Source organism: Strongylocentrotus purpuratus, unplaced genomic scaffold, assembly GCF_000002235.5.
Source record: "Strongylocentrotus purpuratus isolate Spur 01 unplaced genomic scaffold, Spur_5.0 spur5_scaffold_5, whole genome shotgun sequence".
Lineage (NCBI taxonomy): Eukaryota > Metazoa > Echinodermata > Echinoidea > Camarodonta > Strongylocentrotidae > Strongylocentrotus > Strongylocentrotus purpuratus.
In genome coordinates this window covers 7,617,241-7,761,419 of record NW_022145611.1, presented here as the reverse complement: position 1 = coordinate 7,761,419, position 144,179 = coordinate 7,617,241, and the positions used below count along the sequence as shown (strand labels likewise).

At 36.5% G+C, this 144,179-nt stretch overlaps 7 protein-coding genes and 1 non-coding gene across 11 annotated transcripts; 3 read left to right on the top strand and 5 right to left on the bottom strand.

Moving 5' to 3' along the window:
- The first annotated feature begins 3,279 nt into the window (after positions 1 to 3,279).
- On the top strand, positions 3,280 to 8,073 carry LOC755326 (synaptojanin-2-binding protein). Its single transcript, XM_001189397.4, has 4 exons — positions 3,280 to 3,443; positions 5,191 to 5,327; positions 5,990 to 6,103; positions 6,776 to 8,073. The coding sequence occupies exons 1-4, from the start codon at positions 3,398 to 3,400 to the stop codon at positions 6,902 to 6,904; spliced, it is 426 nt and encodes a 141-aa protein (XP_001189397.2). The 5' UTR covers positions 3,280 to 3,397; the 3' UTR covers positions 6,905 to 8,073.
- A 5,227-nt stretch (positions 8,074 to 13,300) lies between these two features.
- On the bottom strand, positions 13,301 to 28,644 carry LOC100893900 (scavenger receptor class B member 1). Its single transcript, XM_011680729.2, has 12 exons — positions 28,413 to 28,644; positions 26,561 to 26,718; positions 24,426 to 24,567; positions 23,580 to 23,810; positions 22,672 to 22,813; positions 19,605 to 19,674; positions 18,163 to 18,344; positions 17,310 to 17,428; positions 16,937 to 17,010; positions 16,634 to 16,685; positions 15,077 to 15,265; positions 13,301 to 14,422 (listed from the first exon to the last, which is right to left on the bottom strand). Exons 1-12 carry the CDS (start codon positions 28,545 to 28,547, stop codon positions 14,294 to 14,296), a joined length of 1,623 nt encoding a protein of 540 aa, XP_011679031.2. The 5' UTR covers positions 28,548 to 28,644; the 3' UTR covers positions 13,301 to 14,293.
- A 9,209-nt stretch (positions 28,645 to 37,853) lies between these two features.
- Positions 37,854 to 88,948, bottom strand: LOC100888033 (scavenger receptor class B member 1). 2 transcript variants are annotated; one of them, XM_030998573.1, is made up of 14 exons: positions 88,856 to 88,948; positions 80,684 to 81,052; positions 79,678 to 79,835; positions 72,618 to 72,759; positions 70,349 to 70,552; positions 69,660 to 69,801; positions 68,465 to 68,534; positions 60,272 to 60,453; positions 54,853 to 54,971; positions 52,214 to 52,287; positions 50,865 to 50,916; positions 50,029 to 50,208; positions 47,142 to 47,174; positions 38,102 to 38,202 (listed from the first exon to the last, which is right to left on the bottom strand). In XM_030998573.1, the coding sequence occupies exons 2-13, from the start codon at positions 80,909 to 80,911 to the stop codon at positions 47,151 to 47,153; spliced, it is 1,575 nt and encodes a 524-aa protein (XP_030854433.1). In that variant the 5' UTR covers positions 80,912 to 81,052; positions 88,856 to 88,948; the 3' UTR covers positions 38,102 to 38,202; positions 47,142 to 47,150. The 2 variants fall into 2 exon arrangements, with proteins under 2 accessions (XP_030854431.1, XP_030854433.1); XM_030998571.1 differs by lacking the exon at positions 47,142 to 47,174 and having other exon boundaries at positions 37,854 to 38,202.
- Positions 55,516 to 59,925, top strand: LOC115929507. Its single transcript, XM_030998570.1, has 2 exons — positions 55,516 to 58,339; positions 58,376 to 59,925. The coding sequence occupies exons 1-2, from the start codon at positions 56,316 to 56,318 to the stop codon at positions 58,443 to 58,445; spliced, it is 2,094 nt and encodes a 697-aa protein (XP_030854430.1). The 5' UTR covers positions 55,516 to 56,315; the 3' UTR covers positions 58,446 to 59,925.
- An 8,079-nt stretch (positions 88,949 to 97,027) lies between the features above and the next one.
- Positions 97,028 to 107,157, bottom strand: LOC576665 (spermatogenesis-associated protein 17). Its single transcript, XM_030999424.1, has 8 exons — positions 107,032 to 107,157; positions 104,559 to 104,781; positions 102,525 to 102,628; positions 101,887 to 102,010; positions 101,306 to 101,494; positions 100,245 to 100,393; positions 98,847 to 98,976; positions 97,028 to 98,264 (listed from the first exon to the last, which is right to left on the bottom strand). Exons 1-8 carry the CDS (start codon positions 107,097 to 107,099, stop codon positions 98,181 to 98,183), a joined length of 1,071 nt encoding a protein of 356 aa, XP_030855284.1. The 5' UTR covers positions 107,100 to 107,157; the 3' UTR covers positions 97,028 to 98,180.
- A 3,615-nt stretch (positions 107,158 to 110,772) lies between these two features.
- LOC579042 (endoplasmic reticulum lectin 1) lies at positions 110,773 to 122,661 on the top strand. Of its 2 annotated transcripts, none has more exons than XM_030999064.1 (10): positions 110,773 to 110,988; positions 111,875 to 112,048; positions 112,741 to 112,818; positions 113,635 to 113,745; positions 114,943 to 115,166; positions 116,084 to 116,204; positions 117,029 to 117,214; positions 118,044 to 118,141; positions 118,731 to 118,890; positions 120,534 to 122,661. In XM_030999064.1, the coding sequence occupies exons 1-10, from the start codon at positions 110,854 to 110,856 to the stop codon at positions 120,612 to 120,614; spliced, it is 1,368 nt and encodes a 455-aa protein (XP_030854924.1). In that variant the 5' UTR covers positions 110,773 to 110,853; the 3' UTR covers positions 120,615 to 122,661. The 2 variants fall into 2 exon arrangements, with proteins under 2 accessions (XP_030854924.1, XP_030854923.1); XM_030999063.1 differs by having other exon boundaries at positions 117,026 to 117,214.
- A 2,975-nt stretch (positions 122,662 to 125,636) lies between these two features.
- LOC579108 (serine/arginine repetitive matrix protein 2) lies at positions 125,637 to 141,885 on the bottom strand. 2 transcript variants are annotated; one of them, XM_011680788.2, is made up of 8 exons: positions 140,421 to 141,885; positions 138,247 to 138,734; positions 133,940 to 137,939; positions 132,811 to 133,002; positions 131,781 to 131,874; positions 131,090 to 131,208; positions 129,442 to 130,396; positions 125,637 to 128,008 (listed from the first exon to the last, which is right to left on the bottom strand). In XM_011680788.2, exons 1-7 carry the CDS (start codon positions 141,753 to 141,755, stop codon positions 129,464 to 129,466), a joined length of 7,161 nt encoding a protein of 2,386 aa, XP_011679090.2. In that variant the 5' UTR covers positions 141,756 to 141,885; the 3' UTR covers positions 125,637 to 128,008; positions 129,442 to 129,463. The 2 variants fall into 2 exon arrangements, 1 of the variants encoding a protein (XP_011679090.2); XR_004066704.1 differs by lacking the exons at positions 125,637 to 128,008; positions 129,442 to 130,396; positions 131,090 to 131,208; positions 131,781 to 131,874 and adding an exon at positions 133,314 to 133,410 and having other exon boundaries at positions 132,887 to 133,002.
- Positions 128,313 to 128,495, bottom strand: LOC115929802. Its single transcript, XR_004066742.1, has one exon. It is a non-coding gene; the product is annotated as a small nucleolar RNA SNORA23 (small nucleolar RNA).
- Positions 141,886 to 144,179: the final 2,294 nt, after the last annotated feature.

Genomic DNA, 144,179 nt, shown 5'->3' with positions numbered 1-144,179 from the left:
CCTTACTTCTGTGTTATGTAAAGTTCTAGAGAAACTTGTAGTCAACTGCATACAGGAACATGTAGGGTTATACGGTCTGATGAGTAAACACCAACATGGATTCACTAAAGGTAAAAATTGTGTAACACAACTTGTAAACTTGGTACATAATTGGGCAGCCTCACTAGACAAACCACGCCCTCCACACATTGATGCAATTTTTCTTGACATGTCAAAGGCTTTTGATAGAATGCCTCACAATATCCTCCTATCCAAGTTAGCAACCCAGTACAATATTCGTGGTAACATATGGAAGTGGGTACGTTCCTTTCTATCAAATCGGCTCCAAAGAGTAATGTTCCTGGGTTCTCTCTCTTCTTGGAGTAATGTCCCTTCTGGTGTGCCCCAGGGTAGTGTAATTGGACCGCTACTTTTTAATCTATTTGTCAACAATGTTATCTCTGATGTTTCCTCCGATCTTTTTCTTTTTGCTGACGATATGTTACTGTTTCGTACAATTCGTTCACACGATGATGAAATGCAATTGCAACATGACTTAGACTCACTCCATCAATGGACAATTACAAATGGCATGTCATTCAATCCATCCAAAACGAAAGTGATGCATATAACTAGGAAGCGGAACATCCAAAATGCCGTCTATACCCTGGGTGACACACTGCTTTCTTCTGTCACTTCTTACAAATATCTTGGTATTGTAATAGGTTCAAACCTCTCTTGGAACATTCAGGTTGATGCAATTACTGCACGCGCGAGTCGTCTTCTTGGGTTTATAAGAGTTGTAGCCCGTGGTTCGTCCACCTCTGCTATATTTGCCCTCTAAGGCCTTGGTACTGCCAATACTTGAATATGGCATCCCTGCATGGCATCCCAATACCCTAAAACAAACACAACAATTAGAAAGAATCCAACGTATAGCAACGCGCGTTGCTCTTAAACAGAGAAGAGGAGAAATGCCGTATGAAGAAAGGTTAAGGGTTCTCAACTGGTCTACCTTGTCAGCTCGTAGAGATTATCTTTTATGTTCATTTACCTTCAAATGTCTGTACTTTTGTTGTGACTGTGAAACACTAATAGAAAACATAGCCATTAGCAAGAGACGCCTCTTTACACTGTCCTTCATTCATCAGCAATCACGAACACAGGCCCTGTTCCTGTCCGCTTCCCGGAGATTTCCTCGGGTATGGGATGAATTACCGTTAGAGGTTAGGGATGCATCGGTGGTCTCCTCACTTTCATCCTTTCTACTCTCTATGAGGCGGTCCCTTCTCGATTCTAACTAATTTTCAAACTGAGAGGGGCTTCCTCACTGAGAGTGGGGGATTCCTCCTTTTCTTTAATAATCATTGTTTATCAATATCCAAGAACTTATTGAAACACTGGATTCAGAATGTTACTTGTTTAATTTTTTTTTTTTTTTCTTTCAATGATACAATGATTATATTAATTGAACCTGGAACAATGGTCCACATTGATAGCTTCATATCCACATTATGCCACTCTTCTTAAATGATAACACCATAGGCCCTACTCAATATTTTGTGAATGATTATCAATCCTAATGCTTATTGCACCTTTAATTTTTGCAAAAATTGTACATTATTGTGGTACATGACGTTTTATAATTTCCTTGATTGTATAGCCCAAAACAATATTTACGCTTTATTCATATGTATATTTTTGTTATATACAAGAAATTGCTGGTCAGATTTACCTTGAACAATTACACATCTCTTCTTTTTTCTTTTTAATTAGAATTTCTTTGAATGAGACACCGTTGGATCAATTGAATAATGACGATTTATGTTAATTGTGTTCTGGTTATTTTAAGTTTTAAGTTTTTTTTGCATACAAATCTTAAAGCACTCTATTCATTGCAGCTTCATATCCTCTTAATGCATTTATCGAAATTTAATTTAATTTAATCATGATTTTCTGAATGATTGTTTGTAATTATTTTGTATACTTATATAATGTGAACCTTGCAATATATTCTATTATGTCTCGGAATGGCATGTGAGGGTGCACATGCCCCCGGGCAACAGGGAAGAATTTCGCTTTTGTGCACCCTGACCCACATGCTATTCCTTCTTTATCTTACTTTGTATTTTTCCTATTTCACTCTGTATACACCTATATACACTGTACATGCTGAATGTGTTTTTATGGTCGAATAAATAATAATAATAATAATAATTAAGAAGAGCTAGAGAGGAATAGAAAGGTGAGAGATATTAGAAAAAACAAGAGCGAGATAGATTGGACAGATCAGAGAAAGGTGAAAGGGAGAGAGCAAAACAACCAGATAATGATGGTCCAGCATGAAAATCAAGTTTCCTATCCCTAATTTGCTGCATGCCTGTGTATTTAAAAAAAAAAAATTATTAATTAATTAATTTATTTATTAATTTATTTTTATTTATTTATTTATTTATTTTTATTTATTTATTTATTTATTTATTTATTTATTTATTTATTTATTTATTTATTTATTTATTTTTTTTTGGGGGGGGGGTTCCTTGTACGTCCTTTGTATGTTCCTTATAATTTAGGTGTTCGAAGATATTTCAGCTAGGGCATCTAAATTCATAATGAGTATAGCTATAGCTAGACGGTTGTCAAAATCTCAGCTGCACCGTTTCTCTTTTTCTTCTTCTTCTCCTTTTTCTTTTTCATCTTGTACTTATTACCATTTCTATCATCAGTTTAATGTTGTTGTTATTATTATTATCATTATTATTATCATTATTATTATCTTTCATAATTTGTTTTGACTTTATCTATCTGTAAATATTACTATTATTTAACTTATTAAATTTGTACATGGCTGTCGGGAACCTCACTGGAAATAAGCTCTCGAGCTTTCGTGAATTATCCTGTTCAAGCTGATTTAATTTTGATCTGTTATTCTCATAGAGATATATACTTAATAAGTATATATCTCTATGGTTATTCTTGTATGTTGGAAGCTTGACGAATAAAAATCAATTAATCAAACAATCGTGGTGATTGAAAAATCAGTTATTTTATCTCAAGGTCAAAAATTTGTTAGGGGGAGGGGGAGGGGGAAGGGAACTGCCCCCCGTTGCCCATCCCATTCAAACTTTTGGTGCCTATCAAAGTTAAAGTGAATGTTTAATGAGCAAAACTGAAAGGCGATGTATGTGATATAAAGGACACAAAGTTAAGGTTACAGAAAATAATCATGATATTCCTCAATTCTGCATCAATGCACATGACAATCTGAATCTGGGGGCCAGGCGGGTGCTTGCGGTATATGCATGATCGATATGAATCACCGCCGGTCATCTACAGACAAGACGAAATTCGCCGGAATTACAGATAATAATCAAGGCTTTGTAATAGTAATCCGAAGAATTAGGATCGCAAAGTTAGGATGGAGCTAAGGGAAGAGAGGATTGATTTACAGAGAGGCAAAGCAGGTAATATAGAAAAAGAGGAAGCGAGAAGAATGACGATTTTTAGGTTACAGATTACAGGAAATCGTGCATAGACTTGCACACATTTGTACAATTATGTTAATGTATTGTACCATACGTTGGGTTTGGTGTATGTGGTTATTCCTTGTAGAAAAAAATCATTGCGCAGTGACATAGTGAGAGGTAATATTCACCAACTGGCATCGGATAGATGGTGTAAACCGGAATAGTGATGCTATATTATATGCAGAATTAAAAATAGATGTAGATGTGAGTTATGGTTATCATTTTACACAATTTTTATGTGAAAAAAATATAAAATTGACAACAGGCATGACTTTCATTTCAAATTCAATCGGTCAATTTTTGGTTAGAAAATGTTATCACACATGCAGCTTATTGACTTCCAAAAAATTAATAGGAGATGTGAGAATGAGTAAAATCTGGTGAAGGGGAGATACTCCTTGAGGGGAAAATGAGCATTGAGCTGAGAGTGTGTTTCTTCATTTTCATCTTGATCTTGGAAACCCCCAGATTTGTTGCTATGGAAATGAAAATACTTTGAGTGCAGATGCTAAGAGGAGGAAGTTTTGGCCAATTTAGACAAATAAAAGTGTCAGAAACTTGAATTTTGCTTTATTTTCTCTTCTTCCCCAAGATCACAGAAACCCATAATGCAAAAGATAATTGCCCACAAGAATCATTTTTCTCTTTCCCTGGCATGGGAGCAGATTATAAAGAAATTTGATGGAGAATTCATCGCGTGCTCCTTGCCTAGACCGAATTTTCTGTCTCTTTCGTTCGTTAGCCTCTTATTGGGGTAGGGTCGGCCAGCTCTCTCTTTAGAGACGGAAACCGTCTATACACATTCCCTTGATAACGCCACGGCCATTTCAGGTCGTAGCGTTTTGCCCCCAAAATCCCCCAAAATGTCATTTTACCTCATGCATTGATTATTTAAAATTAGGAGAAGGTTATACTACATCAGTTCCACTTACCAACTTGACTGAAATAATCCGTTTAATGGTCCCTTTTAAGGAAATTATGGGTCAAAATCGACATCCATGTTGAAATCTTGCAAGCCGTGTTAAACTCTCGCTGCGCACGGAGTCATCTAAATCAATCTCATCCCTTTTAGTCTACGCCGAAGGCAAAACGATTATGAAGGAAAAACTGTGATAACGCCATTACGAACGTGTAGATGGCGCACAGTTTTTCCTTCTAGAAGGGATGAGATTGATTTAGATGACTCCGTGCGCAGCGAGAGTTTAACACGGCTTGCAAGATTTCAACATGGATGTCGATTTTGACCCATAATTTCCTTAAAAGGGACCATTAAACGGATTATTTCAGTCAAGTTGGTAAGTGGAACCGATGTAGTATAACCTTCTCCTAATTTTAAATAATCAATGCATGAGGTAAAATGACATTTTGGGGGATTTTGGGGGCAAAACGCTACGACCTGAAATTGCCGTGGCGTTATCAAGGGAATGTGTATAGACGGTTTCCGTCTCTAAAGAGAGCCGACCCTACCCCAATAAGAGGCTAACGAACGAAAGAGACGGAAAATTCGGTCTACTCCTTGCCGTGTGTGATAAAATGAACCAACAAATTTGCTCAAACATTGCCCAGTGGAAACAAAAGACCCAATTACGATTCATGGCTCTTGTTGTATACAAAATATCTTCAGAGAAGGTGGGGTGTTTTATCTCAATTTTTTATGAAAATATTTTTCTTTTCTTTTTTACAGGTCTTGGATTCAACATCAAGGGAGGAGAGGATCAACCTTTGGTTGCTGGAGACACAGGAATCTTTGTTACAAAGATCAGAGAAGAAGGAGCTGCTTCTAAAGATGGAAGACTCAAGAGAGGAGACAAGATCTTGGAGGTAAATGCCAACATTAAATGTAATGCAGGGCATCGCTTCCTGAAACCGTCATTTACAAGTTCACCGACATCCCATCGAAATGTGTGTTGAATTCTAATACACAAGTTTTATTTCAATACATGCATTTCAATGGGATGTCCATGAACTTGTACTTATGATGGTTTTGTGAAACATTGCCAAGTTTTGTTCAAGTTGAAAGGAAAACATTTGTTTCCTAGATTTTTCAGTGGGTACTCTATGATGTATTTACGTGTGTATGTGGGGCTGTGTTAGTGATGACCTTGGTCTACTTGTGGAGGTAGAGTCTAGCAGCACCAAAGTGCTCATAAGAATTGCAAGCTATATTCCAATATTCCAAAAAAATCTTCAGGTAAGCTTACTTTCTACACTGCAGAATTATTTAATACAAGTGCTATCAGAGGCTAATATGATGCCTGTGATGGGATCTCCATGATGTGGCATTTTCAGGCTGACGATTGTTATATTGTTGCATGCTAGGATGAACCCTGACGCCACCAAATCCTCTCTAGAAACTAGAACCCCCCCCCCCCCCCCCCTTTCCCATTATGAAGATTATTCCACAGATAACCTTGAATTGACTGGCTATACCTCTGAATGTCTATATAGTGACACAAGCCTCTTATCTTTACTTTCGTCTACAGATCAACGGTGAGGATGTGAGAGCTGTACCACACAAGAGGGCAGTAGATCTATTTGTAGGTGCCGGTGAAACAGTCAAACTCTTCGTCCAACATAATGCCGAAGCACTGCTTAGGGTAAGTCTCTATACATGCCCTTAATTAAGAATAATCGCTCTTGTCTTAATGACTTTGTTTTTTAATGTAGTGGCTTAATTTGCAGTGGCTTTAAACTGCTGTGGAGTATGAGAAAAAGAAGTTTTGATTATTGTCAACTTACAAAGTCTTCCAAAATGATATATATATATATACCAAAAATATTATTGATAATAATAAAATTTTAATCTATATTAAGTCACTATTACATTGACTCCCTCAGATGTTCAGGCATTATGTGCATACAGCCAGCTTATGTAAAGGCTTGTGCAAACAAGTGAGTCTTTGATAAAGCTTTGAACATGCAGAACTAGAAGATTATTACAAGATCTAGTTTCTAGAGTAGCCCGACTGAAAGTGCGTTCTCCGTAAATGTACATATATATATTAAAAAAAATTTTTTTTGTACATGTACATTACATTCAAGACATATTTGATGTATTTCATTGTGTAATTTGTGAATTGACATTCATATTTCAAACCCTTGAACAAGAATACTTTAATTGATTGTAAATTGTCCTAGTCACTCATTTCAGTACCTTACAAACAAATAACATTTTCAATAAAATCGTTAAACTTAAACTAAAGTGGTCTTGATTTGCTCTTTTTGCCATAAACTGAACATGTTTATTCTCTGACACTTTGTCTCAACAGAAAAAAGTGGAAGATGCTAAAGCCAGAGCAGCAAACTCTAGAGGAGGAGCTGGTGTACAGTGGATGGTTGTCATAGGAGTAGTCGTTACCGTCGGAGCATTTATCTGGTTTCGCGCGAGACGACGTTAACACCATGCTAGATCCTTAGAGTATTCAGATATATATTTCTACCATTCTACTTTATCACTCAACTTTGATTTCTTTTATGAATGTAAAAACAAAAACTTTGACTATAAAAGGAACGAAATAACAGAAAAAAAGAGAAAACTTTTGCTTTCCTTGCCACACACATCAAGTCATACATTTTTAGAGGCAGATAGGGTAAAAAAGAACAGAATTAGATCATTGTCATCCTATCTTACCATCCATTGTAGGTAAAAAAAACGTTGGATAGACCTGGATGAAAGTTTTTGGGGTAGACTGATACTGACATCAAATCAAAAGGCAAGTGGATGAAGTATAGAAATGGACACATGATGCTCATTGACTCATTTTGAAATTGCAAGACCAACTGGAATAGTACTTATAGTACTAATCAAAGGACATTAGTGGTGGAGTTTACATGGATGCATACTTTTCTTCTTTTTTGTTGATTAACGCTTTTTATTTTGTTTACTTGGAATGGCTTTACTTAGTGTAGCTTTTTCTTTCAGTAACTGTTGTACTCGAGAACACTTACTAGATGGGATGCTTTACAGCCAAGATGAAATTATCCTTGATTGTTGGTTCAGGGAAAGTACTCATATTTCCCTGTTAGATAGACTATGTTGATTATATAACCATGTCTTCGTTCTATTTAAAAGTCATGCTTATATCACTTACGGGAGATCTTGAAAATGATCTGAATGGTTAGGCTTACTTGGGACTTGATCACATGTGGTCTCATTAGTGTAGTATTAAATAATGAACCTCTGTTTTTGCCCTTGATTAACATGGTAAAAACAATTGTTAGCTAATATTTGTTTTGTTCATCCTCTGCTAGGGTTGTGATAATCAATGTTGAAGGCTGTAATAACAAAATTAAGATTCCCAAAAACAAACAAATGCGAAGTAGGATTAAAGTTTATTATTGAAAGAAAGTTGTATCTTCAAGAAGCTTTTACCATTTCTCCCTCAAGTGTTAACATACATTGGGGAAGCAATGATTAAAAAATAGGCAAACTTTTCTTTTTTTCAACCTCAACAAGAATTCTATGGCCTTATACTTCAATCAGTTGTACGGATGTACAATCACATTTTAGTCAGAAATCTTGTATGAAACGTAATGTCCTTGATTTATGTTTTAGTAGTTAAATGGAGGGACAAGAATTATGAAAAATTAAAAATACATGTATTTGCTTTTGTGTCCTTTCAATTTGTATGTATTTTTTTAAAAGCAAAGTTTTGATTAGTTGATAGGTAACTTTTGTTTAGCCTAACTTTTGTTTAGCCTGCTTTCAACTCAGGGATGTATTGGGTGTGTTGGTTTGAATTTGCTCCTGTAACTGCATGGGAATTTGATTTGCTTTGAGGTATTGAAATTTCATAATAGTCACCCATAGAAGCATGGGTCATGGTTTTTGCATATTTTGCCATTCCCACCCTTAAATAAATTTTTCCTTTACCAATTCTAGGCATGTATTTTTCTTTAAGAAAGTTTCTTAATTTATGTTTGTTCTGTAAATTTTAGTAGTAAAACAGTCTCCTATACCAAGTAGGACTTATCTCCAGTTTAGAAGTAGAAACTTTTTTTTCCATTTTTTTTCATAGTTTGATATTGTCCCCAAGTCTCCCGTTAAAATCACTTTGCATTTCTTAAACTTGATATCTGCTATTGCCCATAGATTATGACTTACATTTATACAGGAATAAATCTAAATAATAACATCCAGGAAAATTTCTGTTTATTCAGTATGAAGCTTTTCATTTTTAATCCATATGAAAAGAGAGGTAAGAAATTTGTTAAAGAAGTTACAAGTCCATAATTATCATTTGTGCTTAGTCTTTCATAGATATTTAATGCATAGTTAAAAAAAACATTCATGATGATGGACTTTCAATTCTTATTAGAAATTAGATCAACGTAAAGTACATGCATTTTACAACCTGTGTTAGGCCTTGAAAATTTCTTAGTAGTGTTCTGATTAGATTAACAAGTATATTTTTGAGAGCGCTGCACAGATCTGTAGCAAGGGTAAAAACTGAGAACATCGTTTTAAATTAATTTTGATCAGAAATTCCAGTGGACACATTTTGATGACCTTAAATATCTTGGGAATAGTATGATTAGGAGGTCAGTCATTGTCATTTTCCTTGAAATACCCTGTATAATTGCACAGTTGCACACAAAAAGAAGATAAGGATATTGGCAATGCATGTATGTCATTTCTATTCTAAAGGAAGTGTTCATTTTCCTGTTGACATTCCTGTCTTTGTGACATGAGTTCTCATCAGGATACTCAGAATCTCCTCCATTGAGTCGTGGGGTTAAAGGTCGCTTGTGGATAAACAAACTTCTACAAACATGCATGTAGTAGTTGAGATACCTACAGTGAAAGGTCATAAGCTCAAGAATAGCAATATTTTGTTTAATGATGTTACAGCCTGTGGTAATGACCGTGTTGTCTATAATCTTAACCCTTTGGATACTAAGACAGAGGTAAAAGGATGTGTCCCATCTCCTGTATGGAGTAATGGGGTTAAAGGTCATCTGTGGATGAACGAACATCTACATACATGCATGTAGAAGTTGAGACACCTGCAGTGAAAGGTCGTAAGCTCAAGAATAGCAATATTTTGTTTAATGATGTTACAGCCTGTGGTAATGACTGTGTTGTGTATAATCTTAACCCTCTGGATACTAAGACAGAGGTAACAGGATGTTATGAATACATACATACATGCTCTGCAGCTATTAATACACATATTTGTAGTTCAACATGCCGCTGGTACCTGAACTGGCTATGGTTCGCAATTGCACAATAGGTATACATCTAAATCTATATAAAAGCACAAATTTAACATTGAGGGGTCAGTGAAACAAAGACATATCGGTAACTTCATTTTGGCCATTTTGAGAAAAAGTGGTTTATGTGTCACTGAGCACTTGGGCCTTAAGGAGCCAAGTCTATGTTTCACTAGCCATTGACTTCATTAGGGTGTTAGGTGGAGTTAAGTCTTTGTTTTTCTGAACATGTTGATATCAAATACTAATTTTGGCAAAATATGGAGTTACGTTTTTGTGTCACCGAACCCTCAACATATATTTATAATAAAGCTAATCTTGGCACAAGCCTAAGAGTTTAAAAATAGCAATGAATTAATACACATCATTTTTAATTGTGCTACTCACAATGTAGTGTGAATTTAACCAATTGAAGTCCAAGAAAACTGGAGACGAACACCATGGGAAATGTGTTTTAAATTCATTATGATTATATCTAATGCTTTGAAATTATTGGTAAATATGTCTTTTCTTAGATTGTGATATTTCTAAGGATACAGAATAATAAACCATGAGGCAGGTGGGCTCTCAAAGACAGAATCCGATGAAGCAGCTTTGGCTTATACCAGATTAATATATCGATTGAATAAGGGTGATATTAGTTGGATGTGAATTAATTGTAAATAAGTCCATGACAATCACCAGTGTGCTTTATATCTGACTTTTCTGTATTAATGTAATTATGCCCTTACTAATGTATTTATGCCCTCTAATGTAATCAATGTCCTCTTTGCTTTATTCATTGTTGTATCTAACCCTCTGTGGAATGTAAGTCCCATAATGCTGACCAATCAGGGTGATGGATTCTGCCACACCTTTCTTTAGGTGAATTTTGATTGGCTGATTGTAAAGGACAAGACAGTGTTCGGTCAGATTGACATATATACTCTGGCGACATTTAGCTTTAGGCTTCATTTTGTCAAAGATATAGGATTAGGACTTGGATGTAATTAGGTTAAGTTTAGCAGTGTTTGATCTGGGGTTGAAGCTTAGAATTCGGCTAGTGTATTAAAGAAACTGGGAACTGGGCAGTTTTTGCCCACAGCATGTGTCGTGCAATCAACAACTGTTTATTTGTCATGATCTCATAGAAGGTGAAATCGATTTTGTGAATCAGTATTGCAAATTATATGGATGGTAAATCTCTGATATTGGTATGGTTTAGAAAATTAGGTATGTTCTGAACATTGAAAATCAAAGAAAGAGAGATTTTCTGTTTTGAAATGGCATTTCTGAATGTAATTATGGTATCTTACATGCTCTTCGATTTCCCCCTCTCTCTCTCTTTCTCTCTCTCCCTTCTCTTTATCTCTGTACACCATGAGCAGTTACCGAGTAGATGCCATTAAATAAGCATTCCATTTCAAATGGTTAGATTTGTGTGCTTCAAAGTGTATGGAATATACCTCAAAATGTTCTGGTCTTTGAACAGTTTTGTTAGAGGTACATGAGTGCATGTGCAAAAAGCCTAAAGTACATTGAAATAAAACTGCAATCCTCCCTAGAATTTATCTTCCCTGATGTACTTCAGTTTCATCAACAGACTGTCCTCTTCATGCACTTTGTCTACATTTTGAATATAACTATGTTGTTCAGATTTGATATGTATATATCTGACTTTCTTTCTACAACCTTTTTTTAATCAATTCCCTGTAATTGATAAATACCAACATTAAATGTAGTTAGCTGTCAGGGTTTATATTACATGTACTGTACATAATAAGCCTCTGTCAATATAGTATCTTCGAATCACCCTCATGATGTTATTAGGTGAACTATTAGCCAAAATGGGTGGTAACTGACGACAGGAAACCCTATCTATAAAGACTGCTTCGGGGAGAGGCAGGTGGTCTTTATGTACAGATTCCTTCAGTACATGTTTCAATGATAAACCATCTTCACAGGAAATGAAAAATATGGTGTTTATAGACTGGTGGTCTTTCTATACAAGTTCTATACAAGTTTGCTGGTATATTTACTGTTTTTCTGTTGAATTGAGCCCACAGTAGTGTTTAGTAGAACTAAATCACATTTTGTCACTGCCTTTTTCTTATTCGGACTCATCAAGTAAGTATTGGCTGCATACATGTATATGACAAAAAGGCAGTGTTTTTCACAGCAATATATATATATTATGTGTCTGGAAAGGATATATGCTTTAATCTTCACACTTTATTTCATGAGAATATTGAATGTGTATGATTTTTTTATATTCTCAAGATTAGATGGTAATTAGTTAGTTAGTATAGATCATTGTAATTTTGAAGGTTAGAACCATGTATAATGGACAATATACTTTGAAGAGATGTTACTCTCTAACTACAATGGTTCACACTTGGCTAAGGTCAAGGGGCGTGCTTTACCATTGAAGAATGTAATTTATACGCTATACTTTGTACCATAATGTACACAAAGTTGTAAACAATTATGTATCTTTGCATTAAAATGAGGAAAGGGAGGATTTGCAATTTAACCTTCACTTTGGGAAATCTTGATGCTTGCGTCCACGGATGGTGAAGGTTAGATGGCAAAAGTGATGCATGTTGATGGATGTATAATGGGAAATAGTGATATGCCGATGACATTATATCAAATGGAACTTGTGATTATTAAAAACTCGATTTTGATGTGCTAATCCAGATCCAACGTGCTCTGGTTTTGAAAAGCATGACTCATTGTGTCAGTGATTTGTATTTATTTGTGTGTCATAGTTTACAATATACAAAAGCTGCTAATGTGGCAATTCATATGTACATATACAAAAATATAATTGTTTTTATATCATGCATAAAAAATTTATTGGCTTTTTATTGGTTGAGAGCTCGTCACGTGAACAGAAATATTTGATCTATTCAAAGGTTGCTCTGAAAAAGTACTATATGAGAGTACTATGAGAGTACTAAGAGTAGAAATACTATTTGGGAGTTGAAAAAAATTGTGAATTTTTTTTGGAATTGATTTTTGTTTTCTTTTTCAATCTTAATTTAATGAAAACAAAAATTTTTAAATTTTTTGGATAAAAATTTGATTTTTTTTTTTAAATTCTAAATTTGATTTTTTTTCCCCAAAATAGGATTTTTTATATTTTATAAATAAACTTTTGATGCAGGATATAAAACAAATATACCATGCCTCTATTTGAGGTACTGGTTAAAAATATGGGCCTCTGTGACTCCAAAGGTGCCATTTGCTTCGGGCTGCACCCCTCAGCAAATAGTACTATTGGAGTCACCTCTCGCGCATAGTTTTAACCAGAATCTCTCAAGACAGTGTATATTTGTATACTATTTCGAGAAATTTGAGCAATGATGCGTGACATTCGAAGTAAATGGAATGTACTGTTTTCCCGTTGATATATTAATCGGTCCATATATTCCATTCTAGTACAAGATAGATATCTCGAAGGGGGATAAATCATGCCCCAGTAGGTTATTGATGATGATGGGGATGAGAATGATGGCACATTATTTTAGTTAACTGAAATTAATTGTGAAAATGTGAAATATAAAGGATCAAGATAATAACAAACGCGTTAGACTGCGCTGGTTTGTTTGTTGATTTTATTAAGAGATGGTAAAAACGCACTTTCAGCTCAAAAGGCCGTTTTCAGTATGTCCGTGTGTTTCGTATTACACAAATGAATTAGACAACATAATTTACCATACACTGTAAAAAATACAATACAAACATACTTCAAAACAAGGCATTAGATATAAATGAATGATTAACTATATAGAGTTTTACATATATATAGCAGACAAAAGAGAGATAGAGAGGCGACTATCTGTTCTGCACATGAAATGAAGATTAGTGTTAACAAAAGGAAGAAGGGTTAATAATCTTAATATTAATACAATCAGTATTCCATACATCAAACTGCTCATGCGGTGTATATTGTCACAGTATTATTTAATTTACTAATTGCAAGCGACATTGATTTTTTTCTTCTTTTTTTTTCATTCGACAAGCTTCCAACATACAACAATATACAATAATAACAGATCAAAAATAAGTCAGCTTGAACAGGATAACACACGAAAGCTCGAGAGCCTATTTCCAGTGGGGTCCCTTATCAAATTCTATTGAACTGACTTTAAAAATCGTCCCCATTTATACAAACCATCTCGTTGTCATTTTTATTCCAAACGGAAGCGACAGTAACTACAAATCATAAACAGATAAATGAAATAGATCATTAATGTGACGTAATAGACAATCAAGCTATCTTAAGATTACTTCTTTAGTTCTTTTCTTACTTAACTTTCGAATACTTTTATTATGACATCAATGGGACTACTCTTATTTACCTTCTTTTAGTAAATAATAACTTAAATTGTACAGAACTGCTTATCAAAGTCAACAATATTCCTATTTCTATTTTCTCTTTCTTTTTTTATTCCTTTTTTGTTTTAGTAATTTCAGATCATTGTTCATTACCCTTTTGAATACAATCGTCATGTTTGCAATTACATATTAATTATTATTCTTTGGTAACGTATGGAACATATCCCTTGAACTTGTCCGTTTTGTAATTATTATGATGACAGCGTGCTGAATGTTGGGTTAGTATACGCGGTGTTGGTTAGATCATGGGATGAGCTTAAAGGTGCCTTGTGATAATCCGAAGCGGTGTCTCCATTTTCTACATGTTCATGTTCTTTCATCTGAAAGAAAGATTAGAAAATGTTAAACAGAGAGGATGAATTCTTTCCTCCTGTCATTAACGTCAGAATCAGTTGCGCCTACTGGATAATTCGTGTAAAAAAAGTGTTGTTTTACCCTTTATCCTACTTACCACATGTAATTAAATTCTTAATTTGTTTGTAATTTCTTATGCAATTTCGATGGCGTTTTGTTCCGAGTCATGTCCTATGTTAAGAAAGCATAAATGCTTGTTAGTAAGCGACCAGAAGACCGACGGTTTTAGGTCCTGGCATTAGGTCCTCTCCGAAAGACCTGTTAAATGAGGATTAATGCCTTACCAAAGGGCATTAATAGCGCATCGCCTTGGTTTCGAACCCGGGTGGCCGGATTACGAGACCACTACTCTACCGACTGAGCTATCGAGCCTCCTCTCCTCTCACCCACGCACATAAGCTGTGTTATCTATATTTACTTTTTTTTTTGTGTGTGTGTCACCTACACCATTATTGAAATATTTGCATACTGGCCATGAAATTATTCTGATGTTCTCCATTTCTATTCATACCTCGAATTATAAATGGTTGGTCTTTGACGACCTTCTATTTCTCCCTTCCGCTACAAATTACGCGCAATTGTTACGTTTTTGTATTAATGTTTCTTTTATTGGATCTTACCTCGGATTTTTCTGACACTTCATATGCTGTCATCTCGGCAGAGCACCGTCTCACTGTATCGCAGACGGTAAGAGTGAAGATAATTATCCCAACACAAATCGATATCCACTGCATAGCTAGACCGATCTTGGCGGTCATAACGAAACCGGTATTGTAATCGTCGACAATCGTGTCGTCTGCCTCGACACCCTGCAGCCAAATTGAAAATGCAAAAATATTTCTTATTTATCGAACTGTTCAGAAAGTGTACTGAACGTCTGATATTCTGTACCTCCAGCTGTTATTTTATCATGATGTAATCAAGTCAATCTACAAAAACTGGTTAAAAGAAGATGATTTATCTATTATTGTTGCCCCGATATGCACATCATCATTTTTCACCATTGATGAGGGTTACAAAATGCTTCTTGCTCTCGAAGAGAATATAGTTCATTCCGGGAGTTCATTTCCATTTATATCCCATCCGCCCTATGCAATTTCCAACATTGCAAGACTTCTTTTCTAAATTAACACTATCAATGGCATTTATATAGTAGGGCGGCTAGGGCCTACAGGCCTTGGTGAAAAACAAATTACCTGTCTGCTGTCATTATTATCCTTCAAGCGATTGGAATGGTTTTCTCGATTCACGTTTTATATCGGCTTATTTATGGTACAGTTTACGCGATAGAAATACTCCGCAACGGTCGACAAAATGAAAGCAAAGAAAATATTATTCATTTGTTTATTAATTTATTTACTACTGGTGGGATGGGACACCCTCATCAGCACGAGTGCTGTTTTTCTAAGAACCAAATGTAAAGAACACTACGTAGATAGCGGGGCTGAGCATCATTTGGATTATTCGACAACTTGAACTGTGTGGGTTAATAGACCTAATATTCTTTTTTTAAGGGTTCATGGGCATTTAATATGAGCTCTATTTCCATTATGCCATTTTATAGCGAAATACATTTATTATACCGTGTGAGTCAAACAAAAGTTTACACTAAGAAAATTGTAATTTATTTTAAAAGTCAGCTATAAAGGAAAGGTTATCATACATGTTTTGAAAGAATGTTTTGAAAGTATTAAAGTGAGAGAATGAATTGAATGTATCAAAATAATGAGATGCATTGCATATGCTTTTTGCAGATTGAAGCAAAGTCACTCACATACACACACATACGCGCACAAAATGTCCTTTGATATTTGATATTTTATATTTGGTATGTGTGGCACGATTAATTTTGATAGGGATGTTATTTGGATCTGCAAAGACCGAATTAATACCCAAATCCCAATTTTTTTATTCAAACATCACTTAAGCCGTTCGGCGCAAGTAGATTTTTGCACTCTCTTAAACAATGTCTCCTGGTCATCCAAGCGTGAACACATACCACACAAAAATGGTACCAAATGGTTCGGGATAAAATCATTCTTTCATAAGATGTATAATAATTCACTGTTCATAGATGATTTTAAAAATAATTAGCAATTTTCTAGGTGGAAACTTCTTTTTGACTCACACTGTAGAAGATATAACTATCTGCATTTGACAAATGGATGATTTCCTACCTGATCAAACCACGCAATGGGAAGGGTAAACTCCCGGATGTTTTTCACCTCACTGTGTGCATATAATGAATATAGAAAATTAAACGTAGATAATAATGTGAATATTTTCCGATAACTGACCCCCGCGAAGATTAGCTTTGTAGAAGGCCGCGTCGCCGGTTGCGAAAACTCGCAACTCTGCAAACAAAAATTATAACACTCTAGACTCCACAAATGCATTTTCAACTAAATGATCCCATTTCAAAACAGCACACTTTTGATGAAATTTTTAAGACAATGATAAAGTCAACTAGTAATACTCACTCGAATAAATCATCTTGTGTAGTTTCCATGTTAATCTGGAGGCGGACGTTTAACACGTATGGCATACCCATTAACTAACAAAACAAAGGAAAACAACGGATACAAAAGAAAAATGAAAATAAAACATAAAAGTAAACAAAGTGAGTGGGTAGAAGAATTTCTTTGTTCATGTTGCAATCATTCAAAATGTTATTCAGGAAGAAAGCGATCGTTTAAAAGCAGATCATTTAAAACGATAGCTTGATCACAACCATCGGGCAAGCTTTATTACTGAGCTACATATTTTTTAAATTTTTATTATTATTTTTTTAGGGAACGATATAATGACAAATTGATGCATTATTATAGAAAATCATAATTTCTATTAACTCACTGGTTCAATATCCATGGTGTTCTCATGAATCTCTTTTACAGGATTCAGGCCCTCTACGGCGTTGATCAGTGAAGGGTCCCCCTCGTAGAAATGTGGGTTCGAGATACTTGTTGGACTACCTGCAGAAAAAGGAACAAAAAACGGTAGAACAAAATAATGTAATTTTAACCTCAATGGCTACGATCCATGTGCTAATAATGACGATGACAGCAATATTGTTTAGGTCGAAATATAGCCCCCCCCCCCCTTTAAAACAAATGAATAAGAAGTCACAACTGTATTGATCGCTTAAATTCATATGTATTGAAGAGCAAGTTCATACGTTTGAGATTGCTCTTTAAGTATTTCGTTACAAACAAAATTCCGTCGAATATGCCCCAAACGACTTTCACTTTATCTGAAGATGGGAAATCCCTCGATGTCAATTGACTGAAAATTTTCTCTCTGACAATTCTTCAACCGTATGTGAGGTAGGTTGTAGTAGGCTTGAAGTGCTATCTTAATGGCCTGTAACACATGGACAAATCACCCGAATACTTTGCATATATTAATTCACAATTTGGTATTATTTGATTAGGGTAGCCACTACAGCTCTCCGTGCGAGTTGTGCAATTATCATAACCCCGATATTGCCAGGCACGCATTTAAGAGACATGACTGTCGAAAAGGACATATTTTTTGTTTGCTGGACAAAATACGTTGTCTAATGATGTAAACAACGAGCAAGAATCAAACTCGAGACCTTCCGTATAAGAAAATTAATTCCCTGCACCAATATATCACAGTGATACCACTCTATTTTAAAAAGAACATGAAATAGCAGAGTCTATGGATGAATGTAATTTTGGTTTACCTGCCCGACATGGATCCTGCCTCATGATTCCCGATACACCGCACATCTCAGGCTTGCCCGAACAGTAGCCCGCATTGGGTGGCCAGTCTGTGGCGTTAGCCCACGTGTTGGTGGCAAGCTTGAACCTGAGCAGGGGAATACCCTTGTAATTGACGTCCTTCTCGTAATTGTAAGCTAGAGACCTGCATGTAAAGATATCAAAACAAAGTGCTTTAGAGTGACTGAAAGTTAGATCAGCATATTGATGATACAAAACACGACGCCTTATAGCGTAATGGTAAATCAAAGATCTACCTGTAACATGACGCCTTATATCGTAATGGTAAATCAAAGACCTACCTGTAACATGGCGCCTTATATCGTAATAGACCAGTTCACGGTTACCACATGTCCCAAATGACCCCGAATATACACAGATCTTCAAAACATGAAGAGGTCCCACTTTGTACATTTTGAAATAATCACTCCTACCGCGAAGGAGGTGATACATAAATAGCCCTTGTTTCCCCTTTCCAAAGATCCCCCACCTGTGTATCATGGAGTGCACTGAATGTGCATAAATGAATAATGATTACATAACTTTCATGAGCACGCATCCAGTATTTTGTCTCCGTGTATTTCAAAATTTGGGCTACAATGACCTTTATCTGCTCATGGTCAGACTGCAACTATGAACTGGCTTATTGTAAGTCGCATATCTACCTACAACATGGCGCCTTATGTCGTAATTGTAAATCACAAAACTGTATGATTGTTCAGAAAACAAAAGAAATATGGCGCCTAGATCGTAGTCATCGACCTTTATGTAGCCTACAAATTTCAAAACACAACGTCTTATCAGATGAAGGTTATCATTAAGTCACAAACAAATTTACAACACGTATCTTTGATTGCAATATAAGCCAGTTCACGGTTGCAGTCTGAGCATGAGCAGATAAAGGTCATTGCAGAACAAATTTTGAAACACACGGAGACGAAATACTTGATACGTGCTCATGAAAGTTATGTAATCATTATTTATTCGTGCACATTCAGTGCACTCCATGATACACAGGTGGAAGTATTCTTTGACAAATGTACAAAGTTGGACCTCTTTCTGTTTTGAAGATCTGTGGATATTTGGGGTCATTGCAGTAATGTGATAACCGTGAACTGGTCTATTGCAGTGAAATACTTGCATGTCCAGAAGAAGAAACAAAAACAACAACAAAAACAAAGATGTGAAATCAGGGGACGTCTGGTTCAGGCAAAAGATTGGAAAAAAGATATTCAAGAGGAATAAGAGGGGGAAAAAATGACGGTTTTCAATTCCGAAGCTCCGTGTTACTGCAATCAGGTTCATTCTAACAAAATACACCGACAAATTTACCGAAGTATTATGACACAGCAAAACAAAAAGAGGAAGTATAGTAAAATCAAATACATTTGGATGTGACACTTACCTACAGTATTCAGGGTTAAACATATCTAGTTGTTCTGTCCTCTCCACATAGGGGTGGAACATGGTTCCATCTGTATATAGAAAAATAGGGAAGTATATAATTATCATGCTTTCCTAGACGTGGGACTGCGAATTGTGCGGACCCTCAGGCGGCATGTGAGAGGGACTGACATGGTGTGAAGTGTAAGTGGAAATAAGACAATTCAAATTATGCATTTAAATACCCCCCGACGCGGGTTCATTACATTCAAATTAAGGATTATCACATTCAAAATGACACCTCATATGCCATGTACGGGCAATAGCAAGAGCTGATGCCGAGGGACACACATACCTGACAATAAATCTATAATTTTGATGGGAAAACACACATACACATACACAAGTACACAATAATGCACGCACCCACCCTCACGCACACACAGTGGTGCCATAATTATCTTGCAAAAGCAGGGCATACACATTAATGTGAAGTTGATTTTGCTTTTAAGTTGATTTGGGTCAAGAGCATACCGTTATTTCGTCTCCTTGTAAATTCAAATCCCAAGTTTATATGCAAATTTCGCACTTACATCACTGTCTGATTTTTGATGAGGTAATACGGTATATACGGGGTAATATAAAAAGCGCTTTGATAGGGCCTTCGGTCCGGAAAAGCGCTATATAAGAACTAGCTATAATTATTATTATTATCAGGGATGTAATCATGAGCACTTCAACAATTATTACGTCAATAAAGGAAATCATTAGTAAAGATTGAACCTCTTGGACTCAATTGCACTTCTTTTTGTCCAGTATTAGGCCTATACAAACAAACAATCGAACTACGAACTCGAACTTCGGAAAATTATAATTACTTTTTCCTCTCCATGTAAATTAAAATCCCTAACTTATATGCACAATTTGCACTTACATCATAGTCGGGTTTTTGATGAAATAATAAGCTATATCAGGGATATGATCAGGAAACACTTCCAACAATTATTAGGTCAATATAGGAAATCATCAGTAGAGATTTAATATATAGGACTCAATGGCACTTGTTTGTGTCCAGCAGGCCATTTATTATAAACAAGCAATCGAACTACGAACTCGAACTTCGGGAAATTATGATCACTTTTTCCTCTCCTTGTAAAGTAAAACCCCTAAGTTATATGCAATTTTTGCACTTACATCACTCTCTGATTTTTGATGAAATATTAAGGTATATCAGGCAAATGCTCAAGGAACACTTACAAAATTATTAGGCGGTATTGGAAATTATCACTAGAGATTAAACCTCTTAGGCCGAAGTGAACTTCTTTCAATCCAGTATATACAAACAAGCCCTCGATCTACAAACTTGAATTTCGGGAAATTATAACTACTTCTTCCTCTCTTTGTAAAGTTAAATCCCATACTTATATGCAATTTTTGCACTTACATCACTGTCTGATTTTTGATGAAGTACTACCGTTTATCAGAGATATGATCAGGAAACACTTCAAAATTATAAGGTCAATAAAAGAAATCATCAGTAGAAATTTAATAAATTGGACTCAATTGCACTTCTTTTTGTCCGGTATTAGGCCTATACAAACAAACTATCAAACTACGAAGTCGAACTTTGGGAAATTATGATTACTTCTTCCTCTCTTTGTAAAGTAAAATCCTTAAAGTTACTTTATAACAGTCTAGTGTTGCCACGATTAGATTACTGCTCTGTTGTATGGTCGAACTGATTTCATTCTCATACAACTAAGCTGCAAAAAATTCAAAAGAGGGCCGCAAGAATAATATTGAACAAGACATATGACACACCGTCGGCTGATTTGTTCACAAGTCTTAAATGGATGACACTAGACAAGCGGTTTGAGTTAAGTCGCGTTATGATGATATATAAATGCGTTCATAACTTAGCACCTTCTTACCTTCAGGTAGGCTTAATCAATCCTAATGATGTACATGAGCATCATACAAGGCAAATAGACAGTGGATGTTTACGTGTGCCTAGATTTCACACTGATTGTTATAAGTGTAGCCCAATTGTTTCTTCCATATTTGAATGGAATAAGCTAGATAATTCATTGAGAACGGCTTCCTCTGTCAATTCATTTAAGAGATTGTTTAAACAAAGTTGTAATTTGTGAATGGCTCAGCCGTACATACACTACGTGCATGTTCTGTAATATTTACATGACTTATTCACATAATTGCGACTTAATTAATATTTTCCTATTGACATTACTGTTTACTAGGTTAATGATTATATTTATTTTGCAAACGAGTTTTATTTTTGTAACTGTTCTGTATAAATGTTATAAACGATGTAAATATGTTCATTCAGGGCCCCATGGAAGACCACCACTTGTTGGTGAATGGGCTACCCTGTCAAAATATTAGAAATAAAAATCCCCAACTTAATGCAATTTTTGCACTTACATCACTGTATGATTTTTGATGAAGTTATACCGTTTATCAAGGATGTTATCAGGAAACACTTCAAAAATGATTAGGTCAATACAGGAAATCATCAGTAGAGATTGAACCTCTTGGACTCAAGTGAATATTTGCTGTCAAGTAGGCCTCTACAAACAAACCATTGGTCTAAGAACTTGAACTTCGGGAAATTATGATGATATGGAAATTTTTTGTAAAATACAAAAATATTGAATCAACCAAATAACTACGTTGATAGGGATGATAGGATGCTAGGAGTAGTATTAGTAGTATAGTAGTGGTAATAATAGTAGTAGAAGTAGTAGTACTGGGAGTAAAAGTAGTAGTAGTAATCGGAGTAGTAGGGATAGTGGTAAGTAGTAGTAGTAGTAGTAGTAGTAGTAGTAGTAGTAGTAGCAGCAGCAGCAGTAGTAGTAGTAGTAGTAGTAGTAGTAGTAGTAGTAGTACTAGTAGTAGCAGCGGTGGTAGTAGTAGTAGTAGTAGTAGGAGTAGTAGTAGTAGTAGTGGGTAGTAGTAGTAGTAGTAGTAGTAGTAATAGTAGAAAAAACAATAGCAGCAGCAGCATAAGTAGTAGTAGCATAGTAGCGGTCTTTTAATATAAGAAGATAAAAATGACAACATTGATATACCTGTTCCCTTGATTGTGTTGGCTTCTTCGGACCACCACCAGTCCATTTTCGGTTCGCCCCAGTAGTTGTCTATGGTGTTTATGAGTTTCTGGTCAGCGACTCCATCAAAAATATTGTACTGGTAGAGAAAAGTCGCGTTGTACTGAAATGCAAAGATTTGTTTCATTTAAGAAATTACTCACAAATTAATGGACAGGTATTACAAATATATTTAAAGCCCCACTGCACTACTTATAGCTACTTGCGCCCTCTATATAGCAAACGATGCCTAATCGGTGACCATTTGTCCCCCATGATCCTCTTTTTCTTATGTTAATGAGAGCTTATTTGATGAGATAACCACCTGTCAGTGACCATGCAGGGAGGTCTAATCCCTCCTGGCCAAACTAGTAAAGTGGGGCTTTAAGCATACATTCAATAACAATCAAGTGGAGATCCATATACCCTTGAAACTTAATGCTATAGATAACAAATCCTTCCGAATAAATAATCCCAAATATGGGATGATGGTTGTCTATATTCTGACTATCCTCAAGGTTGCACCCCTGAACGCAATGCCTCCACGTATTTAAATATTCTACAGTTTACAACTAAATCATTCATTCCCCTTGTAAATTTGACGTTTTTTAAATATTTTTCGTAACTCAAGAATGAAAGGTTGACTGGTTAAATTAGGGCCGTTGTTGAATAGAATTAGATGTAAGCTTTAAATAAATATGTCACATTATCAAGAAACATAATTCGGGAAAAATCAATTTTTCACAAACTTCAAAAATTAAAAAACTTAGTAAGGATAAGAGCCCTCTCTGGTAGAACGGTATTCAAGCTACCCTGGTAAACAAACACGAATATAATAATAATAATTAATTATTATTATTATCATCATGACTGTATATCAAATGCATTACCGGCGACAGAAAACCTGGCCTCATTCTTTCCTCTCTGTCATCGTTATCCTGAACCAGGAACTCGCCATTTTCTCTGTAGCGCTCGAAGGGTGTCAGTCGGGCTTTCTTGTAACCCCACATCACCTCTCCAATGGTCAGGTTCAGGGTAAGCTCCTCCCTGATGAGATTGAGAAAAGCATTCATCTCGCTCTTCGTCTCGTCCGTTTCATTCCGAGCGGCGTACACAGAAGACTGATAGGGATGTGAAAAGACCATGAAATATAATAGACCAGTAGCCTAAATTTATTTTTCCAATATATCGCTTATAAACATATTTTAAGCGATAGCTTTAAAAAATTTTCGTTAAGCAGTCAATCAAAATGATGATGATGATTGGATAATTATGATAATGATAATGGTAATGATAATAAAATTATTAATGATAAAAATAAAAAAATACTAGTACTACTACTACTACTATACTACTACTACTACTACTACTACTACTACTACTACTACTAAACAACCGTTCTTGTATTTTCCGGATTCATATAAAATTATACTTCTACCCAGATTTTGAATGAAATTAGTGGTCAAGCCTAGATAGCCCCCTTAAAAGTAAACTGCTAAACTACATCCATCCCAAACTTGGACTAAGGCGACTTTGACACAGTTTAAACAAAATGGTCAATCATCCGTGATTGCATTTTGATGAGCATCCTATCAAATCAAGGAAGATTTTTCCAACCACCATACTATCTACAACATATTATAGCAATTTTAATTGGTTTTTAAGATATTTGGGCTTGAATACATGCAGTTTTCATATTTATTGACTTGCTCTTGATATATTATCAGTATTCTTACTATCAGAGCTAGATTTGGGGTGATGACGCGATCTGTTTCTGGGCCAACCGATTGCTCAGGCTCGAAGAAGTAGATATACCGTGTCACGTATGACAGCGTTCCGTTGTCATGAAATGTCAGGTTGTCCCTGTCCACGTAAATCCTATATAAATAAAGAAAAAGGGTGAGAAACAGAAAATTTAGAAAAAGAGAGAGAGAGAGAGAGAGAGAGAGAGAGAGAGAGAGAGAGAGACGAAGAGAGGGAGAAGAGAGAAAGAGGAGGAGACAGAAAGGCATATAATAGAGGAAGAGGGAAAGATAAATAGATAGAGATAGAGAGTGTGAGAGAGAGAGATGGAGAGAGAGAGAGAAAGAGCGAGAAATAGTGAGAGAGGGGTGGGAGAGGGAGAGATGGGAGGGGAAAGGGGTGAGGTGGTTGGGGGTAAACAAAATAATCGAAGATGTTACAAATACCTAATAAAACATCCGAAATAAATGCGATAACAGACGACATGACACTTCGTGCAAGTAGCAAATGCCTATACAGTGTGAGTCCAAAAAAAAGTTTTCACCTAGAAAAATGCTAATTATTTTAAAAATCATGTACGAACAGTACATTATTATACATCTTATGAAAGAGTGTTTTATCCCAAATCATATGGTATCATTTTGTGTGGTATGTGTTGACGCTTGGATGAACAGGAAGCATTGTTTGCGAGAGTGCAAAAATCGACTTGCGCCAAAGTTTCTTATGTGATGTTTGAATAAAACAATTGTTAATTGGTATTAATTGATTATGAATGGGCTAATCATGAATGGTGGTGGTTACTTTACCTGACTGCTAAGAAAGCATAAATGCTTGTAAGTAAGCAACCAGACGGCCGACGGCTTTAGGTCCTCTCCGAGGGACCTGGTAATGAGGATTAATGCCTTACCCAAGGGCACTAGCGCATCGCCTTGGTTTCGAACCTGGGTCACCGGATTGATTACGAGACCACTGCTCTACCGACTGAGCTATCGCGCCTGGTCTTTGCAGATCCAATTAACATCCCTAACAAAATTAATCATGCCACAACTATCGAATATCAACGAACATTTGTGAGCGTGTCTGGGTGTGTGTGTTACTTTGCTTCTGCAAAAAGCATATGCAATGCATTTCATTTGATACATTCAATTTATTTTCACAATACAGTTTCGTCCTGAAAACTGACCAAACTGTTTTTTTTTTCATTGACTTCAAGTACAACTTTCCGATAAAGAATATTGTTTTTCTGTTTGATCAACATCGGTACAAATTCTTCAATATGATTGCATCACTATAAAGCTCTCAAAAGAAGCATCGTTATATTCTTGCGTATATTCTCCGACTAACAACAGTTACATTTCTTTTTAAATCGAATGTCTGTTTGTCTGTCTTATCTTACTTCAATGAAATAATATTTTCTCTTCCTTTCAAACACATGATTGTACTATTTATTTTTTCTTCCTTTTTTGAGGAAAATCTTTTTTAAATGTACTTTTTCCTAGTATTAAAAAATATTCTATCATAGATATTACATTGCTTAAATAAATAACAGATTTTGAAGAGGCGAGATTTACCTTTGAATTACGATGCTCTTAATACACTTGACATAAATTAATGCACCTTTTTGATTTTGTGATAAACAATCATCTTCAAAATTACTTTACAATTTTCTTTTCTTCAAAAATATGTATTTCTGCTTCTGTAGCAAATGTACCGATTAGTAGTTATTTTACATGTGCATACAGAAAATTAATATTAAACAAATTATTGAATGCTTGGAAACAATACACTAGCAACTTTGTTGTCACATTATCTGGTATGAACAGATAAATGTATAACAATAATTATAAACAGGATAAACATAGCTTGTAATTTATACATAAAGAATAATGTACGTTGTGTAGTAACATAATGTTACATGAAAAAATAAGTAAAATAAAATAGATGGTTACATAATTTGTAATACTACATAACAAAACGAATACCTGCAAAAGAAATGATTGCATATTCTGTAATGTTATGTAACAGAAAAAATGAATGAAGGAACAATATCAATTAATAATGTTAATTCCAATTTTTAAAAACATTACTTTATTTACTTTGAAAACATTATAATTTATCAAATACTTACTTGTAAACGTAAGGCCCCTTATCTTTGACGATAAGCTTTTCTCCGTTCTTAAATGCTTCGGGATTCTGAATATCGAGGAGATAGTAGGAGAGGAACGATGGCAATGTCGGATGCGCCCATTCTTGATAGATCAATGAACTCTCTTCCAGGACCATCATCTGATGAAAAGAAATTCATACAAAATGATGATTAATAGAAACGAAGAAAATTGTTAATGATATGAAGGATGACGCCCTATGGTCTATGGATCTATACTGTAGGCAGTGGCAAAGGAACAGACAATGAAAAAACTAAAAATGAACAGATCGTCTGTTGAGGGGCCGGAAGGCTCTAAACAGTCTTCAATAACCGAACAGAGGTGAATTTGCCTAATGTATATAACTCATTACGTAAGGATGGTTGCTTTTCATTTTTTGTTCTTTACAAAATAGCCCAGGGGGCTCAGTCAAATATAAATACTGTAAGCAAACTAGACCAAGAAAACGCGTATAAAGTGTACTTTCTTCTAAAGGTTGGACGCGGTTAAAGAACTATGTCCCTTTTGCAGCCAACCTCAAATTCTGTAGAACTTTGCAGCAATTATGAATATGTCATGTATGTCCTATCTGTGAAATTTAAACGTTAGCAGTGTCCTAATATTCAAACTATGCAAGGAAACCCGTTTACTTGTTAGACTTCAGTGTCAGACACTATTGGGTGACTGACTGGCTTTTTTCTTCTTTGGTAATAACATATATAAAATGAGCTGTAAAGGGTGCATGAGCATTTTGTCTACATCAATAACCCACTTCTTTTGATGACCAAAATTAAACTGATTGAATCTTTGCGCAGCATGAAACGTACCATTCGGTACAATGGTCTGAAAATCGAGACTATTACTTATTGGCTCTATAGCTCCTAAGTCGATTTGACAACTAATAGTCGTTATTTTCCCACTTGAATACATTTTCAAGTCCCACCTTTTTTAGGGAAGTTCTAAATTAGTATTATCTTTCAAATGTCGTTGGAAATTAACCTTTTCATTTGTTTGGCCTGCAAATGGGACATAGTACCTTTAAGGGTAAAAAAAAATGTCCATTTTCAACACCCTGCTGTACGCGTTTAGGGGTATTTTCCTAGATTCCAATCGCACTTCAAAATCCTCAGGGGGTTACACTTTTTACAATACTTGTTTAGGGAGTACAATTTCATGAGATACCCATTTAAGGGTGTGACTTTGGGAAACACCACACGAAATCCTCATTTTATAGGATGTATTTTGGCTTCAGAAGAAATCCTCGTTTAGGAGGTATCTGGAAAACCTGTGGTGACGCATGACTGAGACCCCTGGGCAAAATAGTCTCCTTCATATTTTGATAACTAGGTTCTGAAAGTCTCCCCTTTCTCGCTCTCACTACCCACCTTATTGTCACCAGAGTTTACTTTTCCTTCTAGGAACATTCATCTCTATATGGTTTTAAATCTCTATCAGGCTTGTTGGGCTATACATACTCCGACATTGTCGCAATAAACGTGTAGGTATTAATTCTCAAATTTCTGTTGTAAGACTGTTCCAAAGGTACCTTGTGTGGGTAATTCTTACTAATGACCTCAATGTTGTGTATTATATGTGTATTAATGACCGGTCATTAGTAAAATCATGTTAAAAAAAACAAAACAAAACAAAACAAATACAACGTGATCTTATAAAACAAATAATACACACCATTTTGTTCGGGCATTGGTAAAATTACCCACACTCGGTACCTTTAAAACAGTCCAAACACCCTCGGTTATTACCTCGGGCGTTTTAGAGTGCGGTTAATTCTTAGAAATGCCCTCACTACTGTGTATCATTTTGTATACTACTTACCGAATCGATGATTATTCTGTACATCTTATCCATGAAAAGTGGCGTCAAGGATCCTGAAACAATTAGACCGATGGAAAATATAATCAGTATTCCGTAGCAAACCTTCCGTGAAGAAGAGAATTCGGCCTTCCCCATCTTGGATCGTTTATTTCAAACGTTACTAGCTCAGGTACCTGTCTTGTAGCAGAATAATTCATGGATTCGGAAAAAAATTTGATTTGATAACAATTTGTTAAGTGGCCTATTCAGCGAGAGAGAGAGCAGGTCTATGTATAATACTAATATCCTCAGAAAGGACTTTACCATTACCCAAAGTTGGCCTTTTGGTAATGATAAGATTTGACCTTACGATCTTTATATAAACATGCATATCTATCTTCGATCTTTCTTCTCAATTATACGTATCATCTGACCTACCATCCTCGTGTTACCCAACGCATCCAATAGGCACTGCGCATGCGTCACGTCGTCTCAGTCGGCGATCGAGAATGTGTCAACCTTGATTTTCCTTAATCTAGTACGGTACTAGTATATGCCGCGTGCGCATAAAATATACAGTTCCTCAGGTAGACAAAGGAACATCCATTCCCTGCTATTATGTAAAAATTTGTAGAACAGGTGTCACATGCATATTCACCTGTTCTACACATTTTTACATAATAGCAGTGGAGGGATGTTCTATCATGTAGCAATAGGCCATTTTCGTAATGTAACCGAATTTAATGCATAGGTCTTTGTGAAGTGCCTCAATACAAACTATTTCATTCACCTGATAAGAATAAAAGTATTTCAATAGACAGAATCCTCACTGCATACATAAGTTGTTGCCAGGTTGGACAAAAATTATGGCTTGACCTACCTAGCAACACTTAATATATGCAGTTGCATTATTACTATAGAACTACTATTATTCCTATCAGGTGAATGAAATAATTTGTTTTGAGGCACTTCACAAAGACCTATATGCATTAAATTCGGTTATATTACGAAAATGGCCTTTTGTTGAGGGTAGAAAGAGGAACTGTATATTTTGTCCTCTTTCTTTGTCTGTCATGTTCATAATGTTACTTCCTGCATACATGTATATCGTCGAGGGCAATCTAAAAGATTTCTAATTGTAGTCAACATGGGCAGTTCAGTGCGTTGACACGCATGATCAGTCGGCGTTCGTCGTGTTCTCATCCACTCAATCTAAAAGTCCCTATTATCGTGACGAGGTAATCAAAACAAATGTCATGCATGTGGGATACCTTTCCCCTACATTTAGATTTCAGAAATAAGGTAATCACTTTGATGGAATCAGGTCATATAAGGGGTGATCTCTTTAGGCTGCGTGCAGGGGCGTCTCCAAAGGGGGGGGGGGGGGGGGGTGCGACCGGGGCGTCGCTAGACCTTTTTCAGTGGGGGGGGGGGGGGGGGGGGGGAGGGGCGTGAAGAGGCCAACGATTACCGACAAAACTAGCCACCAATTACCGACAAAATCAAATGTCCCAATATCTACAAATTTAACCCTATAAAAACCCGGGGCCGAAGGCTAAATTGTTTTTCCTATGAACTCTATAGTATACTTGCAATTTTGTTAATTTTCCTCGACGACACAAAAATACGAATTATTTCGTCAACTTAGTCAGCATATATATTTTAATGCAGGCGCGTAGCTATAGGATCTTATTTTAGAAAAGGGGGTGGGTGAAAGGCCTCCCGCGCTAAGCGCGGAAGCTTAGACGTTTCATTAAATTATTGGAGAAAGTAGACGATTTGTTGTACCGTTCTCTACTCTTCCTTGTATGAATGCAGTTTCCCCTCTCCCGCGCAAAGCGCGGTAGTTTTGACGTTTCATTAAATTATTGTAGAAAGAAGACGGTTTGTTGTACCGTTCTCAACTCTTAACCCTAATTATCTGAATTTAGTTTCTGCCCCTCCCGCGCGAATCGCGCGGAAGCTTTGACGTTTCATTGAATTATTATAGAAAGAAGACGATTCGTTGTACCGTTCTCTACTCTTTAATAACCCTAATTGTTTGAATTCAGTTTATCCCCCTCCCGCGTATTACCGTGATATGCTTTGTATTGGATATCATTATGTTTCAATTCATACCTGTGTATCGAGCATAATTATGTAACCTTGCTTTTAGGTTTTAAAACAAATATTGTAATTCAATTAGTGCAAAATTATGTCCTGAAGTATGTTAAACTTTAACTTATGTGTATTTTACTTTCTTTCTTTATTGAATCACTGGATGGTCGTATGCCCACAATTTTTTCACACAACTGCGCCAGGAGTGTCATTTTTGACAGACATGGCGCATTATAAATGTTCACTATTATAATTATTATTATTATTATGTATTTCAATAAATCAATAAGTGGCAAATATTGTTCTTTTCAGTTTAATGCTTTGTGGTTCTTAACACCCTTTAAATGACTTGACATGGAGTTCCGTTTATGAGGACCTTGATATTTAATTGATTTATTTTGCAAAAATGAGTTAGTGAATGTTGGTAGATGCCCGGGGGCCTCAGTCAAATGTAAATACTGTAAGCATGCGTGACCAAGAAAACGTGTATAAAGGGGCGTTTTTTTATAGATTGGACGCGGTCCGCGCGTTGACGCAATGAGGAGTTCAAAAACGTCCATTTTGGGCCATTTAATGGTACAAAATCCTACTTTGCGCGCCGATATACGCGTTTAGGGGTATTTTTCTAGCCCTCAGGGCCAGACCTACCAAGTCTCACGCCTATATAGCTGGTCCGTAATACTTTGTTTTGCATAGTTAAATAGTTAAATAGTAACTGTTCATTGTACATTGTGTACTTTTTGTAAAAATTACATGCACTTGAAATTTGAAATGTAATTCTTTTTTATTTAAAGAAAGGACTTAATATCGTCCTTGTTTTCACGAAGTGACGGTAGTGAGAAAAATCGTAACGCAAAGTGAATGCAATTTTTTTTCACTACCGTCACTTCGTGAAAACAGCGACGTTATGATGGCTGTGCATTAAACCCATTTTGAAGTGAACAGATTGATGTTATTCCGCTCTATTAAAATAAATTGTTAAAATGTGAATTTTTACATCAGAAGCGCAATTTGATTTATTTACATTTTAAATGGTAATCCCTATCGCACTTCAAAATGCTCAAGGGTTACAATTTTACAATACTTGTTTAGAGTACATTTTTGTGTGAAATACCCGTTTAAGGTGTGAATTCGGGAAAAAAACACACACGAAATCCTTATTTAGGGTGTATTTTGGCTTCAGAAGAAATCCTCGTTTAGGGGGTGTCTGGAAAACATGTGGTCACGCATGCTTACAGTATGTTTACATGAATGAGGTCCCCGGAGGTAGATAAAAGTCATCTTTTTTATTGTATTAAATGAGTGGACATCAGAGTTCAAACGAAAACTGTTATACAACTAGTGTTGTCAAAATCACCTTGTTCCAAGTTTGAGGCAGGCCATAGAAATGTTCTTTTCAACTGCCTTATAGTCAATGTATTAAGTTAATGAGCGATTGTTTTTGGAAAGAGGCACATAATGGCTTTTGACCTACATTTATTGATTCAGCTACGACTTTGTACAAGAGGGTTTTGACAATAGTTTTTTTGAAAAGCCTGCTGTTCAGTCATTATAACATAAGTTATAACGTTTTAATTAGAAACTACCAGAGAGATTTTTAATAGGGGGAATTAATAGTGGTGAAAAGGGGGCATTTATGAGAAGGGGAAGGGGCTCTAAATAAAAGTGAAAATGAGCAAAGGAAAAGGGGAACGTGTCATAATCAAAAGGACACTTTTCAGAGGTGAAAAGGTGCATTTGTCAGAGTAAAAGGGTCACCTCTTAGATCTGGACAGGGGTCATTATCAGAGGTGGTAAGGGGCACCTACTAGAAAGAAAAGGGGGCACTTATCTGAAGTAAAAGGGGGCACATTCCAGATACTCACAAAAAAAGTGGGAGCAGTGTGCCCGCTGCCTCTGATTCAAACTCTGAGGACCATTTTTTCTCTCATGGTGGTGAAAGTCACACCCACGCACAACCCTGGTGAATTTGTAATGAATTATCCATTTTCATTAATTTCACTTGATAATAGATATACATATGCACACTAAATATCACAAAGAAAAACATTGTTTACAAATTGTCATTTGTAGTAAGCAGAAGCAATGAGTAGAATGTTACTCTGCTTATCTCACATTTGATCCGAACTGCTGCTATAGTACAACACACAGCAGGAATAATCTGAAATAACCATTGCGGTATCGTTCACTCATTTCCCATGCTTACCACTATATTTATTTCCATACAAGAAGCCCACATCCATAACTTGCATTGCATGCATAATAATCATGTTATAAAACCACATTCATTTTACTCATTAACATCATCTGGAAAAGGTAATTAACCATTTGATGGCAAATAAACTGTCACCGCAGACGCACAAATAAACATTACCTGTGTTATCAATATCAGCACAATATCAAATTTTTATTTTCATACAAGAAGCCCACATCCATAACTTGCATTGCATGCATAATAATCATGTTATAAAACCACATTCATTTTACTCATTAACATCATCTGGAAAAGGTAATTAACCATTTGATGGCAAATAAACTGTCACCGCAAACGCACAAATAAACATTACCTGTGTTATCAATATCAGCACAATATCAAATTTTTAAAAATTGTATGAAGTTTTGACTCTCAATAAAAACTCTTCAAGGAATGATAATTTGAGTTCAGAGTGATTGAAGGCATTCAGTGTTATTATCATTATCAGCAATATCAGGAAAACTCCCCAAGGAACGAAGCCTGTGCACTTTCAATGATCATGGTCACAGAATTTACAATGTAAAGCGCTTAGAAAAGTAGTACAAATGTGATTCGTGTCATAATTATTCATATCAAAATTATGCATATTCTAAGATAGCTTTAAAGCGAAATGTAGTGGCACAAAAGAATGCTTCTGAAACGCAAAATGCACAATTTGTTAAATCATGATTTGACAAAAGCACCACATTGGTAGAATATGCAGCTGGTAAATATATGTACAACCAAATCTTTGGTACAACCTTTATCAGGCTTAATATATAATAACCTTAAATGTTATTCAGATATGATAAATAAGAGCTTTTAATTCATTGACATCACCAATTATGACCACCTTTCTGTTCCGGTAACATCTTTTTGTGCCACTATACATTTTGCTAAGCTAACTTAGGTTGTGGACCCTGTTACATAAAACTTGTTATCAATAGCAGCTGCCAAAGATCTGTGAAATATCTGCTCACAGCCAATCAAATGCAAGGATTTCAGTAGCTTATAACAATTATCACAACATGTTATTGATGACAAGTTTAATGAAACAGGGCCCTGCAGTTTGACCCTATCATAAATAAATTTCTATAGAGTACCGAAGCTGTGACGTCATAAAAATCTATTTTAATAATTTCTCAATTTTTTCTTCATTTTCTGAAAGAGCATCAAAAATAATGTCCAAATGTCGAAAACCAATTGAATATGTTAAGTATTGGCTGAGATATGACCATCTGAATACAAAGATTGTCTATGGGAACTCAGTGTTTTATGCTCTGGTTCCTAACCATTAGGAGCCAGAGCATATAACAATGAGTTCCTATAGGAAATATATTCATTCAGATGTTCATATCTCAGCCAATACTTAACATATTCAATTGGTTTTCGACATTTGGACATTATTTTTAATGCTTTTACGGAAAATGAAGAAAAAATTGAGAAATTCTAAAAATAGGTTTTTGATGACGTCACACTTCACCGCTCTATACCACTTCTCCAATGAATTTTAAGAAAGGTATCATGCTTCCTTAGCTAAACTACCTACATGTACAGTTCAATGCTTGTCCATATTTTTTATATTGACCTGTTACTAGTGCATGTATATATATGCAAGACTAACTGCCTAAGATATAAACCTCAATATAGAATATTGGTCATATAGCTGATCATATAGTTGATCACATACATTCTTTTATGCAAGTAGCAGAAATAATATACAACAAAAAAAGGAGAAATATACACATGAAATTGAGACTACCTCTTAGGTAAAAGTTTGCGTAGACACGGATTTGAATAATAAAATCTGGCAGGTTTCTTTTTTTCTAACCTAACATGGTTATTCTTAAAGTACCTACCCTCATATGCAATGATTTGGTGAATAAAATGAGGAGGTGCTCATAAAGACGTATTGTCAAAGCATCCATACAAGGGCAACAAGCTCTCTTTCCACAAACAACAAACAAAACTCACAGCTTTTTTGTTTGCTAGTTACTGGAAGTTTCGGGTGAGGAAACTTCTTCTGTGGTGATATTGAGCCCTTGCCTCTCTTTTGTGGAGAACATCATGTAGGAAAAAGAATAATGCCCAAACAGTAGAAACTTAATTTACACACCCTCTGTCTCCCTCACTCATTTAAATTTTCATTGCAGATAAATTACAGCTTATATGAATACCAGGCTCATCGGCAAATCACTTATATTTTCATTTTTTAAGTTAACATACCGTAAATAAAAAACATAAATATAAACAAAAATTTAAATGCATGGCAAAACAGAGATACAAAATAAAATCGGAACGAATGCATGACCATGACACTGTAACTTCAACATTGTCATAAGATGTGAATATTACAGAGCATTAAGGAGAACAAAATGTTTTGAATGCATTTCCTAGTGTGTCTAGGAAAAAAATCTTACAAGAATTATGCAAGAGTACTACAAAATATTTGCACCTTAAACCCCTACAAACAATATTCCAGTATTTTACCCTGGTTTGTGGAAATGAAAGGATAAGTCTGAGATACAAATCTAACTATGTGTCATAGGTAAGAGAGTTTACTGAAATTGAAAAACAAACAAACATAATTAACATTGACTATTTGATTAGTTACAATGTAAACAAAATCAAGTTCCATGTAAACACAATTTGTTATGTATTGGACAACATCTATATTCGTCTCTGAATGGAATTAAACAACTGCTAAAGAAGGTAAGAGAGTTTACTGAAAAAAAAAAAAGAAATATATAATTAACATTGACTAGTTGATTAGTTACAATGTATACAAAATCAAGTAAAATAATACTTTTCATGTAAACACGCTTTGTTATGTATTGGACAAGATCTATATTCATCTCTGAATGGAATTAAACAACTCCTAAAGAAGCATAGGACTACAAGTTGATAAGGTGAGAATAATTTTCAAATTAATTCAAAATTTCAATCTGGCTATGCATTTTCCAACCAAAACATTTAATTCTTTTGAATATCAAAAATGTATTGCTATTCATGTATTGTATAAGTTTAATATATCATTTTATTGCAAATATGGTAATACAATTCAAATTTCTGTATATGTACCAAGCAATTTGCCAAGGTCGTTGAAGCATAATTATATATCATTTGTACAAAAGAATTCCAATTTTACTACCATAATGCTACCATGCATAATGTTTTACGTGTAATTTTACTTTGTCACTGATGTATACCTTGTAAAAGAAACTGCAATTCGGCTCTCGGGCCGCAAATGTTTTTTAATGAAATAAACCATTTAAAATAAATAAATAAATAAATTTTAAAAAAAATTTCCGACATGTGTCCTATTCTACTATATTACTGAATGTATTCTATTTCTAAAAGTTTCCTTATAATAAAATCTTTCTATTTAATTGGAAGGTTGTTAAATTCCATGAAAAGTGTAGTGTACTGCTTGAAATGAGGGAATCGACAAGCTCGCCTTGATCAATGGCAGTTTAAATCATTATGAAATAAAAAAGATGCATAACTTGTATTCTTTTTCAAAAGAGTTAATAACAATCTATTCAACACACCAATGACACCATAATCAACATTACAATTAAATGATGATAATAAAATGATTTGTTTTAAAAACCAATAGAGAGCAAGGACAACAGCACTAAAATTACAATGTTACATAATACATAATAGAAAATAATCATTTCATTCCGATTGTCAAGAAATCTCCTTAAAAATCAGACAATAAAGAAAACAATTCTTATATGTCCTGCAGCAAAAAGATGAATTCTTAATGATTAATAAGAAAATAGTAATTTTTTAAAACATTAAACAAAACAAAATCAATTCACACAAACTGGCAATTATTCCGAATACGATGAAAGTGAAAGAAATATTGCATTATTCCTCTTTTGAAATTTCACATGATTCATGTTTTACTTTAAAAAAAATACTTTTAATACTTTAAATTTATTTTAATACTGAATATAATCATATTCCTGATTGATATAATACTATGTATTGAATTTAATAATTTCTATACATATAGAATTGATGATTAATTAAAAAAAATATATTCAGTCAATATCTTGCCTGGGACATATGCAGAATAAGTTGATAGAGTGCGGGCAGTTCTCGGGGCGGGGGCACAAGGGATATACGCATTCAAACCAATCCCGTTCAGGACCAAACCAAATTTGTCATACCTTTTATAAACACATCATAAGTGCAGAGGTTCAGTGGTAGAAAAGTGAGTTTTATGAATAAAATGTATTACCCTTCACATTTCTCATAACACAGAGTTCAGTGTATATGCGCAGGTTCTTTGCTGCCCTCAGTTGCCATTCATTTACATGTGAACAAAAAAACATGGCAGCTTTTTTTGAGGCAGTATATCTGAACAAGCCTTTAATCAATCACTGTTTTCCTCATATCTCTTACACATTTTTTAAACATCAGCATAAAATTTAAGGCCAAAAAATTGAATCTATATGAGCATTTTAAAATACAAATATGCCTGGCATATTTTCTCAGTGGAGGCGCGATAGCTCAGTCGGTAGAGTAGTGATCTCGTAATCCGGTGACCCGGGTTTGAAACCTAGTCGATGGGCTAGTGCCCTTTGGTAAGGCATTAATCCTCATTACCAGGTCCCTCGGAGAGGACCTAAAGCCGTCGGCCGTCTGGGTTGCTTACTAACAAGCATTTATGCTTTCTTAGCAGTCAGGTAAAATAACCACCACCACCATATAAATATAATGAACTGCATATAATGAACTGCATGGAAAGACAATGTCCACCACCAACAAATAAACAGATTTTTATGATGAGATTTCAGAATAAAACAACAATTAGGTCCATCCCTCTTCCTCCTCCCCCTCAAAAAAAAAATAACAGCAACAACAATAAAGCATTCTAAATACCAAGGAGTGGTAAGTCAATCATCACAATGAAGACCTGAATAGTACTCATACTTTAAGGCTACCTTGAGAAAAATTATAAAAAGTACAATTTATCACACACGATAGAATTACCGGTATAACTTCAAGGCAAGTTTTATGGGTAATATTTACATTCATGCGATTGTCTATGATTCGAAGCTGGCTGATTTGGCCTTTCCTCTGTCAAGAAAACTTGCACTGCAATAAAATTTAAAAAAAATTCTACTATTCATATTAGTATAATAACCCAGAGTCAGGAGGACTTTATTAGCTTAAATTTCCATATATCTAAAGTCATCACAATTTCTAGACACTCAGAAAGCAGTTGGATTGCGTAGTGAGCGGAGGGAGTAAGTTGTCAGCTCTCTTTGGTTCCAAACATGGCAGTTTCTATCATGAGTTCTGCCTCTCGATCTCCATCAGAGGAATGAAGTATCCATGAAATCTGCAGGCAGATGCAGTAAACCCCATATCGTGTTGCCATGGCTACGCATCCTCGGTCACTGCCACGTTCACGGATCCGCTATCACAGCTGCTCTCAGGTGATGCGTTTATGATCTTTTCATTCTACATATCAGAAGGACAACAAATTAAGAGGAAGAAGAAGAAATAAAATGAAAAATGTTTGAATAAATTTAATTTTGAGAAGGGATTAGAATTCAATAATTCATAGTAGCATTTATTGTAAAACAAGGAACATTTGCATTGAAGAAAACTTTTGCAAATTCCATGAGTACGCCAGTCTGCAAAATGTTGAAATGTACTGCTAACTGTTTTAAATTGTCTGATTATGAGAATGAAAATGTATATATTTTTATACCATGCACAATAAATGCACTATGAAAATTATTATACCAAGTTAGACAGTACCACCTGTGCCCTTAGAAACGTCTGTATAAAGCGCCCTATAAATGTAATTATTATTATTATTATTTGATGCCCTGGTATACTTTGAATAGTCTCTTGCCGCAAAAGCATCAAGCACCGTCTAAAATGTTTCAGATTTTATAATTATGTAGAGAATGGCATTTGACATTGCTCCTGCTGAAATGCTAACTATTTAAAATTTTCGGATTATGAGAACGAATATGTATTCATCTTAATATACAACATACGATGCACAATAAATGCACCATGGAAAACCCACTTTTATCCATTTTGGAAGAAATTTCAAACATTTGACCAAGTAAAGAGCAAATGAATGACCTACAGTTTGGCACTTTTCAAATTCTGGACAAAGAATAGATATGTATGTACTTTAAGTCAGTTGGAATACCTATGCATATATTGATTTCTACCAATGATAAGGCCGACAGCGGGACAGCCCCCACTTTTGTAATCTACTGAAGACAAACTCCTTTATGTGATGAACTGATTTTCGTCTCCTATTTTTGATGCCTTATTGACAGTATGACATAACCAATATTTGAATACATCATCATGATTTTCATTCACAGTAGATCTGTCCTTGATTTCTGGTGCCTCTAAACGTTTCTACCCATGCTATTATGTCACCTAGAGCTCCTTTAAATGGTATCAAAGTGAACATTTCATTTTTAGTTATGAAATTCATACTCTTGAAGGACCTTTCAATTTTGGAAATAGGTCATTAAAAACATACTAGCCAAAAAGCTAGCTATTTAAAATTTTCTGATCATCAAAATGAAAATGTATTCATCTTATACAACATACCATGCACAGTAAATGCACCATGGAAAATCCACTTTTATCCATTTCAAAAGAAAACTTCAAACATTTGACCAAGTAAAGAGCAAATAAATGACCTACAGTTTGGCACTTTTCAAATTCTGGACAAAGAATAGATATGTACACTTTAAGTCAGTTGGAATACCTGTGCATATATTGATTTCTACCAATGATAAGGCCGACAGCGGGACAGCCCCCACTTTTGTAATCTACTGATGACAAACTTCTTTATGTGATGAACTGATTTTCGTCTCCTATTTTTGATGTCTTATTGACAGTATGACATAACCACTATTTGAATACAAGGTTAACAGTAGATCTGTCCTTGATTTCTGGTGCCTCCAAACGTTCCTACCCATGCTATAATGTCACCTAGAGCTCCTTTAAATGGTATCAAAGTGAACATTTCATTTTTAGTTACGAAATTCATACTCTTGAAGGACCTTTCAATTTTGGAAATATGTCGTTAAAAACATACTAGCCTAAAGCTAACTATTTAAAATTTTCTGATCATCAAAATGAAAATGTATTCATCTTATACAACATACCATGCACAGTAAATGCACCATGGAAAATCCACTTTTATCCATTTTGGAAGAAATTTCAAACATTTGAACAAGTAAAGAGCAAATGAATGACCCACATTTTGGCACTTTTCAAATTCTGGACAAAGAATAGATATGTACACTTTAAGTCAGTTGGAATACCTGTGCATATATTGATTTCTACCAATGATAAGGCCGACAGCGGGACAGCCCCCACTTTTGTAATCTACTGATGACAAACTTCTTTATGTGATGAACTGATTTTCTTCTCCTATTTTTGATGTCTTATTGACAGTATGACATAACCAATATTTGAATACATCATCATGATTTTCATTCACAGTAGATCTGTCCTTAATTTCTGGTGCCTCTAAACGTTCCTACCCATGCTATAATGTCACCTAGAGCTCCTTTAAATGGTATCAAAGTGAACATTTCATTTTTAGTTATGAAATTCATACTCTTGAAGGATCTTTCAATTTTGGAAATATGTCATTAAAAACATACTAGCCTAAAGCTAACTATTTAAATTTTCTGATCATCAAAATGAAAATGTATTTATCTTATACAACATACCATGCACAGTAAATGCACCATGGAAAATCCATGTTTATCAATTTTGGAAGAAATTTCAAACATTTGACCAAGTAAAGAGCAAATGAATGACCCACATTTTGGCACTTTTCAAATTCTGGACAAAGAATAGATATGTACACTTTAAGTCAGTTGGAATACCTGTGCATATATTGATTTCTACCAATGATAAGGCCGACAGCGGGACAGCCCCCACTTTTGTAATCTACTGATGACAAACTTCTTTATGTGATGAACTGATTTTTGTCTTATTGACAGTATGACATAACCAATATTTGAATACAAGGTTAACAGCAGATCTGTCCTTGATTTCTGGTGCCTCCAAACGTTCATACCCATGCTATAATGTCACCTAGAGGTGTCAAAGTGAACATTTCATTTTTAGTTATGAAATTCATACTCTTGAAGGACCCTTCAATTTTGGAAATAGGTCATTAAAAACATACTAGCCAAAAGCTAGCTATTTAAAATTTTCTGATCATCAAAATGAAAATGTATTTATCTTATACAACATACCATGCACAGTAAATGCACCATGGAAAATCCACTTTTATCCATTTTGGAAGAAATTTCAAACATTTGGCCAAGTAAAGAGCAAATGAATGACCCACATTTTGGCACTTTTCAAATTCTGGACAAAAAATAGATATGTACACTTTAAGTCAGTTGGAATACATGTGCATATATTGATTTCTACCAATGATAAGGCCGCCAGCGGGACAGCCCCCACTTTTGTAATCTACTGATGACAAACTCCTTTATGTGATGAACTGATTTTAGTCTCCTATTTTTGATGCCTTATTGACAGTATGACATAACCACTATTTGAATACAATATCATGATTTTCATTCACAGTAGATCTGTCCTTGATTTCTGGTGCCTCTAAACGTTCCTACGCACGCTATAATGTCACCTAGAGCTCCTTTAAATGGTATCAAAGTGAACATTTTATTTTTAGTTATGAAATTCATACTCTTGAATGACCCTTCAATTTTGGAAATAGGTCATTAAAAACATACTAGCCCAAAGCTAACTATTTAAAATTTTCTGATCATCAAAATGAAAATGTATTTAACATACCATGCACAGTAAATGCACCATGGAAAATCCACTTTTATCCATTTTGGAAGAAATTTCAAACATTTGGCCAAGTTAAAAGCAAATGACCAAACATTTACTTAAACAATAACTGTTTACATAAATATTTGAACCTTGTAAGAGTTGTACTACTTTATGAATTATTTTAAAGTGAATTTCATTCATGAACACCTTGGAAACTGAGTATGTTTGGGGCAATAATGTGCGTACAAAGGGTTGATGTAACTGGGAGTTATTCCTTGTTTCATAAGAATGGAAAGAATAATTTCCTTCAAACATGTCATTGAATAGTTGTGGGAGATTCAATCTTATGGAAATTATCCATAAATACCAAGTTACTTCATTTAATGAGGTCAAAGATGTAAAGATTTCAGATCATGGAACAAACAAGCACTTGGGTTCTCGTTTAATCAAATTATGGAAATACAAGCATTACTTTAAAAAAACATTACTTTAAACAAACAGAACTTTGTTATTCCTGGCATTTTACCTGATTGAGGTATCATATGAAAGGGCAGAAAATGAACTTTCTAGAAATGTGATTTTTCTCTTTGAAATTCAAATACCGCCCACCAAATGACTTTTTGGTTTCCTCTCTTCAAATTGTTTTTAATCACTCATGCGTGAAATATGCATCATATGAGTTGCATCAAATGAAAGAGGAGGATCTAAGCTTTACAAATATGTGTCATTTATTAATTATAATTGTGATTAAGTTATGGTAAAACATTGATAATTCTCGGTTTCGTTTTTCTTGGACGCACTGTATAATTAGAACTTGTAATGATACGAGCAGCACGTTCTTGTTGAATATGAATTTTATGTCAATGGATTTTGTTAGTATTTCCTCATAAAATATAACAATAATTGATTTGGGGTAAAATGATACTGTTGTAAATAGTCAATAATATATTTTTTGATAAAACTTTTTTGAAATGTGATAGTATATCAACACCTCTTGGAATTAGTGAACCAGTCAGGTAGAATCGATTGTAAGCTGGAACTAAAATCAATCCCAAAAATTGATTTTAGGAAGGATATCCTTCCCAGTTAGTGAATCAACCCCAAGGGGCCCTAAGGCGGGGCACTGGCCTGCATGCTTATCCAAGTGTTATGAAATGTCTAAAATCCCTGAGTTTCATGGGGCTCAGCCACCTGGACCCACGCCAGTTAGTGACCTGCCAGAGTCATGAATAAGGTATCAAAATATGCTCATCTGACTCTAATTATATGCCCATACCCCCTGAGCTTCCAGGGGCTTTGCCCCTAGACCCCACACAAATTTACGCTACACTCTACCCGATCGTAAATACTTTAGCCTCCCCCAACCCACTTTGAAGAACGTTCAGCGGGGTCTGCATATAAGAGTGGTGGTGATGCAGATATTTATTCTGCTTAGTTGATCCTTCACGTCTGCCCCCCCCCCCTACTGAAAAACCTGGTCACGCCTGTGGGTCACCATTGTATAATAGACGATGACATTGACCAAACTTACCTGATAGGATAATAGGATTAACATTAGACTTGTGCAAGTAGAAAATAGAGTTTATCAAAGACCATTTACTCAACCATTTAGAAGTTTTCGATGTAAACACCACAGTGAGGTTTTATCAAAAAGTCTTCATAAGGTAAATATTTGACAGTGACTCCATGCTAAGAACGCATTCCTGACATTATTAGTAGGAAAGGATGGTTTTACAGGTTAGTGGCAGTATTGCGATTAGTGCTGCTTAAACTGTTTAAGTTTCATACAAATCAAACCATTTTGTTTGGTTGGCTTCAAGGCAGTAATGATTTTTGCTGAATGAAATTTTAAAAAGTAGGTCCAAGTTTTGCGTGCATCTGTAATTGTGTTCAAAATCAAGCATGCCACAGTAAGTTTTACATTTGTGAAAATGGTGAGTAAACCGCCACCACATATAACATGAGTGGCAACTGCCTACAACAAAGGACTTGCGCGTAGTCACTGAGGTCTGTGTTTTGAAAAAAGAAATGTTGAAGTAGTCACCCGAAGAAAATACACGACAACTGATAATTATGGACAAATTATACATGGATGGAAAAATTTTCTCTTAAAAAAACAAATAATTTGCTGATAAATCATATAGATGTCATGGAAAGGCCTAAAATGCAATTTTGTGGCTAGCTGTGTCTCGCATGTGACGTCACAAATCTTGACGCTCTACGGAGGACCGCTGAAGGCAGAAAATCTGGATCTCAATGGAAGTTGAAGAGGGGCGCGATAGCTCATTCGGTAGAGCAGGGGTCTTGTAATCCGGTGACCCGGGTTCGAAACCAAGGCGATGCACTAGTGCCCTTTGGTAAGGCATTAATCCTCATTACCAGGTCCCTTGGAAAGGACTTAAAGCCGTCGGCCGTCTGGTTACTTACTTACAAGCATTCATGCTTTCTTAGCAGTCAGGTAAAAAAACCACCACCATTCCATTCATGTCAAGTTTAATTTGGCTTTTCAACTAGCATAAAGTCTTTGTTTTTTCCTTTGAAAGCTTCCATTGTACAGTCTTTCAATTTAAGTTCAATTTGGCAAGAAGATCAGGTGGCACATGAAGGACAGGTTTGGAAATACAAGGGGGGCGATGGGCGATTTTCGCCCTCATGAGTCTCGAAATAGCCCCCTAAAATCCTGAAAACTGTACTTGAAAGGGCGACTTTTCTTGGAAAGTTGCACGTTGCTACTGATTCTGATTGCCTGCGCACCCATAACTGCCCGGTCCGAGCCCTATGCCTGACCCCAGACGGAAATGAGCTTGCAGTTCAAAGACGCATAGCGCTGCTAGCTCGCACGCTCGATCTGAGTACTGGCAATTTTAAAACGCATGCATGGCCCCTGTGCGTGATGATATGATGTGAACACTTAACTCTAGGGAGCTCTGCGTGCTTTTGGCGGCAGAGTTCCCTGGACTTACACCACAGTATACCACACCATGTAAACTACCGTAGCTGCCAACGGGCGATTGTGTCTGCTGCAAAGTACCGTATCATACCCATATATACGTGCATGAGGCAAATTAGTATTTACGAGTACAGTTCGTCAGTGCTGACCTGCTAGAAACAAAATTGGTACGTAATATGTTTATTTAGTATTATTTCTGACCCAAATTTTTATCATGGACAATGCAATCTCATTAAAAACTAGATGGGTCTTTGACTGCGCGCAGTAAGAAATGAAGCCTCCGCCATAGAGCGATTAAAAAACCAAAACAGAAGCAATTTTTCGAATTCAAGTTTGATGATAATCGGTCCATCGGTTCTAAAGATAATGCGACCATAAGCTATTTTTCATATACATGTATGACCCTTTGATCTTTGACCTCATGACCCCAAAATCTGATCAGTTCATTGGCTCAGCAAGATACATACATGTCCTGAGTTTGGCAAGAATTCGTTGATTGGTTCTTGAGATGACATGATCACAAGATATTTTGCATACATAATGAGCCCTGTGAATATTGACCTCATGAAATCTAGGCAGTTCATTAGCTCTGCAAGATACATACATGACCCAAGTTTGGCAGGAATCCATCAATCAGTTGTTGAGATAACGCGATCACGAGAACGGGGCGTTCAACCCGAAAACATAATGCCTCCTGCAATTTTGTAAACAGAAGCATAAAAATGCGATTCCGTTTGAAATTGTGTAATTCGTAGCCTGGCATATATTGACTTTAAGATTAAGGCTGACAGCGCCCACTTTTGTAATCTACTGATGACAAACTTCTTTATGTGATGAACTGATTTTTGTCTCCTATTTTTGATGTCTTATTGACAGTATGACATAACCAATATTTGAATACACTATCATGATTTTCATTCACAGTAGATCTGTCCTTGATTTCTGGTGCTCTAAACGTTCCTACCCAAAATTTCATTAGGAAATGGCAGTTGTGGTACAGTTTATATAGCCTCATTTTGTCAGAAATTTAAGTACAAATTCAAAGTTTCATTTTAAGAAAAGTATTGAAGAGATGTCATAAGACTTTAATACTCCAAATAAATTTGACCTCAGTGATAAACAAGTTTTAAATTCACATTATTTATGTTTAAAAACTATTTTTTTATTTTTACCCCCAAGCAACACATATAGATAATTTTTTTAAAAGATATAAGAAATTAATGTCTATGAAAGTAACAGTACTACTTTGGTAAAATGTGTTGATGGACGACATCAAAAAATTGTACATGCTAGATTCAAACTGGATGGAGGCGCAATGGCTCAGTGGTAGAGCAGCGGTCTCCTAACAAGGAAGGCCCAGGTTCAAAACCAAATCAAAGCGCTAGTGCCCATTGGTAAGGAATTGATTCTTATTAACCAAGTCCCTCAGAGAGGACTTTAATAAAGCCCTTGGTCCCCTGATAACATATATACATGCATTCTTTAATAGCAGTCAGGTAAAAACAAACTAAACCTTGATAAATCACTCTTTCATATCAGCCCGTAAGGGTGGAGAATTGGGCTCACGACCCAACCTCAGCTCATGCGTGTATTTACATAATGATATTCTACTAAAGGAAACTTTTTGGAGATAACTATGTTAATGAAATGCATTAGTTTATAATTGTAATTATTATTTTTCCAATGTTTTATATATTGATTTTAATGATGATCACTTTCTCAATAATCTTGCTGACTTTTAAAAATGTATTCAAAAAGTTAAATAGTACAGTTAGTATGTTTGCATTTTAGAAGGTAAGAAAAACGAAACATAAACATAACCAAACAAAAGATTAATTACCATGCATAAAATGGCAAATGACATGATAAACAGACCATGCATTGTTAGGGCCCATGAAAGCTTCAGTTCGCTATGTAAAAATAAAAATCGTTCATATCGGTCATCGGTCATATTCTGTAATTGAGCTGATTAATAGCGAGACAGTATCACCCCTACAACACTGCAATTTTTTTTTCTTTTAGATTTCAGATATAAAAAGTGAAAACAAATAATAAAGATCACTTGGATGCAATCTACATTATTATTTTTTCCCCCTATATTATATGTCTTTGTGACCCCTGTCTGATATTTGTACCTAAAAATGAATCAATTCAAAACGTAATTTTTGTACAGCTGGAAAGTATTTAAAAAAATTATTAAAAAATTAAACTGACATTCTATTGATTGTAGGTTGAGGAAGACAATGAAATTGAAGAAAAGTTCACATCATGTCTATGTACATGTATGTGTGACCCCTAAAACAAAGACATAATAAAAAAAATTTTTGTTCTTTTTTTTTTGGGGGGGGGGGGGTGATAGGTGCCTTTGACCCTATACTTTAAACAATGACTATATTTGATGTAAAATTTAATTTGAATTTGAATTCAATAAATAAATCAGTTTCCCATACCACCATTCTTGTTAACAACTTCTGCATTGCCCATATCATGCATGCAAACCACATGTTGTAGTACTTTCTACAGATGAGGCTAATTTTAATCAAGATGCTTGCATGCTTTCGTGGATAAAGAATGCATGAGGTTTTGGATGTACAGCATGTTGTATTGACCTGTTAGAGTGATAATCTGTCATGAAATTGCATCTTACCATCCATGTTCAAATTGTCTCCCTCGTGTGATGCTACACATACATGAGTAGTTGGAATCAATTGTAAATGATAAAGTTACATTAGTTATTTGGTAACGTTTCATTTTCAAATATGAAATTCATACTCTTAAATGACCTTTCAATTTTCGAAATAGGTCATTAAAAACATGCTAGCTCCAAAATGTAATTGGATGATTTTGGGGGGATCATCTTCCCCATGGTCATATACTGTCACCATATTTGAAGCTCATATCTTAGAAATTGATCTCTATGACATTTGACCTATTTACCCAAAATCTGATCAGATGAGCTTCCTATGGTGATACATACAATCACCTTGTTTGAGCCTCATATCTCTAGTGATTCTAGAAATTTTGCGATAACCAGGCCAATAGCTGGAATTTCAGAAGGTTGACCTCTGTGACCTTGGACCTTTGACCTACTGACTCAATATCAAATCAGATCATCTATCTGTGGTGATACATATTATCAACAAGTTTGAGCTTCATATCTATAAGGGTTCTTGAGATATTGCGAAAACAAAGCGAATACCTGGAATTTGATAAGTTGACCTACATGACCGTTGACCTAGTTACTCCAAAATATAATCAGATTGTATTCCTATGGCATTACATACTATCATCAAGTTTGAAGTTCATATCTCAAGTGGATCTTGAGATATCATAATAACAAGAAAGCAGGACGTACGGACGGATGTACCGACAGACTGAAATCATAATGCCTCCTAGCTGCACCACCCTTCGATTGGCGGAGGCATAAAAAGAAATTTACCAATTGGTTATCAAATGTGTATGTGTGTGTGTGCATGTGCGTGAGAAAGACACACACACATATGCACACACCCTCACCCTTCATCTTATCAATTATCAAGTGGAACAACCTGAGCGTAAGTACTGTGAATGCAACGTCTGCTAGTGCATTAGAGAAGGCTACCCACAGATTCTACTAGGAACATCCAGATCCAAAACTGAATACAGTTTATTCATGTAACATGTGACCCTTTTTATCAATAAAAAATGAAGGAAAACAAAAATTCAATCTATAAATAATAAAGAAAGGACTCTAGATCTGACTTGAGTCTTTGTATGCTAATTAGGAAAATGGTAGGGCTGTTTCAGTATGTTTACGGACTAATGTTTATTAACATAACACTAAGTGCCAAGAAAGAAAATGATTGAAACTTCTGAATAAAAAAACAAACAAAATAAACAAAATAAAACACTCAAATAATACCCTGGCAGAAAGCTATGAATAATAAAGAAGGATTCTAGATCTGACTTGAGTCTTTGTATGCTAATTAGGAAAAGGGTAGGGCTGTTTCAATATGTTTACTGACTAATGTTTATTAACATAACACTAAGTGCCAAGAAAGAAAATAATTGACACTTCTGAATAAAAAAAAGCTATAATTGATAAAGGAAGGATTAGGCACCTGACTTAATTCTTTGTTTGCTGATTTGGCAAATGGTAGGAATATTTCAATGTTTCTACTAACCGACTAATGTTTAACAACCTTAGACTAAGTGTTGGGTAAATAACTGATAAAATCATTTTAATGTATTACTAGCCTTGACTGGATGGAATTACGATTGCTTGACAAATGTTTACCCACTAGCCTGAGCTACTTATCAGAAGGTTAAAGTCTTAATAATGAACTTGAATAATACCCTGGCAGAAGACTAAATACTGATGCAAGAAGTGTATACGTGACTTGATCCTTGGCACACTAAGTGATTTATTGTAGAACTGCTTCAATATCGATACTAACTATTAAGTTATTTTAAGAAAACATTTGACCCTCTTGATCGATAATACGCAAGAGATCAAATGATAAAGGAAATAATCTATACATGACTTCATTCTTTGTTTGCAATTTTGGAAATTTTCCAACATCAAACTGAAACTAATATGGAAATACAAATACCAGCAGGCCCTTTTTTCAACTAGAGTTCAACTTAAACCTGTTTACAAGATCGCAAGCTGGAGACACAAAAAGTGCTCTGTACGGGCAGTTGGTCTATAATCTACGGTTAGAGAAACGTAGATTTAAAGGGCAATCCAACATTTGTAATAGTTATATTTGTATGAAAGCGAAATAATAAGAGAAACAGAATATTTAAAGGTTTGAAATAACTGGGACCAGTAATTTAAAAAAATTAAGAGTGTTTGGAATATGAGATCACTAAATCTATGCGAATCGCATATTGGTCACTGGATTATGATGTATTCACTGACAAATCTCCTGTTTGTTGCGTTCAAAAATTATCATAAATTTCTGGGTTTTTTTTCTCTTAAGCGCCTTCTACCTTGGGGCATGTCTTTAAAATATATTGTAGGTAGCATATATTAAAGAAGGTTTTTTTTAAAAGAAAAGAGCCTCCTAAGTCATACATTTTATTCATTTTGTGTGTCGGAACAAATGGGAATTGTGTCGGGCGCAATGTCACAGCGACACTGCCGATTTAGCCAATTTATAGTTTCCCATACGTAAAGAAATTACGACTTCCTTATTTTTTTGTCTAATTTCATTTCATCTTTCATTAATCTGCTTCTCTGATTTTTCTGCTTTTCCTTTAGTAGAGAAGTTAACTATCAAGGCTGGATTTCCTTTCAAGTAAGTAACACTATTCACGGGAAACAACAACATAAAGGAATTACAAGTTCCTTATTTTTTGTCTGATTTCATTCCAACTTTCACCAATCTGCTTCTCTGATTTTTCTGCTTTTCCTTTTGAGTAGTTTACTATCAAGGCTGGATTTCCTTTCAGGTAAGCAACACTATTCAAGAGGAACGGCAAATGTGGCCTCTATACACAGTGGTCTTTCTATGCAGGTTTCACTGTATACAAGGGTAAACAAATCTCACCTTTTCTTCAGATGATCCAACCGGAGGGTGAGCAAGTCGCTTTCCGCAAGACACGACCGTCAGCACGCACATGAGGAGACCTATGCTAAACATGATCCACTTAACAATCAAGGCAATGTACGCCGTCAAGACAAACCCTGTTTCGTAGTACCCAACTATTCTGTCGTCTGCTTCTACACTCTGAAGCGGGGAGAGATAGAAAAACGTCTTTTTATTTAGATTTTACAAGACTTCAAACAAAGAAAAGATTTCAATTCAAATAGACTTTGATATAATCTCAATTTATTGCATAAATAAATAGCCCCTTTTATATGAAGGTATTCTTATAATTTAAAGGAAATTCATTATTTTGTTATGTTATGTTTTCTAAACTGATTTGTACCTAAATACTTTGTTTAGCTGGGGTTAGGCTCTACTAGTACATGTGCTATTATCTGGCCCCTTTTACCAACCAATAGTTTCTCTTCTTGTATATGTAAACACATTGTATGAAATGTATTACTGTATTGCTGTTGGTAAAAAACATCAAAATCAAATATGATGTAATGATATATCCCCTTCAGTATACATCCTATTCGAAGCTGCAGCAAAACTAAGTAGTTTATACTTTCTTCTTCAGTAAGAAGAGAAGTTTTGATAACTTTAGTGTTATATACATTACAACTAATCCTATATTTTATCTAATAAGAACAATACTTTTCATATTTCTGGTCATGGAGAAGCTGACACATTGATTTTCCACCCTAACTTCAATATTTTATTTACAAGTTATATCCTTGGTTTAAAAAAATATTAATTGATCTGTATTGATATAGAGCTCTTTTACATATACTGACCTGCTCAAACCATAAAACTGGCATCGCCATATTTCGAACATTTTTCATCTCCCTAGAAACAAGAGAAATTCAAATGAAAGGTGCTCAAAACTCATACAGAGATATGACCTAAAATGAACATGTACTACTCAACATTTCAAATAAAATGCAAAATAATTTGAATAATTAATGCAGGCTACAAGATGCTAAAAGAACTATAAAAACAATGACTTGATTATCGCTTTGATTAATCAGCTCTCAAATCTATGGATTACTTGTTATTGCTATTAAAGCTGACTGGGGGAGAGAACCTTTGCTAATGCAGGATCTTTGATGTAAATGCTCTCCCTGAAGAGAGTCGTAATAGTAGATCCGTTGAAGTGTTCAAAAATGATCTAAAAACATATCAGTTTTATTTGGAATGTAATCAATTGTTCTCTTTTATATGTTTAATGTTCAACCTTACTCCTGCTGTTCTTTTTCTTTATTATCATTATCATTAACATCGCTTTACTAATAATATCTGAAGATACAACAAAAAATTAATTTGACCCATATAGAAACAGAATTTTCTAATGATCTGAATTACTTTGCCTCCTCAATTTGGTAATAATCATATCATTTTTTAAAAGTGCAATCTTAAATGAATTTGTATGGCTATGTATGAACAATTATAAAAAAAGCAACAACAAAATTTAATGCAGGAAATATATTGAATTTATATTCTCTATACTATGTATTGCCAATGTGTAGGCTTCATGTTCACTTACAGCCAAATAGTCTATTCTATGAACCCCTTAAAGGTAAAGACCAGTATTGGAAACGCCCCAATTTCAAAAAATGAAATGGAAGCTCTCATTACCAATCATGTGAAAGAATATGTTTTGACTAATACATGATGATAAAAAATTTGCCGGGAAACCGCCTAGTAATTCATATATTTGGTAAATTTGTTTCTCTCATGGTCTGTGAGAGATATAGGGTAGTCCCATATACATCTTTCTGTGTATAGTGCTTGTAACTTTACGAAGAATGGGCCAAATTTCTTATCATTTTGATGATTCCAGAACCTTGCAGATGCTAGATGCTAGATGATCAACCTTTTCTGATCGATTCCACAACGTTTCTTTCACAATGCAATCGCATGACCATAACTGGTCTTTACCTTTAATGCACTACAATGAAAATGGATTCAAACTATGCAATGATTTTCACTCTTTAAACTCATGCATCATCATCATGTGTAATTCATGGCATTTTAAATCTAGATCTTAAAATGCCACAAAAAATGAAGTACTACTGATTCACTGAAGAGTGGCACAAAAAGGAACGAGAATTGGAAAAGAGTGAAGAAAGCGGAAAAAACTCACGTTATCCTGGGTAATTGCAATGTAATCATGCTGATTTGTAATCTCATTTTCAATACATACGGCATGCCCATCAGCTGTGAGGTGTTGTTGAAAGGAAAGATAGGAAAACACAGGGTTTTATTTCATGACGGGAAGAGAAAAGAAAAGGAAAACACAGTATGAAGACTTGAATGTCTAAGTTATACACAAAACATTTATCATTCCATGATGAAGTAGAGAATCACAGCTACAAGTAAATGCATCAACAATATGAATACAAAGTACAATGTACCATATACAAGAAGAGTCATGTTTTTCATAATACCTTTTTTGCTCTGCCGCATCAGAATGTTTCCAAAAGCTGAGCATTTCAAAAACATGAATCCTTTTCAGGAGTGAGAATTATCGGTGGTAATAAAACACATGTACTTCTCAATTCAATCAAATATGTTTATGATATGCTGCTTTTGTTGGTGGTCTGTATTAAAGATCAATTAAATCTTCATAATCTTTATAAATGTTCACTATTATTATTATTATTATTATTATGCTCAAGTCAACAGCCTTGAAACTATTGTTGAACTGATGTGTTTTATAGCATAGGCAATGACACTTTAATTCCACAACTTTTATGGCATTGAATCTAGGAAGGAAAGAATGAATACCTAGGGAACTAAACCATGAAGCAATACGGAAGAATTTAAAAGGCCAAACATTAAACTATTGTTGAATCAATGCACTTTATTGCATAGGCAATGACAGTTTAATTCCACAACTTTTATGGCATTGAATCCAGGAAGGAAAGAAGGAATACCTAGGGAACTAAACCATGAAGCAATACGGAAGAATTTAAAAGGCCAAACATTAAACTATTTTTGAATCAATGCACTTTATTGCACAGGCAATGACAATTTAATTCCACAACTTTCAAGGTATTGAATCCAGGAAAGAAAGAATGAATATGCAGGGACCTAAACCAAGAACCCATGAGGAAGGGTTTAAACGGCCAAACATTAAAAACACACTAGCCAATATTATCTGAAATATTACTCAAGAAAATGGCTGATCTATGACTGGTCTGAATTTTACTAAGCATAAAAACTACATCAAATAAAAACTATAAGGACTTTAAGATAGCATTGGGAGTGTAGAGAGGGCCACTAGTAATTAGCAGTTGCTTGTATGCCACTCACAACCTACAACCCTGCTGGGCAACCTTCAAATCCTGCCTTTGTTGCCCCGATGGCAACTAAAATGCTGACTTTCTAGTTCTGTGTGAATTTTGTGCAGTTCATCGTAAACAACCATAAAAGGACAAAACCGGCAAACTGTATGAACATCTAGTTTGCTAGACTAGGAACCTACATAGAACATTTCTGTGAAAATAATGCTCACCAATTGAAGCCTTCTCTATCTGATTTCTTTTAAATAGAGTATTGATTTAACAACTTAATTATTCATACCCCAAGTAACTTTTTTTTTTTTTTTTTTTTTTTTTGGGGGGGGGGGGCGTTTTTTGTAACTTTAGAATAAAAGGTGGACTAGTTGAATTAGGGCCTTTGTGAATTACTTTTAGATGTAAGATTTGATATGTTACATTCTTAATAAATATGAATCGGAACGAGTCAATTTTTTTACATACTTGAACAAAATCCTTTATACAACTACTACTAAAACTAGATGGAACTTCAACTGCGCGCAGTCGAAATGATGCCTCCGTCATAGAGCAATTTTAAAAACCAAAACAGAAGAAATTTTTCAAATTCAAGTTCAATTGTAATCCATTAACAGGTTCTCAGAATATCGTGATTACAAGCAATTTCTCATGTACATACATGACCCTTTGATCTTTGACCTCATGACCCTAAAATCTACTCAGTTCATTGGCTCTGCAAGATGTCCAGAGTTAAATAGTAATCCATCTGTCAGTTCTAATGAGAATGCGTTCACAAGCTATTTTTGCATACATAATGAGCCGCATGACCTTTGACCTTGACCTCATGACCCCAAAATCTAATCAGTTCATCGGCTCTGCAAGTAACATACATGACCAAAGTTTGGCAGGAATCCATCAATCGGTTCTTCAGATAACGCGATCACGAGCTGTTTTTGCATACATAATGAGCCCTGTGACCTTTGACCTTTGACCTCGTGACCCCAAAATCTAATCAGTTCATCGGCTCTGTAAGATACATACATGACTAAAGTTTGGCAGGAATCCATCAATCGGTTCTTCAGATAACGCGATCACGAGCTGTTTTTGCATACATAATGAGCCCTGTGACCTTTGACCTTTGACCTCGTGACTCCAAAATCTAATCAGTTCATCGGCTCTGTAAGATACATACATGACCAAAGTTTGGCAGGAATCCATCAATCGGTTCTTCAGATAACGCGATCACGAGCTGTTTTTGCATACATAATGAGCCCTGTGACCTTTGACCTTTGACCTCGTGACTCCAAAATCTAATCAGTTCACCGGCTCTGTAAGATACATACATGACCAAAGTTTGGCAGGAATCCATCAATCGGTTCTTCAGATAACGCGATCACGAGAACGGGACGTACGTACGGACGGACGTACGTACGGACGGACGGACGGACAACCCAAAAACATAATGCCTCCGGCTACTTCGTAATGGAGGCATAAAAATACTCACTGGTTCTACCTCCATGTAATGCTGATGATATTTTGCCTGGGGGTTCAAGCCCCCTACAGCTTCATACAAAGCTGGGTCCCCTTGGAAAAAGTGAGGATTCGATATGGCAGATGGAGAACCTGTGGTGAGAGAGATTCGGAAAGACAGGATGGCAAATGAATAGTTTGGCTATGACTCCAATTCATACTGATAACATCTGTTTCTTATAAAGCAGTTTACCATTATCAACGAACCAAGCGCTAAATACAGATTTATTATTACCCCAGTTACTGAATTCCATTACTATGCTGCACATTACGGTGCACATTCTCCTCTCCCTGGGAAGCATTTCTAATGGCTTGCATATGCTAATCTAACCGCATTGACCTTCGCATCCTACCAGTTATAGCGCTGGTACCCATTGAACACCTAGGTGGAGAGGAGCAAAGTAGATAAAATGCCTCCCTCAAGGACATAAAGGATATATCCACATCCCCTCTCTGTTTTGTAAGTAAGTTTTGTACTTAATTATGCAAGGTAAGGCGAAATCCTTCAATGGCTAATGTGACAGCACATATCTTTGTTTGCTGGGTTTTTTTCAGTTAAAACTCCCTGAATATTATACACAATGAAAAATATCACATGAAGCCTAATTTCTTAATACCAGAAGAGGTTATTAGCATATCCACATTGTCACATGAGAATTAAGAATGATGTTACCCTGAATAGGGTGAGTTTTTCCTTTGGTGTTTGTATTTCAGTTACACCATGAATAAAGCCTCTTTGAGCCGAGACCTAAAACCAGTAAGATTAATTGTCGTTTTTCCGTGACAATTTATGGCGACCTTGCCAGGACCAAAGTTTTAGGTCTCGTATGTTATATCCCATTTTGTTGGTTAAATATCCGTTACACTGTACGTGTAGGTTGTATTGGAAAAGAGAGACGGATGTTAGCAAAAGGAGTGATTTTGCGGTTCGGTGTGGTGTGTCTCTCGCCACGGTTTCAGCAGTGCGTGTATCGTCAATAGACGTACAGTATTTGCGGTGGGTGATTTGCGTCGGTATACGGGATTGTGTGTAGATTGTTATTCAGATTTCAGGTATGCGTGTTATGTGCATGGGTGTCCGTAGGCATTGTGTATTTCAGCGGTGTGTACAGGTTTGTATGCGAGTGCTGTGATGGGTTTCAATGACCTGAATTGGACATGGTGTTGGATTTAGCTGTGTGTGAGCATGAGTTAATCTAGGTTGGATGCACAGGGATACTTGTTGTCATACTTTGACTTTGAGACGGGTCTTGATATTGCATGTCTATGTTAATTAAGACAAATGGTGGATAGTTTTTCACGGGTTCTTGTCTTGGGAATTAAGCTAGACCTCTACAACAAGAGTCTTGATGGTTGTCAATGTTTTCTTGAATAGATTCTACGGGGATTGTTCCGTACCTGTTGATACCCAGTTGTGATTTCGAATACAGTTTCATAATGGCCAGTATAGATCAGATAAAAGAGTTCTCAACCCTAGGTCGAGAGATGAGCCTTGCGGGTAGTGAGCTTAACAAGTTCGTTTCCGAGCGCTGCGCCGAAGTGTTAAGAGTAAAAGAGCTAGAATGTGATCGCGAAGAGCGCGAAAAGGAAGTGAAGCTAGCCGAGCTTCGGGTCGAGGAGAGAAAGAATGCCGGTGTTGATACGGGTGGTTTGAGGTTGAAAATTGGTAAATTTGATGACACATGTGATAAATTTGATGCATACATTACCAAATTCGAATTAGTCATGGCTAGTCAAAAGGTACCTGACAGTGTAAGAGCCTTACACCTTATTTCTAAATTGACAGGGCAGGCTTTGGAGGTAGTGAATAGAATGTCAAGGGAAAATCGCAAAGATTACGAGGCAGTAAAGCGAGAGTTGATGGAGTTCTATCATTTGACCGCCGATGGTTATAGGAGAAAATTTCGTACGGCGAAGCCAGAAAAGCATGAACAGCCTAGGCAATTCAGTGTACGATTGAAGGGGTACTTGCAGAATTGGATTGAGTTATCAAACATTGAAGAGGATTATGACTCCCTGTTTGATTTAATTCTAAGAGAACAGTTTGTGTATTGTTGCCCAAGGGAAGTTGAAGTGTTTGTTAGAGAGGGGCAGGATAGTAGCATTGATAAGGTTGTTGAAAGGGCTATGGTTTACGTAGGGGCCCATGGATTACATACATTCGGTACACCCCGCAATCCAGGTGAATTCAAACCGACGGCTACAAGTACACAGGGTAGTGTCGGTCCCACTCGGCCAAGTGTCCCCAAGGGTAAGGGTTTTGACTCGCGTACACCAAGTAGTAAGGGTGCAAGAGCACATGATGCAGGCAATCGTTCTGCTAGAGGTTGTTATATGTGTGGTAGCCAGGGGCACCTTAAGAGCGAGTGTCCGTTGCGCAAACGAATACAGTCAGCGCAAGGAATGATGACTTTGGATGGGACAGATTTCCCCACCCAAGGAGTAGACGGTAATGGCAGTTCTCAGTTAGTCGCGAATGGTGTTGAGGACACAGGAGATAGTATCGGCACATTGAAGTCTGTGGATAGTTCACCACATGCAAATACAGTGCATCTTGGACTAGCTAGTATCTGTTTACTACCAGTAGAAGCAAATGGATTAAATTCATTAGAGCAGGCAAGACAAAGCATTGTGAATAAGTTAGGCATGGCTTATGATCTGGTAGGGGCTATGACGAAGCATATGCCCGTAGTTTCAGGTAGGCTGGAAAAAGGGAACAAAGCAGTATCAGTTTTGAGAGATTGCGGATGCACTACTTGTGTAGTTAAATCAGAACTAGTCGATGAAGATCAGCTAACAGGGTACAAGCAGTTAGTATTGCTCATTGATGGTACAGTAAGGGAGTTCTCAGTTGCGAAGCTCACAGTTGATTCTCCATACTATGTGGGTGAGATAGAGGCTTTGTGTATGCCTCATTCACTATTTGATGTTGTTATTGGGGATATAACTGGTGCACGTGAACCCCGCGATCCAGATTTGAACTGGGTACCTAAAGGAGGTAAAGTAGTAAGTGACGTTGCAGATCAGGTGAATAGTGATGGTGAGAATACCATTGGTGATGTCAAGGATGATATTGAAGGGCAGGTGGTTGATAGAGTTGATCGAGTTGAGCAGGTTGCAAATATCTCTGGTGTGAAAGAGGGTAGTCCATGGGTGATGGCAGTTGAAACTCGATCTCAGAAGGAGGTCAAGGTCAAACCGCTCAAGGGTTTGAAAATTGGAAGTCCCGTTTCCTGCATAGAGCATGCAGGTTTTGTTCGTGAACAGAAGGAAGATTCATCTTTGAGTTCATTGTGGAACAAAGTAGGCAGGGAGGAGGTTAACTTGGCAGTGGATGGCTGTGTTCATATGTATACAGAGAGTAGCGAGGTTTGTGAGGATTCAGCGGAAGATGTTGAGGTTCAGATTAGTGATGTTGATGGCGCTGACGTGACAGTGATGCCACCCATACATGAGAAGGAATTCATAGGGCATGTCAGGGTGAATGAGTCCGTGAAAGAGAGACGTAGGAAAGGGATATCTCAGTCATTGCGTGAGTATCATGAGGTCTTTTCTGATGTACCATAGAAGACATCAGCCGCAAAGTGCCAATTGTTCAGGCATCTGACTAAGAATCATGAGATGAGTACAGGTTTAGGATGTAAAGGGTCAGGATAGTGTTGCCGCAAATGGAATGAGGAGAGTGTAAAAGGCACTACACATGTTTTTATTTTGGTCTGCGTACCATTGTAAATGATTGAATATGTGTATTATGTATCATGGGTTAACACAGTTTATTAATGTCAATTTTGTTGGATACACATTGCATTTAATAAGATTATGTAATATCTACGATGTTAGCACGAGATAGCAAGAGTTTTGTAGACATCATTTGTTTATTTTCTCGTAATTTTTCGAGCATAGTTTATGTATAGGGAGCTTGTCTGTCTAAATGGCAGCAGTTATTGTATTTTGACCTTGCAAACTACAAATGTATGTACCATCAAACTGTAAATGATAGTGCATACACACTATTATCCTGGATATTTGTTTCTACTGAAGGTTGATATTAAGAAGAAAGTATTACAGCAGTATTACATGTATTTTAGTTTATGCAAATGCAGGAATGTTACTCACTGCATTTTGAACCATGCCAATGTATATTTTAAACAATGCCAATGTATTTTTTTTTGAACGGTGTCTATGTATGATACTCGTTATGAACTTTAGTGTTGGAGCTATATCATTGTGGACATTATAACAGATTTAGATGTGAGTTTTGCCATAATTAGCTTTGGACTTCTGTTGGTGGTCATCTTTAAAAGTCTTCAGGGATCACAAAGGTTGGACTCAAACGACAAACAATGACCGAGATGATGTCCCATTACGAACAATACTCCTTGTTATCACAGAGACTATGGTTTTAGCATACGCGTTTACTCACAACTTGGACTGATACATTGGATCACAGAAAGAAACTGATGATACTTATTGGAAAGCTTTAATGACAATGTAATGATTTATGTGCAGTAAACATTGAACAAGTTTGATTTTCAAATTTTCATGAGATATGTATTTGCCAATAATTCTAGGTTTTGTGTAGAATATATATTGTAAACATGCTATAGTAAGTACATTTGGAATGAGATGTTCAGTAAACATTGAAACAGTTTGCTTTAAAAATTCCATGAGATATGTAATTGCCAATAATTCTCTGATTTTTGTAGGAAAAGTTTGATATTCAAATTTTCATGACATATGTATTTGCCAATATCTCTAGGTTTTGTGCAGAATATTGATTGTAAACATGCTATAGTAAGTACATTTGGAATGAGATGTTCAGTAAACATTGAAACAGTTTGCTTTAAAAAATTCCATGAGATATGTAATTGCCAATAATTCTATGATTTGTGTAGAAATTTTACTTTAGTAAATTGTTCTTAAAATGGGGGGCTAATTGTCACATGAGAATTAAGAATGATGTTACCCTGAATAGGGTGAGTTTTTCCTTTGGTGTTTGTATTTCAGTTACACCATGAATAAAGCCTCTTTGAGCCGAGACCTAAAACCAGTAAGATTAATTGTCGTTTTTCCGTGACACACATCACCCCCTTCTCTTAAGGAGGTTGCAAATCCTGTCCAACAAAACTTAATATTCTATTAAACTAGAAATAACTACCGTACAATATGTATCTTTTTTTTCATTCCAAAAACAGATATGCATGTTTTAGGCAAGTACACTAGTGTAAAGATTGTAACCCATCAAAATATTTAAACTGAACAAAGAGCCACTTGACTTGAAGAAGTACTTGACTAACTTCAGTTGCTTTACGATAATTTTTCATAAATCATATGGCCCAAAATATAAGATAACGCTTTATCATTCCAATCTCATGACCCCATAATCTACTCACCAAAACGGCACGGGTCTTGCCTCATGATTCCCGATGGTCCGCAGAGATCCTGATCGTGGCTACAGAATCCTGCGTTGGGTGGGTAGTCTGTCCCATTAGAGTATGTGTAATTGGCTAGGACAAATTTCAGTAAAGGCACTTTTTTGTAGATGGTGTCTTGTTCATAAACATATGGCACAGACCTGCAAAAACAAAAAAACAACAAATAAGGGGGGGGGGAATTAAAATTGTAGAATAGTTAATCATTATGATTATATTACTGCAAAATTATTTCTTTCATAGTATTACGGCAACTTTCCCCAGAAAACCAGTCCCTGGACAATATCCCCCCCCCCCCGACCAACAAATAATCCCTACTACAAATAGGGGTATGGGCATATACACTGTATAATGACAAAGGGGGTTTTCTGTTTCATGATGAACATGTAGACCCAATCAATTGTTAATTTCCATTATGAAAAAAATGAAAAGGGCCTGCAACATTCTGAGGGGATACATGTCAACAAACTTTCCAAAGTTTGAGTCCATATATTCACCCTAGGGTACAGTGCTCCACTTTCAATATGAACCTTTCAATATTGAACAATGCTATTTGAGTGGACCATGCTTCCTTGTTGTATCAGCAATAGTTACCTATATTGTGAACTTTATTCAAATAGAAGATATGAAAATCCCAATCTATTTTATGTTCAATATATCTTAGTATTATTTAAGACAATACATTAATTCTGACAAACTTTCCAAAGTTTGAGTCCATATATTCACCCTAGGGTACAGTGCTCCACTTTCAATACATTGCATGACCCCTTCAATATTGAACAATGCCATTTGAGTGTTCAACAATATGTTTAGACAAACTAAGAATGGACCATGCTTCCTCGCTGTATCAGCAATAGTTACCTATATTGTGAACTTTATTCAAATAGAAGATATGAAAATCCCAATCTATTTAATGTTCAATATACATGTATTATCGAAGTATTATTTAAGAAAATACATTAATTCTGACAAATTTCGGAACTTGGTTGCAGAAAAGGGGTTTACTTTTTATAAGAATAACTTCCATCCCCTACAGATTCATCTCTGAAAACGGGCATGTAAAAAATCTCTGCCTTGGAATCCAAAGAATGAAGAGCATTTACTGTGGAATCTCCTTGACATCTTCATAGAGCATTCTCCATCAAAGTCTACCCCCCCCTCGCCTTTTTGTTGTTGCAAGTAGTGCTCCTTGGGGGAAAGCACATCAAAATTCATCTAAGCAGATGTGCGATTGTGATATGTGGGATGCTGTTTTTGGACCTTGTGATGCCAGCCACAGAAGGTATTTCTTCATCAGCTCGAGATTGCCAAATAGCCCGCTATTTCTGATTTGGGAAATAATCCTGAAATTACAAATCGCGTCTTCATCAGCTGGAGACTTGACCTTGAAACTTGAAACTCGAGCTCGAGATATTTTGCTCAGCGCTCGCGCATAGTGCGAGTCTTAGGGCTGGTGAAGACGCATCGGACAAAAAGTGGGATATTTTGCAAACCAGCCCAAAATATCTTAGGATGATTATCTCAACCAAATATCCCGCTAATTGCAACTTTGGGCTGATGAAGACGCACATTAAGTGGATAATTTGCAATCCGGATAGTTCAAATAGCAGGATATTTGGCAATCTCATAGTAGTAGTAGTAGTAGTAGTAGTAGTAGTAGTAGTAGTAGTAGTAGTAGTAGTAGTAGTAGTAGCAGTAGTAATAGTTGTAGTATTAGTGGTAGTAGAATGATTACAATTACAAACATTACAATTATTGTTTAAAGGAAATTGTGAGTAATGACAGAAAATAAATTTTCACAAAAAAACAGATGAAATTTACGATGAATGAAAAGAATATAAACACAAACCGTGCATGCTTAAAACGATTCTGGTCAAATTGATACATGTAATTAGTTGAATATTGAGCACAAAGAGCTTTTCATCATGGTCATGTGCATATGTATATATATATATATATATATATGAGTTATGTTTTGCCTTGAAATTCACAAGTTTGCATTCCTTTGTTTATATTTTGCCTGCCCAAACAACCCAGTGTCTTTTAAAATGCAATTTCATTATCAGCACTTAACAAAGATAATTGTTAAAGTGTACCAATCACCAAAAATAAATGTTGCTCTTGATGTAAATTAAAGATAAAGACCACTTATGGTCATGCGATTGCATTGTGAAAGAATCATTGTGGAATCGATCAGAAAAGGTTGATCATCTAGCATATAAGTAGTGGTGTGTACTGCAAGGTTCTGGAATCATCAAAATGATAAGAAATTTGGCCCAGTTTTTCGTAAAGTTACAAGCACTGTACACAGAAAGATGTATATGGGACTACGCACACGTGCGCGACACATGCGTTTATCTCTCACATAACAATAGATAGACTAATTTACCAAACATATCAATTAGTAGGCGGTTTCCCGGCAAAATTATAATCATCATGTATTAGTTAAAACATATTCTTTCACACGATTAGTAATAGGAGCTTCCATTTCATTTTTTGAAATTGGGGCGTTTCCAATACTGGTCTTTACCTTTAAGGGTTCCATATGTGGCTACATGTATATGGTGTATTCAAAATAATATAAAAAAAGATTTTGAAATTCAAATACATTACAAGTGAACAGCAAGACATCTTCAGCCTTTTCACACACAGCTAAAATTCATCGTATCTAGTGATGATTAGAATCATCGTAAAATTTTAAACATGTTTATAGACAAAATTTCCCAGTGTGAACATCGTTTATACGATGTTGGGATAGATACGAAGTCGCGATCCATACGCCCCTAAAAGCAGGCTGCAGATACGAAGTTCGTATCTAGAGAGCTTGACATTTTGTGTGTGAAAGGAAATTCTTGTTTAAACGTGTTTAAACTGGATGGAGCGTGCGCTTTGATTGACATGACATGACCTTCAATGCGCAATGGCACTACTGCGCATTTTACGAGCAGTAGTTAATCACGAAACAATTAACGATCGCACCGAAATTTCTGTGTGTGAAAGGCTCGTGATTAGTTTAAACACGTTCGAAACACGTTTATACTAGTCATGTTTATAGAATTTTAGCTGTGTGTGAAAAGGCTGTTAGTTGATTAGACTTTAATAGCTAACACACACATACCCCTTGCTTAAAATAAGGATGAAACCCAAGTTCGACTTTTCTTTAGTGCAAGAAGGGAGTGCCTTCATGGCATGAAAGTCAGTAACCCCCGTAAGAGTGAAAATGGCAGAGAAAAAGAAATGGACTGATTTCTATTAAGTACGGTATGACCCCATACCTTGTCAATAGTATAAGAAATGCATGTGACAACAGTTGATATTCCATCTACGATTTATTTTATCAACACAGGTGTCAATAGCTGTAATGAACATCTCTGTATGCATAGGAGTGCATTACATAGCAATTCCACATAGATAAATTTCTGTAACTCAATTCACACCTAGCTGTTTGTTTATTTTACATCATCTGGTTAAAGATACTATGTCCCTTTTGCAGCCAACATCAAATTCTGTAGAACTTTGCAGGAATTATGGATATGTCATGTATGTCCTACCGGTATCTGTGAAATTTAAACGTTAGCAGTATTATCTTTCAAATGCCGTTGAAATTTAACCTTTTCATTTTTTTGACCTGCAAATGGGACATAGTACCTTTAAATGGAGGGAGTATAGCCTTGCTAATAACCACCTCTCTTTTGTTTGGTAATTCACTCAAAGAGCACAAACTTCACAGGCGCTTTATTCTTTTTTTCTTCTCCTTTTCCTCTCCTCCTTTTTTTTCTCGTAGCCAAGAGCGAAGGAATACAACTAATTTACTATACATATGAAAGCGCATATCAGATGGGTAAAATCTTATCTGTGTGTCATAAGATACAGTAATATGAGACACACCAACACATTTTTGAAGTTGAATTCAACTGAATTAGTATACAGAAATGCAAAACAATTTATAAGAAACAAGGTTACAAGTTACAAGAACTTTTTAATGATTTTTTTTATTTTGTTTTAATTTTGCCAATACATTAAAGATGCAACATTTTGGAGCCTTGCCAAAGCTATGAATCAGCTTTTAATTACCAGTATAACAGCTTTTGAGTATAACAGCTTCAGATCGAGTATAAAGGCTCACCGCTATGATAGGGTTATTATCTACTGTGTACACAGACTGGAGTACACAGTTTGATGGGTGAAGTATGTGTATCATGCAAACAATCTAGGTCTTGTCAAGTGCAAAAACACAAATATTTAAACAGTGAGGTGAAGAAACTTCCAGAATGATAGCAATGTCCTCAAACTCGCTGAAAAAGGCTGGTCAGATATTGGCGATTTGATAATAATAACAATAACAATATCGATGAAAATGACCTTGAAAATGGTCTATAATGTATGGCTCTCAAAGATTACTTGCTAATGAGCCTTCAGCACAGAGTATAATTATGTATTCTACATAGACTCATTTTATTAATATTGCAACCATTAGAGGTGTTGTAATCTAGTGGATGTGTCACTGAGCTGTGGATCACATGGTTTGTGGTTTGAGTCATGCCGTGGCACTAATGTCCTTTGGCAAGACATTAATCTACATTTGCCACTCTCCACCCAGGTGTAGTAGTAAATGGGTATTGGGCAGGAATTTATTCCTTACATGCTTCTCAGCGCCATAGGGTAGCTGGGCGTAAGCCAGGGTAATAATACTCCTTTGTAGGGGTCTTGAACATCTCCTGGAATGGATACCAGGCAATATAAATGATTATCATAATTAGCAGCAGTAGTATCAAATAGTTGATATGTGAACAACCCTTTCGGAATGATAAGAGTCCTCCTCATACTAATGTACAAATAACACTAGAATCACAGATAAGCAATCTCAAGGAATTCTCTATCAAAGTCACCTGCCATATAACCTTCAGCCTTTTCACACAGGGGTAAAATTCTTTAAAGCTGATCAGCTTTTAATAGATACAACATCATTCACACACAGAAAATTTCAGCGACAAGCAGTTGACTCACTGCTAGTCGTAAATGCGCAATGGCCCTACTGAGCGTTTAAAAAGCAGTGCCCAGTCTTAGCCCCGCCCAGTTAAGAACGTATATCCGTTCACACACAAAATGACTTGCTCTCTAGATACGGACTTCGTATCTGCAGCCTGCTCTGACCGGCGTATAGATCGCGACTCTGATCTGTCCGAACATCGTATAAACGACATTCACACAAGGAAAATTCACTTTAAAGCTGTTTAGTATACAATGAATTTAACCCGTGTGTGAAAAGGCTGCTTGCTTCCTGCAACCTTATTTGATCTGAGTCTACACCATTTATCTTAAAGACACCTACAAGTGGAGTCTCATGGGGACTTTGACACCATTCGGGTGTTCATCCAATAACAGGTGTTGTCACTCATCGGGATTATCTTTCAGTTTTATAACTAATGTTTTGATGTAATGCTCTGTCTCTTAATTCCCCATATGGTAAAGTCCTTATCTAAACTAATAATAATAATAATAATAATAGCCTAATAGTCCACTCCAAATTTTATTAAACCGAAACGGAAATTCTTTTTGCCCAATTGATTGTGAGCCCAGCAGCTACTGAGCAGCGCCAGATCGACGTTGCTTTATCCCTTATTGTTGAACGCCAAACAAGGCAGCAACAACTCCCATCTTTTAACGTCTTTTGGTATGACGCGGCCGGAGTTCGAACCCACGACCTCCCGGTTGTGAGGCGGATGCTGACTGACTGAGCCAACACTAGGCGTTGTGGCGTGCGCCTGTAATCTAGCTAACAATTGAAGTTACAAACTGATTCAGCCGAGGACGCAGGTTTCAAACTGAGTCACGTCTTTCGGATGGTGACGTTTAAAGGTCGGTCCCCAGATGTAAATAATCATATCTGATTGATACATGTCTGTAAAACCCCAATACACACACACACTCACGGCATCTGCACCACTCACTGCATCTGCACCACCGAAAGACACTTTACACATCACATCCGATAAACATCTGATGATACCTCTTGAAAACATTCAATGTATTGTAAGTTGATTCTTGACAGCAAATATATGAATCCTTGAATATGTAATGCTTATTAAAGGAATAGTTGAGTTCTGTTGCAGAGGGCGCTACACAAAATAATTTTTTTGTGATAATGAAAAACTGAGACATTTGTATTAAGCGCTATATAAAAATTAAATATTATTATTATTATTATAAAATTTAAATGACAAAATCATCTTTGTTTGATCAAAACCAGTTCAGAGACGGCTGAAATATCCATAAATATAACAATTTCTAATACTTGTGTACCACCACAAATATTAGATGATTTGAAAAAGTCGTTGAAAAAATGAAATAGCGCCTTTTACATGTACGTCGTATTTTAGCGCATGCCGATGTTGGCTTTCTTGTTAGCATTTTCGTTTTGGTTATATTACGCACAACCAGCCGGCCCATTATTGTTATTTTTAATAAAAATAATTAATTAACGCTCATCATATTTTTTAAGTGAAGCTTAATTGGTATGGTCGTATTGGCTAAATTTCACACTTTCACACATTTTGGGGTCTAAAATTACCTTCATAGCAATTTTAGGTTCTAAAAGGGCACTAGAAATGTCATAGCTAAGAATAAGAGCAATAACCATGCACTTTGAAGGCATTTGTGGTCTGAACTATCCCTTTAAATAGAATTAGATAACCACCTAAAATCTCTTGAATACATGATGCTCCTTGGAGGCAAATTAGCAAATACAGTTGATGCTAAAAACAAAAAGACTTTAGAAGAACCGTTGGAAATTATATGACGATTTTTCAAAGTTCTGGAAGAAAATATATGAATCTGAAAAATTGTGTAATGACACTTGAAAGAAAATGATTGAAGATAAAACCTAAGAAATTCATTGATTGTGCTTCAAGGCAACACAACTACATGAATCTTGACATTATGTGACAACTTATGAAAGCAAACACAATAAAATCCATAAATATATTATTTCCTACAAAATGATAATTGTGAAACCAAACAAAAATCTAAATTAATCACTCAAAACTATGTGACGATTCTTCACCGCAAACACAATTACAAAATCCTGAATATTACGTGATGATTTTGGAAAGCAATCAGAATAACATACATCCTAAGATAACTAATTGATGATTATCAAAGCAAACAAAAATATATTATATTTCTTAGAACATGATAATTGTGAAACCGAACAAAGATCTACATTAATCACACCAAACTACATTGTAGGTCGTGATCCTTTGAGATGATTATGGAAAGCAATCAGAATTATATAAATCCTAAAATAACTAATTGATGATTATCAAGGCAAACAAAAATAGATAATATATCTTAGACAATGATAAAATTGACACCAAACAAAGATCGATGTCAATCATACAAAATTATGTGACGATTCTACAAAGCAAACAAAATTACACAAGTTCTGAAAATGATGTAAGAATTCCAATTTTGAATTCTTTTTCAAAAGCAATCAGAATTATATAAATCCTGAAATAACTAATTGACGATTATTAAAGCAAACAAAAATAGATAATATATCTTAGACAATGATAAAATCGAAACCAAACAAAGATCGACGTCGATCATACAAAATTATGTGACGATTCTACAAAGCAAACAAAATTACACAAGTTCTGAAAATGATGTAAGGATTCCAATTTTGAATTCTTTTTCGAAAGCAATCAGAATTATATAAATCCTAAAATAACTAATTGATGATTATCAAGGCAAACAAAAATAGATAATATATCTTAGACAATGATAAAATTGAAACCAAACAAAGATCAACGTTGATCACACAAAATTATATGACGATTCTACAAAGCAAACACAATTACACAATGTCTGAAAATGATGTAAGGATTCCAATTTCTAATTCTTTTTCGTAAGTTCACTAATAAACCCCAACACACATGGGGATTCCTTAAAGCATACAAAAGAGATACAAAAAAGCTGAAGACAATTTCTTTTCTAAATCAGTTCAGTTCAGTGTTAATCAATTCAATTCAATTTATTCTAAAAAATTGTTCAATACATTGAATTAAAACTTGCGATTCCATATAAAATAACACAAAGATACATATAAATGAATGCCATTATGGTATTCTTTAGAAAGATATCAGCAATGCTTACCTGCAAAGATCTGGGTGAAAAAGATGCATGTTTTCTTCTCTTGTCAGGTATGGGTGATACATAGTACCATCTAAGAAACAAGAAAAGATAAATACCAGTGAATCAAAGTTAAACCATTTCCATCATTTGCAATACCCAAGTTCTTTCAGGCGATGACGGTCTTTAAACTTGTCAGAAGCTTTGCAGACCTAGCAAAGTAAAATGTAAGGAAAAGCTGAACCAACCTATTACTAAACAGATACTGTTATAACTCTTAATGTTACCATATGTTGACATTGTTGCATTATTAATTTATATCTTTCTACATATAACAGGCGAGCAGAAAGGGACTAAAAAATATACCATAAATCCATTTCTGTTCCACTAAATAATATTTTTTGCAAGAACCACCATTGAATTCTTTAAAATGGCAATGTGTAAATGGAATATAAAATCACTATTTCCTTTTACAAAATAGATCTTTTGCATTGCACTATATTTACCCACAGGGGTTAGTTTGATATAAATATAGAGATTGAAAGATCAAGGAAAAAAATAATTGATTAGAATTTGAAGAGGAAAAGCTAATATATCAATTTCTTTGGAAAGAATTGTTTCTCTATCGGTTAATATGAATATATCCTTACATAAAATCCATCATCATCATCATTATCACCATCATCGTCATCATCATCATCATCCCCACCAGTATCATCGTCATCATCATTCATTATGATCACCATTGCCATCATCATTATCACCACCACCATCATTATTATCATTATCGCCACCATCATAATACACCCTGGAGCGAATAACAGCAAAGCTTACCATTAGAGTAATATGAGTTTAGTTATCATCAGTCAACAAATTAAGCAAAGAATCTTGGCTATATAATGCACCACCCCCCCCCCCCCAAATGTAAAGAGTAGTCGTGGTCTAGTGGCTAAGTCACAGGACTGTGGATCACATGGTTCGAGTCCTGCCGCGGCACTAATGTCCTTTGGCAAGACATTTATCTACATTTGCCACACTCCACCCAGGTGAGGTAAATGGGTACCTGGCTGGAATTGATTCCTTGAAAAGTTAGAGCGCCGTAATGGCAGCCGTGCTAAAGCTGGGGTTATAATCAGGACTGTCAAGTTTGACAGCGCTATACGAGAACCCACTGTTATCAATATAATTATCAAACATAGGGAATAGATAGGCTACTCACCTGTCCCTAATATTTCATTTGTTTCTGGTGTCCCCCACCAGCTAAGGTCTGGCAAGCCCTGGAAGTTGACAACATCATTCAGCAATGTCTGATTCTCTTTCCCAGTATTTACAGTGTAGAGATTTAATGTTGTATAATTGAACTGAAAGCAGAAAAGAACAACAAAATCAGAATACCATTTTACCAATCAACAATCCATATTTAAAGCGTACAAAATTGACCCAATAACAATATGAAAGGGAGGCGCATCCATGAATAATGTTTTGAAGGATCATTTCTATGTATATGCATGGGGTTTCATTTATCACAGTACCCAATGGCAAGTTCATTTTAGTCTACTACTATCAACACTTATTGAAGCCCCATATGGAGGATCACATGCAGTTATAACATTTGACCTAAAATAAAATCAGATTTTGAAATAATATCAAATAAGGAAGTGTAATCTGAAAACTTCTTCGCTCTCCCACTTTACATTTCTTCCATACTTTCCCTGATAAAATAAGGTCTATTTGTTAGTCGAAAACTACCTTTACCAGACTTCAACATGCTGCACTTCCAATAATTAAATGCTTTGATTCAATTACTTTAAAATTATTTTGGAGCATTGGAATTTTTGCAAAAATTCACCAGTTTCCTTGGTCCGAGATTATCTCTCCAAGCAATATTAAAGACAAATCAGAACTCACCGACATCAGAAAGCCAAACTTCCCTTGGTCGTAGCCTGGAATGTTGATGATGGGCTGAATGAGTTTGAAAAGCGGCTCATCGTAACCCCACAGGAGCTCCTCTACTGTAAGATTTAGAGTCAGTCTCTCACCTAGCATCTCCATCAGGGCATTGGCAGGGATCTGGACGAGTGGTCCAGCGTTCCTCACAAAATAGGCTACCGTCTGCAGAAGTTGAATTGAATCTAATTATTAAACCAGGTTTATTGATAACAAAAATTCAAAGTCACAGTTGAGAGCCGATTTATTGTGAATTTACAAATAAAAATATAAACATGCAAAGTGTACATTGTGAAATAGGAAAATATATAAAAATTGATATATTCATTAGTGAAATTGATATGACATGAGGAGGAGGAGGAGAAGAAGAAGAAGAAGAAAAGAAAAAGAAGATTACAAAAAAAAACAGAAAAAGTAGAAGAAAAAGAAGAAGAACAAAGAAGAAGAACAAAGAAGAAGAACAAAAAAAGAGAAATGGGGAAAATATATGCTTAATATATATTCAGTAGTGAAATTGATATGATAAAAGGAGGAGGAGAAGAAGAAGAAGAAGAAGAAGAAGAAGAAGAAGAAAAAAAAAAGAAGAAGAAGAAAAAAAGAAGAAGAAAGAAAGAGAAACAAGGAAAAGAAGAAGAAGAAGAATGCCGTATTCCTGTGAAGGAATGCTGTCTAGACTAGAGGAGGGCAGAGAAAACGTTACAAGGACACCGGCTAATCTCAAGAAATGTTGCATCAACACAGGTAGTTTGGATTCTTTTGCTCAGCAACGTTGTGAATGGTGAATGGAGCAAGACTGCACACAACATAGTGGAACACTTCGAAAGAGCTCTTCAACAGGCAGGGGAAAGGAAAAGATCTCTTAGGCCAAATTAAAAAAAAACATGTGTAGCATCCTGCCTTTTTGAAAAATAGGAAGGAGGAGGCCCTTTTTTTTCTTCTCTTTTTTCTTCAAAATGGCCGCTCAAAATGGCCGCCCAGTACATTTTCCCTGAAAGTCAGGCTATTTTTCAAGATGGCCGCCGACATTTTTTAATTAAAAAAAAAAAAATCAGGAATAGATCATTTTAGCAGTGTTGTTCATGTTTTTTTTCTTCCCCCCCCCCCCCAAAAAAATATATAAAAAAATAGGCGGCCCCCAAAAAGGAAGCGGGCGGGGACATTAAACATGATTTTTGTTTACATGGCCTTAAGAAAGAACAGGAGAGGAATCGGAGAGAGAGCTCTAGAGAGAGAGAGAGAGAGATGCATGCTGCCGTGTATGAAGCTCAAGGATTGGTCTCTTAAGCCATTTACAGGGGTGTATAACCTCTAATCTTTTGATATCCTAAAATCATACTAGCTAATTCCTCACTAAACAACAATACTCGCTAAAGAGTGACAGCCAATGATGATGATGATGATGAGCTCTGCAATGCATATTATAATTATGATTAAAACAAATTTCATTTTAAAAATCAAAATTTACCTTTAAAGGTACTATGTCCCATTTGCAGGCCAACAAAATGAAAGGTTACATTCTAACGGCATTTGAAAGACAAAACTAATTTAGAACTTCCCTCAAAACTAAAAGGGCTTGAAAATGGCTTTTAGTGGGAAAATAACGACCATTAGTTGTCAAATCAACTTAAGTGATTGCAATCACCTAAGTAATAGTCTGATTTTCAGACCCTTTTACCAAATGGTCGTGCGTTTTGTGCCGCACAAAGATTCAATCAGTTTAACTTTGGCCATTACAAGTTGTGGGTTATTGATGTAGACAAATGCTCATGTACCTGTTACAGCTCATTTTATGTACATGTATGTTATTACAAAAGAAAAAATGATGTCAGCCAGTCACTCAATAGTCTAGAAGATAAACAGGTTTTCTTGCATTATGTGAATACTAGGACACTGAGGCCCGAATTCACAAAGCAAGGTTTGAGCTCAGACCAAGGTTTGACCTCAAACCTCCTTTTGTTTCGCCAAACCTCCTTTTGTTATTTACAAACCTGGTTTGTATATAACAAAGGGAGGTTTGGCGAAACAAAAGGAGGTTTGAGCTCAAACCTTGGTCTGAGCTCAAACCTTGCTTTGTGAATTCGGGCCAGTATGTTTAAATTTCACAGATAGGACATACATGACATATTCATAATTCCTGCAAAGTTCTACAGAATTTGATGTTGGCTGCAAAAGGGACATAGTATCTTTAAAGTTCTGTAAATTGACAATAGCATTAAGTGTTTGTTCTTACCACTAAAGGCATATTCAAGGTGATAAATCTGTCTGTTTCCGGCCCGGCTGATTTCTCCTCATCAAATGAATAGAAATATCGTGGATAAAAGGACAGAGTGTCGTTATCGTGGAAAGTCAAGTTGGGTCTGTCGAATCCCAACCTGTACATTAAAAAAGACACCAAAAAATACTAAATGAGAATGTGTTTATAAAGTTAGGAATGAAGAAATAATATGTTCACATTTCCTGAGGTTCATCAATACACTTGAAGTACGCTAAGTTGCCCAGGTTTATTCCCCTTCATGTGCCGCCTGATCTTCTTGCCAAACTGTACAATGGAAGGCTTTCAAAGTAATAACAGGCAGGCATCATGTTCATTGGAAAGGCAAATTAAAGCCCCTCTAAAGTGTTCGGAGCCCTAAATTCGCGAAAAATTCACTTAAATTGTATTATAATGTGAAAGAAGATGTCATTTAAGACACGCTTTTGCAAAGATTCCCCCCCCCCCCCCCCCAAAAAAAAAAAAAAAAAATTTGTTTGAAGACAAATATTGACAAAAGAATAAATAATTTGGGTTTTCTGTTGTATGCAGAAAACCTAAATTTTTATATTCTTTCATCAATATTCAAATTCAAACATTTGTTTTTTGGGGGAAATCTTTGCGGAAGCGTTTCTTAAAGATAAAGATGAGTTCTGGTCATGCGATTGCATTGTGAAAGAAACGGTGTGGAATCGATAAGAAATAATAATAATAATAATAGTACAGTTCTTATAAAGCGCATAATACATTTGTTAAGTGTTAACATCTCTACGCGCTGGAAAGGTTGATCATCTAGCCTAAAAGTATTGGTGTGTACTGCAAGGTTCTGGAAACATCAAAATGATAAGAAATTTGACCCAGTTTTGGTAAAGTTACAAGCACTTTACACAGTAAGATGTATACAGGACTACATGAACATGTGGCATAAAAATCCATCCCGATTTTTACGCTGTCATATGTAGAATATGAAGAGCCATGCTTTTCAGGAAACATGTTTTATCTGATGTTCTTCCACACTTGCATAATAACAATGATAACACTCACCAATTGTTTTTCACCTCTTCCCAGAACATAACCTTCTCTTTAAATGACATCCTCTTTCAAATTATGATACAGTTTAAAGGTAAAGACCAGTTCTGGTCATGCGATGGCATTGTGAAAGAAACGTTGTAAAATTGATGAGAAAAGGTTGATCATTAAATAGCAAATAAGTACTGCAAGGTTCTGGAATCATCAAAATGATAAGAAATTTGGCCCAATCTTGGTAAAGTTACAAGCACTGCACACAGAAAGATGTATATAGGACTAGGCGACACGTGCGCGATATCTATCCAGTCCGGATAGATACATGTATAATGATTTACCAAATATATCAATTAGTAGGCGGTTTCTCGGCCAAATTTGTATCATCACCTATTAGATTAGATAGATATAATGATTTACCAAATATATCAATTAGTAGGCGGTTTCCCGGCAAAATTTGTATCATCACCTATTAGTCAAAACATATTCTTTCACATGATTGGTAATAAGAGCTTCTGTTTCATTTTTTGAAAGGGTGGAGTTTCCAAAACTGGTCTATACCTTTAAAGATAAAGTTGAGTTCTGGTCATGCGATTGCATTGTGAAAGAAAGGAATCGATCAGAAAAGGTTGATTATCTAGCATTTAAGTATTGGTATGTACTGCAAGGTTCTGGAATCATCAAAATGATGAGAAATTTAGCCCAGTCTTGGTAAAGTTACAAGCACTGTACACATAAAAATCTGTCCCAATTTGTATGATGTTACATGCCATATTTAGAATATTAAGGCATTTGAAGAGCCATGTTTTTCAGGGAACATTTGTTATCTAATGTTCTTCTAGACTTGCATAATACAATAACTCTCACAAATTATTTATCGCCTCTTCCAAGAACTCAACCTTCTCTTTAAGTGAGGCTCTGAACGCTTTAGAGGGGCTTTAATTCAGTTGAAATACTGCACAATGGAAGACTTTCAAAGCAATAAACAGGCATTATGTTCATTGAAAAGCCAAACTTAAGTAGAGCGAAGGACAAATGAGACAAAACTAGATTCTGAAGTGTCTGTACTACCTCTATTGTATATTTTATCAAAGAGATACCAGTAATATCCTCCTTGATTTAATTCACCAACTAGCAACCTTTCTGAGAACAGGTTTTCCTTTTTGAATGCTCTTTTAACTCCAGCAATTCAATGCATTACATACATGCACAGCCTTCGAGGATAATAACAATGTTCTATCGCTATTTTCACATAATGTTAACTGGCTTTATTATGCAGCTGAAGGCTACATAGTATTCAACAGGTGATGAATTGGGGAGCAAATTTTTCTTCATCTCCTGTCTTCTTTTTCCCCCTGCCTGACTAATGTTATATTAGCAACAAACAAATCAAATAAAAACAGTTGACATCTTGAATTGGATAGGGGGCGCGATAGCTCAGTTGGTAGAGCAGTGGTCTCGTAATTCGGTAACCTGGGTTCGAAACCAAGTCGATGCGCTAGTGCCCTTTGGTAAGGCATTAATCCTCATTACCAGGTCCCTCAGAGAGGAAGCCGTCGGCCGTCTGGTTGCTTACTTACAAGCATTTATGCTTTCTTAGCAGTCACGTAAAATAACCACCACCACCATGTTACCTTCACTATTATTATTTGCACAAAGGATGCATACTATTTTTCTAAGGTGCATGAGGACATACACATTCTAAAGGCTCGTTCAGATATGATGCAGCAAAACCGCTGCATTTAAAAAACATTTCTGTTTTTAAAACACAAACCTCAGTGCCTACACATAAGTCCTGTGTTGTAGGCAGTTGCCACTCATGTTATATTGTGTGGCGGTTTACTCATCATACCTCAACAAGACTTAAAATATCAGGACATTTTCACAAATACTTTTCTAGATTTCATTCGGCAAAAATCATTACTGCCTTGAAGCCAACCAAATACAACATGGTTAAAAATGGAGGGTTCGTTCATATGAAACGTAAACAATTTCAGCTATAAATAATAATAATATTACACAATATATTAGGCGCTTAATACTGGTGTCTCTAAGCACACCATAGTCTGACTAAATAATTATTTACCAAAACTTATAATAAACACACAACTTATACATCTGTTCTTTATTCAATAAATCATGCATATATAATAATAAAAATAAGAGTGAGATCAAACATACATGAGGTCAAACATAGGATCAAACATAAGATCGAACAAACAAGAAATAAGAAGGTTTGCACCTCCTTTGACAGACTCACAACTGCAGAATATCATTCATGAATTAAAAAGGTGCGTTTTCAGCAAGGACTTGAATTGGTCAAGAGAATGAATATTATGAAAGTGCGCTGGTAATTTATTCCAAAGGATAGGGGCATTTACTGAGAAAGTACTAATCACAATACTGCCACTAACCCGTAAAACCATCCTTTCCTACTAATAATGTCAGGAATGCGTTCTTAGCATGGAGTCACTGTCAAATATTTAGTTAGATAAGACTTTTTGATAAAACCTCACTGTGGTATTTACATTGAAAACTTTTAAATATTTGAGTAAATGGTCTTTGATAAACTCTGATGTCTACTTGCACAAGTCTAATGTTAATCCTATTATCTTATTAAGTTTCTTGTAATAATAATAATAATAACTAGATTTGTAATACTTGTTTGGAACAAGTATAGGTGGGCTGATCCAACAAAAAATTGAGACAAAATAAAGGGTACATTTGAAATAGCTTTTTGTCTCAGCTACAATATATTCGGAGTTCAGCGTAAATGAAGCTAAAACGACGTAGACATTGCTCGCGAAAGACGGGAATGTAGAATCAAGTTTTGAGAAAAAGTCATGTCCCATAGAGAATACACGCAAAATGTGAAAAAATTAGCTTGCCTCCTTTAATCGCAAAAATACGCGATGATGCCTTTGTCAAAATGAAAAATTGTGAAAACTGGATTTGTAGAGAATTGTCTCAGCTAGAACATATCAAAATTTTAAAGAAAATTAATCAATTTTTAGAAAGATACAATCAATTTTCCAAAAAAATGCTGACGTCATAATAGGCAAATTGAAATTTTGAGTTCGGAGGCCATTATGATGACGTCATGAGTTAATTGAGGGTCAAATGAGACATGAAATCATATCTCTGATTCATACTCGCTCAAAATATGAAAACAAAATTGGGGTCACCTTGCATCCTAAAGAGCTATAATGGATTTTGCATAGGCATGTTTTTGCCCATATATGCTATGTATTACAAGAGCTCGCGCGCATTGAAATTTATGTTAAACGGTCGATTATTCAATTATTTATAGTCATAAAGAGACAAACATGGTATCAATTTGTTTGTAAGAATATGTGGAATATTATGAAAGAAAAAAAATGGCGATTCTATGGTGTCTAATAGTTTTACGCGCGAAAACGCGCGCGCATGCGCATGTGCGCGATTTTTAAAAAAATGCTTAGAATGGCCTAAAACGTATGCAAAATGATTTTGAGACGATTTTGAGCATTTCAAAATTTTGCGCGCGCATTGACGCGCGGACGTACGCGCACGCGCGCGTTATTTGACCTGAAATTGACCGGACGGATATTGACCCTGATCATGATAAATATGAATCAGAAATACCTTTTGGTTATGAAGATATGATCAGGAGTTGATTTTCGTAAAATTTTACAAAATGGCGCCTAGATGACGTCATCAGTGAAGGTCAATGTTGAAAACGTTATTGTGCTTTGTACATATGCCTATACATATGTGTGCCAAATTTCAAATTATTTGATTGAGCCATTTCCAAGTTATCTTGCCAACAAAAAAGTGGTTAGAAATAAGAAAAATATATAAATAATAAATAATAAATAAATAAAGGCAATTCTAACGAAATTATAAGGTGGTCTGTACGTTATACAGCCCACCTGATAACAACATTTATAATGCGCACATATCCACCCCAAGAGATGCTCAAGGCGCCTAACAAGGTAAGTACATTGAACGAAAATAATATGACATAATTAAATACAATTCAACAACGTTAATTACATCAGATTGTGAAATACACTACGTCTTAAATAAGGAATTCAGACATTAGATAGGTTTTCAATTGTTTCTTGTGCTCAATGTTTCTTGTGCTCAATGTCATCGTGTATTATATAATGGTGACGTTATCCTAATCAAATGATTGGCTGCATATGCATGACCAGGCATTTATTGTTTCTAACACATTCTTTTGGCATTGACCAGTCATTATCCTGGGTGCAAAGACAAGCATAGGTCTACATCAACATGTATTTTTGTTTCTTGTAAAATGCATAACTTGTTTAATTTCTCATACGGTAAATTTTCCATTTGTAACTTTGTACAGAACTGTTGTAATTCCAAAAACGACGTGTAGATCAATCTACTCGAGGCTCAACTTTTACACTTTCTAAGATGATCTCTGTTTTCAATAGGAGGATCCCAGGGGGATGGGGGATGGGGGCTGTACGTGTCTCTGACGTGTACAAAGATAAAATGTGATGAAATGCACAAATTTTCATAAGACAGGGACATTGATGCGCACATTGAGATGCAGATTACACTGTTTGGCGGCATACATTTAGAGACTTCATCATCAATAGTGATCTGTCAGTTTATGGCAGGTTCAGTGACCCAGTCAGAATTCTATATCAGGTGTCTCTCCAAGTACCTCGGTCTTGAGCCATCCGTTTCGGCATTTCAAAGAGACTTGTCAGGCTCATTATCCGATTGGGACGTAACCTTTATGCTGTACATCTTCACTAATGCACATGCAAACATTAATTATTTGTATAATAGTGCATACACCCTTGTACGTGCACCTCCACTGTCAAAACATATTTCCTTTAAACCAATGTGACGCTTTGATGGGAAGATACAGTATCTCATCATGTGTGCTCCTGTTGTTTAAAAACTACCTATCAAAACTATTTAGATAATTTGATAATGCAGTCAGTTTCATACTTAGAGACAATGCACAGAGCCTTTAATAGTTTGGTAACACATCAAATAAAAAGAAACAAGAAAAGAACAATCATTATTGATGCAATCATTCACATTCAGTTACTGCAATTACTAAATGGAGAAAAACGTGTGTGCATGTGTGTGTGTGGGGGGGGGGGGGGGGGGGAGGGGGGGTCAAAAGACTCATTTGTATCAAATAAAGAAAATAATAAAGACACATATGACACAGCTAACGGTATTCAATTGTGGCAGTTTCAACGTCTATGGTTCAGACCACAACGTCAAGTGTGTATTGGCAAACCAGGCCAAAAAGATAGATCTGCAGGGCCCCGTCTTACAAAGAGTTGATATCAATCACAACTATGTACATAAGAGATAGGAGACTGCACACTTGCGACTGATTGGAGTACTTGGGATTGATTCGGATCAATCGCAACTCTTTGTAAGACTTGGCCCTGGGAAACAATATGGACTCAACCAACACTAAACAACATGAACAGAGACAGGGGCACATACAAGTATTCGCTAAAACAGCAACTTCTGGTCGGAAACATAAAAGTGGCAGCTCACTTAGAGTGTACCAATCACCCCCCCCCCCCCCCAAAAAAAAAAATATATATTTTGTTCTGTATGGTAGAGGTTCCATGTGGCTATGAACTATATTCAAAATATGAGCTTCAAATATTACTTCTATAAAGAGATACTGTAATTTTAAATACACTCCCAATACAAACGATGTGTGAGTAGAGTATTTGACGCACCCGTACATGCCAGCATGGAATAGGGCCCTTATCCACTGGCCTATAGAATGCGGGAAAAGTGTTGTTGAGGTTGATTTTATACATTCTAGCAGTAAAAATATTTTTTGTAGGTGATTGGTTCACTAAAGTTTTCCAGTACACTTCTGAGAAACGTGTTTTGAATACTATATCGGAACAGTCACCGGTAAACACTGTTTAGATGTATCAAAGAACTAATTCCTGGTGATTTGCACTATCCTGATAATCTTCTTCAACAAGAAAGAAAAGAAAAAATGACTCACTTATATACATAGGGTCCTCTCTCGATAACATTGGGCCTTCCACCCGCTTTAAACTCTTCCGGGTTTTGAATGTCGAAAAAATAGAAGGATTGAAACATGGGTATGTTTGGTGTCTCCCATTCTACAAAGAGAGGAGAGGAGGGATCCAGTACCATCATCTAAACATAAAAATAAGAAATGAGAGAGAAAAAATGAAAAATTAACATCATTATGAACAAGGATATAAAACATATACAGTACTTAGGCTTACTGTGGCACCATGAGAGAGAGGGGGGAGGATTGGGGAGTCCTGAAAAGGACTGTTGTGATATAAAAACTTGTGATATAAATCATGGAATTTCAAAGCAAGTTACACATACCATACAGCTTTTAGTTGAAAGCAAAATAAAAAACATTTACAGTGTAGAATTGCCAAAATGTTGTTTCTACTTGTGCACGATTAAACAGGTATAAAAGTTATAACTTTTCTCATGATAAACAATGTACAGTAATACACTACCATTTTATACATATTTAGTGTGCTACTACTGTAATACATGTACATTTATGTACTTGTAATACTTGTGAGAGTAGAGCTTTAACTCCCAAACTAATAAAATGAACACACAGATATTATAAAGATGACAAATTTTCCTTTGTTGTTAATCAAATCATTGAAAAATATAATCCATCTATTAAACTAGAAGATCATTAATAGAGAATGCTATAAATACACAGTTGTCGCACAGATATACGAGAATATCTCAAGTTTCAAACAACGTTCAACACAATACTTGCATATGACATTATGAATGAATCATTGCAATGACTGTTGGACTTTGATAATAAAGTTTATTCATAGATAAATGCAGGCCTTATTTATTTGCCATTAGTCTTGAAAAACAAGATAAAATTGCACGAGGTACATTGAGGCCATGGTATTAAAAAAGAAAGAAAATGAAACAAAGTAGTATGTTTATACTACTTTTCTTTTCTCCAGTGTTATATTAAATCTAAGGTGACTTACTGTATTGATGACCCATTTGTAAATGGCCGACATCATGTACGGTATCCCAATCAGGCCCGACAGAACAAGCACCAAGGCAAGTACTATCAGGATGGCGTAACACACCCACCGTCTGGTCGTCATGGTCTTACAACGTTGCTGAATTGAGCACCTGCTGTTGTGCCCATCTGTAGATATATGGCCGTGATGCCCTAGCAAGGGTGTTACTTCATCCTTCCCGGGAGCCATGATTCGACACCTCTGTTGACACACCAGATAAAGAAGATTGCAGAGGAAGCTGCACTTGGCTCGTGCAATCAAGGTCCTACGTATATTTCAGACGTGCCTGCCGTGATGACGTCAAGAATGAGTCTTGACATGGACCTAGATCTGTTTGGAAAGAGGAAATACAATACAGTATGCTGTTTACACTGGAAAGATAACAGATAATTAACAGATAATTATCAATTAATTACATCAATGAGAAGTCAAGTACTCTTCTGTGTGGTGAATAAGCAAACTACAGTAACCTAAGTGTACAGATAATGTGACACACAAAGTCAGTCAGAGTCATGGGTTTTCTTAGGGCTTATTTTTGTTGCAAGGCATTTATCAGTGATCAGTTTCTTAAATTTGAATTGATCACAAGGTCTGCTGTTCAAGTCCAGCTGCGGCAGTAATGTACTTTGGCAAGACATTGGTCTACATTTGCCACTCTCCACCCAGGTGTAAAATTGGGTACCTGGTAGAATGTGAAAGTTAATGTGGTTGGATTAGCAAGTGGCGCTTGTAAAATGTGACTGGCTGAAATGCTCCCCAGGGAGTGAAAAATGTGCATACATTGTGTTGCGGGTACATGTAATGATGTGTTATAAATCAATAAATAAAAAAAAGCCTGAATCTGAAGACCGGGGTGCTGCGCCTAAAAACGAAGTATTAGGCGCATTATAAATGTGAGCTTTTATATGCTGTACTAAAGAGATTCTTTCCTTACATTTGTATATTATTCTTAGCTTTATCCTTCTATTATCTTTTCTTCTTTTTGTTTCCTTATGCTAACCTTTGCTTTTATCCCACCATTATTTTTTCTTCTTCTACCCTTTCCTATTTCTTTGTTTTGTGTTCCACTCATCTTCTCTACCTATCCCTTTTTGTTCTATCCTTCTTTCAACGTTTGGGGAACATTTTTCAAACAAAATTATTTAATTCTGATCTCATTCACTAGCCAAATTAGTTTTATTTACAAGTATATGTATTTATGCCATCATGATGTTTCCTAACCCACTACTGTAGGCCTATACCTTGTGGAAATTATACCCAGTTTAATTATCTCAATCTAAAATAAAGACAATTTTGAATGTCATGTTTTATCTTGTGTGTGTGTGTGTATGTTAATACAGTGGGATATACTTTGTTATAAGATGATAAAGCAGATCCTAATCAAATGATTGGTTGAGAGCGTACACGTGACCAGGGAGGTGGACCAGGCATTCATTTTGCCTAACACATAATTTTACTAATGACCGGTAAAATCATTGTATAAAACAAATAAAACATCATCTTATAAAACAAATAAAACATCATCTTATAAAATAAATAATACACATTATTTTGTTCAGGCATTAGTAAAATTACCAACACTCAGTACCTTTGAAACAGTCCAAACATCATCTGCTATTGCCTCGGGCATGTTAGACTGTTCCAAAGGTACCTTGATTGGGTAATTCTTACTAATGCCCTCACTGATGTGTGTTATTTGTATAGTAGCTCCTAATTGAAAAGTCATTACCAATATGACTTTGAATCAGTTTCATGATGAAGAGTAACTTATTTGTTTGATACCCTATTCATAATATTTTTGCCACTGGTGACTGAGCACCGGGGTCTATAAAAAGTGTTGTCAAAATTGCCTTGTTCCAAGTTTGGGCTTACAGTATGTGGGTCAGGCCATATGAACGTGCTTCTTTGGTCTTTTCCTTATAAATGTAAAACGATGCCTCGTGCTTTGTTGTATTTCCTTGAGTTTGTGTTGATATTAACACCTTTTTTATCAACTGCCTAATAGTCAACGCAAATAAATGAGAAATTGTTTTTTAAAGCTTATCAACACTAGTGTGGCAAGGAGGGATTAGACCACACAGCGAGGTCACTGACAGGTGGCTATCTCATCAACTCAGCTCTCAAATAACATAAGAAATAGAGGATCATGGGGGACCAACAGGCACCGATTGGGGAAGTTTTCTATATAGAGGGAGCAAGTAGCTACAAGTAGGACAGTGGGGCTTTAAATGAGATAACACACACATGACTTTTGACCCACTTTCATTGCTTCAGCCCAAACTAGGTTCAAGAGGATTTTGACGATACCCTTTGAAAAGCCTGCTGTTCAGTCATCCTTGGCAGCACAATTATGATAATGGATGACAGAATATTAGTTCTTCTTTACAATAACGTATCATTCAAGGACACACAGATTATTACTTTTTGTCTTTTTTAAAGACATTTTCAAGTCCCCCTTTTTTAAGGGGAGTTCTAAATTAGTATTATCTTTCAAATGTCATTGGAATTTAACCTTTTCATTTTTTTGGCCTGCAAATGGGACATAGTACCTTTAAACATCAATTTTTTTTTCTTCCTATCATAAGTATTTCCAACCCTGAAATCTTTTATTCCTCAAATCATTCATTCAACAAATTAGCCATTCTAATATGCAGGGGGTCCAAATGATCTTTCCCTGTCCGCTAAGTAGGCCTATACAAGTAATTGCAGAAATTATACCTGATTTGATTACCGGTATCTCAGTTAAAAAAAGTGTGTAAATTTGTAACCGCACGTTATCATTTTTAGTACCAGAACTGCCAGCTTCTTCCGATCAATGATACATACATAAAGGTTGCTTTACAGTTAATGCAACAAATCCTCATGATCTCAGCTATGCAAAACACGTTTTTAGAAGTCAATATTTTTTCCAAACCCTGTTCCTTATATTATTCTTTGTCTTTTTTCCTTTTTGGTGTATTTTCATGTATTTTATTCCTTTTAATGTACTTTTTTCCAGATGGTCCCCAGACGTAAATATGTCATATCTGATTGATACACGGCTGTACACATTGATAGGCCTGTTTGTCTAGCTTCATGTAGACCTTCAATACACACTGTCCTTGTTACTGCACTCCAGAGTGTAATAATATAATACAGACCCAGTACCTTGATCTCAAATTAAAGTGTACATCAATCACCTACAAAAATAGTATGTTTAGCTAGAATGCATAAAATCAACTTTGAAAAATGAATTAGCTGGCTTGCTATGGGCCATTGGATAAGTGCATACCAGTATATTGTAAAGTTCTCTGCAAACATGATGCATGTACCCACTAATGTTCTTGATTAAAAGAGGTAAACAGCAATACTTGAGTAACTTCCTGAGTAAATCATTAAATGTTATATACCTCACTTAAGTAATCCAGCCATCTGATTGGTCGAAATTGCATTCATAAACTTCAACTGTTCCTGTAAAATTCTCGGTAACCATGCATAAAACATTTCAATATTTTTAATAACCATGGTTATTAAAAAAATAGGTCAGTCTCCATGGTTACCCCATAGGTTTACATGTTAAAAAATGGTTTGAGCGATGGAGGATACCATATGTGTGCGAAGAAATGGTCGCTACATTTTACCAATTTTGTAATACAACTAGCAGCTAACTCGCCCCACGGGACATCTCGCCCCAGCATCAAAGACTGGGTCGAAATGTTCCGACACGATTCATCGATCGAGAGATACCAATGTGTATATAGTTTGTGCTCATTGTACATTTTAGACGATATGGCTGATATTTGTTCACATTCTTTCGTCCTGGCCGTTAATTAGCAGACTACTGGTATCTCTCGATCGATAAATCATGTCGGGATATCTCGCTGGGGCGAGATGTCCCGTGGGGCGAGTTAGCCCGACTCCCTTGTGAATTTGTAGCATTGTTGTGCCAGTGATCGAGTGCAGCGCAGACGACCGACTGTACTACTAGGCCAAAATGGCGGAATTAATAGAAACGCTCCCAAGATTTCAGCTTCTTGATGATGATCAAATGAGAGACTTGATTGATTCTGCTGACAGCAAGAACACGAAAAATTCCGTTAAATGCTCCATGAAAATATTCGAAGACTTCCTGCAAGTTATCAAGACAGACCTCGATAGCGTAAACAAGCTTTCAAATTCGGAGCTGGACAATGTACTGCAAAAGTTTTACGCTGGTGCCAGACGGAAGAACGGAAGTTATTACATGAAGAAGTCAATGTTAGCTATTAGATTCGGACTTCAGCGTCATTTCCTCAACTGTAATAAGATAGATATCATCAAGCATGAAGATTTTTCCAACTCGACGCAAGTTTTTAAGTGTTTTTCAGCAATGCTTAAACAGGAAGGAAAGGGAGTTGTAACTCACAAACCAGCTATCTCAGCAGAAGACATGGACAAAATCCAAGGTTCGCTTGATTTGGATGATCCTGTGGGTCTTCAGGACAAGGTATTTATGGATGTAATGTTGTACTTTTGCAATCGGGGTAGAGAGAATTTGCGTGAAATGACACTTGACAGCTTTGACATTTGTGATGAAGGGGGAAAATGCTCCATAACTCTGAAGATACACTCACAAAAAACAACAGGGCAGATAAACTAGAGAAAAGCCAAGGTGGTGTCATGATTCCAACTAATGGTCCACGATGTCCTGTTGCCTCCTTCTTACGCTACAAAGATAAATTGAATCCACAATGTAAGAGTTTTTGGCAGAGACCGGCAAATGCACGTGCACAGGCCAAGCGTGAGTTCAAATCCAATCCATCTTCTTTTGATCAATGGTACTGTAATGCACCCCTAGGGAAAAACAGCATCGGAGACAAGATGAAAACAATTTCATCTCGTGCAGGTACCAAGGCTTACACCAACCATTGCCTAAGGGCAACCAGCATCAGTACCCTACAAAATGCTGGGTTCAGAGACAGAGAAATAATGAGTGTCTCCGGACACAAGGCGGAGACCAGTCTGAAACACTATGCTATGACTAGCAGTACAGCCAAAGAAAACATGAGTCATGCTATCGCGGCAGCCGTTGATCCGAAATCAGTACCATCCTCATCAAACATAGGTCATGGTATCGCGGCAGCTGTTGATCCGAAATCAGTACCATCGTCATCAACATCTACTGGTGGTCAGCGTAGTGAAAGCCAGGAACTGCGGGAACTAAATGACATTTTCAATGAGATCACAAATAACCCAGAGAACTTCCCACGCACATGCAACATCACCACAAGTAGCCATGTAGCCACTAGTCAGCAGGTGCAAGCCCCCACGTATAATTTTCACAATTGTACGGTAAACATTTTGAACAAATAGAGTTATTTTCTACGGTTGAGTTATTTTCTACGGTTCTACGGTTGAGTTATTTTCTACGGTTCTACGGTTGAGTTATTTTCTACGGTTCTACGGTTTATTTTCTACGGTTCTACGGTTGAGTTATTTTCTACGGTTCTACAGTTGAGTTATTTTCTACGGAGTTCTGAGTTCCTGTTCTGAGTACCTGTTCTACCAGTTGATTGGTAAGTTGACTCTTCAGTATATAAAAGTATTAATGACTGCTTTGATATTCGAGAAATAGTTGTTTTTATACGCTCTCGGGAAGGTTACAATTGTGCTATTGCCCTCGGCACGCCTCGGGCAATAGCACAATTGTAACCTTCCCTTGAGCGTATAAAAACAACTATTTCTCTCAAAGCAGTCATTAATACTATATTATTACCGTACTCTGATCCTATTTGCATTTGCAACTCGCTACAGAACATTTCCTATTTCCTAAACATATTGAAAAGCGGTAGCACACATGTACATTTATAGGCCTTAAACATGTAAAGTACATGTAATACAAATTTATCTCTCACCAATATAGATTAAAAATAATCATCCAAAAGTCACTGTCAAACTCAAATAAATCCTCTCTCCTAAGTCCTAAATCTCCAACTAAAACTAACAGAGCACTAAATAATGGCAACTAACTCAGAAGAAGTCCAGTGTAGGTCTGTCTGTTGTATTGTAGGATGCTATGCAGCATCATTCTGAAGATTTTTGAGCAAAGTATATTGAAATGAAATACACCATAAAGCACTAACTAATAGGATTTAACAGTAAGAATGAATATTCAAAAGGAAAGAAAAAGATACCCAAGGAAAAGCAAAAAGTGGACAAAGGAAAAAACCAGGGACCCGTTTCACAAAGCCTTCTTTCAATGACAAAAATCAGTAACAAATCTGCTGATAACCAATCAGAAGCAAGGATTTCAGTGGCTTATTACAAAAACTGTCATTTGTCTCTGATGACAAGATTTGTGAACCCCCCCCCCCCCCACTCTGTGAAATGGAAGACTTGGTATGCAGAGAGGAGCTGAATGGAGGAAGGAATTGGGTTGAGTAATTGAAGTAAATTAATATATGTAAGTGAATAAGCAAATGATATGAAATGAATATGTATAGGGAGAAAAGATTTTTTTTTAAATATATAATTGTCACAAAATACAACTATGGAAGGAGTCTAATTTTAACTCTTACACACATAATGTTAAAGAAAGCCAACATTAAAAATGTGCATGTATTCTACTTAAACTTAATTGATACTGTAACTCCTTATTATTCTGACTTATCGGTTTGAAGTTTAGTAGAAATATTATCAGCTCTGCCCTTCACTTATCAGTTTAATCGCATCCTCTTTATCAAACAGGAAACAGCCAAGTTGTGACTATGATAACATGGCTACAGTAAGTCTTGGTGAGACACAATTTACTTGCAATTCCATGCACATTTTATAAAGCTTAGTACAATTGAAGTGGATTTTTGCCATCAGAGTTTTGAGGCTCCCAACACTTTAGGGATGCTTTAAAGGCCGGCTGTCCTAGTTCAGCCAGAAGGGATAAGACCATACAGCGAGGTCACTGGACAGGTGGCTATCTCATTAACTCAGCTCTCAATTAATATAAGAAAAAGAGGAACATGGGGGACCAACAGGCACCGACTGGGGAACATGTAGGACAGTTTGGCTTTAATAAAGAAGAACACTCCACAAGTTGATAAACTGACCTACTCTTATGAATGCAGCTCAAGGGATTTAGATATAGCCTGGCCAGGACGATGTTTACGTTTAGGGATTAAGAATGGATTAAAATGTACTGTAAGACAGATAACTCAAGTTCAAAACGATCCCCTCAAAAATGTTCAGCTGTTTGAGTTTTAGTATTGATACCTCTCCTGTTATTATATTTTACATTGACATTATTGAAAGGTCTGTTTATTTATTCCCCTTTACAATGATGCCTAATTTATAATGATTAAAGTAATTGTTTGTTCGTTTTTTGGTTTGTTTTAACTTTCTGTATAAAATTAAAAAGACAACATGCAATAAGTAAAACAGTATCGAATAACAATTACTTAACGGCTGGGTAGCCCATATTCAGTGGTATCGTTATGATGCCGCTGGTCTTCCATGGGGACCAAAAATGGTACAGTAAAACAATACAAAATTACACAATATTGTATTAGTAATCAAGGAATGTGCAGTACACCTGAATATAGAGCTAAGTAGAAAGTGAAAAGTAGAAAGTGAAATGTAGCAAAATTCATTGTTATTGTCAATAATAAAGTCTTCTTTTGTCTGGACTTTGGGTTGTGTTTTGAAGGAATAACAATTATTTGTAATGCTTCACTTACGACTTGGCCCTATCTTGTGAAAATGACACTGTGCTTTAATAGGTCTAGAAATCTACTCGAACTTTGATGAGATTACAGCACACTTACTCTTTAGAATATGATTAAGATGAGAGCAAGCATTATGGGAATACGACAGAAAATTATTGTCAATTTCAACTTTCAAGTGAAATGTTACGATACGCAGATATGGGTCTCCACATCACACTGCATAGTCAGTAACCAGCGCGCGGCTCACGAGTAAACACTGTGCAAGCCACCCGGCCGGTTGTGCCTCAACTTCTGCGAGCACAACCTGTACACTTTCGCTACCGCGAAAGTATAAGTATGACTAACAATTCTTCCATCTGAATTCAACTTACAGATTGAAAGTGGGTCTATCGGTACCCTCAATCTTTTGATTTCTAAAGCGGTGATAGTTAATAATTAATAAATCTTTAATACTCACGATATCGGCCACTGCACTGGGCTTGTTTGGGTGCAGTCGGCGACTCGACGTGTAATTTTAGTACAGTCAATTAATAAACCTCACACATGCATGGTATAGTACAGTGCACCTATCGTCATCGACCTCGTAGGCCTAGTATAGGGTATATGTTTCAAGACCATAAACATATACACGGCCGTACCGCGGCGGTGCGTTACGTATGTTGCTAGGCTATAGGGGCGAGGCCGATGGCTTGGGCGAGGCCGGTGTCTGATTGGGGATTGGCTATATAGGGGGAACGAATCGACTGAAATCACCTTATCCTCAGGATAGATTTTTATTGTTGATGTTGGAAAGATTACATGTTAAAAAAAAATAAGCTTCATCTTATAATTAATCTTATTGACAGACCGATTTTTTTTTCGTAGCTGTAATCGAACCCTCGTACATAATGTGTTCGGGGGGGGGGGGGGGGTGTGTTTCATCAACTAAAATCGATTTCGATTTTAAGATCAATTTTAGGGCTTAGTGAAACACCCTCAGGATATGCACAAGGGTACCTTTACAATTATATTGTCCTGAAAACAGCAAGAAAATATTGATAGAAATAGAATGAATAGGACAAAAAAATGTGATTTTTTTTTTTTTTTTTTTTTTTTAATTATTTATTTTTATTCATGGTAATCTTCAGGACAAAATAACCAAGCAAAACTCGGAACAGATGTAAATTAGGGCAGGGGCGGCGGAGCGACTTCTAAAGTGGGGGGGGGGGGGTACCTACAAAAAGGGCACTATCAGGAAAAATGGCACCTACAACAATCTCAAAACGAAAATAGGCCTATACTATTTTTTTAGACATTGGTATATAGGCCTACCCCTATATTGTCATAACATTATCAGATTTTATTTCAATATTACAATTTTTGCTTCTCTTTATACACCATACAAGATATTGCTTAAGTATCATTTTTAGCAGTTGGGTGTGATCCCGCCCCCCATCCACTCAGTGTTATTTAGGGTACGCGTATGCTCGTTCCCTCTTTTTGAAAGCACCCCCTATCTGAGGACTGCCAACATTTCCTAACCCCCCTTTTGCGGGCTTTTCGCGAGCTTTTCCTGCCTTGGAGACCCCCCTAAATACGGAAAAATGCTCAATGTACCCCCCTAAATTCGGAATAATTTCTCAGGAGTCCAAAGAGATGAGAGAAAAAAAAAAAAACACCCACTGTTAACACTGAGGCTACCGGGTGTAAACGAAACATTATTCCATCCCCATTTTGTACATAAATGATACAAATATCCACGTTAAAAATTCTCATTTTTATCATCACTATACTTATGGTCAATCATTCACTTCAAGAGATCAACCAATAGCAAACTCGGAAACAGTAGTTATAACAAATATTGACTGAATCATCATTGATTCCAGTTTTTGTTTTTACTTGCAAGACCTACTGTCTGGAATAAAATATTTTTCGTTCTATAAGTCAATGACGTAAAGAAAGAGAGAGGGAAGGAGGGAGAGAGAGAGAGAGAGAGGGGGGGGGGGGAGAGAAAGCATGGTCCAGTGTTCTTTAACATTATTAAACCTGGTATTAAACATGAATTTATCTGCCATGTGACGCTATACATAAAATAATAACACAATGTTGTTTTTTGTTGTATATAGATAACTTTTTGGCTTGTACCCAGTTTCTTTACAACAATTGAAACTTCTCCCAGGAGGCCGAACGTTTAAACAAAAAGTGTTGTTTAATGTCATTCTGTCATTCAGGGGCGGTATTTTGAACATTGTTGTAAGTTTTGTGTTATCTTTTGTTGTATCTTCCAGCTAGAGATAACACAGCGCTAATAGTGTTGTAAGTTGGTATTCTGAACATTGTTTTTATCCCTGTGTTATCTCTTGAAGGACCGCCTTTATCTTATCAAGTTTCAAGTTTCAAGTTTCAAGTTTATTTATCTTTCTTTCATAACACACATTGCAAATATGACATGAATATAAAGGAGTGAACAGAATATGGCGTTACAATAGAAAGATGAGGTGACCTTGGTTGAAAGCAAGGCTTGTGGATTTAAGGTCCCTCATGAGTAGTTCATGAGTATGTCCTAAAAGAACAAACTCGTCAGATAAGAATAATGTGTACATTTAAATGCTTACAAAACTAAACTAACTAAACAACTGATAAAGTATTAAACATAAATAAGTACAATAAAATCTACTGGGTACTAAATAATGGTTATAAACAACTGGAACAGGAATATACTACGAGCAACAGGAATGAAATACAGACAAAAACTAAACAAGACAAACAGATGAAAGGATGTTAAAAACGGGAGTAGAATTAGCTGACCTATATAGCAAATAATTTTCTTAAATATTGATCACAACTATAAATCTAGATGATATCGACTCAAATACAGTAACTTCAGTTTGCGCTTAAATACATAAATACTGACCGATTGCGCTATTCTTGGTTCAAGGGAATTCCAAAACCTAGGTCCAGTGGACCCCAAAGTAGTAAGGGCAAATTGCGTTCTAACAAGAGGTAAGTGATATGCTTGCGCCTGTCGTGTGGAATAACTATGAACTTGGTTATTTTTCTTAAATATTCCAGCCAAGGCCACTGGCAGTAGACCTGCATTCAATTCATACATTAGAGCTCCTAGTTGTAAACGATAAATATCTTCAACTTGAGAGCTCGTCACATGACCAGAAATATTTGACCTATTTTTAGAAAGTACTATTATGAGAGTACTATTTTGGTTTACTATTTGGGAGTTGAAAAAATGTGAATTCTTTTTTTTTAATTGAATCAATTTTATTTTTCAAATCTTAATTTAATGAAAACAAAATATTTTAAATCTTTTTAGATAAAAATTGACATTTTTTTTGTTTTAACATTTTTTTTTCCAAAATTTTTTTTTTTTTTTTTTTTAAACAAATTTTTGATGCAGGATATAAAACAAATATACCATGCCTTCTATTCGAGGTACTGGTTAAACTATGGGCCTCGGAGACTCCAAAAATCACGCTTTCACTATATTGGTTTATGATGAGAGCATTAAAATCGTCATATCCTAGCATGTAATATCTTTAAAAGTTCTCATCTGTGATGTTTCCGGTCAACACACAATCTTCTTCTAACTCGTCTATTGGCACGAAGTTGGTTCTGGCCAAAAAATATTGCTGCCATTATATCACCACGAAAGATACAACAACCCCCTACCTGTTGTAAATATTGTTGTAAATACCATGCAAGATGAGATAAGATAAAAGATACAACAACTTTCAGAATACCAATTATCTCCACATAATTATTATCTCCCGTGCGCTTATGCAAATGAGGATTAAATGCCACTTTATTAATAATACGCACAATACAAGCACACCAAAGTATGAGCGCAGGCGCCGTCAATAAGATGAGAGAAAAGATACAACAAAAGATAACACAAAAGTTACAACAGGGTTCAGAATACCGCCCAGATAGCATTGTAGAGACAATGAACAAATAAGAAAGAATGTGAAAAACCAAAAAACGGCATAAAACACCCGGAAGCGGAAGGGGAGTTTTTCAAAACTCCCCCCCCCCCCCCTTCTCTGCGCGCCTGCCCCCGAAGTCTCGAAAGACTAAATTGCTACCCCATGTCATGGATATAATGAACGAGGAACAATGGCAAACATTATTTATTGTTGCTAAAATTCAGCAACAATGAAAACTCCCATGGGACAAAAAGCTAGATAAAACTATGTGATCGACAAAAATATAGTTGTCTCGAAAACATTCAGAAAACATTGGAAATAGAATGAATAAGATATAAATGTGGTAATGGCAACCGAGGATGACGAAGTTTAATGAAATTGGATGCGAAATGATGAAATCAATTGGACCTTAATCTTCCGAACACATGGAAGTTCTGAATATGTGAATAACATTATGGAGCACTGTGGTATATTGGTGAGGACTCTTTGACTTTCATAATTATACAGATTTGTTCCTTGGTCAATGCTACTGCTTACATCCTTGAGCAATACCCTGGATAGAGTAGACCAAATTGCCACTGTCATGTGATACGACTTCGCATACATTTCTGCTTATTTTGCTAAGCAAGAGTCGGGAACAATAATAGCGATCGATCAGTGGGTTGCCCCCCCCCCCCCCCCCCCCCCCCCCCCCCCCGTCACCAGCCTCTTTCTCGATCATTATACTCCCTGGTACTGTGCTCACTTGCATGCCCATCCCAAATCCTGTCAACGTACATCAAGTTAATTTATTTATTTCATTTTATTTGTTTACCCTATTGGTTTGAACAGTTCACCGAACTCATAATCAGCTTTTTCAAAGTCAAGGTCATTCAGGTTCTCTCAAAGTGCAATTCAAGTATTTCGGAACTAAAAACAACAATTTGTAATCAATGTATGATATACCGTTTTGGCATGTATAAGGTTTATTGCTGCCAAAGTTAGATTCTTATCATGGCTATCGAAACTTGAAACGATTGGCGTTCTATAATGTTCCCGCGGCGGCAACTCTTATCTCCAAAAGGCTTCTGGAAAAAAGGGAAAAAAATGTGGTTAACGCACTTTTATTCAGGAGTAAGAAAGTCTGTACCCTACAAAACTACAAAACAAATGACATATAATTGTTATTCTCTCTAGCATGCACCCACTCCCCGCTAGAATGAATTCGCCACTGATCCTATTCATATTTATCAGAAACTTCAGAGTTCGAACTATTTAAGAATCATGTTCTGACAGTAAAAGGTGATTTTTATAGTGATTTATGAGTATTCATAAAAGTTCATATACACCGGTAATAATAATAATGATAAAATGTCATACTTATATAATGATAGCACATTGTCCCTAAATGTGCTGATATCAGGCGCGTAGCCAGGGGGGCGGTAGGGGCGGTCGCCCCCCAAAAACGCCGGCCAAAAAGAGAGAGAGAGAGAGAGAGAGAGAGAAAGAAGAAAGGAAGAGGACATAGGAAGAAAAAGGATTAAGAGTCGAGAACGGTACAACGAATCGCCTTCTTTCTCTATAACGTCAAGGCTTTCGCGCACCCAACCCCCTAGGGAGCGCGCTATACGCGCGCTCTGTAAGTGATTCGCACGCTTTGCGTGCTCACCCAGGACCAAAATCCAATTGAAACCAGTTGAAATCTCCAACTGGTTTCAATTGGTTTCAACTGGTTTCAATTGGTTTCAATTGGTTTCAATTGGAATAGAAAATTTCCAGTTGAAACCAATTGCCGAACTGGAAAATATTGTTATGGGTACTCATTTCCAGTTCAAACCAATAAGAAGTGCAACTGGAACCAGTAAGGTAATTTTTCCAGTTACTCAATTGGTTCCAGTTAGAAGTCATTTCCAGTTACCCAACTGGTTCCAGTTAGAAGTTCAACTGGAAACAGTAAGATGATTTTCCTGTTACTCAATTGGTTCCATTAGAATTCATTTCCAGTTACCCAACTGGTTCCAGTTAACATTCATTTCCAGTTAGAAGTCATTTCCAGTTACCCAACTGGTTCCAGTTAGAATTCATTTCCAATTACCCAATTGGTTCCAGTTAGAAGTCATTTCCAGTTACCCAACTGGTTCCAGTTAGCATTCATTCCAGTTAGAAGTCATTTCCAGTTACCCAACTGGTTCCAGTTAGAATTCATTTCCAGTTACCCAACTGGTTCCAGTTAGAATTCATTTCCAGTAACCCAACTGGTTCCAGTTAGCATTCATTTCCAGTTAGTAGTCATTTCCAGTTACCCAACTGGTTCCAGTTAGAAGTCATTTCCAGTTACCCAACTGGTTCCAGTTAGAATTTATTTCCAGTTACCCAACTGGTTCCATTTAGAAATCATTTCCAGTTACCCAACTGGTTCCAGTTAGCATTCATTCCAGTTAGAATTTATTTCCAGTTACCTAACTGGTTCCAGTTAGAATTCATTTCCAGTTACCCAACTGGTTCCAGTTAGCATTCATTTCCAGTTAGAAATAATTTCCAGTTACCCAACTGGTTCCAGTTAGAATTCATTTCCAGTTACCCAATTGGTTCCAATTGGAAATATTTCCAGTTACCCAACTGGATCCAATTGAAACCAGTTAATTTGCATATTATATGCTTGTGTGCAGATCAACGTTTTATGTAATTTATTTTGATTTACAATGTACTTATTAATTAATTTTCATTTGCAAGTAATGCATTTGTTTTAGATAAATATAAAGATTAATTAGCAATGATAAGCATGTTCATTTGTAACATATTTTTGTAATTACACAGATTAAAAGTTGATGAGTAAAACACTAACCATGTACAAAATACATCAATTACAAACATATATAATGGCAATGCCTTCCTTGTTAAGTATATTATATGGTCTGCATATTATAATGCCCTTTACATTGTACTTAATGTAGACACATATAACAATGTTTCTGTGTTGACATGAGCGATAATTAGTGCAAGAGCTAATTAACTTATAACTAATTAAGTTTATGCCAATTACTGTAAGTTTCAATTGGATCCAATTGAAACCAATTGAAACAAGTTGAAACCAGTTGAAGCCAACTGGTTTCAATAGGGAAATTGGAACAACTGGTTCCAGTTGAAACCAATTAGGCAACTGGAACCAATTGGTTTCAACTGGAACCAGTTAGCAATTGGTTTCAACTGGTTTCAATTGGAACCAGTTGGCAATTGGTTTTCAACTGGTTTCAATTGGAACCAGTTGTTCCAATTTCCCTATTGAAACCAGTTGGCAACTGGTTTCAATTGGTTTTGCTCCAATTGGTTTCAACTGGATTTTGGTCCTGGGCACTACCGCCCCCCTAAAATAAAATCCTGGCTACGCGCTTGGCTGATTTGTACAAATCGGCAGTTTTTTTCTTCAAAATATCTGCCGATGCAATCCGTCTGCCTCAAACTGCTTGGTCTTTGTTTGTTTGTATCCATTACCTCGATGTATGCGTCATAGACAATTATCATGAACATGTCATTAACCCCAAAATTCTAATTCTGTACCGATCCATTTCCCAAATATAGTCACGTCTATTAGACCAGTTTGTATATTGATGATCAGATAAAGATGAGATATTAGGTAAATAGACAACATAAAAGGCAGATGGAATTAATAATCAGGTACTACGTACAACACTTTAAAAAAAAAATGAGTAGATAGCTGATAATACATAAACGTACTCAATTTGCTTGAAAAGTGTACCATGTTTTTTCTATAAAGTTGAATATGTTTTAGAATATACCTCCTTTGTATTTATTTGGTTTCTGATTCACATTTGGGTTAGTCATAAATGAAGGACACGACACAATCATGATCTATACATGTACAATATACTTTATTTTATTCATCAAATCATATATAATGATCATTCAGTCAAACCTGTATACATATGTCTGTACAAGTAATTTGTATGCCAGGAGCTAGAAGGGCATATATCCTTGAACACAGATTAAGGAAAAGGTGTCGTGGACAAGTGGATATGTCACCGGACTGTGGATCACAAGGTTCGCGGTTCAAGTCCCACCGCGGCACTAATGTCCTTTGGCAAGACATTGATCTACATTTGCCACTCTCCACCCAGGTGTTAAATGGGTACCCGGTAGGATGCGAAAGCTAATGTGGTTAGATTAGCAAGTGTGCGCTTGTAAAAAAAGACGCCTGGCTGGAATGCTCCCAAGGGAGTGGAGAATGTGCATACATTGTGTGCGGGTAAGCCTGAATCCTATGACCGGGGTAATAATATATATATATATCTGTAAAGCGCTTTGAGAGGGCCTTCGGTCCTGAAAAGCACTATATAAGAACTAGCTATTATTATTATTATTAATGTAACCTTCTGGCTCTCAACAGACAAATTACAATCATGAAACAAAAAGCTGATATACATAACATTCCTCCCAGTATTTTTCTCCTGCCAACTGCTGGGCCTGTTTCATAAATCTTGATATCAATAACAATTAAGTTACAAGCTACTGTTATAAGCTACTGAAATCATGGCATCTGATTGGCTGAGAGCAAATATGTCATAGAAATTTAGCATTTGTTATTGATAACAAGTTTTAGAAACGAACTCCCACCCTACTTTTCTTGTCAATTGTTCTCGATCTTAAACGTAGTGAAATGTATTTGAATTGCAAAAGTACATGCTTTTTTAATTATATCAGTGTTATAATTATTCTTTTGATCAATAACTTCTCCAATAATTTTTGTCTGAAATGCTAGTATTATGGCATTTTTTAATCCTTTGAAGCGGAACTCCATGTTAAATAGTTTTCATAAACACCTTCACCCTAATAAACAGTGACCCCATATTTATAAATACTTGCACATACTACAAATAAGAATGTGTAAGAGGGGTTTTCAATCATAAAATGCCCCTTTTCATTATTAAACTTTTATTAGTTGGAACCAATATTTTTCTAAATGCAAAAGTCATGAATCTATTGTAAATTTCAAGAAGATTATTTGTCCAATAATATTCAATTCAGTACCAGATTTAGAGCAGTTTGTTAAAAGATTGTTCTATCATGCTCTAGCAAATCTCAAGCTCAGAATATATGATCTGAAATCCAACAAATGGAAATTCAATAGCAGATATGGATAAGCGTATGTTTATTGCAAGACAATAGCAAGACCTCATTGAATGAACAGGAATAACCTTGGAATAAATGGTGCTTGAAAAACAATCCTGTTGCTTCCTGTTTGCCGTATTAAAAAACGATCACATGTTTATGGAGGATAGGAAACACTGATCATGTTCAATGGCTGGTATAATGACACAAACAGGTACCTGGATAACAGGATGAATGGAAGGGGGGGGGGGGAGGGGCTTGGGTTCATACATTCAATACAATTGATATATGACCTTTGCATGTACTGATCATAAAAATGTCCCATGGCATTATCATACCAGACTCAAGTATAAAACATGTACTGAATGCACACTGCATTATTTGAAATCATGTTTTCCTTAATGAATACTTATCCTATCAGTTAATAATGTAGTGGAGGAAGAGAGAGAGAGAGAGAGAGAGAGAGAGAGAGAGAGAGAAAGCAAATTTGTGATTTAATGTAAATCCACATTAGTACATTAGCTTTAATATGATTTTGTTATCAAAATATATACAGATATTTACATTTCTACAATACATACAAAATATACAGATATGTACATTAAAGCATACTTTAGTTATATTTACATTTTCTAAAGAAATTTATTAGTCAAATGACGCATATTATTGTTTTTCATTTTCAAAATGAGAAACAAGGGACAACATATTGCAACACATAAAAACTCAGGGCAGTACAAGGGATCTGTATAGCTCTTTCTTTTAGGGTACCGTTTCCGTTCCTTTTGAGTAGTTGTCGTTTAACTTATCGAAGACGGGGATTGGGGAAACAACTGGTTGAAACCTCTGTAGAGACAAAAAAAGAAAAGAAAACAAGGATGATTAATAAGCAGATAGAATTGAGTTATGTGATGTTAGCGAACAAATTGTGCTTTAATGACTTCAAGCTTTGAATTGAAACTGTACATATTATGGTGTATTGAAACATAAGACTACTACAATACTTGAATTATCATTTGTAAGGGGGGGGGGGGGGGGGGGGTAAACGTGAAATAAAGCCATTTGGAATCCTATAGGGGAATAATACTATGTGTACTGGTAATGGGAGTGTCGTGTCCCAGTGGTTTAAGGCTCTTGACTGGAGATGCGAAGGTCGAGGGTTTGAATCCCAACCCGGCTTTAATATCCTTTGGCAAGATATTAACCTGCATTTCCTACTCTCCACCCAGGTGTCAAATGGGTACCCGGTAGGATGCGACCCTCATTGTTGGTCAAACAGTTTTTGAGCATCAACATGTGTCGAAGAACCTGTCTATAAAGGCCATCCGTCTACAGTGGTCACTTTCAGGTTTGACTGTATATGGCAAATTTGAATTTAATTGGAGTTAAAAGTTATTGAGATAATTAAGGCATAGAAATTACTCTCACCTCTGCAGTAATATGTTTTGTTTCATCGCCTTCTCTGTAGTAGTGTGTACCATACGGTAAATGCCCATATTTGGATGTCGTGTGGAGCAAGGGATCGTAATCTCGATCTCTCCTTGTGAAAGGCACAAAACTGTAAATGAGAGAGAAAGAGAGAGAGAGAGAGAGAGAGAGAGTGGGTGATAAAATTGTCATGGTACATCAATATCAACACAAGCTGAATTTACTAAACAACTAGCTGAACAATCTTGACTTTAATTGCCATCTTGTGATAATTTCTTTGACACAGTGGCTGCCATCGATCAACAGTCCACTCCAGTTTCAGGATTTTACTACTCCTATCCACCCTCAGAGTCATAACAAAAAAATAACTTATTGACCGATAATTGATAAGTGTTAATTGATTCATTGATTCTTGTATCATCTTTTCAAACATAGGTATTCATGTTCATCAACGTGATATGTGGCATTTGATTCATTTACATTTGATAGATTTTCCAATACAATAAATTACGTTGTATAGAAATTGGAAAAGGTATAGGAAATTAAGTTACACGGTTAATGCATTATATGCACAAGATAAACATGAGATAGGAGGGCTAAAGCATAAACATGAACATTATACTTAGATATGTAACAAGTGAGGTTCATATCTACAACAAGGCAAAGATTATGTTTTATGCAACATTGTCTATCCCACACCCCCCCTTCCCTTTCTGATATTGCAGCCCTGTAGGTGTTGCTAACAGCAAACAAACCAAATGGTCTAATGCTGGGTTAGAAAGACTTTTATTTGTAAGGGCTTCTGCTTAGCAATACTCTTACAATCATTAACTATATGCATCACACCCTGTTGCTGTAATTTTCTTTTACAGTAGCTCTCCTTTTTACATAAAGGGGTTTTTGAAAGAAAGGTTAGGATGCAAATCCTCCCAGCTCTCATATTTATTTATCTTTGTTGTAAATGTACATTTATTCATTGCTTTATTTATCTATTCATTTCAAATCTTACTTTGTATTTATTCATTTATTCATTATTATTATATTATTTATATATTATCAATCAATTAATCAATCAATCTATTTGTTTATTCATTTACTTTTTTTTATCTATTCATCATTATTATATTATTATTTTCATTATTATTATTATTATTATCATTATAATTATTTATTTATTTATTAATTCTTTATATATTAATTTATCTTTTTTCCATTTTTTTCTTTCATTTTATTTATTTTTTATTTTTGTAATTATTTTTTTATTTTTTTATTTATTTAGTTATTTATTTATTTATTTCATTTATTTATTTTTAATTTTAGGGGGGGGGGGAGGGTTATGGTGCATGTACATTTATATGATTATCATAGATAGATTTTTAAGATAGATGGGTGACTTACATGTTGTCATTGACTCTCATGACCCACTCCTGACCTCTCATGGCCGCTCTGGCCTCCTCCACAGACGTGTAGGATGTGGCCACTTTCAGGGTCGGTTGGAGAGGCTTGTATCTCTGCTTCTGCACTTCAAGAGGCTCCCTGAATGGACCCTGCAATGATAATAATAATAATAATAATAAAAACAGTGCTTATAAACTGCTTACCACTGAAGTCTCTAAGCGCAATGAAATAACAAGCTTCACTGTCAAGTACTCCATGGCCTATTTCTAACTCTTATCAACACAGACACAGACTTCAGACTCTGGGAAAACTTGATTGCTCTGCAGCTAATTTTGATAACATTTAATTTCAGTACCCGTAACTTTAACAATGGGTCCAATACTATATACCGAACATTGACCCATCCTGCCCCAAACCTAACCTAAAACGCAAACTACACCCATAGCCTAACCATCTATATCTCCGACATGATAAAGTCTAGAGCAGAAGATGCCAAAAGAAATATTGGATTATCAAACTGATTTTTCACCAAAACCCCACCTCTCAAATTTTGATAGCGCAATCACTGAAATAATTATCACACTAAATTTAATGTTTCGACTCCAACCAACTTTGTGGTATGGCCACGTGCAACGAGACACTAACAGAATATATATAACTGGAAACTCAAGAGAAAAGACCAAACTAAATATAACCCAAAGAGATTAGGAGAAAATAATTTCCATTTTCGGTTTAACTTAATAAAATTTGGAGTGGACTTTAAAAGATTACTATTATTATTATTATTAGGAGAAGAAGATAAAGTGAGGTCCTTGGCCCTTGACAGAGCAGAATGGTGCGGTCTAATTATGTGGTTGCTAACTGTCAGGCCCACAGGTCTATACAGGCATCCTGGTGAGAATAGAATCCTTACTTTTGGATTCTCAAACAAGTTCTAGGAGAGAGAGAAGAGAAGAGAAGAGAAGAGAAGAGAAGAGAAGAGAAGAGAGAAGAGAAGAGAAGAGAAGAGAAGAGAAGAGGAGAGAAAAGAGATATAGACAAGGGAGAGAGAGAGATCTTACCTGGGGCTTCTGACCAATGGGTGGCAAGGGGGCAGTGAGGGGTAGAGGGGGGCTTGGAGCCACCACTCTGCCCGATCTGTTCTCTCTTATGAGCTTGGGACCAGGGGGAGGGCGTGGCTTGACACTCCGTAAGATGAATTCCATCTCGTCTGGGTAAGGCTTGAAGGGAGAGTTGTACACACCAGGCACCTACAGTGGCAAATATACAACGGGATTAGTATCAAAGATAAGCAAGCTCTTTCGGAATCCATCATTAAGGTTACATCGGAAGAGAGACTGGCCAACACAATAAAGTCATGTAAATCAGTTTTGGAAATTGGAATGATTAATCTTTCCACATCGATTGATCCATGATCGATAGAACATAAGCAGAACATCATTTCATATACATGTAGGTATTCAAGTATAGGCAATATCCTGACAAAATGTCCTCAAACTTGAGCCATCAGAGCTTTCTTTGTAAGGTTAATATGTATTTCAAAACAAATGTAGAGCATTAATTGATCGAAGTTTGAAAACCATTTCTTTTTCCTGCAAGGAATAACCCACTAATTACTTTTAATACTACTTCATTAACTTACCACTTCGGTACTAAGGAGATAGTGATTCTTTCTGGCTTCCTCAAACACTTTTTCTTTAATATCTGCTTGTAGTTTCTGCGCTTTTTCTTCATCTTGCTGCACTTTGTACTCCTCCAGTTCTTTCCTGAAAATATTACAAAATAAAACAGTAAAAAATCTAATCTTTGTATTGTATAGAAGCATGTTTCATATAAGTTCGATAGCAAGATTCAGGTGCATCCTACAGTTTATTTATAAAACAAATGTTAACTTATACTAATTTGAATGAAAATACATATAACAAGATTCATTGATCTCCCGTCAGAGTTACTATTCAAACTGCATTCACTTAACCAGCTGAATGAAATCCCATGAAGATTTTTTTTAATTTAACATAGTGACAACTTTTGTTGACATTTTTTTTCCAGTGTTACATTCTTTATTTGTTCTCTTGGTATTTTACAAAGCTAAAAGATGATTATGAAAATTATAATTCCTTTATTTCCAATATAATTTATTGCTGTAAGAAATATACCAACATACTGGAAAACATTTTTTTTGTCCTTCATCAATCTGTTTTTTGTTTACATACTTGGATATACCTGTTATTTGTAAACACAAAATAAAATATATTAGGTTGAGTCCACCAACAAACTTACCTAATGATTTCATTTTTGACAATGAGACCTTCAAGATATCTCTTTCTACTGAAGTAGTTGGCAACATATTTTCTTGTGTAGTATCCCTTCCAAATCTTTTGAATCTACAACAGGGGAAAATGCATCAAATAAAGAAAATAATCATGATAATTACCTGTAATAGAAAATTTAAAAAACTTACAAAACAGATATATTAAGAATAACTATGGTGTCAATCTAAGCATTTTACAAATCAAACGTACATAAAAATCAGTCACATACTTTGAGTGGTGACCAAACGATTGCTTTGGTTGAGTTTGATCCTGACTAGTTTGTCAAAGTTATATAATCAAGGTGTTAATACTAGATTAGGTGTTTGATATCAACTTCAGGGATCAATAAAACATTGGGTGCAGGGTTGAAGAAGAAAATATAACCACTATTTGATATTGAACCAGAACATTTATATTGAAATTGATTTTAGTACAATACTTTGAGGGAAAATTGTTAACATGCTTCTATATGTAAACTAGATGGAATTCGACTGCGCGCAGTCGAAAATGATGCCTCCGTCATAGAGCAATTTTACAAACCGAAACGGAAGAAATTTTTCAAATTCAAGTTCAATTGTAATCCATTAACATGTTCTCAGAATATCGTGATTACAAGCAATTTCTCATAAACATATATGACCCTTTGATCTTTGACCTCATGACCCTAAAATCTACTCAGTTCATTGGCTCTGCAAGATTTCCTGAGTTAAATAGTAATCCATCTGTCAGTTCTAATGAGAATGCGTCCACAAGCTATTTTTGCATACATAATGAGCTCATGACCTTTGATCTTATGAACCATTCATTGGCTCTGCAAGATACATAAATGATCTAAGTTTGGCAGGAATCCATCAATCTGTTCTAATGATAATACGATCACAAGCTATTTTTGCATACATAATGAGCCGCATGACCTTGACCTTTACCTCATGACCCCAAAATCTAATCAGTTCATCAGCTCTGCAAGTAACATACATGACCAAAGTTTGGCAGGAATCCATCAATCGGTTGTTCAGATAACGCGATCACGAGCTGTTTTTGCATACATAATGTGCGCTGTGACCTTTGACCTCGTGACCCCAAAATCTAATCAGTTCATTGGCTTTGCAAGATACATACATGACCTAAGTTTGGCAGGAATCCATCAATCGGTTCTTCAGATAACGCGATCACAAGCTGTTTTTGCATACATAATGAGCCCTGTGACCTTTGACCTTTGACCTCGTGACCCCAAAATCTAATCAGTTCATCAGCTCTGCAAGATACATACATGACCAAAGTTTGGCAGGAATCCATCAATTGGTTGTTCAGATAACGCGATCACAAGCTGTTTTTGCATACATAATGAGCCCTGTGACCTTTGACCTTTGACCTACGTGCTCCAAAATATAATCAGATTGTTTTCCTATAGTGATACACACTATCACTAAGTTTGAAGTTTAAATCTCCAGTGGTTCTTGAGATATCATGATAACAATCTCAATGTATGGAATTTCATAAGTTGACCTCTGTGACCCTTGACCTTTGACATACGTGCTCCAAAATCTAATCAGATCGTCTTCCTATGGTGATACATACTATCCTTAAGTTTTAAGTTTAAATCTCAAATGGTTCTTGAGATATCGCGCTAACAAACTCAATACAAGGAATTTCACAAGTTGACCTCTGTGACCTGTGACCTTTGACCTACGTACTCCAAAATCTAATCAGATCGTCTTCCTATGGTGATAAATACTATTCCAGAGTCTTAAGTTTAAATCTTAAATGGTTCTTGAGATATTGTGATAACGGTCAAACGGGACGGACGGACGTACGGACGTACGGACGGACAACCCGAAAACATGATGCCTCCGGCACCACCTTCGGTGGCGGAGGCATAAAAAAGGAAGAAAGACAAAATCACACAATAAAGAGTTCTGCAAATTTCTAATATTCATGCAGAAAACAATAATCTAAGGAAAAAAAATCTTTTAGGAGAGAAGTAACGAGAGACTCGGCTTACCAGGGTAGCCATTCTGTTATAGTATTTCATCCTCATCACCAGCATGAGTTGCTTAATCATTTCCCTGTACACCCTCCTTCCAAGATGGCCCCTCCACACCTTCTGTAAGATGGTAGCACAGCGATGGAGATGAAGGATGTACGACCGGACGCGCTGTCCACGGAACCATGCCTGTATCCTCACTACCGACTTGTATTCAATATCTCTCTGCTCCTCTGCCTCTCTGCCAGGGTAGAAACAAGCACATAGTATGACATACATGTACATGTACACTGTTAAAAACAGTCTACAGACTACAATTAGTTATGCAATATTTGTTATCATGTTAAAATCCATGCATATTTTCAAGATACAAGTGGAACAAGCTAAATCTCCATAGATTCTATATTAAACCTTATTTTGATACAATACAAGGCTGTTTCCACATTTGTTACGTGTATTTTCTTTCATCTTTTCATTTAAGTCACTGATTTTCAGTCCAACTCGCAAATGTGAATGAATTATTCTGCTTCTGTCTTTCCGAGTTCTGTGTTTGTGTTTGTGAATGCGATTCATGATTCAATGAGTGATTTCAAGTTCTGTGTTGAAAGCTGGTGTTGGTGTTGTGAGAACACCAACACCAGCCACAACACCGAACTTGAAATCAGGCTGGTGTTACAGTATACCATAAGTCTCAGATTCTCATTACGGTAGATAACTTCACACAGGCGCGCACCCACCGCTCGCAACCCACCATCGATATGTACTTGTATTGTGCAGCGGTTTGCCGTGAAACTATCAATGTTTTTCCAAAAAATAGACCCTAGAGTAGTGGCTCCGGTCTGCGGCCGATCGGCGGGAACTGCCGATTCTATTTTTATTGGAATACTCACAGAATACTTCAATACCCTCAATAAAGAGTCCATATACTTACTTATTAAATAGAAGTCGCAAATAACCTAACTGACCCACAGCATGGTCAGCATTGACCACGTTTCGAAATGCTTTGAGTTCCCCGGTTTGCGGGCACGCATTACCGGTTTGCGGCACGCGTACGTCACAAAGCTTTATGCGCTACGTCATGATGAAAGCATGTACCAAATTACTACGGGTAACCCAAATTCTCATGTTTATCTGTTGCTACGGTAAATTTGTCAAGTTTTAAACAATTTCACCTTTTCCTCGAATGGATCATCCCATCCGGGGGTAAGTACTACTAGAAACTATCGGGTCATAGCGGGTACACACATCAGCACACATACCATCATACACGATCCCGCATGTTGTGTGTGTATTAACACCCCCCGCCGCAAACCAGAAAAAACACGTAATTACGTGCCGGTTTGCGGCCACCCCATGCAACTGGCCATGCGGTGGCACAATCAAAATATCTGCGATAGGAGACAGACCACAGCCATCATACTTTCACAAAAACATCAAATTTCACCTCCAATCGGACAAATATCGGACAAATAGAGCTACAATATTGATCTAGTCATGCCTCGATCTCTTAAAAGTTAGCACCTGCTGGAATTTTCATCGGCGACTGGTGCCGTAGATTTCCGACATCGCTGACGGATACTCCGTACCGAAAGGAGCACCTGCTACGGACGTTTTCGGCAAAGCAGAACTTACCGTGGAATCCACGGTAGGTTTCAATGATTATTATCGAGTCATATTCATTTTATTTTTAAAACAAATACCCCTGGCCGCAAACCGGGCGATGCCGCAAACCGGAGACTCTACTCTAGATCTACTCCAAAAATAACAAGAAAATTGACACGAAACAGGTAATAAACATAACAACTTTTAACTCATGATCTTTACTTGGACATTTAATTAATATTTACTTCATTTTGGGTATGTTTTAGTAGGGTATCTCCACGCCAGAGTTACGGGTCAAATTTTGGATAGGTTTCTGAACAAGCGCCCAACGGCAACGCAACGAACACCGTACTTGAAATCACTCATTCATCGATTGTGTATGTGACTGAATCACTCAACATGATATGACAGCCAACATAAGGTTTAACTAACATTTCAACATTATAATGTAGGAATCTTTCATCTTTTCATTTGTTATCACTTGTAAAAATCCTTTTGAATTTAAATATTTTAAAAATGTGTCTGGCAAAAAAATGCCCCGAAAATTGTGTCACCTTTGTCAGGATTAGGTAGGTCTACTATTTATTACAAAAATGTCTTTAAACAATATTCACATGGACTATAGGCTCATTAGAACATAGAATATAATATCATTGACAGTTTGATAGAGCTAATCGGAGACGAAAGCAATGAGTGTAGGCCTACGCCGAGTTGAGGCGCGCTTTCGATCTTGAATCAAATCCAACACGAAAGAACACGGGTGGGACTGAACTTTAAACTTTGCTATTCGTTATCACTTTGTCCACGTCGTTATAAGTGATAACATAGCACATAAAGTGCGACAATAATCATATTAAACGACATGTATACTATCAGTAATAACACTTACTTATTTCTTATGAATATCTGTTGCATTATTGACCCGTTGCTCCGCTGTAATCGCACAAGAGTAGCCATTTTCCCATCAAATGTAGACAATGGGAGTCATAGCAACGCACGGAAAAAAAAATATGGGCCAGCCCAATATTATTTTCGCCCTCTCCGCTTATAAACCATACAGTCACACTTTTCTCATATTTACTTTTTTTGCACAATAATTGTTGTTATCAGATTAGGGCATAATAATTATGACACATTACTCTGAAAACGTTATTTTGAAAATGGAACTTGGAATTATTATGTAGATAAAAGAATTTTCAAATAACATAGCTAGGCCGTTATAGTTCATAGTTCAAAGTTCCTTTTATTTCTTCTTTCACAAACCTTTTGGACATATGATTTCAAAAAGAGTAACGGGAACAGCAGATTATCAATATAACACACACAATTTAAAGTGCAATATTAATATACAACATACAACTCTTTTCATTAACAAAAGAAATTTCATAAAAAGTTACTTATGTATGATCATGTTCTGTACATGAAAGAAAGAGGAGACTTTATAAAAGCTGGGCTTGTTAAAGCAAGGTCCCCAAACAGAATATAATACCTGAATGCAGTTTTGAAAGAAAAAAGCACGAAACTATATGAGACTATTACACATGGGAAATATATTTACAAAAGAGAAAAGTTGATGTATATATGAAAAAGGAGAAAATGAGAATATATATATATATATACAAAAAGGATGGCGAGCGAAAGCGCAAAAATGAACACAACAACAGAGAAAAGTTAAGAAGGAAAAAATTAATATGCAGGGGAAATGGTGATAGGGAAGAAATAGAAGAGAGAGACAGAAAAGAAAAAGTATTATAGAGCAAAACAGATCAAAGCGAGTTTGCTAAATGAAGAAATTGTTGGTCAGGTAAAGTTAGGACCGGCAGGAGAGCGAGAGAGATAAAGAAAAAAAGAATTACATACTATTATATGTGATGACATAGTTTTTACATTAAATATTTCAGCATAACTACTCAATAAATGTAATTTCAGTTTGCGTTTAGAAACAGAGACACTGACAAAACAAGTTACATCTAGGGAATTCCAAAACTTGGGACCAGTACAAGTCAAAGCAGCGGCAGTTCTTATATACGTGATATATGAAGTGCAGTTGCCTGTCTTGTACTATAACTGTTAATTTGACTGTTTTTTCTAAATAGTTGTACTAACGTATTTGGGATCTAGTATTATTTTCAAAATCATATATGATTGAGCCTAACTAACTGCAGGAGATAGATATCTTCTATACCTTTAATAGTTTATTGCTATGAAACAAACAATAATTATATAGTATGAGCACGATACATTTAAAACGATTCTAATCACCATTTTCTGAGCGATATGTATCTTATTTAGTTGCGTTTTTAGTGACTTCCCCTATGCTAACATTCTATATTTAAGATAAGACAAATTCAGAGTACAGAGTCAGGGGCGGATCTAGGGGGGGGGGGGGGGTACGGCGGTTTACCACCCCCCCCCCCCCCCCCCTCTTCGGCGGCCAAATCCGTTTAAGTGTTTCTCTATGGTTATAACATTTATGAAAAATTGTGTAAAACAATCTTCAATTTTTTCGGCGACAAAGGATTAATTTATGTTCATCAAGCCAAAGTCCTCGTAATTAATTTTACAATCAAACCTAAAATGGGATAGTCATGACATTGTATCCGATCTCACAAAAAGGTGTATAGTAGGAAGTTGTTTATGTTTCGTTGCCTTAAAAAGTATGGATTGCCTCTAGACCTTTTACTTATATATAAAGGATACATTCGTTCGATTTTAGATTATGGGGGTACCGGTTTTCAATGGTAATTTAACAAAAACTCATGTATATACTTTAGAACGTAGCCTATTCAGAAAAGAGCTTGCAAAATCATCTTAGGACGTCAGTATGACAATTATGAAGCAGCAATAAGAAACGTGCAATCTACTTTCATTTAGAATCAAGACGTGAGCATTTTGCCAAACACCCACAATTTAAAGAATGTTTACCTGTTAGACATCAAAGCACGTATTCCGAAATCTCAATCAAAGTTAAGCAATACCTGAATGTCAAACAAAACGCCTCCAGTGCAGCTCTTTTCCTTACTTTATAAAACTTCTTAATAAAATGTAATACCAATATCAGTGTTTTTAGAATTTCACAGTCCATGATTGAACTATGTGAATGACTTTTGATAGTTTTATCTCGATTTTATGCATTGCTAAATACTTCTCGCCATCTCCCCTCATCTGTAATGATAAGGTACCATTTGTCTGTCTCTTCCCTTTTCATCTCTGTCTCTCTCTCTCTCTCAGTTCCGTCTCTCTCTTTCGTCCCCCTTCTCTCTCTCTCTCTCTCTCTCTCTCTCTCTCTCTCTCTCTCTCCTTCTTGGCTTTCTTTATTTCTTCCTCTCTTTCTCGCTCTCTGTCATTACTCCAACTCTCCCTCCGTCCTATACACCTCTCCCTTTCTTTATCTTTTTTAACAAAAATTTGAAGTTTGATTAATGAATTTTTATGAAATGTCTATAATTATGTTTGATTTTTGATTTATGTCATATTTTGTGTTATTTCAACTTTGGATTGCACTTGTATCTTTATAAAATGGATCAAATTCAGCCATTGGCTGCGATGATCCATTTCTATTCTATTCTATTCAAGTGGGAAAAGAAAATGAAAAAAGGGGGGAAAAAAAGAAGAAGAAAAAAAGAAGGAAAAAAACGTTGACACCGTTTTGTCTTAATTATATTGCTCGCCGAGGCCGGGGCTCTATACTGGAGTAAATGGGGTAGATTTTTCTATTACCGCATATTAGATGCAAGTTTTTAAAATCAGATTACGTGCATTTATATGCCCTACGTCCAATCGAAGCGGAATACAGAGTACCATCGACCAAACCTCCCCGCTCTCGTTTAAAAATGCAGTCACTAAAGAACTTTTTTCCAAAATATAATCGTCCACCCTCCACAACCTCCAGTCAAAACTCTTCTTCGGAGTATTTAGGAGGAAAAGAATCCAAGATCCAAGAACAATAAAACATAACACAAACAAAATCAAATTGTAGTACGTGCGGCCAAAACAAGGAGTTGAGATACATATAGCGCGTAGCTGGGACCCTACCATAGAGATATATTATACAAATAATGAATGGTTATGAGTTCAATAGTGCGAATATGTTCATGAGTTGAAAGATTAACATTCTATTCAACGAGGCGTCAGCCGAGTTGAATAGAATTAACGTTAATCTTTCAACGAATGAAAATATTTGCACTATTAAACGAATGAAAAACATTCATTATTTGTTTTATACAACATCGAAGAAGACCTAATAGAACGTTAATCAACAAATTATGCTTTACTCCTTATAAAGATAAATTACAGTTCGAGTCAAGCCTTCTCAATTACATGCAGATTGCCTTCGCGTCAGATACACGCAGGGATACGCGCGCGCACATGCAGCAGAGAGATACGCAGTCTGCATATAACCAAAAATGCACGGCGCATATAACCAAAAATGCACGGCGCATATAACCAAAAATGCACGACCGTGCAATATACCATCTATTGAATATCATGTGACCAACAATCGTCCAATCAAATGACAAGGATCCACGTAGGTGTTGTATAAACTTATATATCTCTATGGACCCTACAGTACAGTACACATATGTATTATGTACGCGCTTGTGGTGCTCACAACGAATTCGATGGTATGCAACGAGCTGCGCTACACTATCATTACTGAAGATTGACACGTAATTTCTCATTTTGAACGATGTAAAACTGCCTGTTAAAAATGGAAAATTTAGACGCGGCGTGGCTCACATCTTTACACATTTTATTCTTTCTTTTAGCTGTGACTTGTGCATCATTTAACAGTGACAATGTCTTATTTCAGTTGCAATTTCCTGGTGCTTCTTCCCCTGGCCAAGTAAGTAAATATTCCTCCTTCAGTCCCAGGTATTACTTTCTATGGAGTGTAAGATATTGGGGGAGGGATCACAATTGTGCACAATAAAGCCACAGCAACTCACAAGTTTACAACGGGCATGCGGCACAAGGATTTAGAAGTCATTTCTTTGTTTTCAGAGGGGAATTTCAGTTCAATGTTTAAGGCATATTTCTTTCATTATCTTGTTTCTACACATTCTGTTGACCGAAAATTTCTGTCTCGACCTCTTTCGTTTGTTACTGTTACTGTTAGCCTCTGATTTGGCCTTGCCCTTGGGTGGGGGTAGGAGAGTAGCCGACCGCCCGACCCTACCCAAATCAGAGGCTAACGAACGAATTAGAGACAGAAATTGCGGTCTACACATTCTGAACTAAAGACTGATTGTCGAAAAAAGAAGAAAGACAGAATGAGATAGAATAGAATATAGATCAAATTCTTGATGGATTGGTAGATCAGATGTCTTTATTATATTCTTGTTGCTCAACTTCGGTCTAGCTCAGTCTCAGACAGTCACAACTTTCACTATTCAGTTTTTGATGATATGGATTATAGATCTAAGTTGGCAAAAATTCAGAAAGTGCTATGTAGACTAGACCCTATGTTAGAAATCTTGAGCTTACATATAAATAATGAAACTTTCCCTCCATTGTTTACTAGGTCTAGACATCTATATTCTATTCCATATTCATTAAATTTACTATCTAGGCCTAGGTCCAAATAAACTTAGATTTCCTGATTTTGTCGCTGTAAAAAAAAAGTCTACTTTTAATATAAACCTATCCGCCTAAAAAATGAATATATTGACCTCTTTATCTTCTATATAATCTGCATTCTATTTTATTTTATTTGTATTTATTTTTTGCAGATGGAGCAGTTTGCAGATAACATTCTCACCATGACAACTGCCAACAATGAGCAATACCAATGTATCGTTCCTCCTGAGAATGACCCCAATGCACAGAACGTTCTATCATACGATGGCCCGTCAGCCAATAAGCTCATGGAACCCGTCTTGAAAGGGGGATCTTGCACTTTGAGGGCAAGTATTAAGAATTTACCCCCCCCCCCCCTCCCCCCTGAGCAGAGAGCTCTCACAAATCACTTTCAATTCAGGCTGCCAGACCAACAAAGTAGATGTTTACTACTGTGGTTACCATTTTTAACCTTTCATTTTCATTTATTGTGAATTGCACACACACATACACACAAAAATACAAACTTTAATTTTTTTACTCTAACCCTGGTAGGATGAAGGGTTGCTAATCAGGTTGACAAATTTAACCATTGGTTGTCATTGTGGGGAGCTGCATTACCGGTAATTATTTTTTAAACACAAACTTTGAACTTTTTACTCCATACATGATATTATTAGAGGTATTTGTACCTATTATTGGCTTATTGTACTATCTGAAAATGTTTTAAAGGAGCTAATTTCAAAAACGGTACACACTGTATCCATGAAAGGCATGATATTTTCTTCACAAGTTTACAGGTGTGGTAGAAGCTTTCTTATCTTGAAACAAACGATGCAGTATTTGTGTGCTAGTATTCATGCATCATGTGCATGTACTGGTGGAGTTGCAACCTCTTTATATTTGGTATGCTGGTAGATCAAAGATTTTTTTATAGAATTATGAGTTGGATGATGTTTGTCAATAGATGGTACATTTAGCTACTTGATTGTTACAAGTTGACTTATCTCTATAGACTTATATTCTCTACACTATGCAGGTTGAAACATATTGGACTTATGAGCTTTGTCATGGTATGCACCTACGACAGTTTCATGAAGAAAAACTACCAGGCAGGGTAAGACTTGTTACAGAGTTCTTCTGCTCATATGGTCTTGAACAAACATAGTCATTTAAAATTGTTGTTTTGTGTATGTTTGAATTCAGTGGCTGAGAAATATTTCTGTCATTCAGAATAGACTCCAATAGAGCCAACAGCATATTGAATATAGGCAAATGTGTTTTCTTCATTGGGGAGGTGGTATTGAGTGAAATCCTAATAAAAGTGAATCAATATCTGGATAAAGTGTATTGAAAATAGAACAGTAGAGGAACTGGGAGGGGGGGGGGGGGGGGCGGTGCAGTTCATGTAGTAGGAGCAATATCTAGTTTTGAAATGTTATAGTGCTATAAAATGAACAGTATGTTATGACGTTTTTCTGTGGTGTTGAAGAAAATAGATATAGATGCCAAACATTGGTATATATTTCATACTGCAGATTGAATACTGAACTGACAATGATTATTCATGGAGAAAATTTTCTCTTTTTTTTTCTCCATTTTTTTGTCCCCCCTTTTTTTTCTTCTTAATTTTTTGTTACTATAACGATTCACAACCACGAGTTGAATTGTTTACTGTTAACAATAACATTGAATTACATTGAACGATTACCAAATTAACAGGTTTTTTTCCCCAGCAAAACAGGAATATATCAGCAGTGAAGTAAAACGATGATTGGACAATCTTTTTTCTCTGCCTATCTGTGTGAACGTTGAGACATTTTATAAAATTGTAATTAGATTGTTGCTACAGTTGGGTTTTTGTGTCATTTGAAAACAGTGAAGTAGGAAGCAATATGTGAAGTATTCATCCTTTTTTTATCCTTGTTTACAGGACACCAAAAAGCAAGAGTTTTTCCTGGGAAAAGACTTTGCATACCCTCCAGATGAGCAGTTTGCCTGTCAAAATATATCAAAGATAAAAGGTCCAGCAAAAGATATAAAAGTAAGTTGATTTGCATCTTCTTCATCATCAAACTTAAGAGTATGCAGGGCAGCCATGTTTGTGAACATAATATTGTAGATAGAGAATGAAAAATCAATTGTTATCAAACATTTGGCGATGTGCTGTCTGTCAATGTAGAATAAATATACATGTAATTGTTTGATGAGTAACAGCTGGTGTGGAGTAGAGCCCTTATGTTAAAGATAAAGACCAGTTACGGTCATGCGATTGCATTTTGAAAGAAACGTGGAATCGATCAGAAAAGATTGATCATCTAGCATATAAGTATTGGTGTGTACTGCAAGGTTCTGGAATTACCAAAATGATAAGAACTTTGGCCCAGTCTTCGTAAAGTTACAAGCACTGTACACAGAAAGATGTATATGGGACTACGCAAACACGTGCGTTGTACGTGCGTTTATCTCTCACATACCAATTGATAAAAAACTAATTTACAAAATATATCAATTAGTAGGCGGTTTCCCAGCAAATTTGTTATCATCATGTATTAGTCAAAACATATTCTTTAACATGATTGGTAATAAGAACTTCCATTACATTTTTTGAAATTGGGGCATTTCCAATACTGGTCTTTACCTTTAAGTCCGTCAATGGCAGTCATTATACATTCAAGAAAGCTGTTAAATATGGTATAATACCATAGTAGTGATCTAAGAATGAAAGGTGTTTCTTTTGAAATGCCTATTAATTTTCTTTTTTAATAATGGACTCAAAAGCTATATATAGATAGGTCATACCATGCAAAATTGAAGCTATGATCATTTTGAGATTTATAACAAAAAAAAACTAAAATTTACTACATGTAACATATGATAATAAGTCCAATAATGCTCCAAAAGAAAAAGGGTCCAACGTTGCATTGAAATTTCATACAGTTTTAGCTCAAAATGCTGTTACATGCTAAATCATTCTTGATTTGTGGTACAGAAGCTGTTGAAACTTTTTCTCCTTCAGGACGTAGTTGCTTTCTATAACTGTTGACTTTGTATATCAATTTTGGACACTACATGGTCTCATTTAAAAGAATTCAAATGCTAAATTATTCTTGATGTGTAATAATGAAGCTGTTAAAATTTATTTTCCATCAGTACGTATTTGCTTTCTATAACTGTCGACTTTGTATATCCATTTGGACACTACATTACACTGGTCTCATTTTTAAAATTCAAATTATAGGTGCCTACAATATACATGGAAGGGAAGGACATTCCGTTCTTTGAGGTCATCATGGGTAATGGCACGCCCTGTGACCTGAAGAGCAATACACCACGGCTGACCAGGGTCAAGTATATATGTGACAAGAACGGCAGAGGTGACATCTTATCACTAAAGGAGACCAGTACGTGTGAATACGAAGCCATTCTCTTCTCGGCACACCTATGTAGTCATCCTCTGTACAGGTGAGTTTTGTCTGTTTTTCTTTCGTTACGCTCTTACTTTATTGTTCCGTCTATCTCTTGCTCATTTATTCTTTTTGTCTCTTTACCTTCTTCCTCTCTAACTTTGTAATTCTTTCATTCAGATCACCATCGCTGTAGTGTACATATTCTCTCTCTCTCTCTCCTGCATACCGGTATACCCCTTTCTTTTTTTACTAGTATTTATCATGGATTTATTTCTTTTCTCTTTCTCCCCCTCTTCTTTCATTCTGTCATTCGATCTTTCTCTCTTTAACTACTTTGTTCTCTCTTCTGTCTTTTAGTTTTCCCTTTTTGCGCCTCTTCTGTTTTTGTCCCTACTCTCTCTCTTCATTTGTTCAATCTTTATCTGTTTGTCTGCAACTCTCTATATTTTTTCTTCTGCTGTTTTTATCTCTCCTATATATTATATCATATAATTTTTTAAAACCATGTATTAAAGTGGGACTGCACTGCTTGTAGCTACTTGCTCCCCCTATTTAGCAAACAATGCCTAAGCGGTACCTGTTGGTCCCCCACGATCCCCTTTTTCTTGTGTTAATTGAGAGCTGATTTGATGAGATAACACCTGTCAGTGACCACGCAGGGAGGTATAATCCCTCCTGGCCAAACTAGTGCAGATAGGCTTTAAGCAGGGCTCCAAACTAAACTTTTGTTAGAAAGGGGTCTGGATTGAACTTTTTACAGTCTGTATGTACGAATCCTATGTAAAAATTCAAAAAATTTAGACTTAGATTTTTGGCACCCATGTGTCCCGGGCGCATGTTAGTGTCGAGCCCTGATATTGATTAATGGTATCATAGACCTATACTCTTGATGATCTTTGGTTGATATTGATGAGATGTAAGATAACTTTGTTTCAACTGACTCTAGAACAATGCCCCATTTCTTTTCACCAGATTGAAAGAATCCCCCATCAACATGATTCGATGCCATGCAATGGATGGTTCGCCAGCCAATCCCGAGGCATACGAGGCTCTTAATAAAAAGGACAATATACATCACGTTAGCCAGCCCAAGGTATCTTGATTCCTAATCTATGGTTATCGAGTTGTGTCATAAAATGATAATATCTACCATTAAAAGCATCTAAAACCAAATTCATTTTTCAGCTACTAGTATTTAATTAACAAGTGATTTCATAAACCAATCTTTTTAGAACCGACTACTTTACAATCAGATTTGTCTCCTGTTATAATTCTTCAAAATACCATGATTTGTGCCTTTTGAATTACATGTAGCAGCATTGTCACATATTGTGTGAGATTCTCCCATACTTATGATAAGACAACCTTTCCCCTTGAGAGAAATGAGTATAGTATTTTACTACTTTATCATCCATTGCAAAAGAGCAGTGCCTCATTAGTACGAAGCTCTTCAGAAATAACACATTGTTCATGTTTTAACAAAAAAGAAAACTAAGAAGACACTATCAAGGGACACTGTATAATGTATTCTGGCATAAGCAAGGAGCCTTTTAAGATTTTTAATCAGCAGTTACTTAGTATTGATTCAGTATCATTGTAATCATTTATACATGTACAGGCATTTCCCCTATATTTTCATAATACAGTCAAACCTGCTTTAGTGACCACCATATTATAGAAAGACCACCTGTCTAAAAAGACCATATTTTTTGTTTCCCTTGGAAATGGTTTCTCACTGAAGCATGTACTAAAGGAACCTGTACATAAAGACCACTTTTCTTGTCTCCCTTGGTCTTTATAGACTTGTTTCACTGTACTTATGAAAAGTTCAATTAAACTCACTTTGACACCTTTGTTCACAACTATTAAAAAACCGAATCTGACCGTTGGCATTACTTGTATGTTTGATTGAAGCAGGCCGAGACAGATACGGACACCAAAATAGTCCAGTCGGTGGACAGAGCCACCAGAGGACCGGTCACTTCTCTGGCCGATGACCAGCTACTGAGAGACTTTCTACAGGGAGACTACTGCCTGCATGGCGGCCAGGGCTGGTGGAAGTTTGAATTCTGTTACGGAAAATATGCTCAGCAATATCATCTGGTAAGGGAAGCGTGATGTATTTCTCTCTCCCTCTCTCTCTTTTTGTTCCTCTTTCTCCCTGTCTCTCTCCCTATCTTTCTCTCTCTGTCTATCTCTTTCATATTTATTACAAACCTACTATGACTATCTTTTGAAAGAAAATGTACTGGTATTAGGATTAGATATGAAAGATCAAATTCTTCTGTATGATCATATACATTTCTGTTTATGACGTTTGTCTGTGGTGTTGAAGAAAATAAATATAGATGCTTAGCATTGGTAATTATATTTCATACTACAGGTTGATTACTGAACTGACAATGAATGTTCAAGGAGAATTTTTTTCTTCTTCTTTCACCCCCCCCCTCCCCCCTCCCCCTTATTTTCTTAGATATGAAAGATCACATTCTTCTGTATGATCATATGAATATATAAATGATGATATTGCAATTACAGGCATTGTATAACATCACTATGACCTCTGCCAATCAGGGTCTTTCCTCAGTGTGAAAGGCTCGCATTACTTCACTTTTTAAGTGGAAAATCTGTACTGCTGTAGTAAAAATGTGTTCCATGATAGGTGGGAATAAAGTGTATTATCGTTCCATGAAGGAAAGCTTTCAATTTGGGGGATCCTAGTGTCAAGTAAATGTTTTATATACTTTCTAACATGTTACGAATCCACATAGTAGGAGGCTAATATTGGTGCTGGAGTTAGATGGTGTTTGTAGAGATGGAGATATATAACTGATTTGTTTATCTTTCTGTCTCTCTATTTATTTATCTATCTTTGTTATCATAATGTATTTATCTAATTGTATTTCTTGTTTTGTTTTGTTTTGTTTTATAGGATAAAACAGGAAAAACAATAGTATTACTTGGTGCTTGGGATGAGGATGCACATAAAAAATGGTGGGCAGATGCCAAAAAGGCCAAACCATCATCAAGGTAAGAAAGGGCACCGTGTAAATTCTGAAGAAATCTAACCGTGATGATAAGTTGCTTTGGTGAAAGCAGAGAAACACAAGTAAAGATATTAGAGAAGTTTGAGAATATTTTAGGATTGATAGCGAATGCACAAGTTTTTGGAGCTGTTTTAGGGTTACTTTAGACAGATATTGGATAACATAGATGCTATCACATTCATAAGGTAGGATGCAAGTACACATTGATTCTTAAAGCTTATGTGCCGTAGTTTATAGGAGGGATTAGACTGCCCTGCAAGGTCACTGGACAGGTGGTTATCTCATCAACTCAGCTCTCAGTTAACATAAGAAAAAGAGGATCATGGGGGACCAATGGTCACCGATTAGTCATTGGTTGTTATATAGAGGGCGCAAGTAGCTACAAGTAGTGCAGTGGGCCTTTAAAGCACTGTTATGTACAATTTATGAGTAAATTCATGTATTAAGAAGATATATTCATGTTCAAATTCATTTATTGTTTAACTGTATTATATATATATATATATATATATATATATATATATATTTATTTATATAGATCTTTATTTGTTTTTCACCCCTCTCTATTTTAGTTCCAAACAAGTCACACATTTTTATTCTGGAGGTGATATGTGTGATTTAACGGGAAAACCTCGTCAAGTTCAGGTGAAATTAAAATGCAAGGAATCTCTTAGTCAGCACGCCGTCACCATCTATCTTGTAGAACCAGCTACTTGTGATTATATTTTAGGAGTAAGTATGAAGTCCAGCATGTCATATTCACTGAGCTCTCTTTAAAAACGTTCACACCTCTGCCTTGTGGGTAGATAAGGCATTGTATCTACAGATTTCCAGTGAACAAGATGTTAAATAACATCTTGCAAGATTTATTGTTAGAAATGCATTAAACCCTGATAATGGCTGCCTTTGTATATATATATATATATATAGTTAATCACCATTTAGTGTCATGGTGTAAGGGTAGGCCAAGTTAGGAAGTAAATTTTGAGCATTGGCCCATGTGTTAATGCAATATAATAATAATAATAATTTGGATTTATGTAGCGGTATATCGTCTCTAAGCACTTTACAAATATTAGTACCCCCGTCACCGGATTCATTCACACAGAATGTGCACCATCTCCACTCCCTGGGGAGTATTCCTACCAAAAGGTCACCCTGAGGGCATAGGCAATGTGTGTCTCTCAGGAAAGTTCCAGGTGATAGTACCTTTGATTTTAACCCGTTGACTTCTGAAGTCTCTCATGCCCATAGACTTGATACAGTAGCCCAGAGATGCCAACTAGTACGGATTTCCCGTAATTTCTACGGGAAATCGGCCGATTACGGGCGGTACGATTTTCATACCATAAATTCCGGATTTTGCAGATTTTGCCGATTTTCAAAATTAGCACTTTAAGGTTTAGCACGTTTAAGGTTTAGCACGTACTTTTGACTATTGCAGCGCAGCCATCCTTGAATCCATGCATAGAAATCCCACAGGGCTTCCGATTGGACAATTTGTTATCTAGCACGCCCCTTTCAGTGCATACATGTGCATACAACATGTGCTTCGCGAGCGGGGGCCGGGTGAAATACCCAAATACCTCTCTTGGCCGCGCCGCTACCGCCCGCCCGCCCAGCGCCAGGCCTCGCTACGCTAGCGCCGTGTACACTGTCGGATTTCTCACAGGCTGTCACAGCGTTCGTCGATTTTCGTCGACAATCTGAACTCATGTTGGTTGGATTTAGATATCAATCATCATGTCTTCCACAACTAAGAAGCGTGGCAAGAAGTTACAGACTTTTAAAGAAGAATACAGTAAGAAATGGAAATGCATCGTGTAACACCAACTAATGAACAGGTATGTTACTTTTATTTAACTTGTTGTGCTATCGCGCTTGCCTGCGGGAGCTGCGCTTGCCAGCGTGCAGAAAAATTTGCGTCGCGCAGAAAATTACGGATTTTGTCTCCAAATTACGGATTTTTAGCCTTATGATTACGGATTTGTGCTCTGAAAGGTTGGCATCCCTGGTAGCCACCAAGTTTCTGATGGCAATAGGTTAAATCAAATACACCCCTTCAAGGTTAAGGCAGCCATATTAATTTGCAAGTAAATATTGCGTCATCAATGTTTTCAGACCTGCATGTATTGTTGTGTCACTGCCTGCGCTGCACACTCACATCATATCGACACATGCGCTTTGCAAGCTGCATAAAATAAAAGTTATATGCAATTCAAAATGGCGCCCATGTCTGCTCATGCACACTCTTGAATATGCAGTAATGACCTCATTTACTACTCTTTGTCTTTCTCTTTCTCTCTCACTCTCTTCTCTGTCACTCTCGCTCCCTCGTTCTTTTTCTTGCTCTTTCTCCTCTATCTCTTTAATAGGTTGAAGCTTCAATAATTTGCCCGCTCTTGGATTCAGCAGACGAATTCGGTCTTCTTCACACCGACGAACCAAAACCCTAAAATAAAATAGTGTCTTCCATGAGACGTCCTTTTTTAGTACTTTTCCATTCTAATTATGCTAATATTAGTGAGGTCTCTGCTATATGGCCATCCATGGGATTAGTCATCAGACTGTGGATCACAAGGTTGCTCATTTGAGTTACATGAACACTGTAACTTAACATCATCAATCTGCTAAATATATTACTCATTGCGGATGTAGTATAAAAAATAATAGCGCTAGTGATATTCGTTTGTCTCACAATGTAGGGTCAACAAGGGATATAAAAGATCATGATGTTTCTTGCGCTGCTGCAAACTTCGTCAGGTGATAAAATCTAATGTAAGCAAGTGTGTTTATCTACTCTTAGATTTTATCACCTGACGAAGTGTTGCAGCGGGGCACGAAACGTGATCTTTTAGATTCCTTTTTGACCATACATTGCGAGACAAACGAATATCACTAGAGATATTACCGGTATTTTCGATTATCAATCTGTTTGAAAGAAAGTCATATTTATGTTTAATATTATCAGTTTATTCAGTTGGTATTAAATAGGACATATGTTTTGGTTTGTAAGTTCATTGTCTTTTTTTATTATGATTGAAACCACCTAAATAATATGTTACTTTTTCCAACTTCCAATAATTAGATGGAATTTCCCCCCCCCCCCTCCATTTCTGACATTGAAGGGTATGGTGTATATCTAGTAAACTATTGCAAATCATATTATGCGATATGATCCAGGACTTATTTTTGTGAATTATGTACACATTTATTTTGAAAGATTTTATGCTTTATCTCAACTGGGCACTTAAGGATTTTAATTAATTTTTTACTTTTTGTTTAAAGTTATGGTTTAAGGTACCAAATGAATACCAAACTTAGATAACTTGGGCGATAGTATATGAAAATGTGTGTTGTATCAAAATCATGTCATGGGTCAAATCAGTAAACTTCTGTGTATGCACACATAGTAGGAAAATAAACTGATTTAGAAATTAGACTTCAGTTGTTTTCTACAGTTTTATTATAGTCTTTTTCCTTGCTAATAACTTATTTTTGTGCTTTGGTTAAATGGAATGCACTGATCAAGTATATATATGAGATGTTTGTTTATGAGATGATTGTATCTGTTTTAATTTGCAGCCAGTGTCTTTCTTGATAAAATGTTTTATTAAGTAAGAGTGAAAATAGTTATATTTAGAAGTTTGAATTAAATCCTATCCAATCCAGGAACTTGTAGAGTGCCAATCAAAGACAATGATCAGACTGAAAAACTACTGAGTATGCCATTTAATCACGATTCACCTGGAAAATACAAACATCACATCTAGAAATGAACCACGAACAGGAGAAAACAGTAGAAGTTCAGGAGCTTAAAAGAGTGCACTAAAGTTAATCCAAATATTTTAGATTCTCCTATACCTTTTAAAAAGTATTAAAAATTCTGCCCGCAATGAATTGAAAATTCTCCCAGTCATCCTGTGAAATCTGAAAAACTCGCGACATTTTGGAATGTTTCGTCCATGTGCACGTTTCTGGATTTGTGGGGTTTTAAATAATAAATTATATGAATCTTACAATATATGATTTATATTGGTTGCTATATCTTTTTTTTTCTTCAAACTTACAATTTCAATGTAAATTTGATACGTTTCTCGTACAGTACAGCAGTGGAACATGTGAAACAAAGTCCAAATGCTGATCTATACAATGTAGGAGGGCTACTGCATAACAATGAAGCTTGCAGCTCTCCTTTGTATCTAAGAAAATGAGTTGGAAGGGGATAGAAAAACCTGCAAAGATCAAAGTACTTATATACATTATACATTGTTGTATTCTTCCGTTATGTCGCTTTATTAGGAAAGTAACGTCACATTTTTAGTAATATCTTATCTGTTCAGGGGGGTGTTTCACTAAGATCCTAAGTTGGACTCTTAGAGTCAAGTTCGACTTCAGATCTCTGTGAAACACCCCCAGGTATGTGTATTGTATTTGAGTGGGATGGTGTAGTGATCTTGCATGGCCAATTTTGAAAGAATAAAATATTGTTATTCACAAGTTTATGCTTGGTCGTGTGTCAATTCTTGGCTCTACAGTATAGTGGGTCACACAAAATTAGATTCCAATTTGTTAAAAGTGTCCAATAAATAGGGGGTGAAACATCAAGACAAGAATAATATATACATACATGTGTATAATCTCATTCCACATGCATGCATTTCTTTCACAACTAAACATAAAGCTACTCCCGGGCCTCGATTTATAAAGAAATTACAAATACTTTATCGATATCAATCGCAACTCTGTACTAAAGAGATAGGAGATGCGGTTGCTAGCAATCTCAAACAAAGACGAGGCCCAGGTCTTCTCTTTATCTCGACATATCTTTGCTAAAATCTTGCTCTCATGTTTTCATTTTGTCTTCTTGGGGTCTTTCTCTGCCATATAGCCCTCTCCAAAAAGTTAGTACTGTATGTACTTCATCTCTTCTTATCTGTTCTTTCAGACTTTTCCTGCATTCTCCAAAATATAACAATTTCAATTTGGTTAAAACTGGTGTTCTTTGAAAAGTATCAAATCTCATCCTCATATTTCTATGCCATTGTTTTCCTAAGAATGTTGATCTCTTCTCATTAAAAAAAAAGAACAAAAAAATTTCTTTATCCCCGTCCTCGGTTTACGCACAAACTTCTATGGATTCATTCTCTGTAGAAAATATGCACTCTCCATCTTTCTCTTTTACTTATGTACTGTACAAACTAATCCTGTGAATGGGATAAGTGAATTTCATTGGGACAAGCTAATGAACCCTTGCAGTAAATGTATTCTCCTCTTCATCTGCAACTCCAGCTCTTTTACCCCCAGTGTTCTCTCCCTCGATCTATATTGCTACTTCATCTCCACATAACCTTCTTTACATCTCTCTCGGCTTGATCTTTCTCTCTCTCTCTCTCTCTCTGCATTCTTGTATGAAACTACATGTATTTAGTAAAATATTTACAAAATATGCCAGAGCTTAGTAACAAGCAAGGCAAAAAAGAAACCAGTTGATTGGGTATTTTGACAGATCTTGCTCATCCATTTTCATGCTTTTACACTGTGCCTTCATTAACTACCGCCCAACACATCACAATCTAGAATGGGTAACATAGACTGGACTTCATACAAAAAGAGATACTGAAATGGATTTTGATATGTACATTCAGTTTAATGCAAATAAGTGTTGAGCTCCAATGTACAGCAAAGACATCTACAGATGCCAGGTGACATATAAAATACCATCCATAATTAAATCTAAATTGAAAAGAGGAAACTATTCAACCCCAAAGCCATGATGAAGTTCCAAACATGTATATAAAGCTCCTGCACTTACCAAAAAAAAACAAAAACAGAAATTCATTCACAACTTGAATGTAGGTAAAGGGGAGTGGAGGGAACGGAGGAGTAGAGGGGAGGGGGAGTGGATAGAAGAAAGGGGGAGAAAGGGGAGGTAAGGGGGAGAGAGGGAATGGGGAGGGGAGGGAGGGAATGGGGAGGAGAGAGAGGGAATGGGGAGGGGAGGGAGGGAATGGGGAGGGGAGGGAGGGAATGGGGAGGGGAGGGAGGGAATGGGGAGGGGAGGGAGGGAAGGGAGGGAATGGGGAGGGAATGGGGAGGGAAGGGATGGGGAGGGGAGGGAGGGGAGGGAGGGGAGGGAGGGAATGGGGAGGGGAGGGAGGGAATGAGGAGGGTAGGGAGGGAATGGGGAGGGGAGGGAAGGAATGGGAGGGAGGGAACAGGGAGGGTAGGGAGGGAACAGGGAGGGAAGGGATGGGATGGAAAGGGAGTACATGTATAAGCAAATGTTTAGATTCTGACTCATTCGTCCCTTTTTTTAAAGTCGACTTTCTTCACTGTCCATCAAAACAAGTGCAGCACATCTCTGCATTTGCTGGAGTAATTCACTTTGTAAAATGGTCTGAGAAATAAAACAGCATTTGGACATTTTACAGAGTTTCTATGTACACTAAATCATTCCTCCTTAAAATCAATACCAAATTAGCTCTTTGGATCATTGCAATCTGCCAAAAAAGAGAGTTTACACATAATGATTTGCTGGGCGGTGTGTAGAACAGATCAATCTTTCTACAGAAGAATGACGTCAATTATAATACATGTACAAAACATGATCTACATGTCCTTTCTTTGCACACAAATGACATTGCAACTACGGTATCATTCTTGGCAAAACTATGATGCAAATAATTGGTGTGAAATTCCAAATCTTCACTGGGATTATATCTGTGCTAACTGACAAGGTTTAGATGAATATTTAAACACGCATATCAACAAACTTCTAATACAAGGATAAGTATTTTTTCAAATCCTTAAAAATAGATTTTATATCTAAAGTACATACATCTTTATAGATCAATTACTCAAATACTAAATCGATGTTTATACAAAATTTAAATCTTGTGATTACTGGTAACCCATGGTTGATCAGACAGTGATCAAATTATGATACATACTATCATACATTACACGATTACTGTTTCAACATCTCACTACTTACCTTTTGTTAAAAATCAATGATTACAAACAAATGGCAGATCTAAACATGATCATACCTGTGTGAATTAAATTCCCACGAGACAGAACTTACAGGAAAGAAGAAAAGACATAGAAAATACTGACTGCATTTACAAAATACTGAACTCCTTCATTTCAGTTATACTGTCAAACCTGCATATAAAGACCGCTCAAGGGAGACAAGAAATGTGGTCTTTATGTATAGGTTCCTTCAGTACAAGTCTCTTACAAATTGTAAACACTATTCAAGCGAGACAGTAAATGTGGTCTTTCTACACAGGTGGTTGCTAAAGCAGGCTGACTGTACAGTGTACATATCAAAGGTGGTGATCAAAGTCAATATGGAACAACCAATGAAGTAAAAGCTATTTCTCCTTGTCTTCTGACTTAACTCATAGAATATGACAATACTCAAATGTTCCATTGCCTACGGAAAGCAGACCACCCTATCCTCTGGCCATGGCAATTGCAAGATATATTCAACCTCAAAAACCAGAAGACAAGCGACCGCTAAGTTGCTCCAGCCAAGCACAGACCTCCAATTCTTCCCCTGTTGCAATTAAAAAAAACTGCATACACCCTTTTTCCTCGACCAAATGGAGGGAAAAGATATGTAAATCTTTCATGGCTGCTTCAGACAAACTCCATAGATCTATCTCTACTTTCTTTCTCACTTTTTCTATCTCTCTCTTTCTCTCTGAACAATACTTCTCCATCACCATTACAATCTTGCATTTCTCTATACATTTACAAAACATAATCCTAGATTGTTTCAAAATTAGTGCTTATGCTGTGTGGCACACAGAAGTAGATGAGGAAAAAGCTTGAAACTGCTTTTGAATAATTTTCCCAACTATTTGTAATTTTGCAATGATACTTTATGTACATGAAAGTGGTTTGTAATTAGAAATGTTTTAATTACGAATCTTTTACAAAATGCAATCTCAGTTCTTCAAACTACAAACAAGCAAAACTACATGGAAGAAACGAAAGTGAATCTACATCCCCAAAAATTATAAGTTCTAATGCCTAAAGCATGAAGACTTATTTGTGTATGCACTCTGAAAAGAGTCAAGTTAACCACAAACTCTGATTAACTCATATGACTTGGTGTATCATTTATCAAAATTACGAATTAAAACTCACTACTTGAGAGAGCAACTAGTAAAATGCCTATTCAGATAACCATAATACAATTCATTCTAAACACAAATGATTAAAATTGTACATGTATGCATGATGCAATATAAAGTTATAAACAACATACATAAATGGTCATAATGGTTACATCAAAATATTTTAGTACAATAATATACATGCATGTATCTTATCTATACTTACATGTACTAAATTACTCAACATGGTAAAAACATAGTGTATTATGACATTTTAAAACTTTTCAAATGGAAATTCTTACAACGTACATATCAACTGTTGAATATTTTGGTTTTCATTTTGTTTGTAGAACAAGTTATTTTGTATTTTGATATTACATTGACTTCTGTAATACATGCACATCCTCATCGGCAATTCATTGGCCATTTCTGCAAGAATCATCCATGGATAAAGACGGGCATTCCTGAAAAAATGAAACTGATCACTATAACATGAACAGCATCAAAATGATGCGATGATGATGATGAACAAGCACAAGTCTCTTCCAATACTGATTGATCTCCATAAAACCAGAACTTGCATCAACAGGGTCGTTGTCCTTCCTTTCAAGCCGAGCAAAGAGAAGATGACGTCTTCAGGTTCCTCTTCATCTTTTCTCTTGGTGTTCGCCTATCCCTCTTCATCTTCTTCTACCCTAGTGTAAATGGGTGCGTTGGCTGAAAAGATGACTTCTAACAGGCAGGAATAGATGCAATGCCCTCCAATAAGTGTGTCCAGAGGTATGGCAAACTAAGCTACATAACCTACATCTACGCAGCACAAAATACACAATAACCTAGAAACATGAATAAGATAGCTTACACTATTTTTTATGTAATAATGATATGTACAAATACAAAACATGTTTTTGATTGGATTAGTAAACATAATTCACTTGAATGTACTATTGACAAGAACAGAATCAAATAGTGCCCATGTTGGTTCTGAAATTTCTTTAACCCCTTAAATGCCAAGCCTTGGCTTAGAAATACCTTGGTTAAAATCCATTTGAAATACTCCTTTATCAAATATGGAATCTATTAATAAAATAGAATATACAAAACCGTTCTATGCCTTTGTTAGAGAGAAGCAGAGAACATGAATGTAACTACTTCAAGTACAATGTGCAGAGTATAAACACCATCCTTATATTACATAATAATATCCTTGAACACTAAACAAAAACATGCATTAAAATATACCGCTGACAAGGGGAGCTATCTACTGGACGGGTAGTAACAATGACGAATGACACCCAAAACTACATTCATTATGTGCATATTTTTATCCCACATGATGCTAAAGGCACCTACATGGTAGTACTATTACCTAGGCTTTAGCCAAGCTGCTGCAATGTGCCAAAAGCAATACAGAATTGATTTCTACTAGGTACCATTGTTAAACCTGGATTGAGAGTAACCCAATGAAGTTCAACTATAATCGATAATTTACAAGTAACAAACAAATTTGTCAATAAAAGATGAAATAATGATCAACTCATTTCTCCTTTCCTTTTTCCGACTGGAATATCCATAGACTTTCACAATCAATCATAACTCTTCCTCTCTGGTGCAAGTTGAAGATGAGACTTCACACGATCGTCATCCCCGTAATCTACTGTCCAGGCAAACTCCAGTCATCTGCAACCTTCTGTCTCCTTCTGTACACCTCCGTTTGTGATCTATTTGGAGGAAACATGAAATACAAATTAGTGGTGATGCTGAATTAACATTATTCAAAGGTATTAAACTTCACCCAGCGCTGTTGTAATTCTGAAATGTTTGTTTCCAATGTTAACTGATACCATGAAGAATAAACACTTTCCAGAAGATACATTTCATCCAGTATTCTGGTATATCCAAGACAATGAATACAAAAGAATTATTTTAGCAACTCGTTAAAATTGAATAGAATTTTTTCTCTTGGTCATAAAATCATGAAATGTGACCAAAACCGAACAATATGGGGGAAACACTTGTAAGAGTGAATGTCAGAGGGATTGGAGGCCAATGAATGTTTGGTAACATGAGATGTCACATCATTACACTGGTACTATGTACCTCTGTATTACTCTATGGCCAGGTGAGGTGTACAGAGGCAGTCTAACAAACCAACAAAACGTTGGATGTCAGGCTGCACGACAAGGACATGTCCTAGAATGTTACCTCTAGCCAAGTAGAATAGATAGAAGCGTTAAATTGTTAAATTTTCAACAACAACAACATGTTGGAAATTATGCTGCTTTCTTCAATGCTTTTGTCTAAGGTGTGTTTGAAAACAAATATAAAAAACTCAGCAAGAATTTTCATTTGAAGCGTATAGCTGGAAAAAGTTTAATTGCCTGGTTGTCTTGCTACTACATGTATTATATGACTGGACAGATTCTCATACATGTGTATTTCTATGTCGTGAAATTTCTAATAATGGATAGCATCATTCTTTGAATAATGATGAATTCTATTAATAACCCGTCCTACAATCAAGATGTTGTAGGAGCAACTGGACGATTCTTTAGTGTTCATTTAAATCAGAGCTGCCAACCTTGTACGACCAAAAAAAGGAATCATGATGGCAAAAAAAAGGAATTTCAAGCAAAAAAAAGGAATTCATAAAAATGAAACTTACAAAAAACGTGACACACTTCCAATGCAGAAATGTTCATTCATCATGTTGTTTTTTCCATACAAGCAGGTAATTTTTTTGGTGGTTATTTTGGTATTATCGGCATTTAATTTTTTGGAGAATATTTTTCTCTTCAAGTATGTTTTGAAATTAATTTTTTATTGAATTTGTGATCAATCATCATTTTAGGGCAGTTGTTTGACGTGCGGTATGTAAAAAAAAAAAAAAAAAAAAAATTATTTAAAAACGTACTTTATGAAGAAAAAACGTAATACCGTAATTTGGAGTAAAAAACAGAGTAATTCCGGCAAAAACGGAATGGTTGGCAGCTCTGTTTAAATACATACATGTACACAAGTTCATATAGAGAGGTTACAAAGTAGACAAAGAGAGAATACAGGCCAACTAAATTGAGAGATTCCCAAGCTCTTAAAAAACTGAAAATAAAAAAAACTATGAAATTTGATATTGAAGTACAGTATGTCTTCTTACCCAAAGCAATTGTATAGTGGAGCTAATTGGCAGGCGGTGGAGGTATCGGTGCTGGTAGGCTGCTGTTCTCCTCTTGTTCACCTCCCGGTATCTCTGGCATCTCTACTAGCTCATCATCTGATGCTTCATCAATCTGAATGAACTCCATCTCTTCAGGATTACCAAACTCTGCAATACTCTTGAACGCACTAGCGATGTCGATCTCCTTCGGCACAAAATCTTCAGCCTTCTTCTCCTCTTCTTCTGGTTTCTTCACAGGGGTTTCTTCTTTGACATCACTGATCACTGGGAGGGCTTCTCCACCAGAGCCTAGGAGGAAATCATCCAGGGAAGAACGACGGATTCTTTCTTCTGCAGGAGGCTCTTTGGGCTGTTCCCTGGTCCGACGAGTTGGTCGTTTACCAATCATGGGCAGTGGCCTCTGGGCCAACGTTGAAGATCTTGTTGTTCTGGCTCTAACTGTTATTGAAGCTTCAGGGTCTGTTGCAGTTGTAGCTGCTACAGCTTCAGCAGCAGTAGTGGTAGATGTCGCCTGGGCAGCTTTAGCACGCAACAGAGCAGATGGAATCAGGCGTTTAGATGAGCCCAGCTTGATGCTCAATTTGTTAGGATCTTTCGTTGCAGTGGCATCACTACTGCCTTGACTGGTGTTTTTCCTCAGCTCCAAGGGTACTTCAGGGGCAGCTTTTGGGGGTGGAACAGCAGGTCCATGTTCCTTGCTAAACTCAAACTTTCCAAATCCACCAGACGGTTTCAATGAAACCTTGACATCGGGAGATTCACTTTTTATCTGCTTGCTAGGTTTGTCTTCGGGTCCCTCTTCAGCTTTTCTCTTGGTGTTCGCCTTCCCCTCTCCATCTTCTTCTTCCCTGCTGAAAATGGGTGCGTTGGCTGAAGATGCAGCTTTCTCCAGTTGCAACTGTTTGTCATACAACTTGTTCTCATCTAACAATTTCTATAAAAATAAAAAATTAATTTGTTTATAGGTAAACTGCAAAGAAATTACTCTTCTGCTTCTTTCACACATTTTTTTTACGCACATACAGGGAACTATTCAGTAATTTTTTTTAGGATTCAGAATGCAGTTAGTATACCGGTAAGTTTTCTTTTACAGAAAAAAAAACAAAATGATGCTTTCGGGCATTCAAAGGTCCTGCTGCCATTGATCTAAATTGATCACCAAATCTGCTAGTTATTCAATTAAAGCCATGGCTTATTATTGATTGAGTATTTTGATTTGGACCACTCACAACTCCACAAGGCACACTACAGGCTAACCCCCTTTAATGAAGTCACGTATGATGACAATCTGTATATTTGTAAAGCGCTTAGAGACATTTGTATTAAGCGCTATATAAAAATTAAATATTATTATTATTATTATACAGAGGAATCTTGTTATAACAAGAACATTGGGACCATATTACGTTGTTCTATCAGGTATCTTCTATCTTATCAGAGCTCTTCATTACACGTTTCTACTGCACATTGAGAATCATTGCCCTGTTCTGTCTTGTAATATTTCATTACTTAACAATCCACTTAGAACTGAATTGCTTTGACAAACCCAAATAGTCACCTGTACATCAATAAAGTCATAACCTGCATTATTTTTGGCTACTATTTCAAGACAAGAATATATAATTACCTGATATGCTAGATTGTGACTTGGGTCCTTCATGTGCTCCATGCCACAGATTCCGTCACCAAGGAACACCTTACACAGACGACAATAGAATCCATTCACTGGCATCACAAACTCTGCGCCTGATAACAAAATAACAACAATTTCTCGTTCAAAATCACATAAAATAAAATTATAATAATATTTGATTCTTGTATAGTGCATATCACATTATGATTATATAACGTCTCTATGCGCTTCCAAAGAGCTTAGGAAATTATTACCCTAGCTTTCGATCCAGCAGCAATTATCAGCGCATTTCAAGGAATAATCCTACAATGGAACACTCAGTCACAGATTTGACTGAAATCAAGACCATTCAATGGGCATTTTATCATTTTAGATTCAAATGAATGTCCTGATAAATGTCAGACAAATTCTATAACAATATTTGAAATTATATCTTTCAAAGGACACATTCTTCCTAACGTGTGCAAAGCAGAAGATACAATGCACAGTAATTTTTACAACTATCTTTTTAGTACACACAACGATACTCCCAATCCTCCCCCTCCACAAGCCTACTGTATATCTACATCACCATGCAAGCCGATACTTCTAAGCAACATCAACACTACTTCTCTTCCAACTTTACAAGACTATGATCAATTATCATAAAGGATGCTTTGATAGACATTCCTTTGTAAGAACTTACCTTTGACAGGTGCAGGAAGGAGGCCCTCAGTAGGTCCAGACTTCTCAGATTTGGCATCACTTGACATCCATGGTCTATCCATAGGATCAATCAGCTGAAAAATACAACCATCCTCTCTCATTAGTTATCATGCGTGCCTTATGGGGAACTCTGAAGGAAACCATTCTCACTTTTAAAAGGTTGCAGTTCTATAAATTAAAGGGACTTGGTAACATTGTTCAAGACGAGATAAAATGGTGCTAAGGTAGTGACTTCAATGCTAGATGTACGATTAAAGATTTAGAGTGAAAACAAACCATTATCAATGATAAAAATTGGGATTTCAAGATTTCAAGCCAACTGTCCAAATAAGATTTAGATCTACCTTATTAAAGATGTTCCTGATTGAACATTTTATGAAAAACATGAAAGTTTTGACTTTATCTAAGCCAAATGTAGAGTAGCTTAGAGGACATCAGCTATACCTTACTACTTTACTAGTCCTTGTGCAAAAAAGGCAAGGGTCATGTTTGCAGTCTAAACATACCATTCAGATCAATCAATATATTAAACTGTAAAACAGAAACTTATTAACCTAGTTCAAGATGTAATACCTTCGAAATAAAGAATTTCTCAAAGGTAATGATATTTTTGTTTCTGTTTTTCATATTAAATATAATTGAACCCTGTCTACAAATGCCATTTAAGGGAGAGAGAAGGTGCCCACCAGAAACGAATGGTCTTTCTATACAAGTTCTACAACACATATTTTTTCAGAGAGAGAACATACTGATAACATGTACAAGTAAAAGTAGGTAGCATTTTCTAGAAAGTTAGCCACTTGGACAGGTATGACTGTATATGCCTAAAAATAACAAGATAACATTACAAATACAATAATGTCTAAACCTTTTTAAGTGCTTATATATAATAAATGAGGCATGAACAAAATCATTGCACAACCAAATCAAAGACACAAATGAATACTTACAGAAGCTCTTCAAACAATTGAATTCTATAAAGGTTCCAAACAATATCTATATGGTCTCACCTTCATGTGTTTCTTTGAGTGGAGATGAATGAAAAACTCATTGAGATTTCGCAGCGCCTTCTGGCAAACTTTGCACCAATGGTCTCCGTTGTCAAAGTAGGTGAACTGGAACCGAGCCTTGCTCTCTTTCTCCTTCTCTTTCTCTTCCTTCCGGTCAATAGAGCTGCGCTTGCTGTGGGACGAAGATGAACTCTACAAGATGGGATAGAAAGAAGGAAAAAAATTGAGAATGTCAGAGAAATGGAGGTGGTAAATTGATGGGATACTTTAATGAACAGGAAACTCTTAAATTCTGGTGATTTGTAGGATCACCCTTAGCAAATGGCAAAGTCAACCGTTATTTAAACTTGGCATGCAAAAAATACTTGTGATATCCTCCACACTGTATAGAGGCTTTTTTCCCCCCCTAAATCAAATTCAGTCAAAAGTTTTTAAAAAGGGTGATCCTACAGGTTTTAAAAAATGTAGCTGAAAATCATTATATTGACACAAGAGTGCATTACCTGTTCTTTAAACCTTCTGCAAGATGACACGATGTACACATTTTACCTTCTTTCATTTCCATCAAATAGCTCTCCTTGGTCTTTGCTGGAAATGCCCCTTTGCGGACAAGGAACAGACATACATGTTATCAAATGTTTCTATAATTTACAGAAAACAGTTAATTTTCTATAAGGTTGTTTGCATATATAAAAAAAATAGACAGATGTGAATTTTAGGGGTCTTTTTCTGTCCACTGACAGCTGATTTATCAGTGGACATGTTCCTTCGTTACTTTCCATCCTAGCTGTCTCTGTTTATACTCGTCTCAGTCAAAATGGAAAACACAACATGAACTGATTGCCGTTTTCTGGGTCCGATATAAAAATTTGTTTCTATAACAAAAATCCTGTAAAATAAAATTTTAATCCAATAAATGTTGCTAACGTATTCACATGCTCTTACGACTTAAAAAATAAATTACTCAAGATTGAATTTCAAGGAATATTTAATAAATATTTTGTATTGCAAAGATGAACACTGAATTTTTCAAGGAATATTACTGTCACCCCTACCCCCTTATTTGCACACATTACATTATTACTGCACATTCAACACAAAATTAAGAGAAGATAAAATGACAACATACCTTCCCTTTCTCTCCATCTCGATCATCTCTACTACCGCTCGACCTGTCAGTGGACACGCTCCTTCGCTCCTTTCCTTCCCGGCTCTCTGTGCTACTCTTCTCTGCATCCCTGTCATGACCTTTGGTGCCAACATCTGCATAGGCTTTCCTCAGAGATCTGATCTGGTCAGCAATCTCATCTTGCAGTTTGCCGTTTTGCAGCAGCTGGGGATCTTTGTGTCCATCTTTTGTGTGCTGCTTGCGCCTCATTAGATCTCCTTGCTGCTTCTTCAATGATTCAAGTGCTCTCTCAAGAAGTCCCAACTTCTTCTGGATCCTGTCTTTTTCTTCTCTAAGCTTTTGCTGCCTGCTTGCTTCACTGGCCCTTTCCGCATCTCTCCTCTTTGATTCCTGTCTCCTCATTAATTCCCAATCATGTATCAGCTTCTCCTCCTCCCTTCGTAACTTCTCTTCCTGACGCTTATTCAGTACCTTGACTTGAAGTAGCTTTTCTTCTTCCCTCCTGATTTTCTCTTCCATCGTCTTTAAGGCCACCTCTCTCATCAGCCACTCTTGTTCCTTCTTCAGCATGTCCTTTCGCCTTTTCTCCTTATCCTTTTCTTCTTTTATTTGCATCTCCAACCTCAACTGTTCCTCTATGTGTCTACGCTCTTTCATCTGCCATTCCTGCTGTTTGTAGTAATCATCTCCTTGATATGGCTTCTCATGTGTTGGCCATTTTCCTCCAGCTGGTTCCATGGAGACATGCCTCTTCTCCTCCTGAAACTCGGGGTGCTCTTGTCTTTGAGGAAGCAACACTATCCTCCGGTTTGATTCTGATCTTGATGAAGAAGGTGTTTGGGCAACCTTTATCTTGATATTGGCGAGATCAGCATACTGTGGATGTTTCTTGGGTGTACTCTGTTCAAGCTCATCATCACTGATAGGCTCTGTGAGAGGACTCTTGGAGCCACTTTTGTCAGATTTTCTTTTTTCCTTCTGTTCCAGATTTTCTTGGTGTCCCTTCTTAGTGGGCTGTTTTTCGATATCAGAAGACTTAGCTTTCAACGCAGCTTTCTCTTCCTTTACCTTTTTCTTTTCTAATTTCCTTTTCTTTTTCTTACTTAGTTTCTTGGCAGATTTTTCCTCAGTAGCGCTTACTGGTACTTGTAGTCCAGTATCAAGGAATGAAGCAGTTTGATTCAAACCTTCCATCTTATAATCAGGCAATGAAGTTGAAGCAACGGCAGACCCTTCTATTTGAGTAGCTTGCTGAGTTTGAATTTGCTGAGCTTGGATTCGCTGTGCACTAACATACTCTGACACTTGTTCATAATCACTCTGTTGCAGTGGCTGTTGCAGTGGCTGTTGCAGTGGCTGTTGCAGTGGCTGTTGCAGTGGCTGTTGCAGTGGCTGTTGCAATGGCTGTTCCACAGGTGTTTCATGCAATCCTAGCGTCTTCTCAAGTTGAACTTTTTTGGCCATGTCAAAGTCAAAGCCAATAGCGGAGAGAATCTTTTGGATTTGGTTAGAGTCTACCGAGGGGTCAGCTTGTGTTGTTACAGGTTTAACCTCTGGGATATATTCGTCTGGTGCTGATCCCTGCACCTGTCCGGGATAGTTGAACTGCCCTTGACTTGTCAATGGAACCTGAGATTGGCCTGCATATTGATTTGGGTTAGCATACTGTAATCCCTGCTGTGGTTCACCATATAAGAAGTGATCTTCTTCTTCTGTCACTGCCGGCGCCCCTGACAGGAAAGGTATGTTCTGTGCAGGTGGCAACGCACCACTTTGGAAGGTTGGTTGAGCACTGAATCCTGCTGGAGTTTGGTCTGGCTGTTTCATTCCAAGAACAGCAGACAACTCTGGTGTCATCTTTAGACCAGACTGCTGTAGAATGGATGCTAGATGATTAGATTGTTGAGATGTTTGTGGCTGTGTGTTCTGGCTAGCATCTCCAAGTCCTGGGATTGACGAATTCAAGGCTGCTGAAGGTATACCTCCAAGACCAGTAGCAGATGAAGTCATTATACCTCCAGTTCCTAGCCCTTGAGGGTTGTTATAACCTCCCTCAAGACCAGGTATAGATGAAAATTGTTGTCCTCCAAGACCACCAACAAGTGAAAACAGGCCTTGACTGCCTACTGGGAACTCAGACTGATTCCCCAAACCAGGAATATTTGTGGTATTTTGTGAGTTAAAGAAACCCAGACTTTGCTGTTGTTGTTGCTGTTGTTGTTGCTGCTGCTGTTGTTGCTGAAGAAGTAATTGCTGCTGGAGCTGTTGTTGTATAAGGTTTTGTTGATGCTGTTGTTGTTGCTGTTGTTGTTGTAGCAATTGCTGTTGTTCTTGCTCTTGTTTCTGCTGTTGTTGAGCAGTAATTGCAGAGATGAGAGTAACCAAAGACTGGGAGTTCTGGTTACCTCCTTGAGGAATAAGGTTTGCTAGTACTGAAGACAACTGAGCCAAATCAGGAGCACTTGAAGTTGGGGCAGGTTGTGCGCTTACTGGTGCCGGTGCCCGCGAGTCTGGAGCATTACTTGCAGTTGCCTCTTCCTTTTGCACATCAGAAGCTTTCTTCTTCTTTTTCAGAATTGATTTCAAAGGCTTTGCAGCAGCAAGAGGCAAAGGAGCCGACTGTTTTGAATCCGCTTCAGTTGCAGCAGTTACGGTCAGTGGAGGCATATCATAGATTGGTCCAGAGTATATCTTGCTTTTCATTGGTTTTGTAAGTTGCTTTAATCCGAGAGGATCAGGCAGTCCCCCAACTTTTGCAAAAATCTCTTCTTTCTTTTCTATTTTAGGATTTTCTTTAACAAGTTCTCCACTGAATATATCATAAGTTTTCTCTGCTGCTTCTTTAGGTGGTTCAGACTCTTTGACCTTGTCAGCAGACTTTTCTTCAGACTTCAACTTTTCGACCTCTTTCCGATTACTTTTCTCATCACCCTTTTGCTTAGGATCTTTCACTTTCTTTTTACTTTTCTCGGGCGATTTGCTCCTACTACGAGACCTGGAACTGTAACTAGATCTAGAGCTTGAGCTGCTATTACTACTATATGATGAAGAGGAACTAGACCTGCTTCTACTTCTGCGTTTATCATACCGTGGTCGACGTCTGTCTCTGGACCTAGATCTTGATCTACTCCTTTTACGATCGTCGTGTCTAGAATCTTTATGATATCTACCTCTACTGTCTAAATACATTCCCCCTCTGTAAGAACCTCTCCCTCCTCTCCCTCCTCTCCCCGGCCTCCCCCTGAATGATCGTGTTTTGTAATAACCTCTTTCTCTACTATCTGATCTAGATCTTTTTCCTTTTCTCTCTCTGCTATCTGACCTAGATCTTCTTCTTCTTCTATCTCTACTATCTGATCTAGATCTTCTTCTGCGATCTTTCCCATGCTTTTCTCTCTTACCCCTATCCCTGCTCCTGCTCCTACTTCTACTCCTACTACTACTCGAGCTCCTATTACGTCTTTTGTGCTTGCTTTTTTTTGTTTCTGACTTATGTTGTTTATCATCAGACTGAGTGTTGTCTTTTGATTCTTTTTTTGGCTTACTCTCACCTATCAACTCCTGAATTTTTGTAGAATCAGCTTTCTTATATCTGACATCCTTAACAATTTGTCCCATATGCAAAGACGGATCTCTCTTTTTGACACTCTTCAATATCTCAGCTTTAGGTTGTGGTGTGTTAGCAGACTTTGGTACCAGAATCAGATGTTTATCTGAACTATCTTCATCACTCTCCCACTTGGATTTAGGGATAGTTACAACAGACACTGATGAAACTTCCTTTCCAGGTTCAGAGGCCACTTGTAATGTATTCTCATGGCTCTGCTCACTCTGTGGCCCCACTACCTTTGGAATTGCTTCTGGTTGAGACTGAGCAGCTGGACCAGTCATGAGCTGAGCTGCTGGAAACATCTTTGGAGCTGCAGTTGGAACAGGCGCAGGTTTGTCTTGAGCTTGGAAAGTGATGATGAGATCCTGTTTTGGCTCTTTCACACTGATCCTGAAACAAGTCAATCACATGAAATCGTATTACACACGTTACAATCAAGGAATGAACACATACTGGAAACAACACAATAAAATAAACATTGCTATGGTTACGACTTCACAATGCTGTCTAGTAGTATATAATTTCCAGGAAGGCACATTGATCCTTTGAAAGAAATTTTTAGCTCAGATTTTGTTTGTACATGACAGATGGGCATGTCACTCAATGTATATTTATTCAATTTAAAAAACAGATTTCACAATAAATAAAACAAACAAATGAAACCAAAGCTTATTGTACTCAGAGGGCATTTACTTACACTTCTTCCTCATTCTCTGGAGGTGGAATATCAGAATACAGATCAAAGTCTTCATCAACTACAATTTTTTCTCTTCTCCTTGACCTCTTAGGAGGGGCAGCTACTGGAGCAGCTACTGGAGCAACTCCTTGCTGATGTGCAGCGGAATTCTGCAATGGACGCCCTAGACGATCGGTAGGTGCAATAAGAGATGGGCCCAGTCGCTCTTGAGGGGTAGCTACAGATGGACCAAGCCTTTCCGCAGGAGCTACCACGGAAGGACCTAGGCGATTAGCAGCAGCACCCAGAGCAGAAGGGACAGGTGGTCCAAGACGATCTGCAGGAGCAGAGACAGGTGGTCCAAGTCTCTCTGAGGCATCTTTCATCTGAGGGATTGGAGGTCCAAGGCGGTCAATGGCTGAAGGTGGTCCTTCCTCTTTCCCTGGGCATTGGTCATTGGTGACAGTTATGACAAGCGATGTTTTGGGATCTTCTTGCTTAGTCGACTCCTATTGAGTAAAGAGAGATTGAAGATAACAGCATTGCAATCTATTGCTTTCTTTATAAATAGTGAGAATTACATATATGAGTCCTTTTGTAGCAGCAATCCAACACCAAGAGCAAATTGCACTTCAAGAAAGGATAAAACGAAAGAGAAGCAGATCGATGATAGACATTGTTTTGAATAAAATCAGAATTTTTTTCTTCAAAACTATGATTTTCTAGTATAATACCTATACTTATGAGACTTTAAATTTGGCTAAACTGAGTAATGTCACTGTGATGCAGTGCCGTAGCAAATAGCAATTTATGCCAACACATACAATGACTAAAATTTGACCCCCCCCCCCCCCCACACACACACAATGTATTACTGAGGATAATGATATTCTATTGCCATAATGACATGACATGACACAATAAATGTTCAGTACAGCTAAAACTAAAAGGGAGAAGGGGCGAAGGAGAACAGAAACAAACAGGAGAGTTGACAGTGCATTCGTCAAAATTACACTTAATAAATCGCCAATTTGAGAATTGAAATGAACTTACTTCTCAAATATTCATAATTTTTGTGTGGTTTGAAAAAAAAATTACGTCCGACATCTGCCATTCTGTTTCTCTTATTTTTATGCTTTCATGCAAATGAGCTTCTCACAAGGTTGGATTGCCCTTTGCTTAATTCTTTACTATTCTACATGTACATGTAATCTTTATCAAGCATGCATCCACTTCAAGAAAAAATGGGCTTGAAAACCAAATACATGTACCTGTACAATGCACATACATCTAAAAATATGGAAAAGTAAAGATATTTTATCAATTCCTTATCAAAGTAGCCCTCATCATTTATCAAGAAATTCAGCACTAGTGTAGATCTATTGAGTAACCTAGGGAGAGATAAATTGTATACAACTTTGTTTCCTCAAAACATATTTGGAATGAAAAAAAGTTGAAAAACCTAGATTTACTAAAGTATAAAACATCCACAACCTGCCAGTAAAAATCAATCAATCACACAAATTGAGAATTCATTCAACATAGAAATAATACATAATGTAAATACTACATACTGAATCTTCTAAGCATTTGCAAAACACCACATTTCACTTACTGAGAATTGAAAATCCAGACTGATATTCTTTGATCTCTACCTTGAGCTACATGTAACATGGCAAATAACATTTCATTCACAAGCCCATCTGCATACTACCAGTATATAAGATAAATCTATACCATGTTGAATAACATACAATCTTCCTATAAATTCTCAAATGATGGTACAGTTCATGAGTTGTAGTTCAAAACATTCGAGAATAATGTGAAGTGTTGTCTGGGACAAATATACTTCACATTTTGCAATCAATTTTATCTCCCACTTGGTAACAATTCCTACATTGCTTTTTACTCGAGCTAAATCAAAAGTTTTTCAAAACCTTAGACAACATATTTGTGAATGAAATAACATCTAAACACAAATACAATTCTTCAACCTTTTCCTATAATTCATATCCACCTTTCTAACTAAAAAAAAATAGAGCTTGCACAAATTGTATGAAAGCAAACAATGACATAGAATAAGTGGGTAACATATTTTCAAGATTCAAAATATTCATTCTAGACCCTACCTAATATTCATTCATTTTTCCAATTCTTAATAAATAATCGCATGTGCAGAACACATAAGGAATTACCACACTTGTTGCATTGGCTTCCCGTCCTTTATGATCAGGTGCAGGTTGATCCCTTGGCAGGGAAGAACTTCTCGACCTAGATTCACGTTGTCTAGGATCTTCGGTCGCCATGGCTCTCTCTCCATATGCAGGACCTGACCTTGCCATCCTGTCAAATCCTCTATCATCAGAGTGACTTTTAAGTATAGAACCTCCACTATGTGGATCTCTGTCCTCTGTCAAATGAGACTCTGGATCTACACCTTGAGTGCGATCCATTTTCCTATCTTGCAGATCCCTGTTGGACCTTGGGCCTTCGGCTTCATTCCTCATGCCCCTTTTACCACTCTCAGGACTCAAATCGATATCAGAATTATTGCTCCTTTGTCCCCTTTCATCAGGGGTCAATTCAATATCAGACATGTTGCTTTTCCTACCACTATGATCAGGGCCAGGGCTCAATTCTATATCCGATTGAGATTGTTGCCTAGTACCGGACTGCGTGTCAGGATTCTCGCATTCGTATTCAAACTCGTCTTCTGGGTACGGTTCAGGACTATCCCCTCTATCATGTCTAGACCTATGCCCCCCTTCAGATTCCCTTCTCTGATCGTACATTCCATATTCTTCCTCTTCCAACTCGGTTGTTGGATAATTGGTTGAAAAATACTCTGGACTACTCTCATTTGGGCTCTTTAAATCTGATTTAAATCGATCTGCCCTCTCCACATTTGGGTAATAATCTCTTCTCTCTTGCTTTCTTTCTCTTTCCATGTAACTATCCCTTTCCAACCTGCCAACACCTGGCCCTCGTTCAGTGTATTGTTGGCTTGAATAATCCCCCGCCCTAATTCGCCCAGCCCCTTGGCCTGGCACTGCTGGCCCTGAACTGAGTCCCTGTCTACTTATGTGCATTTTCTCCCGCTCCCCATGCTCCCTAAATCTTGAATTTTGGCCAACATCATACGCTGCATTTGCAGAATAATTTCCTACATTTCTATCCTGCACCCTCGCATCATATTCATGTCCCATTTGTGGATGATCCATTGCACCCATTATCCTCGATCTGTCCCGCGGATCTGACGGGCGCGTGCCACCGCCGACCATCGCTTGATCATGCATGCCGATCATCCCTGTCCCAGACGGTCCAGGGTCCCGCATGTAGCCGCTGCTACTCTCACGATGATGGGCACCTGCTCCTGCACCATGTGCACCCCCACCGCCATGACCACTGTCGATGCCTCTCGAGCTCTGTCTCGGTGCACCTCGAAATCCACCTCGATGCTGCTCGAACCCTCGTCCACCTCCTCCAGAATATCCTCGCCCCATGGGCGGTCGAGAATAACCTCTCCTCATTTTCGAGTTGAATTCTGCTTCATTCACAAGAAAACAGGTTTAAAATGATCACTTTTCTTCACGGCACGCCGAAGTATATCAGCGAAAGCGATGCCATTTTCTTTCCGATTAACCCCTTTTCACTGGCCCGAGTTCAACAAGAGATGGCGGAATATCAGAGAGGAATCTTTGATCGTCGTACTAGAAAGCCCGAGTCCGCTCCCGAAAGCTCAGTTCAGTTCCCGGGGTTCAGTTATTCCACTCAACATCAATAATAAAGTACTTGATACAGGCGCGCCGGAAGCAGTTTGGGATTGGGGGGGGGGGGGGGGGGGCAAAAATTCCAGGGGGCTCACATTCCAGGGGCAGTGACGTAATGAGAAAAAAAGTTCGGAAGGGGGGGGGGGGCGGGCAGACGAAATATCTGCATCACCACCAGTCTTACAGTTACATGCAGGTCCCGCGGAACGTTTTTCAAAGTGGAGTATTATCGATCAGGTAGTGCGTAAATTGGCGTGGGGTCCAGGGCATGAGCCTCGACGGGGGTCAGGGGGCCGAGCACCCAGAAGCTCAGGGGTTTTAGGTATTTAATTACGGTTAGATGAGCATCCGGTCAGGGGCCCTCTGTAAGGCAATTGACGTGTTCCAAGGGGGGAGAGCCCCTAGAAACTCAGAGGTTTTAATATTTAACTACGGTTAGATGAGCATCCAGGGGCCGTCTTAGGGCCCTTGGTGTGGTACAGTGGGCAGAGCCCCCGGAAGCTCAGGGGTTTTAGGTATTTAATTACGGTCAGATGAGCATCCAGGGGCCCGCCTTAGCAGGCGCGGATCCAGGATTTCTTAGGGGGGGGGCCCAAATTTGAAATTATGCGAGCCAAATATTGGTACGTTATGGTGACCAACAGTGACGTAATGCGGGGGGGGGGGCGAGTTTCCCCCTCCCAGGCTTTGACGTTTCATTATATTATTAGAGAAAGAAGACGATTCGTTGTACCGTTCTCGAAAATAATTCTCGTCTGAATTTAGTTTTTCTCCTCCCGCGCGAAGCGCGGAAAATTATACGATTTATTAAATTATTAGAGAAAGAAGACGATTCGTTATACAGTTCTCGACTCTTAATCCTTGTCTAAATTCAGCCCCCCTCCCCCTCTTGCGCGAAGCGCGGAAGCTTTGACGTTTTATTAAACTATTAAAGAAAGAAGACGATTCGTTGTACCGTTCTTGAAAATAATTCTCGTCTGAATTTAGTTTTTCCCCTCCCGCGCAAAGCGCGGAAAATTTTACGATTTATTAAATTATTAGAGAAAGAAGACGATTCGTTGTACAGTTCCCGACTCTTAATCCTTGTCTAAATTCAGTCCCCCCCCCCTCCCCCTCCTGCGCGAAGCGCGGAAGCTTCTACGTTTCATTTAATCATTAGAGAAAGAAGACGATTCGTTTTACAGTTGTCGACTCTTAATCCTCGTCTGAATTCAGGTTCCCCCCTCCCACGCGAGGCGCGGAAGCTTTTAATCTTCATTTAATCATTAGAGAAGAAGACGATTCATTGTACCGTTCTCGAAAATAATCCTCATCGGAATTTAGTTCCCCCTCCAACCCGCGCGAAGCGCATAAGCTTTTACGTTTCATTAAATAATTAAAGATTCGTATTACCGTTCTCGCCTCTGAATCCTCGTCTCAATTCAGTCCCCCCCCCCTCCTCCCCTCCTGCGCGAGGCTTTGACGTTTTAGAGAAAGAAAACGATGCGTTGTACCGTTCTCTATACTCTTAATCCTTGTCTAAATTCAGTCCCCCCCCCCCCTCCCCCTCCTGCGCGAAGCGCGGAAGCTTTGACGTTTTATTAAACTATTAAAGAAAGAAGACGATTCGTTGTACCGTTCTCCAACCTTTATCCTCGTCTGATTTCAGTTCCCCCCCCCCTCCCGCGCGAAGCGCGGAAGCTTTTACATTTCATTAAATCATTAGAGAAAGAAAACGATTCGTTATACAGTTCTCGACTCTTAATCCTTGTCTAAATTCAGCCCCCTCCCCCTCCTGCGCGAAGCGCGGAAGCTTTGACGTTTTATTAAACTATTAAAGAAAGAAGACGATTCGTTGTACCGTTCTCGACTCTTAATCCTCGTCTGAATTATGCCCCCCCTCCCGTGCGAAGCGTGGAAGCTTTTACATTTCATTAAATTATTAGAGGAAGAAAACGATTCGTTGTACAGTTCTCGACTCTTAATCCTTGTCTAAAATCAGTCCCCCCCTCCCCCTCCTGCGCGAAGCGCGGAAGCTTCTACGTTTCATTTAATCATTAGAGAAAGAAGACGATTCGTTTTACAGTACTGTTGTCGACTCTTAATCCTCGTCTGAATTCAGGTTCCCCCCTCCCACGCGAGGCGCGGAAGCTTTTAATCTTCATTTAATCATTAGAGAAGAAGACGATTCATTGTACCGTTCTC

Coding starts and splice junctions, on each gene's coding strand:
- LOC755326 (XM_001189397.4), top strand. CDS start 3,398: ATGGAGCTAAGGGAAGAGAGGATTGATTTACAGAGAGGCAAAGCAG. Junction 3,444..5,190: donor TTTACAGAGAGGCAAAGCAG/GTAATATAGAAA, acceptor TCTTTTTTACAG/GTCTTGGATTCAACATCAAG. Junction 5,328..5,989: donor GAGGAGACAAGATCTTGGAG/GTAAATGCCAAC, acceptor TTTCGTCTACAG/ATCAACGGTGAGGATGTGAG.
- LOC100893900 (XM_011680729.2), bottom strand. CDS start 28,547: ATGGGGAAGGCCGAATTCTCTTCTTCACGGAAGGTTTGCTACGGAATA. Junction 18,345..19,604: donor TTTAACCCTGAATACTGTAG/GTAAGTGTCACA, acceptor CTTTACATGCAG/GTCTCTAGCTTACAATTACG. Junction 14,423..15,076: donor AAGTGTCAGAAAAATCCGAG/GTAAGATCCAAT, acceptor TCTTTCTTTCAG/ATGAAAGAACATGAACATGT.
- LOC115929507 (XM_030998570.1), top strand. CDS start 56,316: ATGGCCAGTATAGATCAGATAAAAGAGTTCTCAACCCTAGGTCGAGAG. Junction 58,340..58,375: donor CCACCCATACATGAGAAGGA/ATTCATAGGGCA, acceptor TGAGTCCGTGAA/AGAGAGACGTAGGAAAGGGA.
- LOC100888033 (XM_030998571.1), bottom strand. CDS start 80,911: ATGGCTCCCGGGAAGGATGAAGTAACACCCTTGCTAGGGCATCACGGC. Junction 69,802..70,348: donor AGTTTGGCTTTCTGATGTCG/GTGAGTTCTGAT, acceptor TTCTGCTTTCAG/TTCAATTATACAACATTAAA. Junction 60,454..68,464: donor TTTCACCCAGATCTTTGCAG/GTAAGCATTGCT, acceptor TTGTTTTTGCAG/GTCTGTGCCATATGTTTATG.
- LOC576665 (XM_030999424.1), bottom strand. CDS start 107,099: ATGGCTACTCTTGTGCGATTACAGCGGAGCAACGGGTCAATAATGCAA. Junction 101,495..101,886: donor ATCTCCTTAGTACCGAAGTG/GTAAGTTAATGA, acceptor TTGCCACTGTAG/GTGCCTGGTGTGTACAACTC. Junction 100,394..101,305: donor CCATTGGTCAGAAGCCCCAG/GTAAGATCTCTC, acceptor TTATCATTGCAG/GGTCCATTCAGGGAGCCTCT.
- LOC579042 (XM_030999063.1), top strand. CDS start 110,854: ATGGAAAATTTAGACGCGGCGTGGCTCACATCTTTACACATTTTATTC. Junction 112,819..113,634: donor AAGAAAAACTACCAGGCAGG/GTAAGACTTGTT, acceptor CCTTGTTTACAG/GACACCAAAAAGCAAGAGTT. Junction 113,746..114,942: donor GTCCAGCAAAAGATATAAAA/GTAAGTTGATTT, acceptor TTCAAATTATAG/GTGCCTACAATATACATGGA.
- LOC579108 (XM_011680788.2), bottom strand. CDS start 141,755: ATGAGGAGAGGTTATTCTCGACCGCCCATGGGGCGAGGATATTCTGGA. Junction 137,940..138,246: donor CCAGAGAATGAGGAAGAAGT/GTAAGTAAATGC, acceptor GACTTGTTTCAG/GATCAGTGTGAAAGAGCCAA. Junction 131,209..131,780: donor CCTTCCTGCACCTGTCAAAG/GTAAGTTCTTAC, acceptor TTTTGTTATCAG/GCGCAGAGTTTGTGATGCCA.